The sequence below is a fragment of the Camelus bactrianus genome, chromosome 8 (genome assembly GCF_048773025.1).
Source record: "Camelus bactrianus isolate YW-2024 breed Bactrian camel chromosome 8, ASM4877302v1, whole genome shotgun sequence".
NCBI lineage: Eukaryota > Metazoa > Chordata > Mammalia > Artiodactyla > Camelidae > Camelus > Camelus bactrianus.
The window spans coordinates 89,172,014-89,316,192 of NC_133546.1; the positions used below are offsets into that span (position 1 = coordinate 89,172,014).

Here is a 144,179-nt window from a genome sequence, read left to right on the forward strand (position 1 = left end):
TGTGCTAGATGAACGAACGTCTCACCACATGCTCATTTCTGAGAGATAAGTGTGTGTGAAAGCCGTCCTTCACCTAGCTTGTTGGGAACACAAAGTTCCTTTTCACTTGCAAACTCCACTCCATACATATATATGGGGAGGTACTAGCTCCAAATCGGTTTTACAGTGCAAACTGCAGGAACTTCAAACCGGCAGTAGGAAACAAACTGAGAAACCAGAGTAAAAGTTTATCCTGCATCCCGTTCCCTTTGTGCTAGATGAACGAACGTCTCTCCACATGCTCAGTTCTGAGAGATAAGTGTGTGTGAAAGCCGTCCTTCACCTAGCTTGTTGGGAAAACAAAGTTTCTTTTCACTTGCAAACTCCACTCCATACATTTATATGGGGAGGTACTAGCTCCAACTCGGTTTTACAGTGAAAACTGCAGGAACTTCAAACCGGCACTTGGAAACAGACTGAGAATCCAGAATAAAAGTTTCTCCTGCAACAAGTTCCCTTTGTGCTAAATGAACGAACGTCTCTCCACATGCTCAGTTCTGAGAGATAAGTGTGTGTGAAAGCCGTCTTTCACCTAGCTTGTTGGGAACACAAAGTTTCTTTTCACTTGCAAACTCCACTCCATACATATATATGGGGAGGTACTAGACCCAACTCGGTTTTACAGTGCAAACTTCAGGAACTTCAAACCGGCACTAGGAAACAGACTGAGAAACCAGAGTAAAACTTTCTCCTGCAACCCGTTCCCTTTGTGCTAGATGAACGAACGTCTCTCCACATGCTCATTTCTGAGAGATAAGTGTGTGTGAAAGCCTTCCTTCACCAAGCTTTTTGGGAACACAAAGTTTCTTTTCAGTTGCAAACTCCAATCCATACATATATATGGGAAGGTACTAGCTCCAACTCGGTTTTACAGTGAAAATTGCAGGAACTTCAAACCGGCACTAGGAAACAGAGTGAGAATCCAGAGTAAAAGTTTCTCCTGCAAACCGTTCCTTTTGTGCTAGATGAACGAAAGTCTCTCCACATGCTCAGTTTTGAGAGATAAGTGTGTGTGAAAGCCGTCCTTCACTTAGCTTGTTGGGAACACAAAGATTCTTTTCAGTTGCAAACTCCAATCCTTTCATATATATGGGGAGGTACTAGCTCCAACTCGATTTTACAGTGCAAACTGCAGGAATTTCAAACCGGCACTAGGAAACAGTCTGAGAATCCAGAGTAAAAGTTTCTCCTGCAACCCGTTCCCTTTGTGCTAGATGAACGAACGTTTCTCCACATGCTCAGTTCTGAGAGATAAATGTGTGTGAAAGCCGTACTTCACCTAGCTTGTTGGGAACACAAAGTTCTTTTCAGTTGCAAACTCCACTCCATACATATATATGGGGAGGTCCTAGCTCCAACTCGGTTTTACAGTGAAAACTGCAGGAAATTCAAACCGGCACTAGGAAACAGACTGAGAAACCAGAGTAAAAGTTTCTCCTGCAACCCGTTTCCTTTATGCTAGATGAACCAACGTCTCTCCACATGCTCATTTCTGAGAGATAAGTGTGTGTGAATGCCGTCCTTCACCTAGCTTGTTGGGAACACAAAGTTTCTTTTCACTTGCAAACTCCACTCCATACATATATATGGGGAGGTACTAGCTCCTACACGGTTTTAAAGTGAAAACTGCAGGAACTTCAAAGCGGCACTAGGAAACAGACTTAGAAACCAGAGAAAAAGTTCCGCCTGCAACCCGTTCCCTTTGTACTAGATGAACGAACGTCTCTCCACATGCTCAGTTCTGAGAGAAAAGTGTGTGTGAAAGCCGTCCTTCACCTAGCTTGTTGGGAACACAAAGTTTCTTTTCACTTGCAAACTCCACTCCATACATATATATGGGGAGGTACTAGCTCCAACTCGGTTTTACAGTGCAAACTGAAGGAATTTCAAACCGGCACAAGGAAACAGACTGAGAAACCAGAGTAAAAATTTCTCCAGCAACACTTTCCCTTTGTGCTAGATGAACGAACGTCTCTCCACATGCTCATTTCTGAGAGATAAGTGTGTGTGAAAGCCGTCCTTCACCTAGCTTGTTGGGAACACAAAGTTCCTTTTCACTTGCAAACTCCACTCCATACATATATATGGGGAGGTACTAGCTCCAAATCGGTTTTACAGTGCAAACTGCAGGAACTTCAAACCGGCACTAGGAAACAGACTGAGAAACCAGAGTAAAAGTTTCTCCTGCATCCCGTTCCCTTTGTGCTAGATGAACGAACGTCTCTCCACATGCTCAGTTCTGAGAGATAAGTGTGTGTGAAAGCCGTACTTCACCAAGCTTGTTGGGAAAAAAAAGTTTCTTTTCACTTGCAAACTACACTCCATACATTTATATGGGGAGGTACTAGCTCCAACTCGGTTTTACAGTGAAAACTGCAGGAACTTCAAACAGGCACGAGGAAACAGACTGAGAATCCAGAGTAAAAGTTTCTCCTGCAACAAGTTCCCTTTGTGCTAAATGAACGAACGTCTCTCCACATGCTCAGTTCTGAGAAATAAATGTGTGTAAAAGCCGTCCTTCACCTAGCTTGTTGGGAACACAAAGTTTCTATTCACTTGCCAACTCCACTCCATACATATATATGGGGAGGTACTAGACCCAACTCGGTTTTACAGTGCAAACTGCAGGAACATCAAACCGGCACTAGGAAACAGACTGAGAAACCAGAGTAAAACTTTCTCCTGCAACCCGTTCCCTTTGTGCTAGATGAACGAACGTCTCTCCACATGCTCATTTCTGAGAGATAAGTGTGTGTGAAAGCCGTCCTTCACCAAGCTTTTTGGGAACACAAAGTTTCTTTTCAGTTGCAAACTCCACTCCGTACATATATATGGGGAGGTACTAGCTCCTACTCGGTTTTACAGTGCAAACTGCAGGAATTTCAAACCGGCACTAGGAAACAGACTGAGAAACCAGAGTAAATGTTTCTACTGCAACCCGTTCCCTTTGTGCTAGATGAACGAACTTCTCTCCACATTCTCAGTTCTGAGAGATATGTGTGGGTGAAAGCCGACCTTCACCTAGCTTGTTGGGAACACAAAGTTTCTTTTCACTTGCAAACTCCACTCCATACATATATATGGGGAGGTACTAGCTCCAACTCGGTTTTACAGTGCTAACTGCAGGAACTTCAAACCAGCACTAGGAAACAGACTGAGAAACCAGAGTAAAAGTTTCTCCTGCAACCCGTTCCCTTTATGCTAGATGAACGAACGTCTCTCCACATGTTCAGTTCTGAGAGATAAGTGTGTGTGAAAGCCGTCCTTCACCTAGCTTGTTGGGAACAGAAAGTTTCTTTTCATTTGCAAACTCCACTCCATACATATATATGGGGAGGTACTAGTTCCAACTCGATTTTACAGTGCAAACTGCAGGAATTTCAAACCGGCACAAGGAAACAGACTGAGAAACCAGAGTAAAAGTTTCTCCAGCAACCCTTTCCCTTCGTGCTAGATGAACGAACGTCTCTCCACATGCTCATTTCTGAGAGATAATTGTGTGTGAAAGCCGTCCTTCACCTAGCTTGTTGGGAACACAAAGTTTCTTTTCACTTGCAAACTCCACTCCATACATATATATGGGGAGGTACAAGCTCCAAATCGGTTTTACAGTGCAAACTGCAGGAACTTCAAACCGGCACTAGGAAACAGACTGAGAAACCAGAGTAAAAGTTTCTCATGCATCCCGTTCCCTTTGTGCTAGATGAACGAACGTCTCTCCTCATGCTCAGTTCTGAGAGATAAGTGTGTGTGAAAGCCGTCCTTCACCTAGCTTGTTGGGAACACAAAGTTTCTTTTCACTTGCAAACTCAACTCCATACATATATATGGGGCGGTACAAGCTCCAACTCGTTTTTACAGTGAAAACAGCAGGAACATCAAACCGGGACTAGGAAACAGACTGAGAAACCAGAGTAAAAGTTTCTCCTGCAACCCGTTCCCTTTGTGCTAGATGAACGAACGTCTCTCCACATGCTCAGTTCTGAGAGAGAAGTGTGTGTGAAAGCCGTCCTTCACCTAGCTTGTTGGGAACACAAAGTTTCTTTTCACTTGCAAACTCCACTCCATACATATATATGGGGAGGTACTAGCTCCAACTCGGTTTTACAGTGCAAACTGCAGGAATTTCAACCCGGCACTAGGAAACAGACTGAGAAACCAGAGTAAAAATTTCTCCAGCAAACCATTCCCTTTGTGCTAGATGAAAGAACGTCTCTCCACATCCTCATTTCTGAGAGATAAGTGTGTGTGAATGCCGTCCTTCACCTAGCTTGTTGGGAACACAAAGTTTCTTTTCACTTGCAAACTCCACTCCATACATATATATGGGGAGGTACTAGCTCCAACTCGGTTTTACAGTGAAAACTGCAGGAACTTCAAACCGGCACTAGGAAACAGACTGAGAAACCAGAGTAAAAGTTTCTCCTGCAACCCGTTCCCTTTATGCTAGATGAACGAACGTCTCTCCACATGCTCATTTCTGAGAGATAAGTGTGTGTGAAAGCCGTACTTCACCTAGCTTGTTGGGAACACAAAGTTTCTTTTCACTTGCAAACTCCACTCCATACATTTATATGGGGAGGTACTAGCTCCAACTCGGTTTAACAGTGAAAACTGCAGGAACTTCAAACCGGCACGAGGAAACAGACTGAGAATCCAGAGTAAAAGTTTCTCCTGCAACAATTTCCTTTTGTGCTAAATGAACGAACGTCTCTCCACATGCTCAGTTCTGAGAGATATGTGTGGGTGAAAGCCGTCTTTCACCTAGCTTGTTTGGAACACAAAGTTTCTTTTCAGTTGCCAAATCCACTCCATACATATATATGGGGAGGTACTAGCTCCAACTCGGTTTTACAGTGCTAACTGCAGGAACTTCAAACCAGCACTAGGAAACAGACTGAGAAACCAGAGTAAAAGTTTCTCTAGCAACCCGTTCCCTTTGTGCTAGATGAACGAACGTCTCTCCACATGCTCAGTTCTGAGAGAGAAGTGTGTGTGAAAGCCGTCCTTCACCTAGCTTGTTGGGAACACAAAGTTTCTTTTCACTTGCAAACTCCACTCCATACATATATATGGGGAGGTACTAGCTCCAACTCGGTTTTACAGTGCAAACTGCAGGAATTTCAAACCGGCACTAGGAAACAGACTGAGAAACCAGAGTAAATGTTTCTACTGCAACCCGTTTCCTTTGTGCTAGATGAACGAACTTCTCTCCACATTCTCAGTTCTGAGAGATATGTGTGGGTGAAAGCCGACCTTCACCTAGCTTGTTGGGAACACAAAGTTTCTTTTCACTTGCAAACTCCACTCCATACATATATATGGGGAGGTACTAGCTCCAACTCGGTTTTACAGTGCTAACTGCAGGAACTTCAAACCAGCACTAGGAAACAGACTGAGAAACCAGAGTAAAAGTTTCTCCTGCAACCCGTTCCCTTTATGCTAGATGAACGAACGTCTCTCCACATGCTCAGTTCTGAGAGATAAGTGTGTGTGAAAGCCGTCCTTCACCTAGCTTGTTGGGAACACAAAGTTTCTTTTCATTTGCAAACTCCACTCCATACATATATATGGGGAGGTACTAGTTCCAACTCGATTTTACAGTGCAAACTGCAGGAATTTCAAACCGGCACAAGGAAACAGACTGAGAAACCAGAGTAAAAGTTTCTCCAGCAACCCTTTCCCTTCGTGCTAGATGAACGAACGTCTCTCCACATGCTCATTTCTGAGAGATAATTGTGTGTGAAAGCCGTCCTTCACCTAGCTTGTTGGGAACACAAAGTTTCTTTTCACTTGCAAACTCCACTCCATACATATATATGGGGAGGTACAAGCTCCAAATCGGTTTTACAGTGCAAACTGCAGGAATTTCAAACCGGCACTAGGAAACAGACTGAGAAACCAGAGTAAAAGTTTCTCATGCATCCCGTTCCCTTTGTGCTAGATGAACGAACGTCTCTCCTCATGCTCAGTTCTGAGAGATAAGTGTGTGTGAAAGCCGTCCTTCACCTAGCTTGTTGGGAACACAAAGTTTCTTTTCAATTGCAAACTCAACTCCATACATATATATGGGGCGGTACAAGCTCCAACTCGTTTTTACAGTGAAAACAGCAGGAACTTCAAACCGGGACTAGGAAACAGACTGAGAAACCAGAGTAAAAGTTTCTCCTGCAACCCGTTCCCTTTGTGCTAGATGAACGAACGTCTCTCCACATGCTCAGTTCTGAGAGAGAAGTGTGTGTGAAAGCCGTCCTTCACCTAGCTTGTTGGGAACACAAAGTTTCTTTTCACTTGCAAACTCCACTCCATACATATATATGGGGAGGTACTAGCTCCAACTCGGTTTTACAGTGCAAACTGCAGGAATTTCAACCCGGCACTAGGAAACAGACTGAGAAACCAGAGTAAAAATTTTTCCAGCAAACCATTCCCTTTGTGCTAGATGAAAGAACGTCTCTCCACATCCTCATTTCTGAGAGATAAGTGTCTGTGAATGCCGTCCTTCACCTAGCTTGTTGGGAACACAAAGTTTCTTTTCACTTGCAAACTCCACTCCATACATATATATGGGGAGGTACTAGCTCCAACTCGGTTTTACAGTGAAAACTGCAGGAACTTCAAACCGGCACTAGGAAACAGACTGAGAAACCAGAGTAAAAGTTTCTCCTGCAACCCGTTCCCTTTATGCTAGATGAACGAACGTCTCTCCACATGCTCATTTCTGAGAGATAAGTGTGTGTGAAAGCCGTACTTCACCTAGCTTGTTGGGAACACAAAGTTTCTTTTCACTTGCAAACTCCACTCCATACATTTATATGGGGAGGTACTAGCTCCAACTCGGTTTAACAGTGAAAACTGCAGGAACTTCAAACCGGCACGAGGAAACAGACTGAGAATCCAGAGTAAAAGTTTCTCCTGCAACAATTTCCTTTTGTGCTAAATGAACGAACGTCTCTCCACATGCTCAGTTCTGAGAGATATGTGTGGGTGAAAGCCGTTTTTCACCTAGCTTGTTTGGAACACAAAGTTTCTTTTCAGTTGCCAAATCCACTCCATACATATATATGGGGAGGTACTAGCTCCAACTCGGTTTTACAGTGCTAACTGCAGGAACTTCAAACCAGCACTAGGAAACAGACTGAGAAACCAGAGTAAAAGTTTCTCTAGCAACCCGTTCCCTTTATGCTAGATGAACGAACGTTTCTCCACATGCTCAGTTCTGAGAGATAAGTGTGTGTGAAAGCCGTCCTTCACCTAGCTTGTTGGGAACACAAAGTTTCTTTTCACTTGCAAACTCCACTCCATACATATATATGGGGAGGTACTGTCTCCAACTCGGTTTTTACAGTGCAAAATGCAGGAACTTCAAACCGGCACTAGGAAACAGACTGACAAACCAGAGTAAAAGTTTCTCCTGCAACCCGTTCCCTTTGTGCTAGATGAACGAACGTCTCTCCACTTGCTCATTTCTGAGACATAAGTTTGTGTGAAAGCCGTCCTTCACCTAGCTAGTTGTAAACACAAATCTTATTTTCAGTTGCAAACTCCACACCATACATATATATGGGGACGTACTAGCTCCAAATCGTTTTTACAGTGAAAACTGCAGGAACTTCAAACCGGCACTAGGAAACAGACTGAGAAACCAGAGTAAAAGTTTCTCCTGCAACCCGTTCCCTTTGTGCTAAATTAACGAACGTCTCTCCACATGCTCAGTTCTGAGAGAGAAGTGTGTGTGAAAGCCGTCCTTCACCTAGCTTGTTGGGAACACAAAGTTTCTTTTCAGTTGCAAAATCCACTCCATACATATATATGGTGAGGTACTAGCTCCAACTCGGTTTTACAGTGCTAACTGCAGGAACTTCAAACCAGCACTAGTAAACAGACTGAGAAACCAGAGTAAAAGTTTATCTTGCAACCCGTTCCCTTTATGCTAGATAAACGAACCTCTCTCCAAATGCTCAGTTCTGAGAGATAAGTGTGTGTCAAAGCCGTCCTTCACCTAGCTTGTTGGGAACACAAAGATTCTTTTCACTTGCAAACTCCACTCCATACATATATATGGGGAGGTACTATCTCCAACTAGAGTTTTACAATACAAAATGCAGGAACCTCAAACCGGCACTAGGAAACAGACTGAGAAACCAGAGTAAAATTTCTCCTGCAACCCATTACATTTCTGCTAGATGAACGAACGTCTCTCCACATGCTCAGTTCTGAGAGATAAGTGTGTGTGAAAGCCGTCCTTCACCTAGCTTGTTGGGAACACAAAGTTTCTTTTCACTTGCAAACTCCACTCCATACATATATATGGGGAGGTACTAGCTCCAACTCGGTTTTACAGTGAAAACTGCAGGAACTTCAAACCGGCACTAGGAAACAGACTGAGAAACCAGAGTAAAAGTTTCTCATGCATCCCGTTCCCTTTGTGCTAGATGAACGAACGTCTCTCCTCATGCTCAGTTCTGAGAGATAAGTGTGTGTGAAAGCCGTCCTTCACCTAGCTTGTTGGGAACACAAAGTTTCTTTTCACTTGCAAACTCAACTCCATACATATATATGGGGCGGTACAAGCTCCAACTCGTTTTTACAGTGAAAACAGCAGGAACATCAAACCGGGACTAGGAAACAGACTGAGAAACCAGAGTAAAAGTTTCTCCTGCAACCCGTTCCCTTTGTGCTAGATGAACGAACGTCTCTCCACATGCTCAGTTCTGAGAGAGAAGTGTGTGTGAAAGCCGTCCTTCACCTAGCTTGTTGGGAACACAAAGTTTCTTTTCACTTGCAAACTCCACTCCATACATATATATGGGGAGGTACTAGCTCCAACTCGGTTTTACAGTGCAAACTGCAGGAATTTCAACCCGGCACTAGGAAACAGACTGAGAAACCAGAGTAAAAATTTCTCCAGCAAACCATTCCTTTGTGCTAGATGAAAGAACGTCTCTCCACATCCTCATTTCTGAGAGATAAGTGTGTGTGAATGCCGTCCTTCACCTAGCTTGTTGGGAACACAAAGTTTCTTTTCACTTGCAAACTCCACTCCATACATATATATGGGGAGGTACTAGCTCCAACTCGGTTTTACAGTGAAAACTGCAGGAACTTCAAACCGGCACTAGGAAACAGACTGAGAAACCAGAGTAAAAGTTTCTCCTGCAACCCGTTCCCTTTATGCTAGATGAACGAACGTCTCTCCACATGCTCATTTCTGAGAGATAAGTGTGTGTGAAAGCCGTACTTCACCTAGCTTGTTGGGAACACAAAGTTTCTTTTCACTTGCAAACTCCACTCCATACATTTATATGGGGAGGTACTAGCTCCAACTCGGTTTAACAGTGAAAACTGCAGGAACTTCAAACCGGCACGAGGAAACAGACTGAGAATCCAGAGTAAAAGTTTCTCCTGCAACAATTTCCTTTTGTGCTAAATGAACGAACGTCTCTCCACATGCTCAGTTCTGAGAGATATGTGTGGGTGAAAGCCGTCTTTCACCTAGCTTGTTTGGAACACAAAGTTTCTTTTCAGTTGCCAAATCCACTCCATACATATATATGGGGAGGTACTAGCTCCAACTCGGTTTTACAGTGCTAACTGCAGGAACTTCAAACCAGCACTAGGAAACAGACTGAGAAACCAGAGTAAAAGTTTCTCTAGCAACCCGTTCCCTTTGTGCTAGATGAACGAACGTCTCTCCACATGCTCAGTTCTGAGAGAGAAGTGTGTGTGAAAGCCGTCCTTCACCTAGCTTGTTGGGAACACAAAGTTTCTTTTCACTTGCAAACTCCACTCCATACATATATATGGGGAGGTACTAGCTCCAACTCGGGTTTACAGTGCAAACTGCAGGAATTTCAAACCGGCACTAGGAAACAGACTGAGAAACCAGAGTAAATGTTTCTACTGCAACCCGTTCCCTTTGTGCTAGATGAACGAAATTCTCTCCACATTCTCAGTTCTGAGAGATATGTGTGGGTGAAAGCCGACCTTCACCTAGCTTGTTGGGAACACAAAGTTTCTTTTCACTTGCAAACTCCACTCCATACATTTATATGGGGAGGTACTAGCTCCAACTCGGTTTAACAGTGAAAACTGCAGGAACTTCAAACCGGCACGAGGAAACAGACTGAGAATCCAGAGTAAAAGTTTCTCCTGCAACAATTTCCTTTTGTGCTAAATGAACGAACGTCTCTCCACATGCTCAGTTCTGAGAGATATGTGTGGGTGAAAGCCGTCTTTCACCTAGCTTGTTTGGAACACAAAGTTTCTTTTCAGTTGCCAAATCCACTCCATACATATATATGGGGAGGTACTAGCTCCAACTCGGTTTTACAGTGCTAACTGCAGGAACTTCAAACCAGCACTAGGAAACAGACTGAGAAACCAGAGTAAAAGTTTCTCTAGCAACCCGTTCCCTTTATGCTAGATGAACGAACGTTTCTCCACATGCTCAGTTCTGAGAGATAAGTGTGTGTGAAAGCCGTCCTTCACCTAGCTTGTTGGGAACACAAAGTTTCTTTTCACTTGCAAACTCCACTCCATACATATATATGGGGAGGTACTGTCTCCAACTCGGTTTTTACAGTGCAAAATGCAGGAACTTCAAACCGGCACTAGGAAACAGACTGACAAACCAGAGTAAAAGTTTCTCCTGCAACCCGTTCCCTTTGTGCTAGATGAACGAACGTCTCTCCACTTGCTCATTTCTGAGACATAAGTTTGTGTGAAAGCCGTCCTTCACCTAGCTAGTTGTAAACACAAATCTTATTTTCAGTTGCAAACTCCACACCATACATATATATGGGGACGTACTAGCTCCAAATCGTTTTTACAGTGAAAACTGCAGGAACTTCAAACCGGCACTAGGAAACAGACTGAGAAACCAGAGTAAAAGTTTCTCCTGCAACCCGTTCCCTTTGTGCTAAATTAACGAACGTCTCTCCACATGCTCAGTTCTGAGAGAGAATTGTGTGTGAAAGCCGTCCTTCACCTAGCTTGTTGGGAACACAAAGTTTCTTTTCAGTTGCAAAATCCACTCCATACATATATATGGTGAGGTACTAGCTCCAACTCGGTTTTACAGTGCTAACTGCAGGAACTTCAAACCAGCACTAGTAAACAGACTGAGAAACCAGAGTAAAAGTTTATCTTGCAACCCGTTCCCTTTATGCTAGATAAACGAACCTCTCTCCAAATGCTCAGTTCTGAGAGATAAGTGTGTGTCAAAGCCGTCCTTCACCTAGCTTGTTGGGAACACAAAGATTCTTTTCACTTGCAAACTCCACTCCATACATATATATGGGGAGGTACTATCTCCAACTAGAGTTTTACAATACAAAATGCAGGAACCTCAAACCGGCACTAGGAAACAGACTGAGAAACCAGAGTAAAATTTCTCCTGCAACCCATTACATTTGTGCTAGATGAACGAACGTCTCTCCACATGCTCAGTTCTGAGAGATAAGTGTGTGTGAAAGCCGTCCTTCACCTAGCTTGTTGGGAACACAAAGTTTCTTTTCACTTGCAAACTCCACTCCATACATATATATGGGGAGGTACTATCTCCAACTCGGTTTTTACAGTGCAAAATACAGGAACTTCAAACCGGCACTAGGAAACAGACTGAGAAACCAGAGTAAAAGTTTCTCCTGCAACCCGTTCCCTTTGTGCTAGATGAACGAACGTCTCTGCACTTGCTCAGTTCTGAGAGAGAAGTGTGTGTGAAAGCCGTCCTTCACCTAGCTTGTTGGGAACACAAAGTTACTTTTCACTTGCAAACTCCACTCCATACATATATATGGGGAGGTACTAGCTCCAACTCTGTTTTACAGTGCAAATTGCAGGAATTTCAAACCGGCACTAGGAAACAGACTGAGAAACCAGAGTAAAAATTTCTCCAGCAAACCTTTACCTTTGTGCTAGATGAATGAACGTCTCTCCACATCCTCATTTCTGAGAGATAAGTGTGTGTGAAAGCCGTCCTTCACCTAGCTTGTTGGGAACACAAAGTTTCTTTTCACTTGCAAACTCCACTCCATACATATATATGGGGAGGTACTAGCTCCAACTCGGTTTTACAGTGAAAACTGCAGGAACTTCAAACCGGCACTAGGAAACAGACTGAGAAACCAGAGTAAAAGTTTCTCCTGCAACCCGTTCCCTTTATGCTAGATGAACGAAAGTCTCTCCACATGCTCAGTTCTGAGAGATATGTGTGTGTGAAAGCCGTACTTCACATAGCTTGTTGGGAACACAAAGTTTCTTTTCACTTGCAAACTCCACTCCATACATTTATATGGGGAGGTACTAGCTCCAACTCGGTTTAACAGTGAAAACTGAAGGAACTTCAAACCGGCACGAGGAAACAGACTGAGAATCCAGAGTAAACGTTTCTCCTGCCACAATTTCCCTTTGTGCTAAATGAACGAACGTCTCTCCACATGCTCAGTTCTGAGAGATAAGTGTGTGTGAAAGCCGTCCTTCACCTAGCTTGTTGGGAACACAAAGTTTCTTTTCACTTGCAAACACCACTGCATAAATATATATGGGGAGGTACTACACCCAACTCGGGTTTACAGTGCAAACTGCAGGAACTTCAAACCGGCACTAGGAAACAGACTGAGAAACCAGAGTAAAACTTTCTCCTGCAACCCGTTCCCCTTGTGCTAGAAGAACGAACGTCTCTCCACATGCTCAGTTCTGAGAGAGAAGTGTGTGTGAAAGCCGTCCTTCACCAAGCTTTTTGGGAACACAAAGTTTCTTTTCAGTTGCAAAATCCACTCCATACATATATATGGGAAGGTACTAGCTCCAACTCGGTTTTACAGTGAAAACTGCAGGAACTTCAAACCGGCACTAGGAAACAGACTGAGAATCCAGAGTAAAAGTTTCTCCTGCAAACCGTTCCTTTTGTGCTAGATGAACGAACGTCTCTCCACATGCTCAGTTCTGAGAGATAAGTGTGTGTGAAAGCCGTCCTACACCTAGCTTGTTCGGAACACAAAGTTTCTTTTCACTTGCAAACTCCACTCCATACATATATATGGGGAGGTACTATCTCCAACTCGGTTTTTACAGTGCAAAATGCAGGAACTTCAAACCGGCACTAGGAAACAGACTGAGAAACCAGAGTAAAAGTTTCTCCTGCAACCCGTTCCCTTTGTGCTAGATGAACGAACTTCTCTCCACTTGCTCATTTCTGAGAGATAAGTGTGTGTGAAAGCCGTCCTTCACCTAGCTAGTTGTAAACACAAAGTTTATTTTCAGTTGCAAACTCCACACCATACATATATATGGGGAGGTACTAGCTCCAAATCGTTTTTACAGTGAAAACTGCAGGAACTTCAAACCGGCACTAGGAAACAGACTGAGAAACCAGAGTAAAAGTTTCTCCTGCAACCCGTTCCCTTTGTGCTAAATTAACGAACGTCTCTCCACATGCTCATTCTGAGAGATAAGTGTGTGTGAAAGCCGTCCTTCACCTAGCTTGTTGGGAACACAAAGTTTCTTTTCAGTTGCAAAATCCACTCCATACATATATATGGGGAGGTACTAGCTCCAACTCGGTTTTACAGTGCTAACTGCAGGAACTTCAAACCAGCACTAGTAAACATACTGAGAAACCAGAGTAAAAGTTTATCATGCAACCCGTTCCCTTTATGCTAGATAAACGAACCTCTCTCCACATGCTCAGTTCTGAGAGATAAGTGTGTGTGAAAGCCGTCCTTCACCTAGCTTGTTGGGAACACAAAGATTCTTTTCACTTGCCAACTCCACTCCATACATATATATGGGGAGGTACTATCTCCAACTAGAGTTTTACAGTACAAAATGCAGGAACCTCAAACCGGCACTAGGAAACAGACTGAGAAACCACAGTAAAAGTTTTTCCTGCAACCCGTTCCCTTTGTGCTAGATGAATGAACGTCTCTCCACATCCTCATTTCTGAGAGATAAGTGTGTGTGAAAGCCGTCCTTCACCTAGCTTGTTGGGAACACAAAGTTTCTTTTCACTTGCAAACTCCACTCCATACATATATATGGGGAGGTACTAGCTCCAACTCGGTTTTACGGTGCATACTGCAGGAATTCCAAACCGGCACTAGGAAACAGACTGAGAAACCAGAGTAAAAGTTTCTCCTGCAACCCGTTCCCTTTGTGCTAGATGAATGAACGTCTCTCCACATCCTCATTTCTGAGAGATAAGTGTGTGTGAAAGCCGTCCTTCACCTAGCTTGTTGGGAACACAAAGTTTCTTTTCACTTGCAAACTCCACTCCATACATATATATGGGGAGGTACTAGCTCCAACTCGGTTTTACAGTGAAAACTGCAGGAACTTCAAACCGGCACTAGGAAACAGACTGAGAAACCAGAATAAAAGTTTCTCCTGCAACCCGTTCCCTTTATGCTAGATGAACGAACGTCTCTCCACATGCTCAGTTCTGAGAGATATGTGTGTGTGAAAGCCGTACTTCACATAGCTTGTTGGGAACACAAAGTTTCTTTTCACTTGCAAACTCCACTCCATACATTTATATGGGGAGGTACTAGCTCCAACTCGGTTTAACAGTGAAAACTGCAGGAACTTCAAACCGGCACGAGGAAACAGACTGAGAATCCAGAGTAAAAGTTTCTCCTGCAACAATTTCCCTTTGTGCTAAATGAACGAACGTCTCTCCACATGCTCAGTTCTGAGAGATAAGTGTGTGTGAAAGCCGTCCTTCACCTAGCTTGTTGGGAACACAAAGTTTCTTTTCACTTGCAAACACCACTGCATACATATATATGGGGAAGTACTAGACCCAACTCGGGTTTACAGTGCAAACTGCAGGAACTTCAAACCGGCACTAGGAAACAGACTGAGAAACCAGAGTAAAACTTTCTCCTGCAACCCGTTCCCCTTGTGCTAGAAGAACGAACGTCTCTCCACATGCTCAGTTCTGAGAGAGAAGTGTGTGTGAAAGCCGTCCTTCACCAAGCTTTTTGGGAACACAAAGTTTCTTTTCAGTTGCAAAATCCACTCCATACATATATATGGGAAGGTACTAGCTCCAACTCGGTTTTACAGTGAAAACTGCAGGAACTTCAAACCGGCACTAGGAAACAGACTGAGAAACCAGAGTAAAAGTTTCTCCTGCAACCCGTTCCCTTTGTGCTAAATTAACGAACGTCTCTCCACATGCTCATTCTGAGAGATAAGTGTGTGTGAAAGCCGTCCTTCACCTAGCTTGTTGGGAACACAAAGTTTCTTTTCAGTTGCAAAATCCACTCCATACATATATATGGGGAGGTACTAGCTCCAAATCGGTTTTACAGTGCTAACTGCAGGAACTTCAAACCAGCACTAGTAAACAGACTGAGAAACCAGAGTAAAAGTTTATCATGCAACCCGTTCCCTTTATGCTAGATAAACGAACCTCTCTCCACATGCTCAGTTCTGAGAGATAAGTGTGTGTGAAAGCCGTCCTTCACCTAGCTTGTTGGGAACACAAAGATTCTTTTCACTTGCAAACTCCACTCCATACATATATATGGGGAGGTACTATCTCCAACTAGAGTTTTACAGTACAAAATGCAGGAACCTCAAACCGGCACTAGGAAACAGACTGAGAAACCAGAGTAAAATTTCTCCTGCAACCCATTACATTTGTGCTAGATGAACGAACGTCTCTCCACATGCTCAGTTCTGAGAGATAAGTGTGTGTGAAAGCCGTCCTTCACCTAGCTTGTTGGGAACACAAAGTTTCTTTTCACTTGCAAACTCCACTCCATACATATATATGGGGAGGTACTATCTCCAACTCGGTTTTTACAGTGCAAAATACAGGAACTTCAAACCGGCACTAGGAAACAGACTGAGAAACCAGAGTAAAAGTTTCTCCTGCAACCCGTTCCCTTTGTGCTAGATGAACGAACGTCTCTGCACTTGCTCAGTTCTGAGAGAGAAGTGTGTGTGAAAGCCGTCCTTCACCTAGCTTGTTGGGAACACAAAGTTCCTTTTCACTTGCAAACTCCACTCCATACATATATATGGGGAGGTACTAGCTCCAACTCGGTTTTACAGTGCAAATTGCAGGAATTTCAAACCGGCACTAGGAAACAGACTGAGAAACCAGAGTAAAAATTTCTCCAGCAAACCTTTACCTTTGTGCTAGATGAATGAACGTCTCTCCACATCCTCATTTCTGAGAGATAAGTGTGTGTGAAAGCCGTCCTTCACCTAGCTTGTTGGGAACACAAAGTTTCTTTTCACTTGCAAACTCCACTCCATACATATATATGGGGAGGTACTAGCTCCAACTCGGTTTTACAGTGAAAACTGCAGGAACTTCAAACCGGCACTAGGAAACAGACTGAGAAACCAGAGTAAAAGTTTCTCCTGCAACCCGTTCCCTTTATGCTAGATGAACGAAAGTCTCTCCACATGCTCAGTTCTGAGAGATATGTGTGTGTGAAAGCCGTACTTCACATAGCTTGTTGGGAACACAAAGTTTCTTTTCACTTGCAAACTCCACTCCATACATTTATATGGGGTGGTACTAGCTCCAACTCGGTTTAACAGTGAAAACTGAAGGAACTTCAAACCGGCACGAGGAAACAGACTGAGAATCCAGAGTAAACGTTTCTCCTGCCACAATTTCCCTTTGTGCTAAATGAACGAACGTCTCTCCACATGCTCAGTTCTGAGAGATAAGTGTGTGTGAAAGCCGTCCTTCACCTAGCTTGTTGGGAACACAAAGTTTCTTTTCACTTGCAAACACCACTGCATACATATATATGGGGAGGTACTACACCCAACTCGGGTTTACAGTGCAAACTGCAGGAACTTCAAACCGGCACTAGGAAACAGACTGAGAAACCAGAGTAAAACTTTCTCCTGCAACCCGTTCCCCTTGTGCTAGAAGAACGAACGTCTCTCCACATGCTCAGTTCTGAGAGAGAAGTGTGTGTAAAAGCCGTCCTTCACCAAGCTTTTTGGGAACACAAAGTTTCTTTTCAGTTGCAAAATCCACTCCATACATATATATGGGAAGGTACTAGCTCCAACTCGGTTTTACAGTGAAAACTGCAGGAACTTCAAACCGGCACTAGGAAACAGACTGAGAATCCAGAGTAAAAGTTTCTCCTGCAAACCGTTCCTTTTGTGCTAGATGAACGAACGTCTCTCCACATGCTCAGTTCTGAGAGATAAATGTGTGTGAAAGCCGTCCTTCACATAGCTTGTTGGAAACACAAAGTTTCTTTTCAGTTGCAAAATCCACTCCATACAGATATATGGGGAGGTACTAGCTCCAACTCGGTTTTACAGTGCTAAATGCAGGAACTTCAAACCAGCACTAGGAAACAGACTGAGAAACCAGAGTAAAAGTTTCTCTTGCAACCCGTCCCCTTTATGCTAAATGAACGAACGTCTCTCCACATGCTCAGTTCTGAGAGATAAGTGTGTGTGAAAGCCGTCCTTCACCTAGCTTGTTGGGAACACAAAGATTCTTTTCACTTGCAAACTCCACTCCATACATATATATGGGGAGGTACTATCTCCAACTAGGGTTTTAGAGTACAAAATGCAGGAACCTCAAACCGGCACTAGGAAACAGACTGAGAAACCAGAGAAAATGTTTCTCCTGCAACCCGTTACATTTGTGCTAGATGAACGAACGTCTCTCCACATGCTCAGTTCTGAGAGATAAGTGTGTGTGAAAGCCGTCCTACACCTAGCTTGTTCGGAACACAAAGTTTCTTTTCACTTGCAAACTCCACTCCATACATATATATGGGGAGGTACTATCTCCAACTCGGTTTTTACAGTGCAAAATGCAGGAACTTCAAACCGGCACTAGGAAACAGACTGAGAAACCAGAGTAAAAGTTTCTCCTGCAACCCGTTCCCTTTGTGCTAGATGAACGAACTTCTCTCCACTTGCTCATTTCTGAGAGATAAGTGTGTGTGAAAGCCGTCCTTCACCTAGCTAGTTGTAAACACAAAGTTTATTTTCAGTTGCAAACTCCACACCATACATATATATGGGGAGGTACTAGCTCCAAATCGTTTTTACAGTGAAAACTGCAGGAACTTCAAACCGGCACTAGGAAACAGACTGAGAAACCAGAGTAAAAGTTTCTCCTGCAACCCGTTCCCTTTGTGCTAAATTAACGAACGTCTCTCCACATGCTCATTCTGAGAGATAAGTGTGTGTGAAAGCCGTCCTTCACCTAGCTTGTTGGGAACACAAAGTTTCTTTTCAGTTGCAAAATCCACTCCATACATATATATGGGGAGGTACTAGCTCCAACTCGGTTTTACAGTGCTAACTGCAGGAACTTCAAACCAGCACTAGTAAACATACTGAGAAACCAGAGTAAAAGTTTATCATGCAACCCGTTCCCTTTATGCTAGATAAACGAACCTCTCTCCACATGCTCAGTTCTGAGAGATAAGTGTGTGTGAAAGCCGTCCTTCACCTAGCTTGTTGGGAACACAAAGATTCTTTTCACTTGCCAACTCCACTCCATACATATATATGGGGAGGTACTATCTCCAACTAGAGTTTTACAGTACAAAATGCAGGAACCTCAAACCGGCACTAGGAAACAGACTGAGAAACCACAGTAAAAGTTTTTCCTGCAACCCGTTCCCTTTGTGCTAGATGAATGAACGTCTCTCCACATCCTCATTTCTGAGAGATAAGTGTGTGTGAAAGCCGTCCTTCACCTAGCTTGTTGGGAACACAAAGTTTCTTTTCACTTGCAAACTCCACTCCATACATATATATGGGGAGGTACTAGCTCCAACTCGGTTTTACAGTGAAAACTGCAGGAACTTCAAACCGGCACGAGGAAACAGACTGAGAATCCAGAGTAAAAGTTTCTCCTGCAACAATTTCCCTTTGTGCTAAGTGAACGAACGTCTCTCCACATGCTCAGTTCTGAGAGATAAGTGTGTGTGAAAGCCGTCCTTCACCTAGCTTGTTGGGAACACAAAGTTTCTTTTCACTTGCAAACACCACTGCATACATATATATGGGGAAGTACTAGACCCAACTCGGGTTTACAGTGCAAACTGCAGGAACTTCAAACCGGCACTAGGAAACAGACTGAGAAACCAGAGTAAAAGTTTCTCCTGCAACCCGTTCCCTTTGTGCTAGATGAACGAACGTCTCTCCACTTGCTCAGTTCTGAGAGAGAAGTGTGTGTGAAAGCCGTCCTTCACCTAGCTTGTTGGGAACACAAAGTTTCTTTTCACTTGCAAACTCCACTCCATACATATATATGGGGAGGTACTAGCTCCAACTCGGTTTTACAGTGCAAACTGCAGGAATTTCAAACCGGCACTAGGAAACAGACTGAGAAACCAGAGTAAAAATTTCTCCAGCAAACCTTTCCCTTTGTGCTAGATGAATGAACGTCTCTCCACATCCTCATTTCTGAGAGATAAGTGTGTGTGAAAGCCGTCCTTCACCTAGCTTGTTGGGAACACAAAGTTTCTTTTCACTTGCAAACTCAACTCCATACATATATATGGGGAGGTACTATCTCCAACTCGGTTTTTACAGTGCAAAATGCAGGAACTTCAAACCGGCACTAGGAAACAGACTGAGAAACCAGAGTAAAAGTTTCTCCTGCAACCCGTTCCCTTTGTGCTAGATGAACGAACGTCTCTCCACTTGCTCAGTTCTGAGAGAGAAGTGTGTGTGAAAGCCGTCCTTCACCTAGCTTGTTGGGAACACAAAGTTTCTTTTCACTTGCAAACTCCACTCCATACATATATATGGGTAGGTACTAGCTCCAACTCGGTTTTACAGTGCAAACTGCAGGAATTTCAAACCGGCACTAGGAAACAGACTGAGAAACCAGAGTAAAAATTTCTCCAGCAATCCTTTCCCTTTGTGCTAGATGAATGAACGTCTCTCCACATCCTCATTTCTGAGAGATAAGTGTGTGTGAAAGCCGTCCTTCACCTAGCTTGTTGGGAACACAAAGTTTCTTTTCAATTGCAAACTCCACTCCATACATATATATGGGGAGGTACTAGCTCCAAATCGGTTTTACAGTGAAAACTGCAAGAACTTCAAACCGGCACTAGGAAACAGACTGAGAAACCAGAGTAAAAGTTTCTCCTGCAACCCGTTCCCTTTATGCTAGATGAACGAACGTCTCTCCACATGCTCAGTTCTGAGAGATAAGTGTGTGTGAAAGCCGTCCTTCACCTAGCTTGTTGGGAACACAAAGTTTCTTTTCACTTGCAAACACCACTACATACATATATATGGGGAGGTACTAGACCCAACTCGGGTTTACAGTGCAAACTGCAGGAACTTCAAACCGGCACTAGGAAACAGACTGAGAAACCAGAGTAAAACTTTCTCCTGCAACCCGTTCCCCTTGTGCTAGAAGAACGAACGTCTCTCCACATGCTCAGTTCTGAGAGAGAAGTGTGTGTGTGAAAGCCGTCCTTCACCAAGCTTTTTGGGAACACAAAGTTTCTTTTCAGTTGCAAAATCCACTCCATACATATATATTGGAAGGTACTAGCTCCAACTCGGTTTTACAGTGAAAACTGCAGGAACTTCAAACCGGCACTAGGAAACAGACTGAGAATCCAGAGTAAAAGTTTCTCCTGCAAACCGTTCCTTTTGTGCTAGATGAACGAACGTCTCTCCACATGCTCAGTTCTGAGAGATAAGTGTGTGTGAAAGCCGTCCTTCACATAGCTTGTTGGAAACACAAAGTTTCTTTTCAGTTGCAAAATCCACTCCATACAGATATATGGGGAGGTACTAGCTCGACTCGGTTTTACAGTGCTAACTGCAGGAACTTCAAACCAGCACTAGGAAACAGACTGAGAAACCAGAGTAAAACTTTCTCCTGCATCCCGTTCCCCTTGTGCTAGAAGAACGAACGTCTCTCCACATGCTCAGTTCTGAGAGAGAAGTGTGTGTGAAAGCCGTCCTTCACCAAGCTTTTTGGGAACACAAAGTTTCTTTTCAGTTGCAAAATCCACTCCATACATATATATTGGAAGGTACTAGCTCCAACTCGGTTTTACAGTGAAAACTGCAGGAACTTCAAACCGGCACTAGGTAACAGACTGAGAATCCAGAGTAAAAGTTTCTCCTGCAAACCGTTCCTTTTGTGCTAGATGAACGAACGTCTCTCCACATGCTCAGTTCTGAGAGATAAGTGTGTGTGAAAGCCGTCCTTCACATACCTTGTTGGAAACACAAAGTTTCTTTTCAGTTGCAAAATCCACTCCATACAGATATATGGGGAGGTACTAGCTCCAACTCTGTTTTACAGTGCTAACTGCAGGAACTTCAAACCAGCACTAGGAAACAGACTGAGAAACCAGAGTAAAAGTTTCTCTTGCAACCCGTCCCCTTTATGCTAAATGAACGAACGTCTCTCCACATGCTCAGTTCTGAGAGATAAGTGTGTGTGAAAGCCGTCCTTCACCTAGCTTGTTGGGAACACAAAGATTCTTTTCACTTGCAAACTCCACTCCATACATATATATGGGGAGGTACTATCTCCAACTAGGGTTTTAGAGTACAAAATGCAGGAACCTCAAAACGGCACTAGGAAACAGACTGAGAAACCAGAGTAAAAGTTTCTCCTGCAACCCGTTCCCTTTGTGCTAGATGAACGAACGTCTCTCCACTTGCTCATTTCTGAGAGATAAGTGTGTGTGAAAGCCGTCCTTCACCTAGCTAGTTGTAAACACAAAGTTTATTTTCAGTTGCAAACTCCACACCATACATATATATGGGGAGGTACAAGCTCCAAATCGTTTTTACAGTGAAAACTGCAGGAACTTCAAACCGGCACTAGGAAACAGACTGAGAATCCAGAGTAAAAGTTTCTCCTGCAACCCGTTCCCTTTGTGCTAAATTAACGAACGTCTCTCCACATGCTCATTCTGAGACATAAGTGTGTGTGAAAGCCGTCCTTCACCTAGCTTGTTGGGAACACAAAGTTTCTTTTCAGTTGCAAAATCCACTCCATACATATATATGGGGAGGTACTAGTTCCAACTCGGTTTTACAGTGCTAACTGCAGGAACTTCAAACCAGCACTAGTAAACAGACTGAGAAACCAGAGTAAAAGTTTATCATGCAACCCGTTCCCTTTATGCTAGATAAACGAACCTCTCTCCACATGCTCAGTTCTGAGAGATAAGTGTGTGTGAAAGCCGTCCTTCACCTAGCTTGTTGGGAACACAAAGATTCTTTTCACTTGCCAACTCCACTCCATACATATATATGGGGAGGTACTATCTCCAACTAGAGTTTTACAGTACAAAATGCAGGAACCTCAAACCGGCACTAGGAAACAGACTGAGAAACCACAGTAAATGTTTTTCCTGCAACCCGTTCCCTTTGTGCTAGATGAACGAACGTCCCTCCACATGCTCAGTTCTGAGAGATAAGTGTGGGTGAAAGCCGTCCTTCACCTAGCTTGTTGGGAACACAAAGTTTCTTTTCACATGCAAACTCCACTCCATACATATATATGGGGAGGTACTAGCTCCAACTCGGTTTTACGGTGCATACTGCAGGAATTCCAAACCGGCACTAGGAAACAGACTGAGAAACCAGAGTAAAAGTTTCTCCTGCAACCCGTTCCCTTTGTGCTAGATGAACGAAGGTCTCTCCACATGCTCAGTTCTGAGAGATAAGTGTGTGTGAATTCCGTCCTTCACCTATCTTGTTGGGAACACAAAGTTTCCTTTCACTTGCAACCTCCACTCCATACATATATATGGGGAGGTACTAGCTCCAACTCGGTTTTACAGTGCAAACTGCAGGAACTTCAAACCGGCACTAGGAATCAGACTGAGAAACCAGAGTAAAAGTTTCTCCTGCAACCCGTTCACTTTGTGCTAGATGAACGAACGTCTCTCCACATGCTCAGTTCTGAGAGATAAGTGTGTGTGAATTCCGTCCTTCACCTATCTTGTTGGGAACACAAAGTTTCCTTTCACTTGCAACCTCCACTCCATACATATATAAGGGGAGGTACTAGTAAAACTCGGTTTTACAGTGCAAAGAGCAGGAACTTCAAACCGGCACTAGGAAACAGACTGAGAAACCAGATTAAAAGTTTCTCCTGCAACCCGTTCCCTTTGTGCTAGATGAACGAACTTCTCTCCACATCCTCAGTTCTGAGAGATAAGTGTGGGTGAAAGCCGTCCTTCACCTAGCTTGTTGGGAACACAAAGTTTCTTTTCAGTTGCAAACTCCACTCCATACATATATGTGGGGAGGTACTATCTCCAACCCTGTTTTTACAGTGCAAAATGCAGGAACTTCAAACCGGCACTAGGAAACAGACTGAGAAACCAGAGTAAAAGTTTCTCCTGCAACCCGTTCCCTTTGTGCTAGATAAAAGAACGTCTCTCCACATGCTCAGTTCTGAGAGATAAGTGTGGGTGAAAGCCGTCCTTCACCTAGCTTGTTGGTAACACAAAGTTTCTTTTCAGTTGCAAACTCCACTCAATACATACATATGGGTAGGTACTAGCTCCAACTCGGTTTTTCAGTGAAAACTGCAGGAACTTCAAACCGGCACTAGGAAACAGACTGAGAAACCAGAGTAATAGTTTATCCTGCAACCCGTTCCCTTTGTGCTAGATGAACGAACGTCTCTCCACATGCTCAGTTCTGAGAGATAAGTGTGTGTGATAGCCGTCCTTCACCTAGCTTGTTGGTAACACAAAGTTTTTTTTCAGTTGCTAAATCCACTCCATACATATATATGGGGAGGTACTAGTTCCAACTCGATTTTACAGTGAAAACTGCAGGAATTCAAACCGGCACTAGGAAACAGACTGAGAAACCAGAGTAAAAGTTTCTCCTGCAACCCGTTCCCTTTGTGCTAGATGAACGAACGTCTCACCACATGCTCATTTCTGAGAGATAATTGTGGGTGAAAGCCGTCCTTCACCTAGCTTGTTGGGAACACAAAGTTTCTTTTCACTTGCAAACTCCACTCCATATATATATATGGGGAGGTACTAACTCCAACTCGGTTTTACAGTGAAAACTGCAGGAACTTCAAACCGGCACTAGGAAACAGACTGAGAAACCAGAGTAAATGTTTCTCCTGCAACCCGTTCCCTTTGTGCTAGATGAACGAACGTCTCTCCACATGCTCAGTTCTGAGAGATAAGTGTGGGTGAAAGCCGTCCTTCACCTAGCTTGTTGGGAACACAAAGATTCTTTTCACTTGCAAACTCCACTCCATACATATATAAGGGGAGGTACTAGCTCCAACCAGGTTTTACAGTGAAAACTGCAGGAACTTCAAACCGGCACTAGGAAACAGACTGAGAAACCAGAGTAAAATTTCTCCTGCAACCCATTACATTTGTGCTAGATGAACGAACGTCTCTCCACATGCTCAGTTCTGAGAGATAAGTGTGTGTGAAAGCCGTCCTTCACCTAGCTTGTTGGGAACACAAAGTTTCTTTTCACTTGCAAACTCCACTCCATACATATATATGGGGAGGTACTATCTCCAACTCGGTTTTTACAGTGCAAAATGCAGGAACTTCAAACCGGCACTAGGAAACAGGCTGAGAAATCAGAGTAAAAGTTTCTCCTGCAACCCGTTCCCTTTGTGCTAGATGAACGAAAGTCTCTCCACTTGCTAAGTTCTGAGAGATAACTGTGTGTGAAAGCCGTCCTTCACCTAGCTTCTTGGGAACACAAAGTTTCTTTTCAGTTGCAAACTCCACTCAATACATACATATGGGGAGGTACTAGCTCCAACTCGGTTTTTCAGTGAAAACTGCAGGAACTTCAAACCGGCACTAGGAAACACACTGAGAAACCAGAGTAATACTTTCTCCTGCAACCCGTTCCCTTTGTGCTAGATGAACGAACGTCTCTCCACATGCTCAGTTCTGAGAGATAAGTGTGTGTGATAGCCGTCCTTCACCTAGCTTGTTGGTAACACAAAGTTTTTTTTCAGTTGCTAAATTCACTCCAAACATATATATGGGGAGGTACTAGTTCCAACTCGCTTTTACAGTGAAAACTGCAGGAACTTCAAACCGGCACTAGGAAACAGACTGAGAAACCAGAGTAAAAGTCTCTCCTGCAACCCGTTCCCTTTGTGCTAGATGAACGAACGTCTCACCACATGCTCATTTCTGAGAGATAATTGTGGGTGAAAGCCGTCCTTCACCTAGCTTGTTGGGAACACAAAGTTTCTTTTCACTTGCAAACTCCACTCCATATATATATATGGGGAGGTACTAACTCCAACTCGGTTTTACAGTGCAAACTGCAGGAACTTCAAACCGGCACTAGGAAACAGACTGAGAAACCAGAGTAAATGTTTCTCCTGCAACCCGTTCCCTTTGTGCTAGATGAACGAACGTCTCTCCACATGCTCATTTCTGAGAGATAAGTGTCTGTGAAAGCCGTCCTTCACCTAGCTTGTTGGGAACACAAAGTTTCTTTTCAGTTGCAAACTCCACTCCATACATATATATGGGGAGGTACTAGCTCCAACTCGGTTTTACAGTGAAAACTGCAGGAACTTCAAACCGGCACTAGGAAACAGACTGAGAAACCAGAGTAAAAGTTTCCCCTGCAACCCGTTCCCTTTGTGCTAGATGAACGAACGTCTCTCCACTTGCTCAGTTCTGAGAGATAAGTGTGTGTGAAAGCCTTCCTTCACCTAGCTTGTTGGGAACACAAAGTTTCCTTTCACTTGCAACCTCCACTCCATACATATATATGGGGAGGTACTAGCTCCAACTCGGTTTTACAGTGCAAACTGCAGGAACTTCAAACCGGCACTAGGAATCAGACTGAGAAACCAGAGTAAAAGTTTCTCCTGCAACCCGTTCCCTTTGTGCTAGATGAACGAACGTCTCTCCACATGCTCAGTTCTGAGAGATAAGTGTGTGTGAATTCCGTCCTTCAACTATCTTGTTGGGAACACAAAGTTTCCTTTCACTTGCAACCTCCACTCCATACATATATATGGGGAGGTACTAGCTCAAACTCGGTTTTACAGTGCAAACAGCAGGAACTTAAAACCGGCACTAGGAAACAGACTGAGAAACCAGATTAAAAGTTTCTCCTGCAACCCGTTCCCTTTGTGCTAGATGAACGAACGTCTCTCCACATGCTCAGTTCTGAGAGATAAGTGTGGGTGAAAGCCGTCCTTCACCTAGCTTGTTGGGAACACAAAGTTTCTTTTCACTTGCAAACTCCACTCCATACATATATATGGGGAGGTACTAGCTCCAACTCGGTTTTACAGTGAAAACTGCAGGAACTTCAAACCGGCACTAGGAAACAAACAGAGATACCAGAGTAAAAGTTTCTCCTGCAAACCGTTCCATTTGTGCTAGATGAACGAACGTCTCTCCACATGCTCAGTTCTGAGAGATAAGTGTGGGTGAAAGCCGTCCTTCACCTAGCTTGTTGGGAAAACAAAGTTTCTTTTCACTTCCAAACTCCACTCCATACATATATATGGGGAGGTACAAGCTCCAACTCGTTTTTACAGTGCAAACGGCAGGAACTTCAAACCGGCACTAGGAAACAGACTGAGAAACCAGAGTAAAAGTTTCTCCTGCAACCCGTTCCCTTTGTGCTAGATGAATGAAAGTCTCTCCACATGCTCAGTTCTGAGATATAAGTGTGGGTGAAAGCCGTCCTTCACCTTGCTTGTTGGGAACACAAAGATTCTTTTCACTTGCAAACTCCACTCCGTACATATATATGGGGAGGTACTAGCTCCAACTCGGTTTTACAGTGCAAACTGCAGGAACTTCAAACCGGCACTAGGAAACAGTCTGAGAATCCAGAGTAAACGTTTCCCCTGCAACCCGTTCCCTTTTTGCTAGATGAACGAATGTCTCTAAACATGCTCAGTTCTGAGAGATAAGTGTGTGTGAAAGCCGTCCTTCACCTAGATTGTTGGGAACACAAAGTTCCTTTTCAGTTGCAAACTACACTCCATACATATATATGGGGAGGTACTAGCTCCAACTCGGTTTTACAGTGAAAACTGCAGGAACTTCAAACCGGCACTAGGAAACACACTGAGAAACTAGAGTAAAAGTTTCCCCTGCAACACGTTCCCTTTCTGCTAGATGAACGAACGTCTCTCCACAAGCTCAGTACTGAGAGATAAGTGTGTTTGAAAGCCGTCCTTCAACTAGATTGTTGGGAACACAAAGTTCCTTTTCAGTTGCAAACTACACTCCATACATATATATGGGGAGGTACTAGCTCCAACTCGGTTTTACAGTGAAAACTGCAGGAACTTAAAAACCGGCACTAGGAAACACACTGAGAAACTAGAGTAAAAGTTTCCCCTGCAACCCGTTCCCTTTGTGCTAGATGAACGAACTTCTCTCCACATGCTCAGTTCTGAGAGATAAGTGTGTGTGAAAGCCGTCCTTCAACTAGATTGTTGGGAACACAAAGTTCCTTTTCAGTTGCAAACTACACTCCATACATATATATGGGGAGGTACTAGCTCCAACTCGCTTTTACAGTGAAAACTGCAGGAACTTCAAACCGGCACTAGGAAACACACAGAGAAACTAGAGTAAAAGTTTCCCCTGCAACCAGTTCCCTTGGTGCTACATGAACGAACGTCTCTCCACATGCTCAGTTCTGAGAGATAAGTGTGTGTGAAAGCCTTCCTTCACCTAGATTGTTGGGAACACAAAGTTCCTTTTCAGTTGCAAACTACACTCCATACATATAAATGGGGAGGTACTAGCTCCAACTCGGTTTTACAGTGAAAACTGCAGGAACTTCAAACCGGCACTAGGAAACACACTGAGAAACTAGAGTAAAAGTTTCCCCTGGAACCCGTTCCCTTTGTGCTAGATGAACGAACGTCTCTCCACATGCACAGTTCTGAGAGATAAGTGTATGTGAAAGCCGTCCTTCAACTAGATTGTTGGGAACACAAAGTTCCTTTTCAGTTGCAAACTACACTCCATACATATATATGGGGAGGTACTAGCTCCAACTCGGTTTTACAGTGATAATTACAGGAACTTCAAACCGGCACTAGGAAACACACTGAGAAAATAGAGTAAAAGTTTCCCCTGCAACCAGTTCCCTTTGTGCTACATGAACGAACGTCTCTCCACATGCTCAGTTCTGAGAGATAAATGTGTGTGAAAGCCTTCCTTCACCTAGATTGTTGGGAACACAAAGTTCCTTTTCAGTTGCAAACTACACTCCATACATATATATGGGGAGGTACTAGCTCCAACTCGGTTTTACAGTGAAAACTGCAGGAACTTCAAAACGGCACTAGGAAAAACACTGAGAAACTAGAGTAAAAGTTTCCCCTGCAACCCGTTCCCTTTGTGTTAGATGAACGAACGTCTCTCCACATGCTCAGTTCTGAGAGATAAGTGTGTGTGAAAGCCGTCCTTCAACTAGATTGTTGGGAACACAAAGTTCCTTTTCAGTTGCAAACTACACTCCATAAATATATATGGGGAAGTACTAGCTCCAACTCGGTTTTACAGTGAAAACTGCAGGAACTTCAAACCGGAACTAGGAAACACACTGAGAAACTAGAGTAAAAGTTTCCCCTGCAACCCGTTCCCTTTGTGCTAGATGAACGAACGTCTCTCCACATGCTCAGTTCTGAGAGATAAGTGTGTGTGAAAGCCGTCCTTCAAAAAGATTGTTGGGAACACAAAGTTCCTTTTCAGTTGCAAACTACACTCCATACATATATATGGGGAGGTACTAGCTCCAACTCGGTTTTACAGTGAAAACTGCAGGAACTTCAAACCGGCACTAGGAAACACACTGAGAAACTAGATTAAAAGTTTCCCCTGCAACCCGTTCCCTTTGTGCTAGATGAACGAACGTCTCTCCACATGCTCAGTTCTGAGAGATAAGTGTGTGTGAAAGCCGTCTTTCAACTAGATTCTTGGGAACACAAAGTTCCTTTTCATTTGCAAACTACACTCCATAGATATATATGGGGAGTTACAAGCTCCAACTCGGTTTTACAGTGAAAACTGCAGGAACTTCAAACCGGCAATAGGAAAAACACTGAGAAACTAGAGTAAAAGTTTCCCCTGCAACTCGTTCCCTTTCTGCTAGATGAACGAACGTCTCTCCACATGCTCATTTCTGAGAGATAAGTGTGTGTGAAAGCCGTCCTTCAACTAGATTGTTGGGAAAACAAAGTTCCTTTTCAGTTGCAAACTACAATCCATACATATATATGTGGAGGTACTAGCTCCAACTCGGTTTTACAGTGAAAACTGCAGGAACTTCAAACCGGCACTAGGAAACACACTGAGAAACTAGAGTAAAAGTTACCCCTGCAACCCGTTCCTTTTGTCCTAGATGAACGAACGTCTCTCCACATGCTCAGTTCTGAGAGATAAGTGTGTGTGAAAGCCGTCCTTCAACTAGATTGTTGGGAACACAAAGTTCTTTTTCAGTTGCAAACTACACTCCATACATATATATGGGGAGGTACTAGCTCCAACTCGGTTTTACAGTGAAAACTGCAGGAACTTCAAACCGGCACTAGGAAACACACTGAGAAACTAGAGTAAAAGTTTCCCCTGCAACCCGTTCCCTTTGTGCTAGATGAACGAACGTCTCTCCACATGCTCAGTTCTGAGAGATAAGTGTGTGTGAAAGCCGTCCTTCAACTAGATTGTTGGGAACACAAAGTTCCTTTTCAGTTGCAAACTACACTCCATACATATATATGGGGAGGTACTAGCTCCAACACGGTTTTACAGTGAAAACTACAGGAACTTCAAACCGGCACTAAGAAACACACTGAGAAAATAGAGTAAAAGTTTCCCCTGCAACCAGTTCCCTTTGTGCTACATGAACGAACGTCTCTCCACATGCTCAGTTCTGAGAGATAAGTGTGTGTGAAAGCCTTCCTTCACCTAGATTGTTGGGAACACAAAGTTCCTTTTCAGTTGCAAACTACACTCCATACATATATATGGGGAGGTACTAGCTCCAACTCGGTTTTACAGTGAAAACTGCAGGAAATTCAAAACGGCACTAGGAAAAACACTGAGAAACTAGAGTAAAAGTTTCCCCTGCAACCCGTTCCCTTTGTGCTAGATGAACGAACGTCTCTCCACATGCTCAGTTCTGAGAGATAAGTGTGTGTGAAAGCCGTCCTTCAACTAGATTGTTGGGAACACAAAGTTCCTTTTCAGTTGCAAACTACACTCCATACATATATATGGGGAAGTACTAGCTCCAACTCGGTTTTACAGTGAAAACTGCAGGAACTTCAAACCGGAACTAGGAAACACACTGAGAAACTAGAGTAAAAGTTTCCCCTGCAACCCGTTCCCTTTGTGCTAGATGAACGAACGTCTCTCCACATGCTCAGTTCTGAGAGATAATTGTGTGTGAAAGCCGTCCTTCAACTAGATTGTTGGGAACACAAAGTTCCTTTTCAGTTGCAAACTACACTCCATAAATATATATGGGGAGGTACTAGCTCCAACACGGTTTTACAGTGAAAACTGCAGGAACTTCAAACCGGCACTAGGAAACACACTGAGAAACTAGAGTAAAAGTTTCCCCTGCAACCCGTTCCCTTTGTGCTAGATGAACGAACGTCTCTCCACATGCTCAGTTCTGAGAGATAAGTGTGTGTGAAAGCCGTCCTTCAACTAGATTGTTGGGAACACAAAGTTCCTTTTCATTTGCAAACTACACTCCATAGATATATATGGGGAGTTACAAGCTAAAACTCGGTTTTACAGTGAAAACTGCAGGAACTTCAAACCGGCACTAGGAAACACACTGAGAAACTAGAGTAAAATTTCCCCTGCAACCCGTTCCCTTTCTGCTAGATGAACGAAAGTCTCTCCACATGCTCATTTCTGAGAGATAAGTGTGTGTGAAAGCCGTCCTTCAACTAGATTGTTGGGAAAACAAAGTTCCTTTTCAGTTGCAAACTACACTCCATACATATATATGGGGAGGTACTAGCTCCAACTCGGTTTTACAGTGAAAACTGCAGGAACTTCAAACCGGCACTAGGAAACACACTGAGAAACTAGAGTAAAAGTTTCCCCTGCAACACGTTCCCTTTGTGCTACATGAACGAACGTCTCTCCACATGCTCATTTCTGAGAGATAATTGTGTGTGAAAGCCGTCCTTCAACTAGATTGTTGGGAACACAAAGTTCCTTTTCAGTTGCAAACTACAATCCATACATATATATGGGGAGGTACTAGCTCCAACTCGGTTTTACAGTGAAAACTGCAGGAACTTCAAACCGGCACTAGGAAACACACTGAGAAACTAGAGTAAAAGTTTCCCCTGCAACCCGTTCCCTTTGTGCTAGATGAACGAACGTCTCTCCACATGCTCAGTTCTGAGAGATAAGTGTGTGTGAAAACCGTCCTTCAACTAGATTGTTGGGAACACAAAGTTACTTTTCAGTTGCAAACTACACTCCATACATATATATGGGGAGGTACTAGCTCCAACACGGTTTTCCAGTGAAAACTGCAGGAACTTCAAACCGGCACTAGGAAACACACTGAGAAACTAGAGTAAAAGTTTCCCCTGGAACCCGTTCCCTTTGTGCTAGATGAACGAACGTCTCTCCACATGCTCAGTTCTGAGAGATAAGTGTGGGTGAAAGCCGTCCTTCAACTAGATTGTTGGGAACACAAAGGTCCTTTTCAGTTGCAAACTACACTCCATACATATATATGGGGAGGTACTAGCTCCAACTCGGTTTTACAGTGAAAACTGCAGGAACTTCAAACCGGCACTAGGAAACAGACTGAGAAACAAGAGTATAAGTTTCCCCTGCAACCCGTTCCCTTTGTGCTACATGAACGAACGTCTCTCCACATGCTCAGTTCTGAGAGAAAAGTGTGTGTGAAAGCCGTCCTTCACCTAGATTGTTGGGAACACAAAGTTCCTTTTCAGTTGCAAACTACAATCCATACATATATATGGGGAGGTACTAGCTCCAACTCGGTTTTACAGTGAAAACTGCAGGAACTTCAAACCGGAACTACTAAACACACTGAGAAACTAGAGTAAAAGTTTCCCCTGCAACCCGTCCCTTTGTGCTAGATGAACGAACTTCTCTCCACATGCTCAGTTCTGAGAGATAAGTGTGTGTGAAAGCCGTCCTTCAACTAGATTGTTGGGAACACAAAGGTCCTTTTCAGTTGCAAACTACACTCCATACATATATATGGGGAGGTACTAGCTCCAACTCGGTTTTACAGTGAAAACTGCAGGAACTTCAAACCGGCACTAGGAAACACACTGAGAAACTAGAATAAAAGGTTCCCCTGCAACCCGTTCCCTTTGTGCTACATGAACCAAAGTCTCTCCACATGCTCAGTTCTGAGAGATAATGTGTGCGAAAGCCGTCCTTCAACTAGATTGTAGGGAACACAAAGTTCCTTTTCAGTTGCCAACTCCACTCCATGCATATTTATTGTGAGGTACTAGCTCCAACTCGGTTTTACAGTTATATCTCAGGAACTTCAAACGGGCACTAGGAAACAGACTGAGAATCCAGAGAAAAAGTTTCCCCTGCAACCCGTTCCCTTTTTTGCTAGATGAACGAACGTCTCTCCACATGCTCAGTTCTGAGAGATATGTGTGTGTGAAAGCCGTCCTTCACCTAGCTTTTTGGGAACACAATGTTTCTTTTCAGTTGCAAAATCCACTCCATACATATATACGGGGAGGTACTATCTCCAACTCGGTTTTACAGTGAAAACTGCAGGAACTTCAAACCGGCACTAGGAAACAGACTGAGAAACCAGAGTAAAAGTTTCTACAGCAACCCGTTCCCTTTGTGATAGATGAACGAACGTCTCTCCACATACTCAGTTCTGAGAGATAAGTGTGTGTGAAAACCGTCCTTCAACTAGATTGTTGGGAACACAAAGTTCCTTTTCAGTTGCAAACTACACTCCATACATATATATGGGGAGGTACTAGCTCCAACTCGGTTTTACAGTGAAAACTGCAGGAACTTCAAACCTGCACTAGGAAACACACTGAGAAACTAGAGTAAAAGTTTCCCCTGCAACCCGTTCCCTTTGTGCTAGATGAACGAACGTCTCTCCACATGCTCAGTTCTGAGAGATAAGTGTGCGTGAAAGCCGTCCTTCAACAAGATTGTTGGGAACACAAGGTTCCTTTTCAGTTGCAAACTACACTCCATACATATATATGGGGAGGTACTAGCTCCAACTCGGTTTTACAGTTATATCTCAGGAACTTCAAACGGGCACTAGGAAACAGACTGAGAATCCAGAGAAAAAGTTTCCCCTGCAACCCGTTCCCTTTTTTGCTAGATGAACGAACGTCTCTCCACATGCTCAGTTCTGAGAGATATGTGTGTGTGAAAGCCGTCCTTCACCTAGCTTTTTGGGAACACAAAGTTTCTTTTCAGTTGCTAAATCCACTCCATACATATATACGGGGAGGTACTATCTCCAACTCGGTTTTACAGTGAAAACTGCAGGAACTTCAAACCGGCACTAGGAAACAGACTGAGAAACCAGAGTAAAAGTTTCTACAGCAACCCGTTCCCTTTGTGCTAGATGAACGAACGTCTCTCCACATGCTCAGTTCTGAGAGATAATTGTGTGTGAAAGCCGTCCTTCAACTAGATTGTTGGGAACACAAAGTTCCTTTTCAGATGCAAACTACACTCCATACATATATATGGGGAGGTACTAGCTCCAACTCGGTTTTACAGTGAAAACTGCAGGAACTTCAAACCGGCACTAGGAAACACACTGAGAATCTAGAGTAAAAGTTTCCCCTGCAACCCGTTCCCTTTGTGCTAGATGAACGAACGTCTCTCCACATGCTCAGTTCTGAGAGATAAGTGTGCGTGAAAGCCGTCCTTCAACTAGATTGTTGGGAACACAAGGTTCCTTTTCAGTTGCAAACTACACTCCATACATATATATGGGGAGGTAATAGCTCCAACTCGGTTTTACAGTTATATCTCAGGAACTTCAAACGGGCACTAGGAAACAGACTGAGAATCCAGAGAAAAAGTTTCCCCTGCAACCCGTTCCCTTTTTTGCTAGATGAACGAACGTCTCTCCACATGCTCAGTTCTGAGAGATATGTGTGTGTGAAAGCCGTCCTTCACCTAGCTTGTTGGGAACACAAAGTTTCTTTTCAGTTGCAAAATCCACTCCATACATATATACGGGGAGGTACTATCTCCAACTCGGTTTTACAGTGAAAACTGCAGGAACTTCAAACCGGCACTAGGAAACAGACTGAGAAACAAGAGTAAAATTTTCTACAGCAACCCGTTCCCTTTGTGCTTGATGAACGAACGTCTCTCCACATGCTCAGTTCTGAGAGATAATTGTGCGTGAAAGCCGTCCTTCAACTAGATTGTTGGGAACACAAAGTTCCTTTTCAGTTGCAAACTACACTCCATACATATATATGGGGAGGTACTAGCTCCAACTCGGTTTTACAGTGAAAACTGCAGGAACTTCAAACCGGCACTAGGAAACACACTGAGAAACTAGAGTAAAAGTTTCCCCTGCAACCCGTTCCCTTTGTGCTAGATGAACGAACGTCTCTCCACATGCTCAGTTCTGAGAGATATGTGTGTGTGAAAGCCGTCCTTCAACTAGATTGTTGGGAACACAAAGTTCCTTTTCAGTTGCAAACTACACTCCATACATATATATGGGGAGGTACTAGCTCCAACTCGGTTTTACAGTGAAAACTGCAGGAACTTCAAACCGGCACTTGGAAACACACTGAGAAACTAGAGTAAAAGTTTCCCCTGCAACCCGTTCCCTTTGTGCTAGATGAACGAACGTCTCTCCACATGCTCAGTTCTGAGAGATAAGTGTGTGTGAAAGCCGCCCTTCAACTAGATTGTTGGGAACTCAAAGTTCCTTTTCAGTTGCAAACTACACTCCATACATATATATGGGGAGGTACTAGATCCAACTCGGTTTTACAGTGAAAACTGCAGGAACTTCAAACCGGCACTAGGAAACACACTGAGAAACTAGAATAATAGTTTCCCCTGCAACCCTTTCCCTTTGTGCTAGATGAACGAACGTCTCTCCACATGCTCAGTTCTGAGAGATAAGTGTGTGTGAAAGCCGTCCTTCACCTAGCTTGTTGGGAACACAAAGTTTCTTTTCAGTTGCCAACTCCACTCCATGCATATTTATTGTGAGGTACTAGCTCCAACTCGATTTTACAGTTATATCTCAGGAACTTCAAACGGGCACTAGGAAACAGACTGAGAATCCAGAGAATAAGTTTCCCCTGCAACCCGTTCCCTTTTTTGCTAGATGAACGAACGTCTCTCCACATGCTCAGTTCTGAGAGATAAGTGTGTGTGAAAGCCGTCCTTCACCTAGCTTGTTGGGAACACAAAGTTTCTTTTCAGTTGCAAAATCCACTCCATACATATATACGGGGAGGTACTATCTCCAACTCGGTTTTACAGTGAAAACTGCAGGAACTTCAAACCGGCACTAGGAAACAGACTGAGAAACCAGAGTAAAAGTTTCTACTGCAACCCGTTCCTTTTGTGCTAGATGAACGAACGTCTCTCCACATGCTCAGTTCTGAGAGATAAGTGTGTGTGAAAGCCGTCCTTCACCTAGCTTGTTGGGAACACAAAGTTTCTTTTCACTTGCAAACTCCACTCCATACATATATATGGGGAGGTACTAGCTCCAACTCGGTTTTACAGTGCAAACTGCAGGAACTTCAAACCGGCACTAGGAAACAGACTGAGAAACCAGAGTAAAAGTTTCTCCTGCAACACGTTCCCTTTATGCTAGATGAACGAACGTCTCTCCACATGCTCAGTTCTGAGAGAAAAGTGTGTGTGAAAGCCGTCCTTCACCTAGCTTGTTGGGAACACAAAGTTTCTTTTCAGTTGCCAACTCCACTCCATGCATATTTATTGTGAGGTACTAGCTCCAACTTGGTTTTACAGTTATATCTCAGGAACTTCAAACGGGCACTAGGAAACAGACTGAAAAACCAGAGAAAAACTTTTCCCTGCCAGCCGTTCTCTTTGTGCTACATGAACGAACGTCTCTCCACATGCTCAGTTCTGAGAGATAAGTGTGTGTGAAAGCCGTCCTTCACCTAGCTTGTTGGGAACACAAAGTTTCTTTTCATTTGCAAACTCTAATCCATATATATCTATGGGTAGGTTCTATCTCCAACTCGGTTTTACAGTGAAAACTGCAGGAACTTCAAACCGGCACTAGGAAACAGACTGAGAATCCAGAGTAAAATTTCTCCTGCAACCCGTTCCCTTTTTGCTAGATGAACGAAAGTCTCTCCACATGCGCAGTTCTGAGATATAAGTGTGGGTGAAAGCCGTCCTTAACCTAGCTTGTTGGGAACACAAAGTTTCTTTTCAGTTGCAAACTCCACTCCATACGTATATATGGGGAGGTACTAGCTCCCACTCGGTTTTACAGTGAAAACTGCGTGAACTTCAAAGCGTCACTCTGAATCATACTGTGAGTCCAGGGTATGTGATTCTATTTCAACCCTTTTCCTTTTTATAGATGAACGAACTTCTCTCCACTTGCACAATTCTGAGTGTTAAGTGTGTGTGAAAGTCTTCAATTAAGTTTCCTGTTGGGAACACACAGTTTCTTATGAGTGGTTTAATTCACTACATTTGTATAAATGTGGAGATACTAGTTACAACTCGTATTTACAATGATAACTGCATGAACTTCAAACCAGCACTAGGAAGCATAGTGAGAATCCAGTGTAGGTGTTTCTCTTGCACACCATTCCCTTTATGCTAGACAAATGAATATCTCTCCACATTCTCAATATTCAGAACTGAATGGGTGTTGAAGCCATCCTTCATCTACCTTGTTGATAACCCAGAGTTTCAGTCCAATGGAAATTATTTTTCTTTCATATATATAGGAACTTTCTAGCACGGACTCGGTTTTATACTGCAAACTTCTTTTATTTGAAACCGGCTTTGAGAAACATGCTGACAACTCATAGAATCTGTTTCTGTATATCACTTAACCTTCAATGCTGGATGAAAAAACTCCTCTCCACAGGCTTACTTCTGACATCTGAATTTGTTTTGGAGACGACCTTCACTTAACTTGTTTGAAAACCAGAGGTTCTGTTGTAGGGGAACTGAGCTACTTACGTATCTAAGGGCAGGCGCTCACTCCAACGTGGTTTTCCACACTAAATCGCTTTTACATTGAAAACGGCGTTAGGAAACATGCTGAAATTTTAGAAAATGTGTGTCTGTAATACCTCTGCATTTTATTCTGCATGATGAACTCCTCTCAACATGCTCAATTTTCATAACTCTATGATTTTGGAAGCTGTAATTCACCTAGCTTGTTGGAAACCCAGAGTTTCAGTCCAAGGCAAACTAAGCTGCTTCCATATATATCGGGATGTAATAGTACTAACTCAATTTTAAACTGCAAATCGCCTTTACTTGAAATCGGCTTTGAGAAACATGCTGAGAAATCAGAGTAATTATTTCTGTATGTCACTTAACCTTCAATGCTGGATGAAAGAACGTCTCTCCACAAGCTCAATTCTGATATCTGAGTTTGCGTTGGAGCCGTCCTTCAGCTAACTTGTTGGAAATCCATAGTTTCTGGTACAGGGGAACTACGCTACTTACATATCTAAGGGGAGACACTCGCTCCAACGTGGTTTTCCACACTAAATCGCTTTTACATTGAAAAAGGCGTTAGGAAACATGCTTACAAATCAGAGAATTTGTGTCTAGAATACCTCTGCCTTTTATGCTGCATGAAGGAACACCTCTCAACATGCTCAATTATCAGATCTGTACAAGTTTGAAAGCCGTGCTTCACCTAAGTTTTTGGAAACCCAGTGTTTCATTCCAAGGTAAATTACGCTGCTTTCCAATATATGGGGAAGTACTAGCATGAACTCGATTTTTCACTGCAATCGGCTTTTACTTGAAACCGGCTTTGAGAAACATGCTGAGAAATCAGAGTACTTGTTTCTGTATGTAACTTAACCTTCAAGGCTGGATGAAAGAAGCCTCTCCACAAGCTCACTTTTGACATCTGAATTTCTCTTGGAGCTGTCCTTCACCTAACTTGTTGGAACCCCAGAGTTTCTTGTATAGGGTAACTACGCTACTTACATTTGTAAGGGGGGGCTTTCGCTCCAACTTCGTTTTCCAGATCAAACCGCTTTTACATTGAAACCGGCATAAGAAACACGGTCAGAAATCAGAGAATGTGTGTCTAGAAGTCCCTCTGCCTTTTATGCTGGATAAAGGAACGCCTCTCCACATGCTCAATTTTCAGGAATATAGGAGTGTGGAAGCCACCTTTCACCTAGCTTGTTGGAAACCCAGATTTTCAGTCCAAGGTAAACTTCGCTGCTTTCATATATATGGGGACGTACTAGCACGAACTCAGTTTTTCACTGCAAACCGCTTTTACTTGAAACCGGGTTTAAGAAACATACTGAGAAATCAGAGAACGTGTTTGTACATTTCACTCTGCCTTTTATGTTTACTGTGAAACGCTGGTTTGAAAGAAAAATCACTTTGCTTTGGTAAACTGCTTTGAATCGAGTTCCTCCGCTTTGATATGTAAATTGGGTAGTTCCCGTTTTCCAGAAGCTCTGGTTTTCCAACAGGTTAGGAGAAGGACGTCTCCAACACAAATTCAAGTGTCAGAAGTGATCTTGTGGAAAGGCGTTCTTTCATCCAGCATTGAAGGTTAAGTGACATACAGAAATACTTACTCTGAATTCTCAGCATGTTTCCTAATGCCAGTTTCTAAGGAAGAGTAGTTTGCTGTGGAAAACCACTTTGGAGCGAGAGCCTCTGCTTAGATATGTAAGCAGCGTAGTTCCCCTAGACCAGAAACCCTTGTTTTCGAAGAAGTTATGTGAATGACTCCAACTCACATTTAGATGTCAGAAGTGAGCATGTTGGGAGGCGTTCCTTCTTCCACCATTGAAGGTTAAGTGACATACTGAAACACTCACTCTGATTTCTTAGCATGTTTCTGAAATCCGTTTCAAGTAAAAACGTCTTGCAGTGGAAATGAGAGTTGGTGCTAGTTCGTTCGCATATATATGAAAGCAGCGTTGTTTCCCTAGTCCAGAAACTGTTGGTTCCCAACGAGCTAGGTGAAGGACGGCTTCCATACATATACAGATTTGAAAATAGAGCATGTGTAGAGGCCTTATTTCACCCAGCATAAAAGGCAGAGTGACATGTAGAAACACATTCTCTGATTTCTCAGCATGTTTACTAATGCCGATTTCAAAGTAAAAGTAGTTAGCTGTGGAAATCCACGTTGAAGCGAGTGCCTCCCCTTAGACATGTTAGTAGCGTAGTTCCCCTAGACCAGAAACAATGGGTTTACTGCAAGTTAGGTGAAGGACAGTTCCAACACACATTCAGCTGTCAGACGTGAGCATGTGGAGATGCGTTCTTTCATCCAGCATTGAAGGTAAAGTGACATACAGAAACATTTACTCTGATTTCTCAGAATGTTTCGCAAATCCGGTTTCAAATAATAGCGGTTTGCATAGGAAAACCGAGTTGGTGTTAGTACATTGCCATATATATGAAAGCAGCGTAGTTTCCCTAGTCCAGAAATTCTGGGTTCCCAACAAGCTTGGTGAAGGACGGCCTCCACACTTATACAGATCTGAAAATAGAGCATGTGGAGTGATGTTCTTTCATCCAGCATAAAAGGCAGAGTGACATGTAGAAACACATTCTCTGATTTCTCAGCATGTTTACTAACACCGATTTAAAAGTAAAAGCTGTTTGTGTGGAAAACTGCATTGGAGCGAGAGCCTCCTCTTAGATATGTAAGCAGCGTAGTACCCTTAGACCAGAAAATCTTGTTTTCCAACATTTTAAGTGAAGGACGTCCCCAACACTCATCCAGCTGTCATAAGTGAGCATGTGGAGAGGCGTTCTTTCATCCTGCATTGAAGGTTAAGTGACATACTGAAACACTATCTCTGATTTCTCAGCATGTTTCTCAAAGCCGGTTTCAAGTAAAGCGGTGTGCAGTGGAAATGAGAGTTGGTGCTAGGACGTCCCCAAATATAAGAAAGCAGCGTAGTTCCCCTAGTCCTGAAACTATGGTTCCCAACAAATAGGTGAAAGAAGGCTTCCATACATATACAGATTTGAAAATAGAGCATTTGGAGTGGCGTTCTTTCATCCATCATAAAAGGCAGAGTGACATGTAGAAACACATTCTCTGATTTCTCAGCGTGTTTACTAACGCTGGTTTCAAAGTAAAAGTGGTTTGCTTAGGAAAACCGCGTTGGAGCGACTGCCTCCGGTTACATATGTAAGTAGCTTAGTTCCCCTAGACCAGAAACTCTGGGTTTCCAACAAGTAAGGTGAAGGACACCTCCAACACACATTCAAATGTCAGAAGTTATCATGTGGAGAGGCGTTCTTTCGTCCAGCATTGACGGTTAAGTGACATACAGAAACACTTACTCTGATTTCTCAGTGTGTTTTTCAGAGCCGGTTGCAAGTAAACACGGTTTGCAGTGAAAAACCGTTTTGGTACTAATGCATCCCCATAGATATGTATGTAGCGTAGTTTCCCTACCCCAGAAACTGTGGGTTCCCAATTAGCTAGTTGAAGGACAGCTTCCAAACTCATACATTATCTAAAAATTGAGCATGTGGTGTGGAGTTCTTTCATACAGCATAAAAGGTGGAGTGACATATAGAAACACTAACTCTGATTTCTCAGCATGATTCTGAAAGCTGGTTTCAAGTAAAAGGTCTTTGGAATGGAAAAGCCAACTGGAGCTTGTGCCTCACCTTATATAAGTAAGTACCGTAATTCCCCGAGACCAGAAACTGGGTTCTCAAAAACCTAGGTGAAAGTTGGCTTCCACTCACATATGTTTCCAAAATGGAACAAGTGTAGAAGAATTCCTTTGTCTCACCTAAACAGCAAGGCTAAATCTCAAGCACTTACCATGATTTCTCTGCATGTTTACTTGAGTAGATTTAAAGCTAAAAGCATTTTTCGCTCAGATACCTAGTTAGAGCTTATTCCTGCTGTTATATATATCGGTCGGGCAGTGCCCCAACACCACAATTCTGTTTTTCCAGCAGTGTTGGTGAAGGGTGGCTTCCACACATATTCGGTTTTCTCTCATCCTCACTCTTCTGCTTAGACATCAATGCAGGTTGTGTATTGTGGAAGCCAAGGAAATTTTTTTTCATTTAGGATCAGCCTCGGAGAAAACTGAGACCTGCTTCTGCTTCTTTTCCCTGCTAGATTTCCTCTTGGTGCATTACCAATCCTCAAGAGTGAGTTCCTTTAACCAAGTATTTCAAAAAAATGAGCAGGTTTCCATAGGGCCATTACTTCTTTTATATTCTTGCTTTTTAACACCTCTCTTCCATCTCTTTATCTCCAGGTGTCTTATTTCTATGTCCTTTGGTTTGGGCTGATGGCTAATCAGCATTAGTGTAGAAATTGTTGCTTGATATTACTGATCTATATTCTTTCCATGGATATTTGATTTATCATTGGATTTTAGGGAAGATAGTTTCTTTAAAAAATCTCTGGTAAGTAACTTGTGGAGGACCCTGATTCTGTTGGTCTAGATCTATAATGCTTAATTTCTGAATAAGTGATACTTTCACAGAGCTCAAAATTCCAAAGGTTTGAGTGCCACCACTGTCCCGAAGACTTTCAAACTTTTCTTTGGGGGCACTCAGAACTGAGTGTGTGTGTGTGTGTGTGTGTGTGTGTGTGTGTGTGTGTGTGTGTGTGTCCTTCTGGACTTAGTTTAGCCTGAAATGAGCAAAGGCAAGTACCCCCCATTTTACACAATCAATAGACGACTTTCACAATTTGATACCTTTTAAAAATATATGAACTGTAATGTAGAATTTTACAAGAGGCAGTGACCTTCAGGACTGTCAGCAATGGAGGCAGAACAGTTGGAGGGACAGCAGGTGCTCGTGCTCAGTGGCTGAAGTCACACAACATCCACGGCCACCTCTGGTTAATCTTATAGAGTGGGTGCTGTCTGCAGGCTTTCAGGGCTGTGCCCCCTCCCCACCAAACATATATATTAGGAAAAGTGGTGAGCCTCAGTATGAGAAACAATAAAGAATTAGTAGGGTAAATTGAGTTTATTGTTTTTAAAAGAAAAATTAACATCCAGGTAGTTTAATTTCAGCTCCTAATAGACTGATGTGTTGACATTCACAAGGATGCGTAAACACCTGCAAGATCATGGGGCAGGACCGGAGACTCTGAAGCAGCAATCACCACACACAACTTCCACTGCTGTCCTTGACAGCCTTATAGAATTACTTGATTAAGAAAAGGCCATAGATGTTAAATATCATCATTTTGAGAAACCAGTTCTTTTGAAATCTTATATACTAATGTAACTGAATTGGATAAAGAAATGTTAAATGTGTAATAAAGTATCCAAAGAGGTAATGATTACTGAAAACACCACAAATTGAAGAGGACCACAGCATAATGTGCATATATATTTTAATGATCTGGAAGAATCAGCTCAGCAGTGTATTCGAGACATCTAGAGATGATGTCAAAAGTGGGTGTCCTTGGATAGCTTTTTGTGAATGTGAGAGTGAAGTCAGGGTCAGGTACACAAATTTAGTTTAAAAACAAAAGGTGAACCAGATTTCTTTTCAAAAATCTATTGTGTCTTGTTAGAAATCATCAAATCCAGTGTCAAGGGAAGGAAAAAAAAACCTAGTGACCACGTGAGTGTTTCAGGAGCTGGTAGTAAAATGACAGTTGACAATTGTGTAAATTAGATATGATCTTGATGTCCAACTGACCCAAAGATTTTTAGTCCATGTGCCAATAATATATCAAGGAATAAATAGTGATATATGTTTTATCAGCTCTGTTATCCCCCCTTCAAGCCTGCATTTTGATTGGGAAACTAAGAACTTCTTCTGCAGGGAGGGGGATTTTCAAAAATGGAGTGTCCCCCAACCGAGAAAATTAAGAAAATGTAGCCATACACTGTAGAGACACAGGGAGATCTGTTGAGCCAGATGACACTTGCTTTACTGTCAACTAGTGGAGGTGCAGCTTTTTGAAGACTTGGGTACCACGTTGCTGCCTTTCTCAAGGTATTGCCCACGGCTCTTGAGAAGCGTTGAAGTGAGGCCAAGGAATTAGCCTCCGAATGCCCTTTGCCATGGATGTTGTCTCTATTCGCCACTTTTAAGATTTAGCTTAGACAAGTTGCCGTGTCTTGCCAAGTGAGCTAAATACAGTAAGTACATCTTGAAGCACACGACTCTTTCCTCCTCACTGCAGCAGAGGACCTCTGCATTGGAGCATCCTGAGATGTCATCAATTGTCATTTTTCATGTTCGGAATCAGTAAGGATGCTATGTCCACATGGATGAGGAGGGTAAGATTTCAGTCTCTAAAGTGGCAATGATGGGTTGACCTTTTCACTTAAAGGGTCTCACATCAACAAATGCGTGTCTGTTCTGGACCAAGAAGAAACAAGTGTTTGCAAAAGAATAGCTTGAAAGGTCAGTGGGACATGTCAGGCATCTCCTTCATGTCCTCAAGTTCGGGTATCCAACATGGTTTTCCTATCCTGAGTGATACTGACAATTTGCCGTGCTCTGTGCCACATGTATACCAAAGGCTTTCCTAAATAAAATATCTAGAAATGGTAACATTCTTGATATGTGTTAAACCGGGGGATGTGAAGGATTTAAAATTAGTCCCTAATGTGCATTGATTTTTTTAAAGACATCAATTTTATAGAAACTTTTGAAGAATTAAAGTGACAGATAATTACAAAGCACATTTTCCTTCTGGTAAGAAAGGGTTCTGTATTCGTTTATTGATGAATCTAACATAGAATCAGTACTAATATTGTTTGTATTGTACTTAGTGTTTACAGAGTGATTCACAGATATTCTCCTATTTCATCTGTGCAATGACCTCTGGAAGATAAGATTTCCTAGTTATGCTTTTTAATGTCTATTTTTAACTCTGTCTAAAAGCAGATTGATTGAGCCCCATTTGCTCAATTTAGAAGGCTGGACTGATATTGTGTCAGAACATTCCAGGAGGCAGAGGAAAGGAAGAGACTGGGGTTCTACAGGATGGAAGCTGCTCCTGAAATGATTTGACCAGCAGTCTTATCCATTTTTCCCAAGGCTGGAAACAAAACATAACCCAAGACAAGGAAAACAGGGAGCCCATGTGACTCCATCCTTGGCACGTAGAGTCACTGCTGTCCTTCTGTGCCTTGGAGAGGAGGATGCTTTGGGTCTCTGTTCTACAAACTCTGTTTTGTTTATCTCCACAGTGTCTTGTTTTACTGGCATATGCTTTAACTTGATTTACATTTCATAGCATTAAAACAAAAATCAAGATCTCTTTATCATTTATTAACTATTTGGTAAAGAGTTTTTGGTGAATATTGAACTTTATTATTAGGTCTTACCATGGCAATGCACAACACCTAGTTCCCCAGATAACAGCAGTGGCTTAAACATGCTAAAATTGTATTTCCCTCTTACATAAAGAAGTCAAGCAATCGGTAGCCCAGGGCTGGTTTGCATGATGGCCCCTGGGTCAGAGAACAAGATGCCTGTTATCTTCAGCCCATCAACCTGATGGCCCAAAGTGGCTGCCTGAGGGTCAACCATCAGGTCCACATTCCAGGCAGCAGAGAGGAGCGAAGAAAGGTGCTTCAGTTCCCTTTTGGGATGGTTCTGTAAAGTCCCAGGTAGCTTTCCTGCTTTTATCTTGCTTTAGACAGAGGGCTGAGAGACAGCTTGCTATGAGGTAAGCTCAACTCAGGACCAGCCTTCTCCCTCGAGGGGAGGGGAGGGAGTGCGCGGGGAGGAACCGATCATCCTGCACATGGTGTAAGACACCACGATGAGCCGCCGGGGGCCTCTTCAGTCCGCCCATTGCTTTGGGCTGCACTGAGCGGTTGGTAATGGTTGAGATTTTCACGTAGAGGTGCGTGTATGCTTGAACAATTGTTCGGTTCATTTAAACTAGTGGCTACCAGAGCACGTTGGAGAACACATTTGTTCTCACCTTCTAGCCAGTGACCCTCCCGCCAGGTTGCTGTCCTGCTGTTCATTTCCACGTTATTTTCCAAGACTTCCAGAGGAAATGTAAGCAGCCTGATGCTCAAATGCTTTTCTGTGTGATTCCCCCCTTGTTCTTTGAAGGAACAACAAATTGCCTAGAGAAGAGTGGACAAAATTCCAACCCTCCATTTCTTTAAAGCTCTGAGATTTGGTGTTAGGAAATAGAAGAAAATTCCAGAAACACCGTTAAGAAACATTATTTCTTTCAAATGTGATTTTTAACAGCAAAGGACAATATAATTTATAGAACAACTTTTAAGACAATTGAATTGGCAGTAAGTTCACATAATGACACTTCCAACAAGTCTTTATATTTCTCCTGGAAATTCCTTGGCTATTGGTGTAAATTATTAATAATTAATATCAGCTTTCTATTCTTTCTCTTCCTGTAGTTGTAGAGTTAACGTGAAAATAGCTTGTTGTGTCACTGAGAAAGCCTCCTGGTCAGCCTTCTAGTTAAACAGCTTGTGTGCGTTTCGGTGGCAGGTGTGCTAAATAGTAGTTTTCAGGCACTTGGGGGATGCCCATCACACCAGCACTGTGGGAGCCTATTTCTCACCCACGACCAGGTGAGACCCTCCTTTCCTCCACTGCCTCGCCCAGCCCCCCGCATTCTGGTTATTTCTCACCACCCAATTTCATCAGATTCAGCCCTGCACAAGCAGAGCAAGTCTTGGTTTCTCAAAGACCAGGATCTTAGTTCTAGGCTTTCTGTTAAAGGACAGTGTATAAAATCAGGCAAATTTATGTGTCTATTGAGGCCTCGGGATCTCTGCAATTAAAACAAGAAGTTGAGTTACAATACTATTCTTTTCCACTTCTGAATTTCTATAACTCCACACAATAGCTTTTTTATTAATTAGCTAAAAATTTTTCCAGAATATATTTTCCTAAGATTCACAAATATCTGTTACTTTATATTTAAAGATGCTATATTTAAAAAATGGAATAATTATTTACTTTTAAAAAGTAATTTAAGTCAAGAAATGTTTGATACTGAAAGTTTACTATGAGTCCAAGTACGTAAGCTTAATTTTTGTGGTACTGTCGTTAAAACACACAACGTGAGAGTTGTGGGTTAAGTTTTATCTGGGGCAAAATGAGGACCAGAGCCCAGGTGTCAGCATCTCAGAGAGCTCGGAGGAACTGCTCTGAATTTGAGGGGGAGTTCAGCATTATATGAGATTTCATTGAATGCTGACGTGCAGTCAAGTATACGTTAAGTCAGAGGCTGCTGCTATTCGAGGAACAGGTGTCTCTGTTAATGATTTTAGTGCTTTTCTAGATAGGAGGAGATGCAAGAATTTGGGCTCATAAAATTTCCTGAAAATGTCTAACTATCTGAAAGATTTTCTGCCCATTTTCCCAGAGCACAGAGCGCCCCATTCCTGATCTCCACCCTGAACTACTTTCAGAGGGTGTTCAAGGTCAGCAGCTGCAGCGGCTCATGACTTAATCAAATCAGAGGCAGATGACAAGTGCCAATTTTTAGTTTACAATATGTATATATTGTAGGAAAAAATGTTACTTTCCAACCCTACCCCTGTTTTACTTTTAGTTAGAGGTCAACTGATAACTGTTAGATGACTTAAGTCAGATGAGGGGTGAAGGAGTCGTCTCGTGAGCCGGCCAGTGCTCTATGTCAGCCTCCTTGATCACATTCAATTTTCTTTCTGTTCAAACAGCATGCATCTGATTTTATGAAGTTTGGAGACTGTCCTGAGCACATGGGGTCTGGAAGTGGCCCTGTTCCTGTGGTCTTTGTTTATTCTGTGAATTATGGTGTGAATCTTTATGTGCCCAAGCTTCATCATAATTTCAAACTTTAAGGATTTAAATATGGGAGATGGATGCCAAGTTCTGGGAATAGATTTTCAGGATAACAGCCAGGATTGGTAAAAAGTAGGGAGAATGGATACAGCCTTTAAAAAAGAAAAGTTATTTTACAATTTCTGGCAGATAAATTAAAGTCCTTGTTGGGATTCTATCAGGAATGTTTAATTGGGAGACCTACCTCCCATTTTCATGAAATAAAATAATTTTATTATTTGTTTAGTGCCTACTGTCTAACAAATAAGTATCCCCTTTGCATATATTTTTATCATTTAATCTCTACAAAGATTCCCTGGAGAACACACGTGTCACAGGTGAGGGAACCAAGATCATCCAGGGTAAGTGGCTGGAAGGCAGATGGGTTGGAGGGCTTACCCTCCTTCAGGCTGAGACAGAGACACCAAGGTTTATTGACAAGGGTGTAGCTGAAGTGGTTTATTTAATACTTTGCTTCCTTGATGAATTGGATCTCTTGAAATTGTTTATGTCTGTCTTATCTTCCCCTCTCTCCTCTGCCTCAGGACTTCTCCTCGTAAGTAGTATGAATTCAGCCTGAGCTGATTCAGGAAAATCAGAAAATAAAAAATTAGCCCACACAAATGACTTCTTAGTCCTTGTAATTCAGTACTTCCTAAAATTCTCAGAAACGCAAGGAAGGTGTGTTACCTCGGGGACTGAGTGCATTTGAAGAGTGAGAAATGTTAAGTGTGATCTGGTAAAGGCGCAGGCTCTATAGACAAAGATCCGGGTTTGGATCCTGGTTCCATCAAGTACTGGAAACATGACCACCTACAACCTCAGTTTCTTCATGTGTTAAATGGGCTGATGGAGCTCACCTCCATGTGGTCAGGTCAAAATGAGATGGTACGAGTGACTCTCAGGCAGAATGCTTGGCAAAGTGCTAGTTGCTCTTGCTGGTTTATAATGTCCTCTTAGGTAATTCCGTTGTCCATTGGCTTGAGAATACCTCCTCATTTGATTTAAGAAAAATAGCATGCCTTAAGAATTTTAAAAATAAGGAATGAAGATTTACTGATTAATGCTGGGTGTATTTTTATAGGTCATTTATTTAAAAAAAAAGTAGGAGTTCTCTAAAGAGAATTTATTCAGTGTGCCTAGAATATGATTCAGTTAAAAATGGTTTTCCTTTAAATACTTTTCAGAAATTTTCTGTGATATTTTTCTTGAAAAGTACTTGAAGATTTCTGAGGAGGTTTTACATTTAGAAAAGTTTATTCTTGTAACAATTGACACATTAAATAAATGATTCATATCCCTGGACAGCATAAAGCACTGGCTTTTTTTTTTTTAATATATATAATTTTGGTGGTTAGTTCTATGACATTTTATTGGGTAGAACTATCTCCCATTTCCATTTTACAGGCAGAGAAGATGAGTCATACGATACTCACTATACAAGAGAAGCAGAGGCTGATTAATTTGGGCAGAAGTGTAAAAGGGTGTGGAGAAAAAAAATCGTTGACTCGCAAACTGGACGCATTCTGTGGTGCTGTGCAGCTGAAACGGATTTGATTTTGCTTCTGGGTTGTCCTAGGTTTTGGCACATGTGCCTGGAAATGTCTGTCGGGCAAAAATGCTTATTTAAGAAGGTTGTCATTGTAAATGTTCTTAAGAGTATTAAACAAATTCCACAGCAAATAAATGAACATGTTTGGAAGGTTTTCCACCCTAATGTAATTTCCAGAAAACAGACATGATTCACTTGCTAAACCAAACACACAGGTACAATAATGAGCCTGGCTCACATGACTGGACAGCACGGAGGGAGCCTCATCTATTGGCCTGGGTTATGCTGCAGTAACTGCACCTGAAATTTTAATTAGAATTTATTTACAGCGAGTGCTGCTTCCGCGTTTTTCTCCCCAAAGTAAGGAAGCGCCCTCAATGCCTGGCCATTAGTCTGCAGAGCCCCGCGGCTCACACACTCCCCTGCTCATCAGGAGGCTGATGGAGCCAGTTTGCTTAGACACACTTAGCTACACTCGCAGCGGGGATCATCAGTCTCTTCTGTGTGTTGATCTCCACGTGCAGGGGAGAAAATCGACTTTTGCTGCCGACAAACGCTAATTGACTACCAGTTGTTTCAGAGGGACTGTGATGTTGAAAACTGGTGTCCCATTCATTTTTATATGTTGGATGCTGACAAATTTCACGGCAACACCTTCACGGTAAGTACACCCACCAGGGAGGGTGTCGGAGTTTGAATCTGTGTGTTTTAGTATTCAGATCCTGGCACTGGTCAGTTTACAGTGTTCTCGCTGGGTTTGGGAGACTGTTTCTGGAGCGATTTCTTTGGCTTCCAATAAATTTGCAAAGCCGTCTCCTTCAGTCGATTTCTGATGAGTTGAGTTGGGAGGGGCATGTGAAATTGGGGCGGGCAGAGAGGTGCAATGAAAACTAGCCACCATCTGGTTACCTTTCATTTTTTGTGGGCCAAAAATGCTTGTCTTCTTTTCTTTTCTCCTCCATTCATCCCTTCAGGTCAGGGAGTCGTCTTCAAGAATTTCTTCCTAAAATGTAAAGTAATGATGAAGGCAGTGTGTTTCTGTGGTTGATTTCATTTGATTTGCTTTCATTGTTAAAGATTTTCTGGTGAGGTTCTTATGAGCTCTTAAAAGCTGGAAGAGCAGCAATACCAAGGAGAGAAAGTCAGAGAAATGAGTCAGCGGCCCCTGTGAGGTCTGGGGGACGAGGGCAGGAGGTGGGGAGGAGGCAGCACCGTGGCCTCACCTGCAGCCCTGAGGGCAACGTGCGCATGTAAAGCCAGCGTCTCTTGTCACCATGTGTTCTAACAGGACTCCCACTAAAGGAATGCGAGGAGATTTGGGGAGGCCTTAACTTTTACCCTCTTGCCAAACATCTTTAATGCTGACTGTATTTATTCAAGATGACACAGAGATCACCTGCAGAGTGTGAGGAAGCGGTGCTTGCTTCCTGTCTTGCCCGCCCCAGGCTCACTCATCAGACACCTGATTCTTGCAGGCACTGCAGTGCCCGTTGGGGGAGCTCTGCTCCTCGGGGAGCTGGGCACGGCAGTGCGCACATTGAAGCCGGCCGCACCATCGCTGATCCCACTCCAAATGGTGAGATGAGCCCTTTGTGTAAGTAGTAGAGGTGGGATCCAGAGTCTTCCTGTGTTTGAGTTTTGCAGTAAAGCCAACTTGGAGGAAAGAAAGAAAATGCCTACTGTTCCATGACTGTGTCCTAAGGGTTTAAAGCTCACTGTGGAGCACACGTGAGATCTCATTCAGTAAATACTCTGGGGTCTTGATTCTGACTTGTCTTGAATTTGGCATTCTCATGTTATTTCTCTTAAAATATGTCTAAGCAATCATTTTTGTTTGATGGTTATGTGTGCATAAGGGTCCTGAAGAAACTGTTGTGGATGGAAGTGTGGGTACCAGAAGGGCTGGTGGCCCTGGGGGCTGCCCGAGCTCCACACCATTTGTTACCAGCAGTCTTTCAGATTGCATCTTATTCCAGAGCTCATCGGGGCTCCCATCTCTCACTACGTGTCTTGAGAGAATATTTGTTCAGAGGGGAGGGGATGGGGTGCTTCCATGTTTGGGTTCTGGGGTTCCCTGTCTAAAGGTGGCACTGGAACAAATCATTTATTCATGGAGTAATGAAGCCCCCCACTCTCGTGGCTAATTGGGACTCCCTGTCCTTCTTCATTTTAGGAGCTGGAGGGCTTGTGTTAGGCCCCCAAACCTGTTTTTTGGTGAGCTTTCAGTCCTATAACTCCACCTGGGTTGTCCCGTTTCAGTCACATGACTTTGATTTTTGCAGGTAGGTGTGAATCCTGGATAGTGCCTGGGACTTCCTGGTTTCCCCTACAGTAGGGACACTGAAGAAAGTTCACCCCATAAGGTGTGTTCGGGGGCCTCGAGGACAAGTAGGGACCCACAGACAGATGTCTGGATGGGTGGCGATCAGGCCCAAGTCTTGGAAGAACAGAGATTCCATTACTGTTTTAACAGTGAAATTGAAGGAGTAATTCTGGAAGGTCTGATGCAACTGAGATTAGAATTATTATATGGTTTTTATTGTTAGCAGGAGTGGTTTTTAATCCTTAGACCCAGTCCCCCCTATTGACAATAAATATTTTGTAACCTTTCTTTTCTGGTGCCCGGAAGTGAATGTCATAGAAAATGTAACCTAACTATAAATATGATAAACAAATAGACAGGTAGATGGAAAGATGTTTTGCCTAAATTCTTATATTATGGGGTATTTTATATTCTATGCTAATTAGTGACCACTCAGGACAAAAGGCACATACAAAGGGAGTCACTTCTAATAAACTATTTTTCCAACCCTTACCTAACTGGGAAACAAGTGGCTTCAGAATGTTAGAGCACCTCCCAAGTCCCTGGGGAAATCTCCTTGTCAGAGTTACACTTGCTTATGGTGTCCTGTGCCAAGTGCAAGCAGATGCGGTTCGGAAGATGCCCGGAGGCTGACTCCGGGGATTCCTTCTCCGTCGCAGCTGTGAGGGAGCCTGTCTTTCCTGACCACAACCAAAGAGGCGATTTTGAATCTCTTAAAACTGCCATACCAGTGTATATCACAACCCTCACAAGATACGTTGAATAAAGTAGAAAACTTTAAGTGTCTCCTTTAGGATAGAAATAGGGTATAAAAGAAATAAATTAAAAAATTCTAGTGCCTGAATAAGTGCTACATTACACTGGCTGCATTATAAGGTTAGAAAACTTCATTACCGCTTTACATACCACATCTTGTATTTAGATTTTATTTATCTTTTTTTCCCTAAAGAAAAAACAATCATTTGATGAGTTCTTGTGTCAGAGGTGATGAGCAGAGAGCAAGTGTAAAACCGGGAATCGTGGTGCTGGTTAGTCTAATACCATCTCCGTCACTGCGCAGATCATCTTTACTCATTTTACTGCACTTTTTGGAATCACCTTCTCACTTGGAAAAACTCCCGTGTCAGTTGGATTTGCTAGTAAAACAATTCTTTTTCTTAACTAGAACATCAGTGATGTTTTCAAGATGATAAAAAAAATTTGCCCATGGCATTTAAACAGTTGCTTGTTCTCGTAACTCATGGCTCACGGTCTCGTATTTGTCACAATTGGAACTGTGTTTTCTTTGTGCAAATTCTCATTGCTTTGGTGACGCAGGGACACTTGTCCTTACTGGATGGAATATGATAGTAGTTTTTTGCATTCTCTCCCTAAATCTGGAGTCCTGTGTTATGTTTCCTGTTAACTTAAAAAATAGGAATATTGTTATTTACCTAAATATCTAACCTCACACCAGTGGTGCATATCAAATTGGTCCAAATAAGAATTCCAATATTAAATGAAACAGTAATTTCACAACCCACTTTTCCAAAAATTTGGATTGATGGTTCAATTATACCAGGGACATTAGCTGTTTTAATTGAATCAATCATTGCTTTCTTCAATAAAATTTTCCATTCCATCTGCTCTTTTGGTTAATTGTTCTTCAGTGTTTCATTTGCTTTCTTTCCCAAAAATATATGATTTTGGCTTTTGTCATTGAAAATCCTTGCTGGTTTTGCTACCTCATGCTGGAGAGGAAGGCTTGTGACTGTTTTATAGTCACTGGTTTCATGTTTGTATGAGTGCTTAATGCCACGTTGCAGGGGTGTGGAGACCTAATGAATTGTGTACATAAAAGGCTTATTCTACACTGAGTGCAGGGTTAGTGTTCACAGCCCATGTCATCAGTATCATAATTAATCCATTACAATCATCCTCTATTAATCAGTGTTTTCCTTCTAACGTCTCCAGGAGAGGAAATGTAGTAGTCTAAATGCAAATCTTTGCCAAACTTTCAGTCAATTCAAAACCTTTAAAGCTTTGCTGTCAATAGGACTGTGTGCCTTCTATCCCTAATTCTGCTCCTCCTGACCCAGGACTCGGTCTCCACAGCTGATGATCCATGAGACACTGGATTCTTGGTCCCATGGCTCTGTGTGTTCTGGGACTTCTGGGGACTTCAGCACTGTTTTAGGGGCTTTGGGTCCCACCTCTTCATAGCATTGCTGAGATGAGATCTGTGGGTTCACCCTCATTCTTGACTGTATGGTGCATTTTTTCTAGAACCAACACACGCCACCGTGGCAGCACTACTTTGAACACGTGCTGGGGCAGCGTGTGCTTGTCAGTTCTTGGGTTTAAATTTTCTGTTCTAATTTCTATAATGGGGTATATTGACAGATACACTCCATGTAAACAGAAGCTCTGTGGGGTTTTCAGCAACTTCTAAGAACATAAATATTCCTGAAGCAGCTAATCTTCCTCCCAACAAGTGAGGAGCAAGCCGGCAAGTCCTGGGGGCCTGTGGCGGCCAAGCTGTGCAGCCCAGGCTGCTCACCGAGGAACAAGGAGAAAATCTTAAAAACCTACTTCCATGCTGTCTTTCACAGAATCTCAGAAATGAACGTTTTAATATCTAAAGAGGGGTGTTTTTTTAAAATAAATTTTTTATTTTTTTCCTTTTTCAGTTTTATCAGGTAGAATTTTTACAGTTCAACTTCACATACACATATTGCATGTAAATACATGTATAGAGCATACTGCATTTTTTAGTTTACATATATGTACTAATTATTGTTTCATAAGAACAGATTAGAGCTTTAGATTTTTAAAATTAGTTACCAGAGGAATAAGGACATCTACAAAAGAATAAACAGAATATGGTAATCCAATCACAAAGGATGGTCAGATGTGCTTGCATATATTCAAGAAATCAAAACAATATTTAGTTCATTTGTGGTCTTATTATTATTGCTATTAATTTTAGATTCCCCATAAATGAAGTCATATGGCATTTTTCTTTCTCTTTCCACCCCACTTCACTTAGAATGACAGTCTTCAGGTCCATCCATGTTGCTGCAAATGGCATCTTTTATGGCTGAGTAGTATTCCATTGTATATATGTATCACCTCGTCTTTATCCAGTCATGTGCTGATGGACATTTGTGTTGTTTACATGTTCCTTGTTCTATGTCCCTTCTGGCAACAATTACGGATTTTAAATATTTTCCACCTTAAAATCCTTCCTGAAGGAGATGTGGTAACTGGAATCAAAAACAGTTACAGCACAGGGTTGTTTGTGATGGCCTTGGGGGCTTGGTAGAAAGTTTGGCAGAAAGGATTTCAGATTCTGATCAAATGAGTCCTCCTCTTGTAGCCCTGCTGACCGCCTCTCTCACGGCCTGCCCTACAAGTCTGACCAGTCCCTTCTGTGAATCCTACTGTATTGTGCACAGATTTTGTCCAATTGGTGTCATCCAGTAGGGACCTTAAGTGAGGCACCCAAGCTCCTGTGTTGGTTTCTTCCATCAGCCCTTACTTCCTTGGGAGCCAGGACTGTCTCATTGCCCCAAGGATCCCTAATGCCTAGTGAGATGCATGATAAAGCTGGTACTTAATGAGCACATGGGTCAAATGGAAAAACCTGATCAAAAAAAGGCCCTCATTTTTCAGACATGCCTACTTGAGCACATAGGGTAAAATGACATGTCTTCTTGGATTTGCTGTCAAATACTTCAACAAAGGACAAATAAAAGAACAAAGCTCTGAATAAAGGAAATATGGAAAAGTTTGTGAATTCCTTAATCTGGGTGATTGGCTTATTGTATTATACTTACTCATGTATACTTAAGTTAGTTTATAATTTTACTGTCATTAGCTGAATAGCAAGTATTAATGCGTATTAATTGAAATCCTTAGAACTGAACAAACTTACCCCACACAAAATCCTTAATATCCTAGTAGTTTGTCTTTCAGAAATCTTTTCCCACAAAGACAGGAAAAAAGGGAAAGGCAGATCCGTGCAGTATTTCCACGTTGTCAAAAGACCAAAGGCCGATACAAAAGAAGAGATTGTAAAAAAGATAAAGAGGCTGAAATCAATGTCCGGAAAACCTAGCTAACAATCCTAAATGGCCCAACTTAACTAACCTCAGCACTGCTGCATCAAGAATGGGGCAAATAGCACCTAGTGGATTTTTTTTTAATAAATAAATAATAATCCAGTTCCTACCTCAGGCAATTATGATAAGACTGAGTATAATTTCTAACACCAACTAGTGTACAAATCATAATTTCTACTTGATTCAAACTGCTTCTTCTATAAAATTTGAATCTTTTTATTCTTAAGACAGATTTGTGGCCTATGACCTAGTGATAAAATGTTCAACTGGCTTGTATTAAAAAAGGTTCACCATAGTGAGAGTTTATTACATCAAGTATTCCTTTTTGGGAAACCCATGTGCCTTGTCACTCTCTTTCATAAGATTTCCTGTGGAAAATTCAATCCTTCATTCAGGAAAAGGCTGAGCAATATATCTCATGGGAAAACCTTCATAAACTGCAACACAAGAAAATGAAAATGACAGTGAGCAGCCCGTGAAGCCGGCAGACACACAGCGCACGGCTGTGTTCCCGCCTCGAATTTCTTTAACCAGCAGGGAAAATGTGCGTTTCAAGAAATAGACATAAACAATTTTCAGGACTTGAGCACACAATTTCCCTTTCAGGGTTTAGTGGGCTTCCATTTAATTCTATGAGAAATGTTTAAAACAACAGAACAACAGCTGAGATAGGGTTTAAAGTAACTTTTATGTCTTAGTGAAAATAAAGCCAACTGATAGTTATCATTTTTACTTTATTTGATCTCACTCTCTTACTTTACCTCCCCAACCTCCTCCAGAAAATGATTGTGAACATCCCCTCCTGTGTCAGAAGGCTAAGTAGAAAGTACCAATCAAATGGAGGTGGGCTTTGTTGTTTTATTTTTCAAAACAAACAAGTTTAATTCATGTGATTTAATAATTTACATCAGAAACAAAGTCTACTCAATAAATGGTAGCCAACACATGTCATCATAGCTGCTCATCAGGTTTGGCCCCACGTTACACACTTTTACATGGACATGTGCCATGTGCTGTCATGGGAAATGGTGAGTGGGGACAGGGCCTCTGCTCTCACAGGGCACACAGCCTGGTGGGGGAGGTGGTGTTCAATCATTGCCCTTATTTTTAATATACTTACAAATTATGGGAAATGCTATTTAAAAAGAACAAAATGAGTCAATGAAAGTGAAAAATACAAGGACAGTATTTAGGCTGAGGGAAGACAGGGAACCTCTTTGAAGAGCTGACACTCCACTGAGACCCAAAGGACAACTCCGGTGCTGCAGGTGAAGGGCAGGGACACATTGATAAAGGGCTGATATCCAGAATATACCAAAATCTCTTTAAACTCAACAAGAAGGATGAACAACCTGATTAAAAAATGAGCAAAATTCCTGACACAGATCTCATCAAAGAAAAAATCTAGATGCCAAAGAAGTCTATGGAAAGATGCTCCACAGCATCTGTCATCAAGGGGATGCAGACTGAAACAGCGAGGTACCACTGCACACCTGTCAGAACTGCCAAAACTCAGAACACTGACAGCACCAAATGCTGGTGAGGATGTGGAGCATAAGGAATTCTCATGCATTGCTGGTGGGAATGTAAAATGGCCCAGATACTTTGGAAGACGGTCTGGCAATTTTTTACAAAACTAAACGTACTCCTAACACATGATCCGGCAACTGTGCTCCTTGGTGTTTACTCGACGAAATGGAAACTTATGTCCACACACAAAACTGCATACAGATGTTAATAGCAGCTTTATTCATAATCACCAGAACTCAGAAGCAACTAAGCTGTTCTTCAGTAGGTGAATGGATTAACTGTGGTCCAGCCAGAAAATGGACTATTATTTGGTGCTAAAATGAAATGAGTTATCAAGGCATGGAAAGACATGGAGGAACCTTAAATGCATATTACTAAGGGAAAGAAGCCAATCTGGGAAGGTTCCGCAACTGTCTGATTCCAACTGTATGGTGTTCTGGGAAAGGGAAAACCACAGAGACTAAAAGATCAGTGGCTGTCAGAGGCTAGAGGGGAAGGAGCAATGAATGAGGTGCAGCACGGAGCATTTTAAGGTCACTAAGACAGACTACTCTGTATGATGCTGTGACGGTGGATACATGTCATTGCACATCTGTCCAAACCCACAGAGTGCACACCACCAAGTGTAAATCCTAGTGTTAAGTTTGGGCTCTGGGTGATGATGACGTGTCAGTGCAGGTTCACCCATTGTCGCAAATGCATGCTCTGGTGCAGGCGTCAATAGTGAGGAGGCTGTGGGGACAAACTGCAGTTCATACACTGAATCCAGCCCCAGACACCGCTGTTAATAAAGCTCTGTGGGTGTGTGGAATGTCCGGATGCTCTGGCGTCTGAACAGCAGAGCTGAGCAGCTGCACCAGAGATCAGGAGGTTTGCAGACCCTGAAATATTTACTCCCAAGCCGTTGAAAGAAAAAGTCTGCTGAGCCCTATTCTAAACGAATCAGAATTCACCCTGATGAGACAGGACAGCAGGGCCCAAACCAGGCATGGTTAATGGGACTGAAGCAATGTTTTACTTCCAAAACCTTTGCTGAAGTCCTGCAGATCCAGCGACAGACTGTAGCCAGGAAGCGTCTGCAGAAGGAGTCGGTAGCAGGCCTTCCCGCCAGGCTCCGTAATGCCGGGGGCCGCGCGCTGCACGGGGGCCACCCGCTTGAAGAAGGCGGACTTGCGGTGGAAGCCGATCAACTCATAGAGCTCGGAGAGGATGCTGCACTGCTGAATTCTCTCCTAGGAATGCTGAAGCACAGGGAGAAAAGCAACAAGCATCTGAACGAAACATGTAATGGAAAAAAGACCCGTAAAAAATTTTCCCTTAAAACAGAGACCGAACGACACCGGAAGGAAGAGGAAGGCTGACTTCATGCACTGATGGGACCGGATACAGAAATGAAGGGAAGCAGCGCTGTGCGGATGCTCCAGACCCCCTCTGGGCCCCACCTTTCCGCGTTCCGCCTCTCGTTTTACTAGAAAGGTACGTATTCCCTGAAACAGAGGAATCTGCTACCTAAACATGGGACACAGAGAAGGGAAAGAGGAAAAGGACGGGAAAGTAAAGGAACAACAGTTCATCTACACCCTAGGGTTTGGGCGGGACTTTCACCAAACACACAACCTCTCAAAGCACAGAGCACACAGTGAGAGGCTGACAGAGTGACTGCGACTTCTGCTCCTTAAACACCAGCTACCTGCCAGCACACGCTGTGCCCGTTACTGAATCATTACAATCATTTCAGAAACTATTACTACCCCAGCTCACAGGCAAGGAAATCTGAATCTCGGGGAGGATTTATTATCATCCTGGACAAATTCCCATGGCCCAGAAGTGTCAGAGCCTCCGGCAGACCCTGGACTAAAATGCTCCTCATCACCACGGGCCCTGAGCCTCAGGCTGAGGCCACGTTAGGTCTGCACCGGCCCAGAGCACGAGTCTGTGGGACAGGGAGTGGTCCCATTTGAAGTGCCAGGCCAAGGCCCTCAGGAACATATGTAATGAAACCAAATACCCAAACTCATTTCCAACGCACTTCCCTGTCCGGTAGGACTGCTCAGCACATCTGGCTTATCACCTGTGCACAGGCTGTGCAAGGGGCCCAGACAGTGACGTGACGTCCCCATGGAAGTGGCTCAGAGACCGCTTCATCACAGGACAGACTCTCCCGGCTTCCAACGTTAACTCTCCATTCCATTTCCAACTGGAAAGTAAGTTTAGACTTGTTTTCCTCTCCAGAAACAAAGACAGTGGTAACATCAGCGGGAAACTCAAGACTGAGGAAGAGTCTCCTGGACATTTGGAAGGATAGGCTGGGGAGGGAACAGAGATAGGGATCAGAAAGACCCGTGTTCCAGTCCAAAGTCTGCACATCACTCGCTTTGACAGTTTCCTTATTAATACAGGTGATAAAATCTAATTATGATTGTTTTGAAAACCAAAAGAAATAACGTATGCCACTAGCATAGGTGTAAAATCCTCCATGAGTGTTCCAGAAATGGACGTGACCATGGTTAGATACTGTCTGCCAAGTCTTGTGTGCTAAGCTCACATCAGCCAGCCAGAGATATGCCAGAGAATGCCTCAACAGCCAGCAGCCTTCTCCAACTTGGAAACTCACAGTGTCCGAAGAACAGGCAGTGGTGGATGCTTTGGGACACTGTGGAGGTAGCACTCCAGTGATGACTTTAAAAAGCTGGGGAGAATTTAGGGGACCATACAGTTCAAATACAGTAAACTCATTCCATGTCTACAAATATTCATCTGTAGCCATGATGATTCAGAGAGGAAATACATATTCAAACGTACATCATTTTCCCACATAAGTGCATCAAAACAATTTGGAAAGAATGTAACTTTCTTCTCTAGATCACACAGTGGGGATTACAAGGTTTGTATTGACAGCACTACGTGTAAATCATCTGCAAACGTAACTGGGTCCATTATCAGTCATCATCATTTGAAGGGAAGGATGGAAAAGAACAAAGCCAAGCTAATACTCTCCGGTAATTTGTTGGGTTACGATGTCACAGAGGAGACGGACAGCTCAACAAGGAACCACTCTGCCGTGATCACGGAGCCGGGGAACGGGATGGGCGGCAAGATGTATGGCGCAGCCGTAGCTGTGCCCGCCCTTCTAGGCAGGTACCCAGTCACTTTGACAAGGTGTCAAAAGTGTATGCCCACGTCCTCATCACCTGTCATGCATTAAAGAGAAATGGAAACCTATTAACGGCCAATAACCTCGGTGGGTACACCGTCCAAAGAGCAACGTCACAGTTTGACAACTGGCCATCCCGGTTCCCTGGGCTTCATTCTTGGAGAACCTTAAAAACCACTCCTCTGTCCTCAAGAAGTGCTGCCTACTTGTCCTATATTTGGCTCAGGGATACAGCACGTTCACGTGGACTTTAATGTCTGCACAGATTTGACTGTCTTTCTCCAGGTTCACTTGTCCATTCTGAAGAGGCCTGAGTTAAGTCCAAACTCCATAAGATCAATTCCCTCCAGTGACAACTCAACGAGCCTGCAATTACAAACCAACTGAACAGGACTGTCCTCAGCTAAAAATGTCACCCGCCCTTCACTGCTTTCTTAATCTCCTGTCCTGGCTAATTGCAACAGTCTAACACCACCCTCCACCAAGTTCCCCAACTATGTCAAATAGAAAGTAAGGTCCATAAAAGAGGTGACAACTCCATAGTCACCTCTGAATTCCTAGCATATATTAATGTCAATAAATAGAACTATGATTATGGCTTCTTTCCTTTAAAACCTTTCTGGTTATTTAAATGAGACCATGGAAGGGAGGTGTTTGGGTCCAGTATCTTGATCCAGAAGACTCTGGAGACCTTTTTCGGAATGGCTGCCCACTGATTCATTCAAAACACATCTTCTCTTTCCGGGAGGAGCTGTGATTTTCTGCCAGGAGTTTGTTGTCAGTCTCATGCCAGAACAGATTTAAACTAAATACTTACATTGGATATGTTATTTTTCCCCGCTTCCAAAAAAATTGACTTTCCTTACTTCCTTGCCTTGAGGAATGCTTTTTTACTTTTCTTTCTAATTCACCCTTTTATAAAGCAGGATTCTCAGGATGTGCTTGGCCTTACATAAGAACAGCCATCCAACTCCCAGTGTGAGAGCCCTGGGGCTCACCTCCTGCCCTCCTGTCAAGGCAACTGAAACTCAGTTCAGGAGCCAACTGGCCCCCAGGGCTTCTAAGGCTCGTGTATCTCCCAGAATCCCTGCTTTCTGGTTGACTTGGCTTCTGAGGATTTCCCCTCACTTTCTTGACAATTAGCTGTGCAGCTTGAAAGATGAGGAAGGAAGGTCTTATTTCTTAATCAGCATTTTAAGGAACTTATGTAATGAAGGTTTTCAAGAGTTTCTAGAACCCTCCATTGCCGAGACAGAAAACACACTAGATATATTCTAAATCTAGCTATCATGTGCATTTTTTATTTGCTTTTGTTTTCTTAACTGCTAACAGACATTTTTGAATTAAAAAATAAAATAAGGCCCCAAATAGGATAGAACATTGAACAGGAAACAAAATTAAAGGGGAAAGACAGAAAAATGATAAGTACTCTACAAAGTTAATAGAAAAAATACACTATGGATCAGATCAGCAGTTCTCAGTAACAGCTAATTGAAACCTGACCATGAGGTAAAATGTCTCTCCTGTCAGGAGACAGCCAACAGAAAACAGAATTAAATCAACAAACTAAAATTCTAAGTCTGGCGAAGTAGAGAAGTCTACCAGCTAAATGTGTTTTCTTCTGGAAAAGAGGGAGACTCACAAGATCTTTTCTGTGGAGCCTGAGCCCAGGTGAGGATGGTGAATTGAGCTCTGTAAGTACCCAATTAGCAAAGTGAGTGATGAATAAAGAGACGTGAGCTTTGATGACAGAGATGATACTACTATTCACTTGTCCTGTAAGTATGTCTTCACGTTCAATGATCAATACCTTGGCGTCCTCAGGGATTGAGATTATAGGAAAATGCACAGCCCGGGCCTAGACCTCCTCTGTGATTGTGGCACTGCACTTAGGTGTTTCAAGGGCACCACCAACTCCACCCTCTGCCTCTCCCAGCTCAGTCCCATCACTCACAGATGTGACTGGACCCCTCCTTCAGGGCCCAATTTCCTCAGTCAACGAGTCACACCACCCACACCTCACCTAGAAAGTTCTCACTGGCACTCCCTCAGCACTGACTGTGTGCTGGGGACCACGCTGCACATTGTGCACACGTTATCTCACTGGATCTCCACAGAAGTCCTGGGAAGTCGGTATATCACTGCTTCAAGTAATAAGATAAATTGTTTCACTTCCTTGAGTGCGTCATCCAAAGTGACACGGCTACTGAGCCACAAACCTGGGACTGAAAACCATTTGAAAATTGAACACTGCTACACCTCATAGCCACCCTACTCTGACTTATCACATCACCTCCTGCCGAGCCTTCTAAATGTTTCTAAGCATTCTACAAGACAAAAGTGATCTACGAGAGCACCCATCTCCCCTACTTAAATTCTGACAATGACGTTCCACTTCCCTTAGGAGAAAGCCCCACCGGGCCTGAGCACAGCCCAACGGCCCGGCATCCGCGTTCCCTGCGCGGCCGCGCCGCCTCACCCACCACGCAGTGCTACACGTGCCGTGTCCAGGACAGGGATGCTGACTCCGTACAACCCGGGGCTCGTCTTACTCAAACAATGATCAACCTCTTCAGTGCTGACTCTCAGAAAAATGTTTTCTCTGGATGAATCAGTATCTTTTTCCTTACAACTTCCCATCATTGATAATGAGCTCCCCCCAAAAGAGAGAAAACCTAATACTCAGACTCCTTATCTGTAAAGTGTGAATAACAAGGAAATATGAGAGGTTTTAAGCGGAATAATATTCATGTGAGGCTGAGGGACAATTCCCAACATACAGTAAGCACTCAATATGTGCTTACTTAATATTAATAAAATAGATTCCATTCCAGCAACCTTAAATCAATGCTTTATGGCTTTGTCCAAAAGACTACCGACAAACTATTGGACGAACCCCTTTGAGCAGATCCACCCAAGCGTACTGGGATAGGTAAGACTTGACTCCAGTTACAGCTGCAGCCAACCAGCACTACGGGGCGGGGGCAGTTTGCTCAAACTCTTACATGTTGTTTGAGCATTTAGTTGTAGTTATTGAATAAAGACAGGTATTATATAGTCAAAGCTCCTGAAACATAAATCTTCAAAGATTGATGCAAATTAGTTTCAAGTACAACACTCTCACTAGAAATTATTTGAAAATTATAGTCTTAGCTCCTCCACACATCGAAAGGGCATTTTCTTAATGTATCTGACTATATACACTGAAAGGATTGTTTAAAAGAAATTAAGATGAAGCCATAATGAATAAGCTTTCAGTATAATCTGCACAAAGCCCCACCCAAGGGTCTCACTTCTCACTTCCACATAAGTGTTCAGGTAGCTTAACCTGGGTCTTGGTTTCTTATGACACGGGGGTGGGAAAAATTGTGGATAGATTTATGTAGCAAATATAAATCTAGGGTATTTGCTGTGTAGGAATCCTAGAAATAAATAAATTGATATATAGTCCCACCCTTAGGAAGCTCAGCCTTTCCAACTACAACAGCATTAAAAATAAAATGAGAGATACATTTAAGAAAATTTTACAAGATTTGCACATTGAACATTTTGAAGTATCACCAAAAAAAAATTAAAACATCTACATATATGGAAGGCATCCCATGTTCATGGAATGGTAGACAATATTGTTAAAAATGTTAAGACTCCCGAAAGTGATCTACAAATTTAATGGAATCCCTATCAAAATTCCAGCTGACTTCTTTGCAAAAATTGAAGAACTGATGCCAAAATTCATATGGAAGTGCAAGGGAACCAGGTCAGCCAAAACAATCTTGAAAAAGAAGAGCAAAGTTGGAGGTCTCACTCAATGGTTACTACAAATCTATAGTACTCAAGTCATTATGGTACTGGCATAAGTTTGGATGCATAAATCTATGAGAAACAATAAAAAATCCAGGGGGGAAACTTACATTTACAGTCATTTTTCCAGAAATGTGCCAACAAAACTCCATTGAAAGAATAGTCTATTCAACAAATGGTGCAGAGACACCTGGGTATCTGAAGGCAAAAGAATGAATCTGGAATCTGGACCCCCGTATTTTGTATAACAAATAAAATATTAATTCAAAATGGATCACAGACGGAAACGTAAAAACTAAATGTATAAACATTCTAAAAGAAGACATAGTTTAAATCTTTGTGGTTCAAGGATATGCTATGGCTTCCTAGATACAATACCAAGAGCACAAGTGAAAAAAAAGAAAGATAAAATTGACTTCATCAAAATTAAAACCATTTGTTACAAAGGACATCATCAAGAAAGTGAAATGAAGGGGAAGGGTGTAGCTCAAGTGATAGAGTGCGTGCTTAGCAAGAAAAATAAAATGAATAAATCTAATTACCTCCCCTAGAAAGAAATTGTTTTAATGTTTAAAAAAACTAAAGTGAAACGACAATCTGCAGAATAGGAGAAAAATTTTGCAAAGCATATATCTAATAAGAGACTAGTATCCAGGATATAAAACAAATGCTTACAACTGACCAATACAAAGAAATTCGACCTAATTTTTAAATATGCCAAGTATTTAAATAGATACACAATTGGCCAATAAGCATATGAAAAGATGCTCAGCATCACTAGCGAAATCAACATCAAAATGATATCTGATTTTAGACTCACTAGAATGGTTATAATCAAAACATGGAAAATAACAAGTGTCGGTCAGGAGGCAGAGAAATGGGAACCCTCAATACGCAGCCATTGGAAAGGGGCAATGGTGCAGCTTCTTTGGAAAAGCCTGGTGTTTCCTCAAAAGGTTAGAATTATATGGCACAGCAATTCCACTCCTACATATAGAGTCATCCCTCAGTATCCTCGGGGGGTTTGTTTCAGGAACTCCCCACCCTGGATACCATAATCCAAGGATGTTCGAGTCCCTTTACAATCAGCCATCTGGATCCATGAAGTGGAAACTACAGAAATGGCGGGCCAACTGTACAGCCAACAGAATGAAAATATATTCTCACAAAAACTTGCACATCAATATTCATGGCAGTATCATTCAGAGTAGCCAAAGGTTACAAACAATATCCATCCATCAATGAACGGATAAACAAAATTACCAAGAATAGTCCCACAAACTTTTGGTCATTAAATCTTTGACAAAGGAGGTGAGAACATACAATGGAGTAGACAGCCTCTTCAGAAAATGGTGTAGGGAAAAGTGGACAGCTGAATGTAAATCAATGAAGTTAGGCCACTCCCTCACAGCATACACAAAAATAAATTAAAATGGCTTAAAGACTTAAACATGTAGACAAGACACTATAAACCTCTTAGAAGAAAACATAGGCAAAACATCTGACATACATCTCAACAATGTTTTCCTAGAGCAGTCTACTCAAGCAATAGAAATTCAAGCAAAATAATACAAGTAGGATCTAATTAAACTTACAAGCTTTTGCACAGAAAAGGAAACAAAAAGCAAAACAAAAAGACAATCTATGGAATGAGAGAAAATAGTTGCAATAAATGAAACTGACAAGGGCTTAATTCCCAGAATATGTAAACAGCTTTTACACTTAATAAGAAAGAAAAACAAACAATTCAATTCAAAAATGGGCAGAAGTCCTAAAGAAACTTTTCTCCAATGAAGACATACAAATGGCCAATAGGCACATGAAAAAAATGCTCAATATCATTATCAGAGAAATGCAAATCAAAACTGCAATCAAGACTCAACTCTCACCAGTCCGAATAGCCATCATTCAGAAGTTCACAGACAGTAAATGCTCTAGAGGCTACGGAGAATTGGGAACCCTCCTGCACTGTGGTGGGAATGCAGTTTGATGGAGCCATTGTGGAAAACTGTATAGAGGTTCCTCAAAAGACAAAAAATTGACCTCCCATATGACCCAGCAATCTCACTCCTGGACATATATCCAGAAGGAACCCTAACTCAAAAAGACACTTTTACCCCAATGTTCACAGCAGCACTATTTACAATAGCAAGACATGGAAACAACCTAAATGTCCACTGAAAGATGACTGGATAAAGAGACTGTAGTATATTTCTCCAATAGACTACTATTCAGCCATAAAATAATAATAAAGTAATGCCATTTGCAGCAAAATGAATGGACCTGGAGAATGTCATTCAAAGAAAAGTAAGCCAGAAAGAGAAAGAAAAATACCATATGAGATCGCTCACATGTGGAATCTTAAAAAAAAAAATCAAAAATCAAAGACACAAAAAGATAAACTTATCTACAAAACAGAAACAGACACAGAGACATAGAAACCAAACTATGGTTACCAGAGGGGAGAGGGTGTGGGTAGGAATATATTGATAGTTCAAGATTTGCAGATACTGAGTATGTATAGAATAAACCGCAAGTTTATACTGTATAGCACAGGAGAATATATTTAATATCTTATAGTAACTTATGTTTAAAAGAATATGAAAATGAATACAGGTATGTTCCTATTTAACTGAATTGTTGTGCTGTACACAAGAAACTGACACAACATTATAAACTGACTAGACTTCAATGAAAGTATTTTTAAATAGACCAAAAACGAAAAAAAAGAAAAAGGATATTATGAAACCAAAAGAATAAAGTACTGACTCAGGCTACATTATGGATGAACCTTGAAACTTTATGCTAAAATAAGCCAGACACAAAAGGACAAATAGTGCCCTTTAAGGTGAACTGTATCTAAGCATTTACTGTACTACTTCTGTAAATTTTCCGGAGTTTTGAAGTCTATCAATATCAAAATAAAATGTATTATTCATTAAAATCTTAAAACGCTTCCTCACAGGAGGGCTTTAATTATTAAATGCAGAAATGCATGTAAAGCTCCTGGAAAAACACTATGCACGTCCACACACAGACACTGCTGTCACTGCCGCTCAGAGGGTGGTGCCAGCGCTGATGAGGGCTGCCTCCACTCGCTGCCCTGCAGACAGGAGTGAGGGCCTGGGCTCTGACAGGCAGGGTGAGCGTGACCCTGGGTCAGACACAGCCATGCCCCAGACTCTGCGTTACCCAACTTTCTTATACAAACTGCAACATGTAATGTAAGGCTACAGGGATGTATCTTACAACACAGGGAATACAGCCAATGTTTACAGTAACTATAAATGGAGCATCTATTGTACACCTGAAACATATCATATTTCAAATCATCTATATCTTTGTAAAAAATTAAAAAATAATTTAAAAATGTTATCACTTTAATATTCAATTCGGTATTTAAGTAACTACTAAACAGCTTAGAATGTATAAAAGCATTTAAGTGTGCTGTTTGTTTACATATTTATTTACTTTCAGCCTCCTGCTAAAAGAGAAATTAAACAATTTTTTTAAACACACCTTAACAACCATAACAACAAAAAGGCAAAACTGAGAGTGAAGAGAAATTGGAGATTCAATACTTAAATGAATCCTGGGGGAGGTAAAGTCATAAAAATGGATTCCCTGGAGTCAGGGCAAGTGTTAAAGGCCGACTAGAAATTCAGCTGTAAGATTCTTGGCAGCTAAAGCAAAAAGAAAAGATCATGGGGGGGTGGTAGAGCGTGTGCTTAGCGTGCACGGGGTCCCGGGTTCAAGCCCCAGGGCCTCCACTAACAGATAAATACACCTAATTACCTACCCCCCCAAAAGAGTCCCAAAGAAAAGAAAAAGAGAAATTTCTTTCCAAAAAAACCTGATATTAAATTTGGATTAAATACTTAAAAAAAAAAAAAAGAAATATAGAAAAGATGAATGACACTGTGAAGGAAAAGCCCAGCTGGGCTAACGAGCTAAGTCACAAATCTAAGTGTGATAAGTGTCGGTTTACTGATCTAAGTATTGCTGGGCTAACTCGTAAATCTGAAGTTTAGTGTCAGTTGAATGGGCTAATAAGCTAACTCGTAAATCCAAGGTCAACAATTGTCAGTAAAGTGATCTGTTCCAAATTCATAAGCTTCAGTGTACTGATTCCTTGCTTTGTGTTGTTTGAGCCTTATTGGCTAATAGCCCCTTACTTGTAATTAACCCTATAGAACCTCATGTGCAGGTCTTGGAGGTGCTCAGAGCTTCGGAACAGAAGCCCCTCTGAGCCCGCCGGCGTAATAAATCTCAGTGCATGTTTCTTGGCTGGCCTGTTGTTTCTGTAACAACACAAGCGATAATGTCCTTGAGATAAATCTGTGATGGCTGCTGGCAGGTCCCCATGTCTCACGTGGCAAAATCTGAAACATCTTTCTCACCACTCAGAGTCATCATAAGCCCACTCCAGACTTCCTGCTGTTAAATGCAGGAGCACAGGCAGGGCCCGGTCTTTGCTCTCTCTGTGTCATCACAGTGAGACAGGATGGAAGGGGCAGAGCACAGCCATTCAAGGAAGGCCACAGCAATTAACAACAAAATGGTGAAGTATTCAACCCCCAGTAGGCCTTGAGGCTCAGGATGAAGAGATTTAACTTCTAGCAGAGCTTGAGCTTCATTATACACCCATTGTAATAGTAACATGGTGAATAACATGCCCCAAGGCACCATGGCAGTCCCAAGGCTAGCCACAAAATGTCAAAGGGTGGGAAATGGCCAACTCCCTGGGAATCCCAGCCCCTTGCCCTTAGGCTGGTCCTTCTATATATTAGCAAATGAAACCACCAAGCCCAAGAAAACGAGCAACACAGCGCCACCTCGCGGTCTCCCCTCTCTCTCCCTCTTCGGAGAAAGCCCACACTCTGTGGAGTGTGTACCTACTTTTAATCTGAGCACCCAAACCCCACACCTCGTGGCCTTTCACTTGCCTTTCCATGTGTCTCTGTGAATAAATCTACCTTTCCTCAACACTGGCTTGCTCTTGAATACTTTACTGCACAAAGCCAAGGAACAAAATCTGGTGGGACACATCCCAGGGGCTCAACCAAAGCCTGGGACACAGCCCTTCTCATGCCTCACATTTTATTCCTTGTATCAACAGGACTGGGTTGTGAAGGGAGCTCTGAGGCCCCAGCTAAGGGACAGAAGCTGCCCCCAGGGCTCGAATTGGCGGGCAGCCTCTTCCCCAGCAGGGGCCTTGAGGTCTGCACGGTTCTGTGTTTCTCTGTTGTGCTGACTCCACAGCCACAGAGCGTTCTCCCTAGGCCTGTCCCCACAAAACCCTTCTCTCCAAAATACAAGCACATCATGTCACAGTCCTCTTGTTCAACCAGGAAATGCTTAACCCACTTTTTCCCTCCACAGTAAAGTACCTAACTGTCCTCCCTCCCATCCCAACACTTCTTTCTTTGTGAGAATTCTGCACTCCCCACACACCATCCTGAACGCCGGTGCCTTGCTGGCTGGGACCGAGATGTTTCAGTCTCACACAGCCTGCATCCTTTCACTTTCCCCTTGTTACCATAAAAAAGCCTTTCCTGAGTCACCCACAAATCTGATTCTGAACTTCATAAAGTGCTGAGGTTGCAGTCACTGTGTGCATACGTCCCAGGTTTTGACTAAGTTTCCTTCACGAGATCTTCATTAAGGAGCTGCATCAAGAAGTTGAAAGAGAATATTCTTACATCTGAGCGGAGGAGCCTGCAAAAAATTTAAATGGCTTTGAAGAGAGAGTTAACCAGGGACAGAGAGGTCGCAGGTCTTAGTCAACAGTGTCATGAGGCAAAATGTTCTTCAAAGGCTCAGAGTGGCTTCTGAATGCGGAGACGGCAGGGAGGAGGTGACACGCAGTGAGTGGGGTGAGTGACACAGGGTACGCTCCCCCAGCTGGGGAAGAATTGGATTTTGTTCTAGTTTTCCAAACAAATTCTTACTACCTTTTTCTCCTATTGTCACATACCATTTCCTACGAATTAAGAATATCAATGTCAGTCATTTGGGACACTTGGGAGAAGCAACACGATGCCATTCACAGGGCTGGGACATGACAGCCACACCAGTCTAGGTTGAAAGACCAGTGGGGGTATTTCCATGGTGATCACGGGCATGCAGCAAACTGCTCAGCTTCAATGACCTCATCTCAAAGGTGGGGCAATAAAACTACCAAGAAAAGTGCGTGATGATTATGGAAGACATCTGTTTACTAGGTAAGTGCCCGTGACAGCTGCAGCTTAATGGGGAATGAGTATGATTAACAAGGCCCTGTCTACCTGGCCACACGCTCCCTGCCTTCCTGCCTTGGTGCAGCAGCAGAGTTTGTTTAGCTGAGATGAACGCCCCCAGAGCAGCCCCGACGGGAAAGCTCGCAGCTCTGCATTGCGAGGCGTGTTCCTTTCCTTCTCAGTGCTGGTCACAGTTTGCTGTCATCTGTTTTTATGATTATCCCTTTTGTAACTTCCTCTCCTCCGGAGTTTTTGCTCAAGCAGTGCAGAGCCAGGTGTGTCTTGCGGCCTGCCCGATATTCTGGGCTGGGAAACAGCCGACCCCACATCTGGTTCTGGTGCTGAATGGAGAGGGCAGAAGGCCCTGGGGCCCATGCTGAACAGAGGCCCCTGCACCCAAAATTATGGTCTGACTTTGGGCAAATTACACAGTCTTCTTTACCCTGAGATTCCTCATCTGTCCATGAAAATAACTTCCCATGGCACACAGAGTTACCAAGATTAAAGGGAATCACCATATTCACAACCTATTCAAGGGGCTACCAGTGCATCCTCAACAGACACATGCTGCCTTTACGGCTCTGACACATGCCAAGCGGGGCGGCCGCACACAGTGAACACTGCTAAGTGCCAGTGTGTTAAGTGCTTCATGTGTGCTACAATACTCTTTAGAACTTACAACAATCCCAGGAAGAAACGAATATTATCATGCCCATTTCACAGATTCACCAACTGGTTAAGAGAGGTTGCATTCTAGTCCAAGGCCATATGGTGAGGAAATGCCGATTTAAACTGGAATCTGGGCCCAGGCCTAGGCTCCGTCTCTCTCCCATCCACCTGACCATTTGCCTATGAATTCCACCTGTCCAATACAAAAGTTTGCAGCCGGCCAGCTCTTAAATGCAATGTGTGCCACCATTTGTCAATGTTGGTTAATTACCATAAACTGTTCTCAGAAACCACTACAGAAAAGAAAGGTGGACTTAAGGAATTCTGCATTGCCTTCTCCTGTATTGTGCAGAAACCCTTCCCTACACCACCAAATCCAAATGTATGCTTCCTCCATGTTTATGTTTGCACACGGCTTATTAAAGAAGAATTTACCTGCAGTAATTCCATCTCGGTTGCTTTCCAAGTTTGCAGATTATCCATAATCAGTCCGTGAATGAAAATACTACAATGTGAATGAAAATACTGCAACCATGTCAGTAAACAAAGAGTGCTGAAACCAAGTCATTAGCGGCTGCCGCCAACTCCCAGCGAGGACAGGCCTGCAGCCCAGCAGCTGCAGACACTCACAATGGTGCCCTCTGAGCAGACACAGAATAAGAAAGGACAGGATACTGGCCCTAGGTAGCTAGGTGCTTGTTTAAAGAATGAATTCAGGGAGTCCAAAATATTTGCTTCCTCCCATACATAGAAAAGCACTAAATTCTTGAACTTGAGATACCTGGCTTTCTTTAGATAACAAGCAATCTTTTACTGTTCCAACAACCTGGTCTTTGTTGTAAAGCTCCTATATATCCTAGCTCCTCCTCAACCTCTTGGGAGCAGTCCCTCAGAGCGATCTCTGAGGCTGTCATCCCGGCTTGAGTCCTCCCACCAAATAAACATAACTCTTAACTTTTAGGCTGCACATGTATTTCAGTCAACAGTTTTGGACACCATGAAGGGACCCAGAGCAGACTTTCTCCACCTGAACTCTCCGAGTATCTGGAGCCTTGGTACCATAAGTGGCCCTTTGTGCCCATCTGCCTCCTCGGGGAGTCCAGATGAATTTGGGTGAGTCTCTCTTGTTTCTCGGAAATCACATATTGTTTGATGATCCTGATTTTTATTTGGCGGTGTTTCCAGGTAACTGGCCCTCCAGTTGAAAGATACTGTGGTGAATTACCCACCCAGTGGAGACATACTGGGTGGGGCCTGGTTGAAAGATAACGGGAAATACCCACCTTGCGGAGACGTCCGATGTGGGGCTGGTGGAAACATACCAGGAAAATACTCACCCAGTGGAGACGTCCCGAGAGTGTCCAAGTTGAAGGACACTGGGTTCAGGGCTGAGTGGTTAGGTAAGAGGTTGGTCTAATGTTTTCCTCAATTTGGTTACCTCCTTTGAATTTTTCAGGATAAAAGTAAAACTCTTATGAGTAATCTTTCAACTCCAAAAATGGGACCCTCCTCCTGGCTGGTAACAGCTTTCTCTGGTGACAGAGAATCTTGCAGGAGTGGTAGAGGCAAAGACTTCATGCCATAGAGTTGTCCCTGAGGGAAATCTTACTAGCAAATTTATTGTGAGAACCCGACCTTACAATGTGGAATAGAACTTTCAAAAAAAATAAAAAACAGAAAAGAAAAGAAAAAATGACAGATTGCCAGCCTCCAACTATTACCCCAGCCAGGTTTATGTACGTACAAAACTTACAGCTTTAATTGGGAATTAGAAAAAAAAAAAAAACCTCACTATGAAAGTAACTAACCAGGCCTGATAAAAACATTTTTTGGAATTCTGAACTTATACAAACAAAATTCCCGTTAGGGGGAACTTGGATTTCTCTTCCTGTGTCCTTGAAATGTAAACGTTTTATCTTTCTCTGGGTGTTTTAAGTGTGTGTATGTATGTATATATAAGTTTACTTTTTTTTTAAAGGAAACCTTGGACTCTGCCATACAAAAGGTTCAAGTATTGTGTACATATGGTGGCCACGCAAATAAATTGGGATTCTAAGCAATTCTTTGTACCAATTGTCAGATATTTTGCCATCTTAAACTTTGTTTCATCAGCCTGGACCACAAAGGCCTTTAGCTTTTGAAGAGTAAACCTTTGAATTTTATTTAGGCAACACCCCCACTCTCATGTGGAAGAGCCTCTTCATCTTATTGGTTTAAAATCACTATATATATATTATATATATATTATATAATAATAATATATATATTATTATATATATATATATAAAATGATGGCCATATGATGGATCCTTTAATTTGGAAAAACTTTTAAATTGGTGAGAGTTGAAAGAGATCTCATTATAAACAGCTGTTTTATTGGTATCTATTAAAATCAATTTTAAAGGTAGAAAAATATATCTAATGTTTAAGCTAAGAACTTAGTGAAAAAAATAAAACTTGTTTGAAAAGCTACATTTGTGTTTTTCCTTTCCGATAAATGGTTCTAGGGATGCTAATAAAAACTTAGAATAATTAATGTTAATTAGGTTGAATAACTGGAAAAAGGATTGTTAAAATGTCGAAAAAAAAAAGATAAGGGGCTTAACCCAAGTGGATAAATATTTTTATATGGTTATTTTGAATGAGATAAATAAAATGGACATTTTTGGATTTAGGTACAAGGTTTTGATACTACACTACATAAAGTAAAAATAAAGGGCCAAAGAGATCACCTACTGCCCCCCAACATTAAAGTTCAAACAAGTCCATTTTATTTGCCGCAGTTTAAAATATATGTATATATAGACTGAAATACTTGATCAATGATTGGGACAACAGACCAATTAATCAAATTAAAAATTGAGAAGGGTCTAAGCTCTTTGGCTGAAACTTGGGCATCCTAGAGACTTTTCTATAAAATTAGATACAATGCACACACAAAAAAAAATGGCTTCTGGCACTCCTTCTATAAATAAGAATTATTGATTTAAACATAAATATAAAAATTAAAGGTATAAGATTTAATAAAATTGAGATAAAAGTTTGTAAAATTGGTATATTTAAATGGTCTTTATATAAAAGTTTTGCTTAATTATGTTGTGGGATAGATATGTTTCAATGGAAAAACGCTTCCCCTTGTTGGTTTTATAAGTCTGGGCACAAATCTGTCCCTCAGAAAATATTAATTGAACAAAGTAAAAGAAACCAACAGAGTTACATGAGCCGCCCAGTATAACGTAAAACTAAAAACTAATATTCAGTGGCTAATAAAAAAATATAATAAGAGGTTTACCCTGGGTTTAACTTATAACTCAAGGAAAAGAGACCTTACTAAATGCCTTATGCAAGCTTTGGAAAACATGATAAATTAAACCTTAAGTTTTTAAAAGATGGAATTCTTTGTTTACAGCTCTTCTCACTGATAAAAAAAAATGCCAATTAAGGAGAGAAAATTGGGTTTGGGTGACAGAGCAGTTCTCTGGGGAATTGGAAGATTGTGTCTTTGTCTTGCAGATCAGAAATGGAAATACAGCAAACAGTGACTTAGGACTGAGCCTAATTAGCTCAACGAAATAAAACTTAAGGCCAACAAATTTTTGGCATTTTAGAACTCAGAACTCTGACGTGTCCTTCAGACTTTGTCAAGAAATCTTAAATGTCTGTTTCATAAATAGCAAGCCTTAGTGATTTGAGCAAGCAAATTCACTTTACTCCAACTATTATTATACCTATCTTATAAGTAAGTTTTAAAGTGAAGCTATGAGATCTCTAGCTTTTGTCTGTTTATAAGACTGTGTACACATTATTGATGTGAGATATTTCTACAGCTAAAAAAAAAATCAAAGTCAAAGAGATCTGCTTAATTGACGTAAAACATAAGAGCTTGAAAATTAAGTATTTTTAAAATAAAAACTGAACAAATTGACTTTCAGCGTCACGTGAACTGGAAAATATTCAATATTAAGATAATATTTGATATTGTTTAATTTAAGAATGTTCTAATTAATATAGACATCTTTAAAGTCATCAATATTAAGTATAATGCTTTTACTGTACCTAGGTTTAATGAAAGTCAAATAAGATCCTGTTATATCTGTTGCAGAATTGTCAAGAAAAAAAACAGTAATGTGGTGTGGTAAAATTTTAAGTAAATTAAATGCAAATGAGATGAGAGCTTTGGGTAAATTTTTAAAATATATTTTTAAAATGTATGCTTAAGATAATCTCTAAATGTTTGGTATCTTTAAATTCTAGAGTTGTGCTAAATTAAGTCAAATGATAGGATTTTATTAAATAGCTATGCCATTTTCAGATAAAATAAGATTGATATATGAATTACTTAACATGTAACTTCCTCTTACAGAGAAAATAAAGGTGTTTAGAAATACTAATAAATGGATGATGCCACACTGAAATAGTCTCTATTATTAAGGGAATGATCTCAGTATCCTAGGAAAGTAAGTTAAATGTGTAAAGGAAATTATAAGAATGGAATTATATTTTGTTAATGAAAAATAGTGAATTTCTCCTGAAGCTGGTTACTTCTGAATGGAAGAGAAAATAAGGGACACACTAATATGAGTATAGAAAGCTATGGAAGGCTTGTGGAAGAGGAAACCTGAGGAAAGAGTTTCATACGTGGTCGGAATTGGCTAAGTTTAGAATCAACTTGGGCAAAGTAAATGAATCTTAGAAGTAAGCAGGTACAAGACTAGATTTGGTTTTCTCGCTGTTAAGAGGAAAAAATTTTCTTAAAATGTTAATCCACCTTCAGTAACAGATTGTAAAACTTCTTATACCACTTAACTGATCTGTTCTGCCATTACCTTTGACGCATTTTCTTGTTAATGAATTAGTACTACGTTACAGTGATCTATATGTTTATCTGACCAAGTGTTCTGAAATCTTTAACAAGCTTCCCAAATATCAATTTCTAATTAAAGTTCTTTTAATCTCCAGTTAAGTTTGGGATGCTACAGAGGGCCCCTGAAACATCCCAAAGAGAGATTTTAATCTAGTAAATTTCATTTGGCATGTTAAATAACACGGTATTGTCAAATGAATAATAAATCTTCTAAGGTTATATTGTATGAGAAAATATTATTAATATAGATATTGTAGAAATTATATGGACTCCCTAAAATTCTGGTATATCTGAAATGTTACCAGTCATAATTCTAGTTATAGTGACCAGCTTTCTTTATCGATTATAGTGTGACGTTGTTTAACCATGCTTTTAAATCACTTGTCATTTATATACAGTTAATTGTTTCCTTCTGATGATTTTGCAAATTGCTTTCTCTTCAAGGAGATTTATTGATTTCAAATAAATTTTGAACTATAGCACTGAACTAAACTGGGTAAGAAATTTTAAAGGTCTAATGAAAACTCTGAGTAAAAGAATTAGTTACATGGGACTGAGTAAACTGGTGAATATGGTTATAATTTTTGATTTTGTCTGACATACTACTGGCTTTTAACCTGTTTGCCAGACATAAAGAAACTCTTCTCCTTAAGCTAGTTATGATTCACAGAAATTTGATAAGTTATACCTATGTAAGCAGACTTGGAACAGTTATCTTTTCTCTCTATCTGATCCCTCAAGAGACTAAAAACTCTAAGGTCCCCAGTGGGTCTATGAGACAAATGATGAAGATCATCTCCTAACAGATATAAGAATCTCAAGGTATTTTAAGGATTTTAAAGAGAAAAGAATTTACCTAAATCTGTAAGGCAGAAATCCATGACAAGCCCTTGACGGGGCTTTCCTGGCCTTAGCAAACCTTATTAACATTCTACACTGAGACTCCTAATTAAAAGTTCCAACACAGCCAATTTAAAAAAGCCTATATGATCAAATAATCAGACAACTTGTAAAGCAATTAATCTTGACATGGCTTTATTTGAGAAAAATGAGGGTAACTTTAGAGAGAAAAAAGATTATATTTTAGTGGATATTAAATTCTAGCTTTGTTAATTGACTTCCGTATTTACTAACACACTTCCCAATCATTCCTTGCTGTTATGTCACATTGCTGTACAGTTTAACTGAATTATTAATAGGAGACTCTAGCTTTGTTTCTGAAGCTCACTAATCTATCCTTGGGTAAAGTTCCAATGCCCCATGACCTGCAGCCAGGGGATTATACAAACTGGAACAGGCATGACTTAAAGAACTGTCTCCAACCTGAATGGAAGGACCCTTTATCAGGTACTCTTAAATAGACCATACAAACCAAAGTTGAAGGAAACGGACTTTCGGGTTCATTTCCTATCAGAAATAGCCCCTGCAATGCACTGGCCTATAGAGCACTGCTCACCTTAAAACAATGCCCAAATGGAGAAAAAGCTACCAGGCCAGGATGAGAAGAAGATGATATCTGAGGTAGACAGCTGACCCAAGACACCGTACCAGGCCTGCATAAAAATTACTGTGATAATTTCTCCTACCTTTGATTATGAACTACTCCAATTGTTAAGTTTATGGTAAATTACCTATGTCTAGTTCTTCTGTGTTACCTTTGTGAGTTTCCCTACTCCAAGGCTCTAACTAGATAGCCCTCAGAAACGTTATTCTAAAAAGAAATTATAGTTCTGTTTAGGCCTCTGTTGATCTTACAAGGTGGGAGACCTCACCTGACCAATTAATACCTGCTCTGAGACTGACCATAAATATGAACTTTCTCATAAGATCACTCAATATCAATCAGAAACACAAGCAAAATTTTAACCCCAAAATACAACTTCCCGACTATTAAATTCTTAATCGTGACTTTATTAACGTTACTAGCTGTATTACTTATATCCTATCTATTTTATAAAATTGTCTGTTACATTTCCCAAAGTGTAACTAGGCCTACAAAATTGATGATGACTAAACATCTTGAAGAAATAGATAAAATTTATAACCCTGAATAAAGTAATTGTAATAGTGTGATTCTAGGTATGGGAATGAGCAATGAAGGGAAAACACTTCCTGGATCATAACAAACAAGTAAGACAGGTGATCCAGAGAACTTTTAGTATCAACAGGGCCTGATAAAAAACTAACACCTTGAATGGCAACTCAGAAGATTCTTCACCTGAACTAGGATTGAGCCATCCTAGCACCATGGGACAAAATTGGTCATGAAATGTCTCTCAAAACATTGGCAGAATTTAGGACCAAGGGAGAGCACTGTGAATGAAAATACTGCAACCATGTCAGTAAACAAAGAATGCTGAAACCAAGTCATCAGCGGCTGCTGCCACCCCCAACGAGTGCATGCCTGCAGCCCAGCCTCTCAGCCACTCACAGTGGTGCCCTCTGAGAGGACTCAGAGTAAGAAAGGACAGGATACTGGCCCTAGATAGCTAGGTACTTACCAAAGGGATGAATTCAATGACACAAATGTTTGCTTCCTCCCATACATAGAAAAGCACTAAATACTTGATCTTGAGATATCTGGTTTTCTTTAGATAACAAGCAATATTTTATTGTTCCAACTACCTGGTCTTTCTTGTAAAACTTCTATATATCCTAGCTCCTCCCCTACCTCTTGGGAGCAGTCCCTCAGAGTGATCTGAGAGGTTGCCATAACGGCTCGAGTCCTCCAGCCAAATAAAACATAACTCTTATCATTTAGGCTGAACGTTTATTTCAATGAAGTCCCAGAATAGACACAACTCATCAATTCTGTAATGGAACACACTGGATCAGGAAACAAAAGCTTGTTTTAGTCTGGAAAATCTACGGTTTCCTCTTTCTTTCTGTCATTATACAATCCCACCAGAACTCATTAATTTGCTGTCTGCTCATCTGGCAACCAAACTCAGAGGAGTCAACTCAGCAGAGTGCTCTACTCGGGAGAACACCCCGCAGCAGCACTGCAGGCTACCTGACTTCCCGCACACTCTGCTGAAGCTTGGTGTCCTCCGTGACAACCAGGAAAACAGAGCTGTTCCCAACAGCTGCGAAGTCCCACACGTTAAATAAATCATTTTATTTTATACGATATTTTACGTATATACCCATCTCTGAAAACAGATTTGCTAGAAGCCCAAATCTTCAGCATCAATCTGCAAAGGCAAATCCGGTCCGCAAGGGAAAACAAGACTTAAGACGAAGCTAAGGCGTCCAAAGTACTCTCCACGACCTAAGGCCTCCAAGGTCCCCTGCAGGACCTTCAACCAAACTGCCTGCAGGCCTGCAGCTGCAGGCGGCAACATGTCTGCTTTTAAAGCAACCCCTTCCTGCCCTCGGGCACTACAATGTCCCTCTACGCCCTCCCTTCTCAGGGTAAGAGCAGCCGCTGCAGAACCTCACAGGGCAGCACTGACAGGACTGGACACAGAGTATCAGAGCTAAACTAAGCCTTCTGATTACACGAGCTTGTCACTCTGTCACTTTACAGACGAAGATATATATATAGAGAGGTGGGGTGATCTTGCTCAAAGTCACACAGCTAATAAGTGGCAAAGTCTATAACTCTGCTCCTCCCTCCGGCGTAACGCCCCAGCTGGGACGCCCACAGGGTTCTCTCGTGCCTGCCTGACCAGTCTTTACTGGCACTCATAAAACACCACAGGGTCTGACCCTTGCCTACTTTTTCAGCATCTTTTCCCTGCAGTCTCGCAGGAACAAGGCGGTTCGGGCCATTGTATGACTTCTGGCTCCCAGAAGCCTCCGTGCTCAGGCTGGTCTTGCCTGTGCATCCAGCACCCTGCTCAGAGGCTCTTCCTCCCCTGCAGGAACACGTTCCCACTCTCCGCATGACACCCCCTCAGGGAAGCCCTCTTCTCACCCTCAGCTCAGCAGGTGTCCCAGGCCACACCCCGAGCTGCCCCATTAGGACTGCGGGTGCCTAGGTTTGCTAGTCAGACCAGCAGCCTCAGAGCCAGGGATTATGCCCGGGTCACCCTGCAAACCTACTGCCCGCCTCACAGCCCCCAGCCAGCAGGTCACCTGGAAGTCGCAGCAAGTGCCCCACCCAATCCCGAAGTCTCTTCATTTGCCAGCACCGCTGATGACTGGTCTCCAAACTTTGGTCAGTTTTGCACAAAACAGCAGCTTCCACTGTGAAGCAGAGGGTTTTCTCTTCTGCTCCCCATCCTTACTGGAAACGTCTAGGGAAATGAAAAGGCCTTTTCTCAACCCTTTTCTGATGAAACCCACCCACCCACAATACTCACATGCTCAAGAGATTTGGGTCTACCTGATTTTGTTTCCCTTACGCTAAGGGGCTCAAAACACTGCGGGATTCTTTCTCTTTTGAGGGTATTTTTACTCAGTTTATCGGCTTTAATCTGTTTTTGTCTCTCTCTTCAATATCCCTAGAAGTTGCCACTTCTTATTCCCTTTAGCAGCCTCCCTCCCAACATCTAGTCTAGGAAATCAGCTGTGATGAGGGGCCCGGGGGAAGTCACAGATGATGCAACTAAGGCACAGAGAGGTGACTTAATTTGCCCGAGAAGATCAGCTTCAAGCCCCAACACTGTGTGTCACGTCCCTCTGTTTAACTGTTATGCTAAGCAAGCGATCTATTTGTAGATTATGGTTATAAACAGATGAGGTATGAAAATACATACAAGGACACACATCAACTCTAAGATGTTCATTATCTCCACTATTTTGTTTCTATTTATTTTATTACTCTTTAAAAAAAATTAAGAACCTCTGCAGTCAATATAGCAAAATGTTACTGGGCTTTAAATACAGAATATAGAGGTTTTAAGTGTGTCATTACTCATCCTTATTTGTATGTTCACAAGACAAACTGATTTGAAAGTCTCTCTCCCCTCCCCCTACTCACTACTGGCTCTCACCTGAGCTCCCAAACCACACATATAACAGCCTTTCACTTTACCCACAGCTGTACTCATCAGTTATCCCCCAGAACTCCCTCTACAGCTTTCCCTCCTCAGAGCACAGCAGGACCATCACTTACCTCATTAATCCACCCAGAAACCTGTTCCTTCCTCCATCCTACCTTCACAGACAGCATTCATCCTTTCCTTTTTACCATCTAAACATGCCTTCAATCTGTTCGCTTTTACCCACTGACCATCCCACCGGTCAAGTGGAAGCCACCAACACTGCCCACCTGGACTCACGAGTCTCCCAAGTGGCCCCAAAGCCACTCTCCCCTACTTGAGACAAATGGGATTGTGTCACTCCCACGCTTTTAGGACTGATTTCAAACCCACTGTTCTTAGAAGAAAGTCAAGTTCTTCACCTGATGAAGGTCTTGCCCATCAAATTGTCAGCTCAGGGAGGGGAGGACACGCCCTCTCCCCTAGGACCCGCCCTCTGGCAGAGCATCAGCTTGGGAGGACCTGCTGAGCTACACCAGCCTGTATTCTAACCCTGGTCTTGAGTTCTTAGCAAACTGCTTCACTTATCCATACAAATCCAAGGTAGATTATAAAGATATTAGATGTTGTGCTAGACTATTGATTTGGGGATTTTGCACTAGCAACCTGCAAGTACATGTTCTAATGATTCTGTCTTCTTAAAACCACACCCAGATTTAAGTAGTATTTGTGAAATGTCTTCGGAGTAAATGGGAATGTAGTTTTACAGACTTTATGTTTTATACCATGAACAACCCGGACAGGGTCACAATTGGAACTGCCTCAGAAGTGACAGAAGACAGGTGAGAGGCACAAAGCAACAGGTCACAAAGATGGTAAGAGCAAAGTTGTTTCTCCAACCCCCCAAAAAATTTTTGAAAGAACCGAAAACTCTGAATTTTGTAAGTAAAATACTATCATATAAAGAAATAAAATAATCCTCTTCATCAGGGTTTCAAGATCTGACTCCAGAATTTTTAGCATGCCATATTGAATCCAAGCACAGAAAAATCAGATGGACTAGTGGTGAGTAAGTTCCAGGAAAAACTGCAGTAATTCCTCCACTTGTAAAAGGACATAAACTCACCTGTAGAAGATGAATGTAAACCGCATTCTGGAGAAATTCGGTAGCTCCCAGGCTCCGCTTCTGGATGGCAAGGACATGGACAGCTTCGAAGCATGCTTCTAACTCAGTCACCAGCATTCTTACACTGCAGGGGGAAACGGAGGCCCTCAGTCAAGAGCAGAGGTGTTCCTGTCGTGTCTCGCAGGCCGTGCCTCGGGGACTCAGTGCCCTGTAGCAGCCCGGCCCCAGGCGAGGACCCGCAGCATGGCCCACCCAAGCAGGAGGTACACTGTGCTTGAGAAAGCCCATCCCCGATGGGGGCAAGAGTGGCTGGTGGTTTTGAGTGAACATATAAATGCCCATAGAAATATGCCTGCATTCATTCAAGTGATACAAGCAACAGTAGCAGGCTATTTAACAAAATTTCAACTGTCAGTGGAAATTTACCATTCCTTTCCACTTGTCCCCTGCACTCTGAGACAGGCTTAGGCTCTCTCACACCTGCAGCTCTGATGCAATAGTTGTGAAGTCGTTTTACTTTGCTGCAAGTGTCCTCGCTCCCCGTGTGGCTGTGACTGTCGTCTCTTAACACAGTCAGATGTCTTCCTGAATCTCTCCCTGCGTTCCTTCCTCCTGCTCCTCAGATCCTAAGATAAAGGGCAAGTGAAGACACATGACCAGAAAAGGCACCGTGGACTTGAACGAAGTCCTCAGTGATCCCCTAGGTGAGTGCTGCCCACCCCTTACCTTCGATTCTCAAGGTTCTGCCCAGGGTGACATCCAGACAGGAAAGTGTCCTAGGCCAATTTAAAGCTGTGTGACTTGGGCCCTGGGACAGGTGCAGGAGCTGGTTCCAGAGCCGTGCCCTTCCCCACCTCTGCTCCCCTCTCTCCCAAGGACCCACTGCCAAGCCCCCAGGTTACCTGATATTCTGTCCTTCTCTTCTAATCTAATCCAAGCCCTTTTCCTCTTCCTTTATTCCCTAATTATCACCAGCTGAAGTGGTTTTTCAGTCACATTATCTGAAAAAATTTCCGGCAGCTGAAAAAGGTCTCCAGAGGTCAATGCCCATATGCTGGTTCCTGAAGAGAGCCCCTGGTTATGGGGTCCCTCACCAACACCCACGGGGCATCAGACATGTTGCAGAGTCGACCACCCCCAACAAGAGTTTGCTGTGACCCCAATGCCCACACAGCATCCCTGCTCTCATAAATGTATTTGGCCCACTTATCCGTTACTAAGAAGCAAAAGTAAAAAAATTGCTCATGTTTCTTACTAAAATTATTTATGTGGTGGAAAAAGAAATTGTAATAGAAAAGAATAAATTTGACTGCATGTTAGATCTGTTCATTTGGCTTTAAACCTTTGCTGTTTTCTAGGCTCAGACTTGGTAGCTCTGTACCATTTGTAAAAGAAAGTTGCCTTTAGCCTGAAATATCCAGGAGAGCCTATTCTCCGGGCTCTGATCTTTCACGATGTTAACTCTTCTGCACTTATGTTGAGATGGCAAGTTGCAAAATAGAAAATCAACTTTGGTTTTTTTTGGAGGTTTATGAGGGGCACCATGATTTGACCCACGTGGACAGCTGCAAGAACAAAGAATTCCAAGGAGAAACAATTTGTACCGCAAGAAGTTTGCAACAACCAACCACATCCCCGCCCCTTTTTAGTATAAAAGCGGACTGATTTCTGACTTGGGGGAGACGGTTCTCCAGCATGTCATTCAGCCATCTTCTGGGTCTGCCAACTTTTCAAATAAAGTCACTATTCCTTGCTCCAACACCTCAATCTCCCGATTTATTGGCCTGTCATACAGCAAGCAGTACGAGTTTCGACTTGGTAACAAGATGACTGCATTGGAGGTAGTATGTCTCCACTCTTTCCTCGTTTCCAATATGTAACATGCACATCATTTATGATCTAGTTCAAATAATTCATCAAAGACAACCACAAAAAGAAACTACACTCACCTAGCTATCAACACTGAAGTCACAACCTATCAATTTTATATGCTGTTTAACAACACAACTAAAAAACCTAACATAGGGAATTGATTCCACAGAAATAAAATTATTTCTACTCCTTCAAAACCTTTTTTTCTTTTCTATTTTATTTTGTTTTGCATATTGAAAAGAAAATAAAAGACAAATCATTTTATTTCACGTATTTTGTTATAGCTACATAATTTAAATACTACAAAGATATTTAAATTGCAATAAAAAATTGTTCATATATTGTACAAAGATATATACACAATCAATGTGGATAAGGAAAGGAATGGACATTTACTAAAAATCCACTGCACATCCAGTTTTTTACAAGCATATCCTGGAATATAAGCTCTATGATCCAGGGGTCCCCCACCTGCATTCTCACTGCTGAGTCCCTTAGTAATCTTCTACCAAGGCACCAGCATAGAACCACGCGATCAGTATTTTAGGTATAAATGAGGAAATTAGCTCATTCAATTCTAAAACAAAAACCCTAAAATAAATACTGAACTTATTTACAGATAAAGAAAATTGGACACAAACAAGTACAGTTTCTTCCCCAAGTTCACAAAGCTAATAACTGGTAAAGGCAAGATTTGAACTCATCTGTCAGATTCTAAAAACTAAGGTGGAAATCCCTTTCGACTGGGGAGGGTCCAGCAGCACAGCCTATCACCCTATCTTTGTTCAGATCTAGCCTTAGACAGCCTGAGACAGCACCCCATTCCTATGGAACTTGAGGGCAAATGATAACAATAAGGATTTTATATCCAGTAGTTTCTTAGGTATCATTTATATAAACTGTCAGCAGGACAGCAGAAAAACTCTGGGAAATATGAGTGGGTCCAGGGCTTTTTGCTGATTAGAAACTCAGTCTTTCAGGACAGATTGACCTTCCCATGAGAGGCCACACGGACCTAAACTAAAGACAGCTGAGCAATGAAATCTAGCAAGACCCTGGAACTCAAGCAAGAAGGATCCCTGCCATCTCCCTCCCTGTTGCCTCTTCATCCACGTGGACACGAAGACAGAAGACCCGGGTTCTTGTCCAAGTTACACCATCATGGATTCTCACCCATAAAATGTTACGACTCTATGCTGTCCTAAGTCCTTTCCAACTCAAATATTTTGACACCAATATCTCAGCAGAATGTCTATGTCTCCACATCCTCTCTTCTATAAGAATAGTTCTATGGCCACAAAGCAGAAATCCAATTAAAAACACCATGCACTAAGCAAGGTGAAAGTCTGCGTAAGAGACTTTTCTCTCACGCTCAGTGAATGAAAACTCAGAAAAATTGGTCCTTCTCCCTCAGCAAGTGGTAGGTAGGCTGATTGTGTGTGTGGGTGGGTGTGCGTGTGTGTGTGTAAATCAAATACAATGACGTCTGGGATCTGTACAGTTTTTTTTAAGTTACTGTTATTTCATGAGGATGAGACACCCTTTAAAGTAATTTGAATCTACTGTTCTGAGAGAGTCTCAGGATCTTTTGGTGGAGGAGGGGAAAGGAAAGGAGGAAAGAAGTAAATGAAGCAAAGGAGTAAGAATACTGCAAGTGAAAGGCAAGACATTAATTTTGTTCCTACTTGCATCACAAACAAATTACGGACTGGCTTTGCCCCGATGTCCTGTCGAGCACTGAGTTGCAGATGAAGAGGTGACAGCCCATTTCTCACTGAGCTTGTGACTGTACGTGGCATCTTATAGAAACAAATCATTTATCCTGATCAAACACTCTAGCAGCAGGCCGTAATTCTCCTATTTTGAGAGATAAGAAAATAGGAGTTCAAAGAGGGTAGATAACTTGACAAAAGTCAGAGGACCAGTAAACAAGAGAGGATGAATTCAAACTCAGATCTGAATGCAGAGTCTGATCTTCCAACTCCCTGGACTGGAAAATCCTTAACAAACAGACTCCCCAGCTCCCCTGCAGTGTTCCTGGCACCAAGCATTTCCCATGGAGATGGACTCCAGTTCTCACAGACACAGCGCTCTGTGCAGCCAATGACCTTGATCAGACCTTGATCATCTACCTGCCACGCCCACCAGGCTTCACCATACAGGTAGGAAAGCTGGCTTTCAAGTGCATACAAAGCCACCCTTGGTCTAACCTGGGCTCTTCTGGGGCTTCTCCAGCCTAAAGGCAGCCATGAAAGTGCTCACAGTTTGTACATGAGCCACACTACCTCTTTCCATCAGTCTCCACACCTATACTTCTTAGCTATGACCATTTTGATAATATTGGAAACAAATATTTAAAAACACAAAAGAAAGGATCCTGGAACAATTACTTAATACTTACAATTTTAAATGATTTGTTACAAAGTGAGTATTTACAAACCGAATCTGCCTTCCTAGGTGTCAGTTTAAACAGTTAAAAAATATAATAACAAAAAATTCTCACTTACAAAATTAAGAAAAACATCAACAATAATCTGGAATAAACTCAAAATTAATGCCCATGTTGTACATGGAGAAAACTACAGGACTGTACTGAGGGGTAAATAAGAGGTGTGAATGTAGAGACATCAACATATTGCATGGAGGAAAACAGTTTTGTAAATATGGAAGTTCTCCTAAAAATAATTCAAAACTTAATAAAAATCCCATGAATACTCTTATCTGACTTTTTTTTAACTTGAACAAAATATTTTAGAATTCTTTAGGAATAATAAAGTCATAATAATAGCCAAGAAAGTTTGGGATGGAAGAAAAGAACAAAAAAATATCGCACTGTCAGATAATAATTAATTTTTACAATATGTAAGATATGGCGCTGGAGTAAGGAAGTATGATTGACAGAAATATAGCATGAGCTCAAAAAGAGACTCTAGTGTACATAAGTATTTTGTGCATGTGGGATTTCAAATCAAAGAGCAAATTGTGAATTCAATAATTGTCCTGGGACAATCAGAGAATCACCTGGAAAGAACAAATTCTATTCCTGTCATAATGACCACAAAAAAAATTACAGATAGTGGTTTAAATATTAAAATACTAATAACAGCAAATACAACTCTTTGCTCACATTAATTCAACTTCTCCTCACTATAACAAGTACTATTATCATCTCCATCTTAGACATTAAATAAACCTACATAAGAGATTTATACCATTATAAGAAAGTATTTCTAAGAATAATAACAAAGATAAAACCCAAAAGGAAGACATTTACTATCTTAAGAATATTTTGAGCCACAACAAATATAAACCTACTGAACAAAATGAAACGAAAGAAATGACAAGGAAAAACTCTGTGATAGATGTTGATGAAGACAAGGGATTAATGTTCATAACATACAAAGAGCTGTCACAAATCAAAAAGAAGCTTCCTCACTTAAATTTGTGCAAAGGACAAAATGGATCATTCACTTTTCAAAAGTCAGATGGCTAATGAGTGAAAAATGCTCAATACCTCACTGGTCATCAAATGCAAACTAAAACAATGAAAAAGCACTTTTGCTCATCTTATTGGTAAATATTTTTAAAAGATATTGTAGCTAGTGTCCATCTGTGGGAGAAAAAACTGTGAGCGACCTTTTTGGAGGATGACATGTCAATGGATATGTAAACTCTGAAAAAGTGTGTACACACTGATTCAACCCCACTTCTAGGAATCGTTTCGTTTAGAAAAAAAATCAGTTCAAATAGATGTAGTGGTTACACTGGTGGGAAGAAAAGCTGAAGTGAAATCATATCCAGCAATAGAGAATTGGTTACATAAGTAATTCTACATTTTTCATTCCACACTGGAGAAGGAATTTCTAGTCACTTGAAAGTAGCCTGTGATGAACATAAATGTCACATCCAGGGACTAAATTTCCAGAAGACTTAACTAAAGGCATGCTCATACAAGATCACAGGAATGTCTGTTAAAGAAAGATGCCAGTCAAACATCCTTTCTGACAGTGGAAAATGGAGAAAACTTAAGTGTCCACCATCAAGACAATGATGCGGTAAATCACGGCGAGTTGTGGGCACTGAGGGGGCCGGCGTTTCCCCGTGGCCCAGGGCCTTGTCCACAGCACTCTCCCACCAATGGTGTCCTTGCACAAGAGACCACACCTGCACATCAGGAGACCCTTCCAGTCTATCTGAAAGGACCGGGTGAGTCTGGAGTGGGAGGACGTCTATGATATACCCCTGAGTGAATAAAGCGAGCTGCAGAAAACATATAGTATGGCCTTATTTTTCAAAAAAGAATATATACACACATATACATAGATTTCTCATATGTATGTATGTATCTATGTATGGGTATATATATATGTCATGGGCATAAAGGTCATGAAATATATACACCATATTGGCAACAGCTTTTACACTCAGGAAATAAGGGGAAGGGAGGTAGGGCTCTTTTGGTACCACCACAGTTCTCTTTTCAGTATTTCACTTAAGTACACTTGGAATTTAAAAGTTTATTTAAGTCCGAAGTAAAATGGACAATGCCTCCACAAGACATAATGCTATACTGGTCATTAAAAATCATGCCAGGGGAGATAGAATATTGTAGACAAACATGTAATAAGCCGAATGGAAAATGGAGGTCTCCACACAGTAAACAGGCACAGAGTGCTCACTGGTTTTTATGACAGAGCTGATACACACTGATGAAAAGAACAGAAAGTAGATGTTAAAGTGTTCATTATTATTTCTGAGTAGTGGGACCTGGATAGCCTCTTTTGTCCCTTTTTTCAGACTTATTATATTAAATATACATTATTTTTCATCTGTAAAAAGCATTTTTAGATGTGTAGTAACACACATTGGAGAATAATACACGAGTACTTACAGAAACAAATAACTAGGAGACACCGCAGCAGCGCCACACAATGTAGAACGGGCGATCCTGATTAACACCGCGCAGTTACATAAGGACCCACAAAGTGAGAGCACCTGCTGTAACAGGGCGCGGCCCCCTTCTATTTGTCACTTGTGTCTTCAGGGCTGAGGTAGTTCTGAGCATGGCCAGTGTCAGTGTTGGTGTCTGGATGGATGCCACTGGATGTGAGGGCACCTGCAAGCCGAGAGGAATAACAGAAATCATCCTCTGCCTTTTCTGCCTTGTTTCTGTGTTACTTTAAAAGAGAGGCATAAATAAGATAAACTGTTTATCTTCCCTACTGAAATTTCTGTAATGAAACCGTTTTCAAAGTGTTCACAACTTATATTCTGCCTATAACAGACTTTTCATCAAAGCTTCATATTTATTAAATGTTAATTAACTCAGTTAATTAACTCCCTGTTGAAACCTTCTACTATAGAACATGAAATGCACTATGTGAAAGGACCACGCCTGCAGTGACTAGCTTGGCTGTCTTGACGGCAGTGCAGTCCGCCCCCAACACCCCGTGGCTCTGAGCTCCTGATGCTGCTAAGAGAGCACGCTGCCGCCTCAGATGGAGAGAAAGTGTGAAAGCATTTCCTGAAATCTACAGCACTGACAAAACATAACTGACAAATCCCAGGCTCCTTTGAAGCTGTCATTTTCGGTTTCTGGCCAACCCCCGTCAATGAGCAGAACCACCCCATTCCCGAGCAATGGCACTCACTTGGTAAGAAGTTCTGGAGAAATTTCCAGGTATAGAATGTAACCAACTATACGTAGAACTCTGACAAAAGAAACAATGCAATACCATGATTTTGGAAGACACTCAAAATATTCTCCTAAGCCTTTGTAGCTGGAAAGGTTGGGCTTCTCCTGAGCCACTTATTTATTTCACAGCCAGTGAGCATCTCACACAAACCCTGTTACCCTGTGTCTGCTGGGAGCATCAGGTACACTCATGCTGTCGATCTTATAAGTCACAGGGCAGAGGCGTGTGTCTCATGGCTGCAACCATCACACAGGCTCGCCTCCTAGCCTCACAGTTTGAACTTGGCCCAATTTTCTAACCTGTTTATTTGGTATCTGTTCTTCTGTAAGCTGCCTGAAATGCTTTTTGGAACATGTCAGAAGAATGAGTGGGTAGATAAATGGACAGATGAACAGGTGAGAGATGGGCAGACCGAAAGAGAGACTCCAGGAAAAGGGGAACAAATAAAATTTCCTGTGCAAAACCCTCTTCTAGTCAGGGAAGAAAACCACCACGGAGAAGAGTTAAGAGGCAGGAAGCTTAGGACTGTTTCCTGGATTCCATGAAAAGTCACACCAAGAGATGAGAGGGTAGAACTATAAATAATAAAAAAAATAAAGCACACATGCTTGAAAAATATATCTACAATATGTACTTTCTAAAGAATAGATTCAAATCAGCAGGGCCCAATACCACAATCCTTGGTTATTTACAGAAATGAGAATCCCATCTCCAAACCACAAGGCATCCCTTTGGAGCACTGAGAGTCTACACGGGGCGGTCATAAAGCCATCACCGCAAAATCTATGCTATCCTGCACTTACGAGGAACGAGCAGTTGTGCACGCGTGACAGTTACACCCCACAGCACCTCTAAGGGGGAGGGAAGCCTAGCGAGCCCCATCTCTGCAGGACAGAAAACCAGTCCTGGAGAGCCTAAGCCGACCTACCAGTTCTCCATCTCACAGGACTGGTCACTCCAGAGCAGGACTCGATCTCAGACCCATGTTTGTAACCACAGTACTACCGTGCTTTATGTGCTTTTTGTGTGTATAATACATTTGTTTCTGGCATGAAAGGATATTTAATAAATTTTCGGTTGTCTTGTCTATCTCATTAGCTCACAATCAATCTTTATACTGTTGAATTGTACTCTTTTCCTCTGGAGAACGGAACGGAAAGAGCGGGGGTCAGAATGAGGTGGAGCTCCATTCTTTATCTGGTATCTCATCTCATCCAAGTCCCCAACCAGGGAGAAGGAGACAATGTTCTCTTCATCTTTTAAAGAGAGGGGTCCACTGATGATGACTTACTCAACCCAAAAACCAAGGCTGGGGGAAGGGCACATGTAGCAACCAGAGCAGTATCAGATGTAGGAAAGTGAAAAGAGCTCACGGGAGGGCTCAGGGGGTCAGCCTGATTTAATTTCAATCGATAAAAAATACCACACTGTAAAAATACTAGCATGCAATGGATTTGCTCTTTCTTGACATCTAGCAAGTTTCCAAAGCCCACATGTAACATTATCGTGAACCAGTGAAAGGAAGAGTCTACAGACAGGGAAAATCAATGTCACAGGCAGGTTGAAAATCAGGCTGGAGTTTAGGAAGAGAAAGGGCATAGTTAAGAATTGGGGAAAGGCTGGAGGAAAAAATCATCACAAGGACTCTCAAGCATCATCCTTCAATCATATAATCATTCATTCAAGAGAGAGTTACTGAGGTCCTATTTTGTGCAAGATTGTACACAAGGCAAAGCAAGAGCGCAGCGACCATGTTGGCAGCAAGGGGCGGGGCTAAAATACACTTCTGATCCCGGTACCTTGCACACTTGTCCTCAGTATAAAGGCAAAGAAAAAAAGTAAAATAATATTCTGTAAACTCAAAGCATTGCTGAAAAAAAATTAAAGAAGGCCTAAATACCTGGACAGACACGCCACGTACATTCCTGGATCAGAAGACAGTGCTCTTGGAATGGCAGTGCTCCCCAGAGTGATCCGTATATTCTACGTGGTCTTGATCACAATCCCAGTGGGCTCCTCTGCAAAAACTGATTAGCTGCTGTTATAATTCATATGGGAATTCGAGGGTCTCAGTAACCAAAACGATCTTGAAAAAGAAGAACAACATGAGAGGACTTGTAATTCTCAATTTGAAACTTTACAACTGTATCTCTAGGTGAGATTAGAGGCCATTTTTAAGTTATTACTGTGTTTATCCTTATTTTTTAAATTCTCTAGAATGAATATAATTGTTATAATAAGGAAAATAAAAAGTAAGGTATCTTTTAAAACATGCACACCGATTCATTCATTGGAAAAATGTATTTTAACTATAAAGAGGTAAACAAATATCTAGTGAAAAAGGACTACTTAAAAACAAGAGTGCATTTACATTTTTAAGAAATTGAAAAATGAAAAGCACAAACACACCAAGTTTCTAGGGAGACAAATACAACATATTAACACTTATTTTCAAAAATTCTAATTGAACAATGAAAATTCAAGAAAGGGAAAATCGCGATTGACAGCCAAATGCAAACACATGGAGAGCAAAGGCCTAGAAATCACAGTTCCTTTAACTCTGCTACTACCTCAGTAGGGGAGGAAATTCCTCACTGAGGAGACAGTGGAATCCCATGCATAAGACAGGATACACAGTACAAACTGCACTAGAATCGGGGGTGATTTTCTTAGAAGAATTCTAAAGTTAGAACATTGCTGAAAAACTATAAATACACTGACAGACAGATTAAAACACATAGTCATATATATTATATAGAAACATATGAAGTCTGCTCCCATGTTACATAGAAATACAAACATATTTGTTCATTTATGGGCACTGATTACTTTTTCCCAGGTAGACTATTTCAACTAAAACAAATAATCAATAATACACGCCTCTTGTCAAATCTAGTTGATAAGTTACTCTGCTATGTAATCATAATGTGACTAAGATAGATCTAAAATAATTGAAAAAGATCTTTTTATGGTTTCTTGAACTCTTCTCAACATTCCAATCTTAATTTTAAAATAGATCTGAGCACTATTTCTATATTATCTTTTCCCTCGTGAAATGACCAATACAGTCTGTTGTCAAAATTCTGTCCTTACAATGATTCAAGAGCACCGTATCCTCACAAAACTGCTGGACAGCAAGTCACTATCCAGACACTGTGACCAAACAAATGAAACACAAGGAAGACAGTGACCCTATTCTGGAGGGCTTACCAACTGTGTCAACACCGGGGTTTTTATTTGATTGGTTTGATTGGGTAGCAAAATAAAATCAATCAATTATTTTCTTCTCTGAGCATTCGGTAAGTCATGACTCTTTTCAGTGTCATGAGCAGGAAAGACTTAAGCATGACTTGATTAGGTCAAATAGCAACAATGATCACCGGAGAGTGAGTAATAAAGAAGTTAACTGATAGCAATGCTTCTGCCTACATGAGACCTAAAATAAACCTACACTGATATCCGAAAGGAAAATGAGGAGATGAGGTTCCCAATGAGAAAACAAACAAACAAGAAACCGAAAAAGGAAAGACTTTTTCATTAACGATTCCAGGCAGTAGTGGAGCATGGTGGTGAGGAGCATAGATGCTGGGGACAATCATGATGCTCTGAACTCCCACAGCACTGGGTAGCTTTGACACTCATAAGTCAGTGAAATTTTCTGCATCTCAGCCTCCTATCCATAGACTGGGGACAACAACAGCACCCGTCTTCTAGGACGGTCCTAAGAATTAAGATATTTTATATGTAAATTTTAAATCAAATACTTCAGATTTTAAATATTGCCCCAAAAGAACAAGGAAAAAAGAAAACAGAGATAAATTTGAGTTCATCAAATTTAAAACTTCGCTTCAAAAGACACCATCCAGAAAGTGAAAAAACAACACTCAGGAGAAAATATTTTCAAATAATTTATCTGATTAGGAATTTGTATCTCCAAATAAAACAGAGCTCCTACAATTCAACAAAAAAGACAACTAAATTAAAAAATGAATAAAGGATCCGAAACGGTATTTTTCAAGGAAAATATACAAATGGCCAATAAGCACAATGAAACGATGTTCAAAATCATTAGCTGTAAGGGAAATCATGTCAAAACCACTAGGAGAAACCGCTTCACACTCACTACAAGGTTATATTTAAAAAAAGAATAACAAGAACTAATGAGGACACACAGGAATCAGAGATAGCAGCCCTTGCTGGTGAGATGTAACACAGCGTGGCTACTTTGGAAAACAGCCTGGCAGGACCTCAGAGAGTTGAACATTTGGTTTCTGAATGACCCAGCAATTCTGCTCTGTGGGCACACACGTAAGAGAACTGAAAACAAATGTCCACATAAAAACTCCTACAGGAATGATCAAGGTGCCATTATTCATCACAGCCAAAAAGAAGAAACAACCAAAATGCCTATCACCTGATGAATGGGTAAACAGAGGGGCCCAGCCATACAGTGGAATATTATTCAGCAATAGCAAAGCATGGAGTACTGACCCAGGCAACAACGTGGACAAACATTGAAAACGTTACTCAGTGTGAAAGAAGTCAGTCACAATAGACGGTTCCATTTACATGAATTGACTCGATTTAAATGAAATGTCCAGCACAGGCAAATCCACAGAGAGAGAAGAGTGGCTCCCTGGGGGTGGGGGTGGATGGGGAAGATGGGAATGAGTGCTTATACATACAGGGTTTCCTGTTAGGAGGATGAAAAAATTCTAAGATTGACTGGGATGCACATTTCTTGGCATAGAGTAAAAACCGGTGTAAATTTTAATGGGTGAATTGTATTAAAACTGTTAAGAACAAAAGCACCTCGGGCCAGTAACTTCCCATAGTAGATGCAAATTGCTAACTTTTATTACAGGAAGAAGAAACTGCCCTCAGCATGAAAGCAGGAGATCAGCAAATGTGAGTTAACCGAAATTGGACAAGAGCAGTTCACTTGAAACAGTTGCTGAGTGTATACGAAATATTCAGAATGAAGAAAATCAGTTTGACATCAAGATGAAGCATTCTGCTTCAAATGCAGATCAAGGATTCGGCAAGCCCACCTGCTAGAAATAACCAGAGAAGAAACCTGGTTCTTAAAACAAGCACCACATCCAACAAGGAAATGGTGGTGAGGAAAGCAGTCAGCCAAAAAACTGGAACAGTTTGCTACAAATAATTTCTCCACTGAAATTTCAAAAATAAAATGAAAGTGATGCAATGCTGCACTGCCCTCACGTGAATGGGCTTCCTCCGGTGCTCGACAGTTCTGTAACCCCGAATGAGAGGCTCAGGAGAATCAGCATGGCTCCTGGGAGTCCCCAGGTGACTGCCCACCAGCACGCTGACCACCATCACATCTGCCAGGGTTGAATTGCAGAGAAGAGACCAACTTCTAAAAGGCACAGGAAATGTTGGCAAGGGAAAAAATGGCTGCAGTCAGTCCTGGGACAGAGGCCCTGACAGCAGAGTCCAGAAGGCTGCAGGTGAACTGGAGTGTCCCTGGGGAAGGAAGGGACCAAAAGAGAGCAGATCTCAATTCTCTTCTCTCTCTCCCTTGGGTAGGAGAGATAAAGCCTGCATCATTCTCACCTGGAACTGTGGGTTATGGCTGGCAGAAGTCGTACCGACACAGAATGATTATTCAAGACTCTGTGGGAAAAGTCCAGAAAAAGAGAAGGAGTAGGGAGCCAACTCCACGAACCTCTCAAATGCTCCTATATTTACTGTGTATAACGAAAGGAAAAAGTCATTAACAGTTGTGTGATAGTAAGTAGGAACTTGAGGAAAAACGGGAGGAGACAGAGATTGTAGAATCCACAATGAGTACAAAGGCTTAGTGTATCTTTAGGGAAGTCATGTGGTGAGGGGAATAAGAAAAATTCTTTAGATATGTGAATTACAAAGCAGACCACGAGACCAGCCAGGTCCTTGTTTTGGGGATAATAGACTATCTAAAAGCACACAAGCCCAGCTTTTATAGCTGAGGGCCTGGGTCCTTGCTTTGAAATGAGCAGAGTGCTATCTAAAGCATCAACTATGCAAGCAAAGCATTGTCTCTGCTTTTTAAGGCAAGGAGACAAGAGTGAGGATGCACATGCTCCTGCTTGCAAAGCAGTTACTAAGCACACATTTTTCTTCTGAACATTGACAGGCGGCTGGGGTCTGTTACAATTTGCTAACCTAATCTTGGGCTCCCACATGTAACCGTTATGGAACCATTATGGAGGACACCCCAGGATAACAAATCCTAGCTCTGGGTCTTTTCCTGTCAGCTTCAGTTACTCTAGCAGGATCTAGACACATCCCTGAATAACGATCCCACAGAACCACCCAGACTCTTAACTCCTGGCGCTTGAAACTTAATTTTAGCTCTACACAACTTAACAAAGAAAAGTTTCAGAAATAGAAGATATTACATTCTTTTATATCTCATCATATGAACTAATTTTTCTGATTGCTCTAAGCTGCTTCTAATTGGCAAAGCACCTAATTCTGCAGGTGAATTCAGTACTTTCCATTGGGCATAACTTGCCACTTTGGGCTCGCTGAATTCTATTGGTCAAATACTGATACACTTAATTGATTTCATTGTTCATCAGTTTCAGCCGGGAGGAGAGGGAGTGTCACTCTGTTCCTCAGCCCACCCTCAACTCTTTTCTCATCAGCAACTCAGGCCTCCTGAAATTAAAAGAAAGAATTTGTTTCCCTTCTACGCTTTCCACAAACCCAACAGGAAACATCAGCCTGGAGAAAGAATTCAACAAAAATGTTAAAACAAAAATCTATAAAACCTGAAGCAACTCCATCTCCGAATCATGATACACAATGACATGAAAGTAAGTGTGTCAAGCACAAAACATGCGTGAGCCTGACCACCTGATTTCTATTCTTCAAAGGAAGGAAGGTTTTCATATTTTTTATTATCACACATTCTCATTGCTTCTGATTAAGCCAAAAATTAGTTTATGAAATAATTAAGCACTGCAATAACAGATTTTTGTTGTATCAATTATAGAAGGCATTCAGAGGGGATAGGAAAACCCACCTTTGTAAAAAATGTAAAATTTATTCCCCTGTTAAGAACACGTATACAAAATGCAACAGAGAATTCAAATTCTTGCGGAGAGGAGCAAAAGCCACAGAATCAAAGCAAAGTCATTACTATGAGTCAATTCAAAATTCACTAGACAAGCATGCTCAAAGCATTCAAAGAATTTTAAAGGCACACTGCAAACCATTCACTTAATGATCTGCAGGCTAGAGGAAGAATTTCCCTCTTTAACAGACAACAGAAATCAAAAGGGTGCCCCTCCAAACAAAGACGAAAGATCAATCAGGTTTTTAACAGTTCTGATAAATCAGCATGTTCTAAAGAACAAAATTCAGAAATTTTAAACATTCATTCAAACCACAATGAAACAAGCACTTAAAAAAAAAGAAAAAAACCCCAAAGAAACTAAGCACATTGATCATGCACTTGGATCAATGAGAACGTCTTTTACCCTTCGAAGAAAGAACAGGCTATAGCCTTTTACTTGAAAATTAACACTACTTTAAAGATAACTCCTAAAACGGATTTCATCATTCATGTTGCCTTGAAAACTCTGAGGCAGTTGTATCTTATCAGAAAAGCAATTCTGAGTCATAGTATGTTACAATTCAGCGCCAGTTTGTTTTAGAATAAAAGAAAAAAGAAAGCTACTGTTCCTCAAATCCTGCACAAAGTGTGAAGGGCCACCCTGCCTCTTTCCCCTCCTGTTTTCAAACCTGATGCTCCCCAACCCTTCTGAAACAAGTGTGAGAACCTCATATTCCCACCAATATATCAAATGACTAAAGATTATTAATTTACTTGTGTAAATATATGCCTACATCTTGAACTGGAGGAGGAAGTTATCAGAGGGCTACATGGAACTTATTTCTACCTTCCTGAAATCACACAAAAACACGTTCACACAGACACAAACACATACACACTGAATTACTGAGCACTTCACAAACTTAGGAATTCCAACTTCTAGAAGATAACTTTGCAGTTAATTTAAAATACAAAACTGTCAAGTTTGAAAGACTTGATCATCTGCTAAATCATCCAAATATCAATGAGACCCAATTTGCCTTCTCTGTAGAATGTAATTTCCCATGATGTCAAAACAGATCCTAAGAAGTGCTGTATCCAAGACTCGTGTTTATCACTAGCTATGATCGTTTTTAAACAAGTAAACAGATTGAGAAAGGTAAGTCCCAACATTTATTCTTATTGAAATAGCATATGTATTCAATTGTCTATACAGAAAATAGGTCCCATGATGGTGTTTAATAGCTATTTTGTGTATTGCAGTAATTATTTTTAAGTGCAGACAAGGAGGGTGGGTATTACTCAGTTGTAGAGCACCTGCTTAGCATGCACAATGTGCTGGCTTCAATCCCCAGTAATTCCCCCCCCCAAAAAAAGTGCTTATTTAAAAATAAGCAAAAAGTTATAAAAAAATGCAGACTAAAAACCACTGCAATGTAGAAGCCAGAACTATAATATAAAACATGTGTTTCTATCAAATACTGACTATTTGTCAAACACAGGGACAACCACAAATCACCCCTGACAACCATCACGTGTGGTTCTCAGCAACCCTTCTAAGTAGACATGGATGAGAAGCCCAGCACTGGGGATGAGGAGACGGAGCTCGGAGGAGCCAGGGACTCTGACCGTCCTGCTCCCCGTGACAACACGTCAGCCCAGGACAAGTGCTGACAGAGCTGCAGCAAGGGGACATGCAGCTGCGTGGAAACTTCAGGAGCTGGGAGACCTAGAAAACACGAAAAATTGTTCAGTGAAAAACCAGCTCAAATATATTACACTGTGCCACATTCTTTAAAAAGGGAACATGACTGACACCTTTTTGATGCCTCCGTGTCCTTTATGCCATCATCAGTTATTTGCCCTCTCAGCGTTACCAGTGATGGCCTGGACCCCTTATGAAGTGCACACAGATGGCAGAGCTTTTAAAGCTGTTTTATGAAGTTTGTAAGACTCTGTCTATGCCTCACACAGGCGGTCATCCATCACTTCTCACCAGTGTGGACGTACCACCTGAAATCACTCCTTTCTGCTTTTTAAAATCCCTTCATCTAATCCAGACTTTTCAACAGCAAAGAATCAGCTCAACCACAGTGAACAGCTTTTCACCAAATGGACTCGAACAGCCCATTGGACTACCTGGAAGCCCTTTTCTTCTATTAAACCCACTTCTGGGTACTTCATCATTTTCTGATTGGTGGAATTGGCCGCTGACTGTCCTACTCACAGAGCTCCCAGCGTCACATCCAGGGATGGGATAGAACCCTGCTCTTGGGAGAAATCAGTGAGGAAGGCGGACATACTCCAGTCAGGACTGCACGTGTAGAAGTGCCACAACATGCTCAGAAATTATACCGTCAGCACCCCTGGGCTCCCATGGACTGGTTTCACATTAACCAAACACACGAGACACTGATGCAAGAAAACCAGAAACTTAACTTATTAATGTAACAGAATATGTGAAACTATGAACCAGACTGAAATATCAGAGTTCAACCATGAGTACAGTTTTTCCTCCAAGGCCTAACCACGGGTAGGCAGTAACATGGCAAACATGGACAGAAGAAGAGCAGTAAGGATTTCTAGATTAACTCAATGGACTAAATTTCTGTTATACCAAAAGATCTACTGCCTGGAAAACAACGCTAATCACGGTGCACTCTTCATGGACAGTGGCCGAGACACGACTGTGAGCAACTGTGTGAATCTCCTTTCTCTGTCCTTTCTGGGCTTACTGATGCACAGATGTACAGAGATCCAGGGATGCAGATACCTCTAAACACCCAAAGCCCATCCCTGGGAGTCTCAAAACCAGACAGCCAGAGTTTAAATACCAGCTCTGCCACTTACTAGCTCTCTGACCTTGGCCAACTTACCCTCTGTGTGCCTCAGTTTCCACACTGTAAACCTGGGATAAAAATCAAACATTCCTTACTCCATTGTTGAGAAGATTGAAGGATTCATTTCTGTAAAACTCTCAGAAAAGAATGTAGCACATTATTGGTGCTCAACAAATGTCAACTTAATATTAAAGTGATTTACAAGTCTCCTTTCTAATCATCTTCTGTGTTTCCTTTCTAGACTAAGTCCCAAAGAAAATCCTTATTTCTCCTTTTATAAACTCTTGGGGAGCACCCTTCTGTTCCATACCACCACCTGTTTAAACTGAGGGAGGGGACGCCTCCTCCCCACTCCTCTTGGCCACGGAGAGTGCTTCTCCACACCACAGACCCATGGCTCAAAGCTAGCCCTCGTCACATTAACAGGGTGAGGTGTGAGTCCGGAGAGACAAGCAGGGTATGTGAAACCGTTCCTTTCCTTCCAGTGCTGGCCACACTTGGGAAGCACACGGGATGCTCAGCTCCATGGCAGGACAGCCCTGTGCATGATGGGGCAGGTCCTCTCAAGGGAAGGCTCGCTGTGGCCCAGAGTTACCTGGGACAGGGTGAGTCTCTACTTCTGGGACACAGTATAATGACACGCATTTTCCCACAGCCCTGAAGTTCATGGAGTACGTGGCTTCATCAGTAAAAAAGAAGACATATATCGCCTGCTTACTCTTTTCTGTCATCTCTCAGTTGTCTGCTGGAGACAACATGTGTATAAGTATTGGATCCCCTTAAGCCCCAACATATTTGAAGTAACAAAAAATTCTGTGGCTTAACGTTGGTTCAGGGCGACTGTGTAACAGTTCTGACTTTGCTGATGCTAAATTATGGGTATAGGAACTATGGAACCTCCTCAAATATCTTTCATCATAAAACCAGCTTTCCTTATTTTCCTGTTTCTTAGTAATTGCCAAAGACTATCAAATGATGGCTTCTCACAAAACAGTAGCTAAAGTTTACGAGCCCTCTTGACATACCCACTGTGGTAAACAGTTTACATAATTACTAATTCTCACAATTCTACAAAGCAGATATGAGCATCCCCATCTCACAGACGAGGGAAATCTCAGAACAAACTGACTTAGGCTCACGTGGCTCAGTGGCAGCGCGTGCACGCAAAGCCAAGTCAAAAAACTACACCCCTTCATATATGTACCAAATCTCCTACCACCAATTAACACACAGCGGCGGGGTCAATACTCAGGGAACCCAGTACACTTTTCAGCTTTAAGGTGCTCCAGAGGCCACTTCTAGCTGTTTTATAAATTCCCGGCTCACTGGTTTCTAGCACTGGAAGAAAAGTCCGAATTTGCCATTGTTTGCACAGCAAGTCTGAGATGTTCACAGCGAGATGACAGAATAAATCTAAGATATAAGGAGAATAATTTTTCCAGGTAGACAGACATAATGGAGACTGTGCTATTCTGAAGCATTAAGCAAAGAAATCAAAATAAAATAACGTTGTTTAAGCTTTCTTTAACAAACAGGAAAATTAAGAAGGTAAGAAGGTGCAACAGAGCCACCTATGGCTAAAAAGACCTTCCAGGTTACCGGGAAACATGCAACACAAAATTGCCTGTAGGATCAGAAACGAGAATCAGATAACTAAAAGCTTCTGTAGAACATACTGCACTTTGTTTTGGGGTAAGGGAAGGGTATTCAGTATTTAATCTGATATTGCTAATACTCCTGAATATAAACAAAAGACATAGGCTTATGGAAACTCATCTTAGAGGAGGAAAGAAACCAGTCCAGCCTCTTCAGTTTACAGAAGGGGAGACTGAGACCTGGGATCTGTCCTCCTGGCAATCGGCAGCAAAGCTCTCCTAGGCCTCATGTCTTGCACTGTAGCAAAAACCAACAGATCTTTACTAAGCCTATAATCATAAAATAACTTCTGCATTTTTCCAACAGTAGGTAATCTAAGTATCTTGCAAAATACTTCTCAAAGAGCCAGGAAATCGTAAAAGTTTGTTGAAATACAAAAACATTTATTTACATATTAAAACAGCATGAGATTTATTCTATTAAAAAAGTTACATGTCAAATCAATGTTTTGATATTTTAAACCTGTTAAAAGTGCAGGAAAAAAAATCAAAATTTTCTTTAATCACAAAAGACAGAAGATTATTCCCTGAAAATGATAAATGTGGATTTTTCTAAACTTAATGCATCTGGTCAGAATCCACGAATTTAAATATCTGAGTGGATGTTACACGGCAACATGAATTCTGAGTTGTAACAATACACATTCTGTGTAAATAATCTTCAAGGTCGTCTGCTTAAGGCAATTTAACTAGTCCCTGTCTCAATAGAATGATAAAGATTTCATTAAAACTTCATAGTGCACTAAAAAAAATAAATGAATCCTTGTTACTTTAAGCCATATTCATATATATCATATATATACATATTGAATATGCATCAGAAATAAGCCACCCCCTTTAGTATTCAGAGTTGATCCTTCTAAAATACCTGTCATTGTGACAGCACATTTTTATTAAGCACCCCTTGGGTGCTTTGTGTACAAGGCGTCTAACTCTCACAGTTAGACAAGGAAAACGATATTACTCAAATTTCACAAATGAGGAAATGTACTTAAGCCATAAAAACAACTTACCTATTCATCATCAGGAAAGAAAGAGTAATGATTTTACTTACAATATTCACTGACAATCTTTTCTTCCATACTAAGGCTACATAAAACCAATTCAGTCTTTCTAAGTATTTCTGTCAATAAGGGCCACTAGAGAAAAGCAAGTAACATCACTAGCAATGATTGGACTTTCAAAGCCCACTTCTCTTTTGCACTATAATTATTTTTAATGTTTTGTTTTTAGTGCTCACAGAGCATTAAAATTAAAAAAAAATTAACTTTTAAGTCATTACCTGAGAATAAAACTTTTGTAAAAATGTACAATTTTAATTTATGCCACTCTGTCTCACATTCTCACTGGTGTCTCTCCTTTGAAGTCCTCATCAGGCTGAGATCACTAAAATTGGCCATTTATGGAGTCACAGGATTTCGGGAAAACACTCAACGGGAGGCTGATTACAGGAGCAATTAAAAATGCATCCTGTGTAGCCAGGGTTCCAGCACTGAACTAGCCACTGCCAGCTGTGTGTAATTTGGGACAAGCTGCTCCATCTCTCAATCCCTCAGCTGCAAAAAATGAGACACTGATACCTACCCACAAACACCTGCTATGAAGTAAAACTTGAGGAAAGCATTTTAGCCTTAGGCAGGTGTCCACTCAGAGCGAGGTTGGTCATTATGATGATAAGGATGGTTGTTAATAAATTAAGCTAGACCAGAAAGTAGAAATCACCATAAAGGAGAAACATTTAAATCAATGAGCATTTTCTTTTGGATGGATTGCAGAATATTTTATTGATTTTTTTAATAAACCAAGATTTGTCCATTAATAATAGATTTACAGGTTCATGGACAAGTCTCCAGAAAAAGAATTAGAGGCCTCTAACTTCTGAATACTAAGAAAGTAAAGTTTAGAAAGAATTATGGGGGAGATTATACCTCATTTGGGAGAATATGTGCTTAACATGTATGCGGCCCTAAGTTCAGTCCCCAGTAACTCCATTTAAAAACTTTTTTTTTTAAGAAATGGAGAATTAAAGCAAAAAGATGGAGGAATACAGAATTTTTTTAGAGACTCAACTCAGACTTCTGATGGGGAATAAAACATCCATTTCTCAGAGGAAATCTTGAAAACTATGTAAACTGGATCTGAGATGTCTAGTCTTTTAACATTATTCAAGAATTCATATTACCAAGTCTTAAAACTACCTGATAACCCACAGTGGTGATAGTGATCATAACAGCTGCCAACACGGATCGAGCTCCGGCTAGGAATGCTCTGTTCTGACATCTCTGCTCCTGAGGCCTCACCAGGCTGAGAGCACTAAATTCGGACATTCATGAGCATCTCGTGTAAGTCCTCAATTTGTGCTTCTCACTCCCCCCTCACCAGGCCCTCTGAGGGAAGCACTGTTATCATCTTCCCCACCCGCAGTTAAGGCCACTAAGGCACAGAGACTAAACCCGATCCAGGTCAGACTGGCATTAAAGGACGTGTGTATTTCTGCTGTTTTACTTTTTACAAAGGAATCTGAGATATCAATTTAAGGGAGACTGTTAAATAATAAAAGTCTGTCTGGTCTCCACTTCAAAGAGCAGATACTATAAATTCCTGATGTAGGATGAGGCTGCCGCCACAAACTGACTCAGCTTGAAATTAATATCCAAGATGAAACAGCGAATACAAGTAAATATTCACGATTGTCAACTCCGCTCTCGGGTCTGGGCCCTTCACTGCCTGAACGGCGGTGAAATCCCCACCCAGGTCAGAGAGGGAAGCGCGGCTCTTCCAGGTCACACCCAGGCTTCAAGGGCTGTTTCCCCTCACAGACTGTCGTCAACGATTAAAAAGCTCTCAAGATTTTTACACCATGCAAAACTGAAAGATATTTCTGCAGATGGAGCACTTTCTCAGGCTTAAACAATTTTTGCCTACACTCAGCAAGGGGGAGAAAAGAAACATGACTCTGCAAAGTGTCTGAGCCTCACCACTCACAGGAGTAGAACTGCCTCAGCACAAGATGACAGTTCACATTGCAGGGTGAGAACAAAATAAAGCCGCCCCAACCACAGGCACTCCCAGAGACAGCGCTCAGCAGTCTTCTGCACACTCATGGTTGTGCAGCCCTCACCACCATCTATTTCCAGAACACTCCATTATCCCAGAAGAAACCACCTGTCACTATCAGTCATTCCCTAATCCCCCTCCACCCAGCCCCTTGCAACCATCACCTGCTCTCTGCCTCTGCATTTGCTTATTCTGCGCATTTCAGATCACTGAAGTCAACAATATGTGGCCGTTTATGTCTGGTTCCTTTCACTTAACGTGCTATTATCAAGGCTTTTCGATGTTGAAGGGGTATCAGCATCTCTCTCTTTTTTTTTTTTTTTGAAAACGTTAAAGTTTATTAGAAGGTGGTAAGTACTATCAAAAAGACTAGAGTGGAGCATAAGGGGTGGGGATTCAAAGGGAAAAGGGTGGGTTGAGCAGTCAGGGTGGACTTCCCAGGACAGGTGGCCTTTTTCATCTTCCCCTTTATTTTTTTTTTCCTTTTTATTCACCCTTACGTATGAATAATGTTCCACTACATGGAGATACTACATTCAGTTCATCCATTCAGCAGCTATATATGGACGACATCCAGAAGAATGAGTGTAAGATGTGACTAGCAGGGGTGGCATTTAAGCAAAGGGCAAGATGTGCTTTAAAAAAAAAAGCCAACAAACAGAGGCACAAGGAAATTCAGTCCGTTTCTGAGCAAAGAGCATGCTTGCTTCGGCAGGACTACCGTGCAGGGCTGGGGAGGATATTGGCAGGAATCACGGGGAGGGAGTCACCTAAGAAGACTCCCCACCGATATCAGCTCAGCCAATTCTCCTCCCTCATGTATCTAGGTTTCTCTTATTTCATGTAATAGCACTTTAACTACACATCTGATCATGTGCATCAGACCACCTTACCTCGAAGCCACAGAAAATCATTCACTGACCGGAGCTGCTCCAGGACAAAACTGTGATGGACCAGGGAGTCCTACAGCATCCCAGCCTGCAGGCACAAACCCCACATGTGCCTTGGTGATGTCCAGAAAATAAAATGCATGGAAATATCTCACTGCTGGTTCACAACATCTGCCCCCAAATTGCCCCAAAATCATGCTGGCAAAGCACTACTCAACCCTCTCACTACAAAAAAAAAAAAAAAAAAAAAAAGCTAAGAAGGCAAATTTAGGCTCTGCCATTGAAAACCAGCAACCATCAATGCCAGTATCTGAGCTGGAATGCTCCTGACTTCAAAAACCACTGCGCACTTATTTTTCAAACGGGAAAGCATATATGTATTCCACGTAGATGTTATTACAGTAGGATTTTTATTTTCGAAATTTCCAGTTCAACATTAGCACAAGAAAGATTATGTTTCAGCTTTTAAAAAACTCAATTATCTTCCACTTTCTTAATTTTGAACCTATTATTATTTTAAAAATGGAGCTATATTATAAACCAAGTGTTTGGCTTCTGCAAACAAAACTTTTATGACCTCACTATTTCAGAGCAAACTTTAATGATGTTTTGAGAGGTGGGGCCTGGGGCGCTAACAGCCCTTTAAATATTGACAAGGATGTGCTATTAAGTAATGCAAAGGCTCTAAGTCCACATTAGCTAGGAAACCAAAGAAACTACACCAAAGCCTTACTTTATCATTTTTAAATATTCCTATTTTTTGAATATTAAATTTCTTAAAAGATATGATTTTTTTGAGAAAGACAACAGCTGTATTAAATTTCCTCTCACCAAGAAAGCAATCTTTATCAAGAGTAAAAACCCCTATGGAAATTCAAAAGATAGGACGTTTCTAGCTAAGTGAACATGCAGATCTGAACACAAACATAAATCCTATCAGATCTCACTCGGACGAGCTCAACAAAGTCCTGGGCTACCCTGGAACTTAGCTCTTCTCTTCCAAATGTTGGCTGAGCTAAGATCATCACACAAGGCAGGGAAGGAGAGAAGAGGAAAGTCCACCTGGCGGCCTCCATCTGTTTTCTTCAAGCCAAAAGGCGCCGCAAGGGCGGCCCAGCTAACAAGCCCTCCCCATAAGGAAATCCGGCATCCACACGGCCCCTGCCGTCCCCAAGCAGCCCCAACGACCCTCTCCCACTTGTGGCCTCCCAGCCTGTGAATGGTCTTCTAATGTCACTCCCCAGTTGTTGGCAACCCCCCCCTTCCCCGCTACACAAACACACACACACACAAACACACGCGGAGCCAAGGCAGCCTTCCCAAAGCATAAATTTGATTACATCACCCCACTTCAAACCCTTCAGCGGCTCCCTGGTAGAGTTCTAGCCCTACCCCCGAACCTGCTCGCCCATCCTCACCTCAGTACCCAGGTCCCCAGTGACCTCAGGGGCCCCCTGATCTGCTCCTACTTCCCACTTGCCTCCAGGCTCATTTTGACTGTTTCTCAAGGAAGCCTTCCCTCCCTCCAAACTCCGCAATTTGTTCCTCTGTTCCTAGAACATTCTAGGCTAAGTCAACCTCTGACACTGCTAAGCTCCCAAGGAGTATTTTGCTTACTAATGTGGGTCCAACCTCTCTCCCCTAGACACTCAGAAGTGTGCATGTTATGAATAAATGAATGATGGGGTGGGTCTCAAAGGGACAGCCAGACCTGCTCTCGTCCGCCCCGACCTTTCTTACTGTAGAATATCAGAAGCAAATCCAGAAGTACCTTTCCTGAGGGTCACTTCCTGCTGACACCCTTCACTGCCTCCTCTGTCAGTTCTAGTAAAACCCAAGCTCTTCGAAAGCCCTCCACCCCAGGCCCTCACCAGTGTCCTCCCCAGCAGGGGCACCCACAACCCTGGACCACACATGGCACTCTCCCCGAGTCCCCACCGCACAAGCCTCCAGGCCTCTACCCGGGCTGCTCTGCCACATGAGCCACAGTCTTCATGCTTTCTACTGGCTGACCCTTACTCTGTCTTCACAACTGAATGTAGAGCCCATTTCTTCCAGGAAGCCCTCTCTGATAATATCCTTTAGGTCTTGGCAGGGCTCCCTCTATAGCAGCACTGCATGGGGACCAACTGGGTGTTTGCTTGCTCCTTTGGGACCACGACCTATTGGGGGCCACTTGGGAAGGAGTGAGATATTACAAGAGGGGTGGGAGAAGCAAAAAGCAAAAATAACACCTGAAGTCCGAAATTCAAGGATTCTTTCTCAGAAAAAGAATAAAATATTTCACATGTGTGCAATTTGGCTACTATTTTTGTGGCTTGCGGAAAGCAAGGACTTGGTGTTCTAGTCCAAAACCCAGGTTACATGCAAAGAAATGTATATATTCATATCCAAAGGAAACCAGAGCTGCTCAACAACAGTTTGCAGTCAGAATTGAAAGGAATTTTGATAAAGGCAATCTCTCTCTCTTCTTTCTTTTCTGGCATCATATAATTTTAGAAGTTTTTGCGTGACTAAGAGATGGCTACAGCCAGTGATCCTGCACTGGAGAGTTTGGGCTGAGGAAGCCCAGATTACATTCACTGTGTAAATGCAATCACACCAACAAACTGACAAGTGCCCTTGTGGAGGAGCTGATGTTCCAAAGCAGGCAAACTTATGCAGTAAGAAAACTCTAAATAAGAAGTAAGAAATTCAATGTTCTGTACTCAATTTCATTAGCTATATGGGCCATTACCTGATAGTATATCTTGTCTAATGAAACCCAAAAATAAATTGTGAACGTTGATTTTCTTCATCTGACTGTTTTATGCTAAATTTGGATATCAAACCCACAATCCATACGGACAGCTCAGGCCTATGCTGCAGCACAGCTACATCACGTAGAAGAAAGTCTATCAAGGGAGAATTGGAAAGTTTCCCTTCAGAAGCTGCTAAGTCTGGTTTTGCACCTGTACATCATTTGCAACCACTTCATCGTCAAAGGAGTAAGACCTTACCTCTGTGGGGCGTAAAGCACTGCGGTGCTTCAGAACAATCAAAGAACACAGAGCTTTGTGAATCAGTCCTGAGGCATTTAAATCGTACTTTTTCTGAAAGGCCCCAAAACTGACCCACTTCACCATTTCACGTACAACAGTGAGGTACCGGAATTAGTAGAGAAAACACGCCCTTGAAGTCTGACAAGACCCTGCTTGAATCCTGTTACAGCATTTACTACCCTCTAAGTGGACCAATAACTTAACCCCTCTGAGAAGGCTTGCCAATCCGCAAAAGGGGGCTGCCACCGCCCACCTGGGAGGCATGGATGTGAATGCAACACGCAAGTAGGGTGGCCGACTGGTACCTGACACGGGGCCTGGCTAGTTTCCCTCCGCTGCCCTTGTCCCCCTTTAAACTTGTGCTGTTTACCCGGTACCAAATGCCCGGAATAGACTGCCAGAATATTCTGTGTATCCCTGGATACATGCCTTACCCTTAGGAGGCCAGAAAAACAACTGCCTCCTCCCCAGTCACTATCAATGTTCTTAAGAGTCTGGATTTTTTTAACCTCTATTTTGCAGGGAGACTATTCCAGAATTTTTCAAGCACCATTCTCCAGGTTGGCTCCTCTCCCAGCGCCCATCCCTTCTCACCTCAGATCCTCTGTCTGCCTTCCGTTCATTGGAAAGCGAGTCAGGAAGAGCGGGGACTCCCTAGGCCTTCTTCCCTCCCTGATATGTTAGTGTGACTACCTTCAACCCACGCCCCAATCCAACTCCAGCTTCTGAGGAGTCTACCCTCCCGGACCCTGCAGACTCTGCAACTTCCCAAGACACACACGTGGCCACGACCCTCCCTTCAGATTTCTTCCTGGCTGGCCCTGCCCACCCCCCGGCCCCTTAAGGATAAATGACATTGCCCTGAAAATCCCAAACGCCGCTGACTGACACACGAAAGCTGCATGGTCTGGGCTTTCCTCCAACCCAGGCACAGCCCTGCCCCCCCTCAGCCTCAGTCTGCAGCTCTCAAAATGATCTAATTCACATGCGCGGCTGTGAACACCAGCTAAGAATGACGACTCCCATCGTGTATCTCTAGTCCGGCTCCTTCAACTCAGCCCCAGGCTCATTGACCCTAGTGCCTCTATGAAGTCCAAACTTGGACGAAAAATGGCATCTTAAAAATGCCTCATGTCCAAGATTTACTCTGGAATTCAATTTATGGAAGGTACCTCCCATGCTCCCCATTTTAGTAACAGACCCAGCACTCACCTAGGTGTTTGAGGTCACATTCAATTTCCCCTGTTCCCTCCCTCCAGCCCTGGCCTGGAATATTAGTCCTGTCATTTCCGTCGCTAAGCCCATCTCAAGACTGTTTCTGCAGGGACGACGGCCGGATCCCCACAAGCTCACAGCAAGGTGCACTGAGTCACAGTCCTCCGAAGGGTGCTCCCTGGAGGGGGAGGCATCTCCTGCCACCGGTCACCTCAGAAGGCACTGGATTCTCACAAAGGAGGCCCTGGAGAAGGGACTCAAAGTTCTCCCATGATCTGAGCTTTGAAGGTCCCGAGGTCTGTTGGAGCTCCTATTAGCAGACACACTTGCCACTGAGCAGATGAGGATGGAGAAGCCCAAGCAAGGCTGTCTTCACTCCGACCCCTGGGCGCTCGTGAGCCACGGGAAAGGCCTGTGTCCAGGGCACAGCCCACCAATCACAGATCCCACCCTGCATTTGCCAACCCGGACAGCCTAGACTCCTTCTACTTGCGAGACTTACTTCTGTTCTGTTCCCCCCGAGAATGTGATGGACTCTTTCAGAATGTCTGGCCTGTATCAAGCGAGACCAAGTCAGTGAAGGATGAAGTGTCCACATTTGGACTAGAGCATGAAAGGAGAAACAAGGCCTCATGATCAGCATGATGGTTGTGGCCAAACCCTTCCCCTGGGTGAGATGAACAAGGGTAGGGGTGAGAATCCAAGGTCTTAGATTGGCCAAAGCATCTTCCTTCATGGCTGACTTGGGGTTGGAGACTCACTACCGCAAACTAACGACACGGCCGTCAGTGGGGGACGTCAGCTGCAACAAACATGGAGTCAGCTCTTTAATGCCAACATGGGTTAAAAGTAAAGGCAGGTGCAGGGAGGCCTGCACGGCTGCTGAGGCAAACCACAGACCCGGCTCTGAATGCCCACTGGCTGGAGCAGAGAGGAAGCTACGGTCCCTTTAATAGTCCCTGTGTCCACCAGATCCATGTGAGCCAGCTACTTAGAAGAAGGCCATGTTGTCCTGGTACTCAGAAAAACCAGCCTCGTAAAGGGAACAAAAGAGTGGCATGGATTTTAGACCCACTTCTGCCCCTTTATGAAGGAAAAATAAAGTAAATGGCACGGGGAAGTTGAATGCAAAAAAAAAAAAAAAATAACCAAACGGTGACTGATTCCTCCAACAATGTCCCCTGCAGCTGCTCACCCCCGAGCCTGCCGCTTCCTCACCAGTGACCGCCGGTCAGGAAGCTCCGTCACGCACGTCACACAGAGACAGCCAGGAACCGCGTGCTGAGCACGTTTGTGTAAAAGCAGGAATCGAGCAAGATGCTGCAGACTTTGACTTGACAAGATTAAATACTCCATGAAAAGAATCCCTCAACAGCCGCCTAAATCAATTCGCATCTCACTTCTTCAAAACAATCAAACTAATTGAATAAGGGTGCATTTGTCACCAAATATAAGGAGGACCAAACAGGTTCCTCAAAGCAAAGATTTTAACAGGTATCAAACACCAGTGGGTGATGTGCTAAAAAAGCAATATTCCAAAAAATTAGAAAATAACAAGATGACTAGGATAATGCATGGATCAAGGCAGCTGAAATGTTTCTGCTCCTTAAAGCAATGGAGACAGCATGGAGGGCGATCTAGCTATTTCCAATGCAGGATATGCACAGCCACCTTTTCAGACGCAACTGCACGGTACAAGAGAAAAAGGAATAAAGAAAAAGGAAAAGAGGAACAAGCGAAAATTAGAAACACACAAGAACAAGAATGACTTTGACAGCAAGTACAAGAATTTACGTGAGTGTGTGAGGCCAGGAACGCGGGGATGGTGAGACCCACCCTCACCTCCTGCTCCAGGGAAGGCAGGGGCCTGAGGGGAGCAACGCTGCTTGGGGATCCCAACGTCGTCAGTGCCCCTAACCAAAACTCCACATACATGCATCTAGGCAGCTTTTAAGCCACAAAATGTGGTCGCATTACAGGCTGGACAGTTTTACTCACTCCCAACGAGAGTAGCAGGAGAGTATTTGTCTCTGCTCCTGCACCAAAGCATTGTTTTAAAAATTAATGACTGTGGAATAGTAAAAGCAACAATGGAGTAAAAGTGACTGGAGGAGAACGTGCTTGACCCGAGCTCACTGGCCGCGTTATCTCACTGACGTTTAGATGCTGGCTAAGCCCTTATGGTACCAAAACAGACAGATCCACCAGGAGGGAGTTTAATTGGCTGCTGTATTTTGATGCCGAGAGCCATGTCTGGTACATGAGGTTCTGGGTAAACAATGGTGACAGTGTCAACACTATGGGCTAAGCACACATCCAGCTACTCCGCCAAATCCCAAGGGCAGACTTCAAAAGGCAAAAACAAGCTGGCATTCTCTGGTGGGTCTGGAGACTCAGAACCAAACAGTTGCTGAGCAAAAATGTCACCAGTGCCTCCTATGACAAAGAGGAGGCACTAGCCATGGGGCTTGGGCAGGACTCCAGGCTTCCACTGCTCACCCACCAGTCTGTCCAGGGGGAGAACATGGTCCCTGCTTACGTTGCACTGATGCAGCTACCTTGACTAACGCCTGGGGGCTCAGCAGGAGGTGACATTTGAGGTGAACGGAGCCAGCCTCGGTGTAGCCCTATGCTGGCAGCTGTGCCCATAGCAGTGCCCAAGCACCTAAACCTGCCACCTTATCCCCAAGGAGCAGAAGGGCGTGCGGGCGTGTAGATCACAGGGCCCTGCGAGGACAAATACAGATCATGGCCACTACATGTCTCACCCCTTACTAAAGTCATAGAGGTATGTCCGGGAGGAACAGAAAATTCATCCAGAGCCCGCCAGGCACCACACGCAAGTGGGACTCGGGCTCCGTGTGCCTCTCACTCACAGGGCTGGTCTGGACTTTCTTTTTATCAATTCTCTGGCATTTTCTCCTCCAACTTACCAACAACCAGAAAGTAGGATTTGATCTTAGGTAAGTTCAAGAATCACAGAGCACTGCCTCCACAGCGGGCCCGGCAGCACGTGCCAGGTCCTCCGACCGTCACCTGTGGTACCGCCATAAGTGCCCTCCAGACTCAAGGCCCGAGGCCGTTGGCCGTGGGGGCACAGCTTCCCTCAATCTCCCCAGCAAATGGGGACGACTTCTGGGCAAAGGCATCTCACCTCTTCTGACCGAGGGAAAGCATGATAGATACACGGGGAAACAGAGCAGAAGGTGGGGGGTAGTAAGCCCAGGAGAGCTCGTCTGCACTTCCAAGGCAAAAGTGGGACCGTTGACTTAATCACAGGGACAAAGTGAGGATGAATCTTTCCCTGCTTTGTCTCATACTCCGTGATACGCCTTTCCCTGCATAAGGAGTTCATCCGGAATTCCCTGGAGGTGTTTCTGATTTCCTAACTTGGCATGCTGGCTGTCGGGGAGGAAGAGAGGGCCTGAACCCAGCAGGTGCTGGGCCTGGGAGGCAGGAGACACCGGCTCCAGACCCAGCACAACCAGTGACTCGTTCGGCCTCTCGGGATTCAGCATCTCATCTATAAGCAAAGGGATGAGAATGTCCCAGGACAGGCTGCCTAACAAAATTGAAATGAGAGCCATGTAAAGAAAGCTTCAGTTGCCACATTTAAAACGGTAAACAAAGAACCAATCAAACAAACAAAAAACAGATACTAGAAACTGATTTTAAGAACAGATCTTACTTAATCTGCTGTATGTAAAATAGTATCATTTTGACATGTAATCAATATATGAACGTAACAAGATAGTTTACATACTTTTTACTAGACAAGTCTCAGCGTCTGATGTGCATTTGACCTACAGCACATCTCAGCTCAGACCAGCCTCTTCCCCAGCGCTCATAGCATCAGTGGCTGTGGCTACTCTATTGGACAGCCACTCCAGGGGTCCCACCAGGGGTCCTGGCTGAAAAGCTGGAGGAAGTCTCCACACTGACCCTAAAAGGATCTCTCTGAAACATAGGCAGATTCACTTTTAAATGTCTGTAAACCGTCGGGCTGCACCTCCCTCCGCCCTTGGGTACAAGACAGCCCTCTTCCTTGCTGATCCCTTCCTGGATGTAGGGAAGGAACACGGCACACAGCCAGGGTGGCCGGGCCTCCAGGTAGACTTACCTGCTGTCTGTGTCCAGTCCCATGAAGTCCTCCTTCTCAAACAAGGTGCAGAGGAGGGGGATCTTTTCCCCAGACTTGTTGGGGTCCCATCCAGCCACTTGGACTTGAGCAAGATGAAGAGTGACTCAGTGAAGTCCTTGATCCTCTTCTCCACCACCCTGCAGTCCTCGTAGTTTGAAGGCCACATCGGTGCGCGGCTGCTCGGCTACCTCCCCATGCAGCACAAAGACAAAGAGCTGAGAGTCATTAAGCGTGGTGCCATACAGCTCCTCTGCACATGGAGCTTCTCGAAGGCCTTGGCCGAGAGGCAGTCGGTAATGGTGACAAGGCCCACGACCGTGCGGTGGGTCTGGAAGTCACTCCACGCATTCTCGAACGCATAGTGGTGACTGTAGTGGATACAGAGTGCCCACTGGGAGCCGCACGGGCTGATCTGGCTCACCAAGGAGATTCGTTTATAGATGCAAAAGAAATTGTCGTCTGAAATGATCCCCACGGGTTGGAAGACCACGGGGAGAGTCTCGTATTCCTCAGCACACTGCACGTAGTCAGGGATGCTCATGTTGCAGGCCCTGCAGAGAGGGGAGAGGAGATCGAGGTAAATACTGTGCTGTGGGCTTCGGGCGCCTCTGGGTTGTGGTGACCTGGTGTGTACCAGCCAGAAGGAAAGGGAAGCACAAGCAAAGCCGGGGGTACAGTTTGTCCTCAGAGTCTGTACATGGATACCGTAGCTCGAATCACATTACCCAGCTTTTGGTCTAGGCTTCCTGCCCCTGCACAGAAGGGTCATCTCTTGTTTACTGTTTCCAAGCACCTAGCAAGAGCCTGATGCAAAGTCAGTGCTCAACACTGCTGAATAAAGAAATGAACAAAGGAACTGCTTTCCCCACCCCCCTTCAGCAGATTATAAAGAAAAGGACCGCAGTAGGATCAAAAGATCTGGATTTCAACACCAATTTATTTGAACTCCTAAACTGCAGAATAATGGATAAGAAAACTTGCCTTGGGGAAGAGGGTACAGTTCAGTGGTAGAGCACATACTTAGCATGTACGAGGTCCTGGGTTCAATCCCCTGTACCTCATTTTAAAAAATGAAACAAATGAATAAACCTAATTACCATTCTCAAAAAATATTTTTAATTCAAAATTCAAAAAACACCTTGCAATTGACACAACATGGTAAACGACTATACTTCAATTAAAAAAAAAATCCCTGCCTTACAAGAATATATCTGGATTACGGAAGTTTGCAAATGTAAAATGCCTAGGGTACCACCTGCATAAAGAGGGGGGACTGTACAAATTTACTATCCCTCCTTTATGAGCTATATTTCCTTTGAGGGGTGTTATAAACTCTCAGAGCTAATTTTCTCAGATTAAAAAAAACAAAACAATACTTGATTCTCAGTACTGCTGAAGAATCAGATAAGCCTGTGAAAGCATCTGACCCACAGAGATTACTCAATAAATGTTCAATGAATGAATAAACAAGCTAAGTGAATGCTGCTCCCTGCCACAGACCATCATAATGGTACTTCCTGGAAATCCCAAGCCCACGTTACACCCGACTACACACTAAACATGTGGGTGACCTGGGCAGGCCTGTGTGCTTCTCTAAGCCCCAGTTTAATCATAGATAGAAATGAGGGCAATAACACAAACCTGAAAGGGTTAGTAAGTCAGTAATGAATTGTACCCCAACTTTGCAAGATGGAACCATTAAGGAAAATTGGGCAAAGTGTCCATAGGGCCTCCGCATATTATCTCCTACAAGTACAGGGGAACCTACATTACATCTCAAAATAAAAAGTCTAATATTTTAAAGAGGCTATTGAGGTTAAATGAGCTCATTGTCTCAAATAAGGAACACACAGTACAAGTACGACAATGCCTAGCCCATGAGATACACTCAGTTAAAATTCCCACTGAACCCACTAATCCCTCCAACTTCAGAGCACGAGGATGGGTCCTCGTGGCCAAAGGCCACTACACCTGAAGCTAACAAAGCTAATGGTCCCCACTTCCAAGAGCCCCTGTCACCACCCTTGTTCTAATTTTCTATTTGTAATATTTTTTATTTAATAGAAACCCCCAATTGCATAGCCTTCAGGTCACCAAAACCTGACCACAGAGATCATGATGGAAGCCCTCCTTCGTGAAACAATAAAATGAAAAGCGATTTCCACAAGACCTCTGGTAAATCTACTAGGGAACTTCATCCTGGACTGAGGAAGAGGACTGGGGAGGAGGGGGCAATCTGGGGCACAGAGAACTATCAGCCACCTGCCCCACGATGGACTTTAGACTCAACCCTCGCCCTCCATGTAATTCAAAATACACACCGACAGAGTGCTATGGACAAGATTTTTTCTTAAAGAAATCCCTGACTCCCTAGCAGGTCTTGTTTCAACCGAGACACAGATGGCTTATGTGTATAATGTTTCACAAAAGCCTTAAAATATTATCACCCCAACTTGACACATTAAGAAACTGAGGTAGAGAAGTTTATCATATTGTACAAGATTAGAGGCCACGTCAGACACCGTATTTAAACCCAAGCCCCTGTTCCAGTGCTCACACTAGAAAGTGTGACACGCTGCCCCTTTCCTGCCCTCTCCCTGCAATAAATTTCTGAAGAGTCTTTTCTGTGCCACCTGGAATCCCAATAACTTCAATTTTCCACAAAGAGCTATGTCACTCCCTGGAGGACATATCAAAATCTAAAGGGTTGGGATGGGAGGAGAGATTTGCATTTTCTGTTTCTCAAAGGAAACATGGCTTTAAAAGAAACTGAAAAGCACTTATCTAGTCTAAGCCCTCATTGTGCAGAGAAAGAAACGGAAGTTCAGAAGAGATGAGGAAAGGGCCTTATTAACAATTATTTCTTCAGCGCAGCATCAAGCCAGCCCTGGCCACTGCTGGGGGAGGATCTGGGAGACCCAGGAGAATGAGTGTTAGAAAAAGGAAAGAGAAGAAGCATACAAGGCCCTGTCTCTACACCACCATATCATGAAATTCCACCAAATTACCCAGTATGGGTGCAGCCAATATTAATGTGGGCTAAACAGGTTATAGAAACCTGGAAGTCTCAACCATTGTGCAAATTCCAACACTTACTCTGCTTTTTTCCCAGTTCAAGCATCAACTCAGTGGGCACTCTGTTCCAGGAACTACACGAGGCCTGGAGTTCTCCCAAGTACAAATCTCTATTATCATGTGTGCAAACCACATAAAGCCCCACCAGAAGAAAAGTGCCCACAGATAAGATGGAATTACTGAAGCTGAAAGCAGTCAACCAGCGTATGTTACTAGGAAAAACGATGCTGCTAGAAATGGACTCATGGGCATAGAAAGCCAACTGCGGTTAGCAGGCAGGAAAGGAGGGATTAACAGATACACATTAATAAATATAAAATAAATGACAAGGACCTACTATATAGCACAGGGAACTATATTCAATTTCTTGTAATGAATTGTGCTAAAAACAATCTAAAACATATGTATATACATATGCATATGTTTATAACTGAATCTCTGCTGTACACCTGAAACTAAAATTGTAAATTGACTACACTTCAATAAAAATAATTTTAAAAAATAAGTATAAATAAAATCAACGCCATTAAGATAAAACAAAAGAACACTCTTATCCCCTTAGCTGTAGGTGGTGGAGAATTATGGTTACAAGCACCAAGTCCACTGGATCACTCCAGCACTGACTGTCACTCTTTCTGACCATCAGACAGTCACTTGGCTTCACTGAGGTTACTTTTCTCTTCTGTGAAAGGCTACAGTGGCAACTAATTATGTATAGAATCTCATCATTCACAAGCCCAACAATTAGTGAGGACTTCCCATGGGCCAGGATCTGGAGAGGTGAAAAGATAGGGTCCCAGATATATTCATAGGTAGAAGAAGTTTATGCAATAAAGACATTTATTCTTCCTGTTTTGATAGACAGATTCAATGCAATTCTGATTAGAATTCCTACCAGGCTTTTCATGGAATGTAACAAGTTAATTTATGGTCAGGAACAGCCAAGAAACTTCTTTAGAACCACCACTGGGGAGGGGTGGATAGGTCATTCATTTCCACTGTTCTTTCTGAAGTGATGAAAACGTTCTGGAATAATAATGGTTGCACCACTGTGAATATGCTAAAAGCTGCTGAATTGTACCATTTAAATGGGTGGACTTCATGGTGTGTGAACAATATCACAATAAAGCTGTTATATGAAAAAATATTCCTTGACAATTATTTTTCCCTATATACAACTAGTCTACCCCACAATTTAATAAAAACAAAAAACCAAAACAAACTAAACTGTGCCAGGAGCTTTTTAGGACTGCAATGTCCCTGGGTCTCCAACGCCTCTGGTGGTGCTGTTCCTGTTAACACACACTAGCTGGGCTGGGCTAGTTAGGGACTGTAACTATGTTTTTAAAATCGACTGTCACACGTTTCACCCTGGGAAAGGGAAGGAAGGAGCATGACACAGCCTCATGCCTTCAGCTCATTTTTAACTGAACCAAGCCCTGCTTTCAACACTGTAATTCCTGGCACTATAAAAACACGTGACATGAACAAGCACCGCCATCATAACACCTGAAATTGTTCAAGGTACTTACCTGGGGCAGAAACACTGAGGGAGGTGACGGAAACTCCCTCAGCACTGGCGCTCCCTTTTCCAGACTCCACCAGGAGAAACTGGGCTTTACAGCCGGAGGCTCTAAGCCCGGGGTGCAGCGCGCATGCCGCTGAGCTTGTCCTCAGGGAGCTGGAAAGGGAGAGGAGGGCAGCCCCGTGGTCACAGGGCAGGGAAAGCGTGGGGGGGCGCGGGCTGCAGCCCTGCTCGGAGGCCAGCCCGAGTCCCAGCCGCCCGCCCCCCAGATCGGGTCCGCAGAACCCGCCCACCCGGGACACAGCCCTCAAAGGGGCAGGGACAAGCCGGCGGCCAAGGAGAGGAAGCCCGGGAGGATAGGACTCGTGGGCGGGAGAGGGGAAGGTGTCGCCAGCCGCGGACTGAGGGGAGCCTGGCTGGGGCGAGAAGCGGCAGGTGCACACCTGGCCCTGGACAGCTGTGGCCGGGGCGCCGGGGTAGGTGGCGCGGGCAGAGGGGTCTGGCCAGAGCAATTCAGCTGAACACACGCAGACTCGCTCCCTCGCGGGCTTTGACACGAGGACCGCCCTCCCGCAGCCGCCTGAGCCCTTTCCCTGGAGCCCCCACCTTGCATTTCCACAGCCAGAGGCCCCGGCATCGGGCAGGAGCCAAAGGCCTACCGAGCGACAGAGCTGAGAAGACTTTGTGGCCGATTCCCAGCTAGGAGCTGGAGCTTTCAACCCGCGGTCCAGCTGGCACCGACTGCGCATGCGCAGGAGGGCAAGAGATCCTCTAGGTTCTGTGATAGAGGCTGGGGCATCGAGGGAGGGTGAAGATGGGGGAGGAGGAGAAGAGGGGAAAAGGGGAGGGAGACAGATGGACAGGAGGAGCAAAGAGTAGGTAGGGATCTGGAGAGGGGAGGGGAGTAGCGGAGATGTAAAGAAAAAGCTTTACTTCTGGGGCACCCCGAAGGAGGCGGCAGTCCTGCCTCTGTACCATTCTGTAACCCTTCAAGGCCCGCAGCTCAAGTTTTACCTCCCTGGTCCAGCCCTCCAGCCGATGCCTCTGCAGAACCCCTACGGGGATCACACCCGTTGTCCCCACGCGGAGCTGGGTTTCCTTTAGCTCTGGGAACCAAGCACCCGCAGGTGTTGTCTCTCAGAACTACCTTGGGAAGTGTACATATTCCCCTTTTACAGGCTGGGAAACAGGCAGGCACGATCTCTGCCTTAGCTACACTGTCCCAGGTTTTGGCCTTGCGGGGAGCGGGAGGTACAAGATCAGAGCCCCAGACAGAGCAGACTGCCTGATTTTTGGTGCATAGTCCCATCCCTCCTGGGTAAAACACACCTAACCCAAGTGGAACCATCAAGGGCTCACAGTAGGTTCCTGGGTGTGGGAGAGCTGTCCTCAGTTCCAGTGCCCAGCTTGCTAGGTAGATAGGAGTGTTACCGAGTCCAAATTCATTCTCCTCAGTGCAGGACAGGCCAATAAGTTGGAAGACCCGCTGCTGGGGCATGGAAAAGCAAGTTTCTGTAGAGCTAGATGGCAAACTAATGTCCTGGAAAACCATCTCCCCAAGTCAGAATTCAGGCTCGTTTCCTATGTGCTTGGTTGTTGCAAACTTCTTGGTGTAGGAATTCCTTGTTGTTAGAATCCTTTGTTCTTGCAGCTATCTGCCTGGGTCAAATCTCTGTAAACCTCCAACAAAACAAAAGTTATTTTCTATTCTGTAACTTGTTATCGTTTTATGAATGGAAAAGTGTTAAATATCCTTAAAGGTCAGAGCCTTCAGAATAGACTCTTCTGTATATTTCAGGCTCTAGGCAACACTGTTTTACAAGCAAGATGAAGCCTAGGAGAAAGAGCATACGGTTAAAGTCAAATGAAAAAATCTAATATGCAGTCAGATTTGTTCTGTTCCATTACCCGGGCAGAAGCCACTTGAGGATTTAAATCCCTTTAAGTTAAAAATAACTAAAACTTTAAAGGAATTTACATGCATAGGTGGGAATGTGCATAGCATATCTGGAAAAGCACCCAAAGGATAGTAAACAGTGGCATCTCCAGGGACGGCTGGAAGAAGAGAGGATGAGGGAAAACTTCTTTCACTTGTGTATTTTTGTGCTGTTTGAATTGTTTTTAACCATATGCATGTGTTTCTTTTTCAGTTTAAAAAAAGTGTAATGGAGCAAAGGAGTAACAAGTTCAGCAAATACAGCAGCCATGGAATCACTGAGCCATCACTTTTGATTTCAGCCAGGAAGCATTTATTGACTCTCTCCTATGTGCCCAGTGCTGTTTTAAAACTTCTTTTATTATTATTAATTTTATTATTATTATTGTTGTTGTTGTTGTTATTTATTATTATTTATTATTATTATTATTATTATTATTATTATTATTATTATTATTATTATTATTATTATTATTATTTTATAAAATAGTAACATGCTATCCCTCATCCCTGCCCATGGCTGGTGGAAAACCAACTGAGTTTTTATTGAGTTGTTTTCCAAGGAGTAGAGATGAGTTATAAACTGAACACATCTTCAGGGCAAAGCAGGTGGAGTGGTTTTACAGCATGCCAGACAGCTATGAAGGGTTTTCAATAGAGGCACCCAGACGCTGAGAGAGAAATCCTCCAGGACCCTACAAAAAGCTGCCCAAACTTCCTTCTCCATGACACTACTGAAATAGGAAAATCAAATCTGACTCCATATTAGATCTGTTCTTTTGACTTTAAGAAAGTCAAGTTAATACGCTCCGGTCTTTTCATGGGTTATGGTGTCACAGAGGAGATGGACAGGTTAACAAGGGACGACTCTGCAGTGATCACGGAGCCGGGGAGCGGGATGGGCGGCAAGATGTATGACGCAGCCGCAGCTGTGCCCATGCTTCTAGGCACGAACCCAAAGTCACCTCGACAAGGTGTCAAACACGTGTGTCCACGTCCTCATCACCTGACATGTATTAACGAGAAATGGAAACCCATAAAATGCCAATAACCTTGGTGGATACACCGTCCAAATTGCAAAGTCACAGTTTGACAACTGGCCATCTCGGTTCCCTGGGATTCATTCTTGGAGAACCTTAAAAACCACTCCTCTGTCCTCAAGAAGTGCTTTCTTCTTGTCCGATATTTGGCTCAGGGATACAGCACGTTCAAGTGAACTTCAATGTCTGCACAGATTTGACTGTCTTTCTACAGGTTCACTTGTCCATTCTAAAGAGGCCTGAGCTAAGTCCATCCTCCGTAAGATCTATTCCCTCCAGTGACTACTCATTGAGCCTGCAATTAAAAGCCAACTGAACAAGACTGTCTGTCCTCAGCTAAAAAGTTCACCCACCCTTCACTGCTTTCTTAATCTCCTCTCCTGGCTAATTGCAACAGACTAACACCTCCCTCTACCAAGCTCCCCGACTATGTCAGTTTGTCTCCACAAAGAGAAACTAAGGTCCATAAAATAGGAGACAACTCCATAGTTGTTGCCGACGAAATGAATCAGAGAGCTGCTGTGGTGCAAAATGTCTCCCGAGATTCGGGTTCCTTTATTTTTTATACCATCTACACAAAGGAATAACTCTTGCCAAGCACAGAGAGTAAACATTTTTTAGGTTGACACATGTGCACTACATCTAAGGCTTCCTTATCTTAATTACACTCAGACTCTCCTGTTCCCAGGCCTGTTCCTTTTGAGGAACTACTAAACATTCTTGTCTGCAAGCAATGTTTCCCCTGGGAACGGGCAGAGTCCCTTGGCAGGAATTTCTGTTTGCAGACAAGTCCGGCCACTTCTGTGAAATGTCCTGCGTGCAGGCACATCCACAGCTTCTATGCTAAGTTTCCTTTACATAGTTACCTCTGAATTCCTAGCATATAGTAATGTCAATAAATAGAAATATGATTGTGGCTTCTTTCCTTTAAAAAATTTCTGGTTATTTAAATGACCTTTGGAAGAGATGTGTTTGTGGTCCAGTATCTTGATCCACAATACTCTGGAGGCCTTTTTCGGAATGGCTGTTCACTGATCCACTCAAAACAAAACTTCTCATTCCAGGAATAGCTGTGCTTTTCTGCCAGGAGTTTGTGGTCACTCTCATGCCAGAACAGCTTTAAACTATATCCTTACTTAGGATTTGTTATTTTTCCACTCTTCCAAAAATATTGACATTCCTTACTTTCTTGCCTTGAGGATTTTTTTCCCTAGTTCAACCTTTAGTAAACCAGGCTTCTCGGGATGGGCTTGGCCTTACATATGATCAGCCATCCAACTCCCAGTGTGAGAGGACTTGGGCTCACCTCCTGCCCTCCTGTCAGGGCAACTAAAACTCAGTTCAGGAGCCAACAGGCACCCCAGGGCTTCTAAGGCTAGCTTATCTCCCAGAATCCCTGCTTTCTGGTTTGTCTTGGCTTCTGAGGATTTCCCCTCACTTTCTTGACAATTAGCTGTGTAGCTTGAAAGATGAGGAAGGAAGGTCTTATTTCTTAATCAGCATTTCAAGGAACTTGTGTAATGAAGGTTTTCACGAGATTCTAGAACACTCCATTGCCGAGACAGAAAACACACTAGATATTTTCTAAATTTAGGTATCATGTGCATTTTTCTTTGTTTTTGTTTTCTTAACTGCTAACAGACATTTTTTAATTAAAAAAAGTAACGCCCCAAATAGGATAGAACATTGAAGGGGCATACAAAATTAAAGGACAAAGACAGAAAAATGATAAATACTGTATAAAATTAATATAATACATACACTATGGATCAGATCAGCAATTCTCAGTAACAGCTAATTGAAACATGATCATGAGGTAAAACGTCTCTCCTGTCAGGAAATGGCCAACAGAAAATAGAATTAATACAACAAACTAAAATTCTAAGTCTGGCGAGGTACAGAAGGCTACCAGCTAAATGTGTCTTCTTCTGGAAAAGAGGGAGGCTCACCAGCTCTTTACTGTGGAGCCTGAACCCAAGTGAGGGTGGTAAATTGAGCTCTGTAAGTACCCAATTAACAAAGTGAGTGATGAATAAAAAGACGTGAGCTTTGATGACAGAGATGATACTACTATTCACTTGTCCTGTAAAGTATGCCTTCACGTTCAGTGATAAAACCTCGGCATCCTCAGGGATTGAGATTATAGGAAAATGCAAAGCCCGGGCCCAGGCCTCCTCTTTGAGCTCGTGACATTGCACTTAGATGTCTCAAGGGCACCTCAAACTCCACCTGCAAAGAGCTGACTTCACGGTTCTCCTCCAATAGCAGTCCTGCCCAGGGCCTCTGGTCGGGGGACAAGGTCTCCCTCCCTACCCCAGCTCAGGCCCATCACTCACAGATGTGACTGGACCCCTCGTTCAGGGCCCAGATTTCCTCAGTCATGGAGTCCCACCACCCACACCTGTCCTACCAGGTACTCAATGGCACTCACTCAACACTGTCTTTGTGCTGGGGACCACGCTGCACACTGCGCACCCGTAATCTCACTGGATTGCCACAGCAGTCTTGGGAAGTCGGTACATCACTGCTTTAATTGATTAGATAAATTGTTTCACTTTCTTGAGTGCATCATCCAAAGTGCCACGGCTACTGAGCCACAAACCTGGGACTGAAAACCACTTGAAAACTGAACACTGCTACACCTCGCAGCCACCCTACTCTGATTCGTCACATCACTTTCTGCCGAGCCTACTGAATGTTTGCAAGCATTCTACAAACACAAATGTGATCTACGAGAGCACCCCACTCCCCTACTTAAAATCTGTCAATGACGGTCCACTGCTCTTCAGAGAAAGCCTCACCAGGCCTGAGCACAGCCCAACGGCCCGGCATCCTCGTTCCCTGCGCGGCCACGCCGCCTCACACACCATGCAGCACAGTGCCGTGTCCAGGACTGGGATGCTGACTCCGTACCACACGGGGCTCGTCTCACTCGAACAATGATCACCCTCTTCAGTGGTCACCTTCTTCAATGCTGACTCTCAGAAAAATGTTTTCTCAGGATGAATCAATATCTTTTTTTCTTACAACTTCCAGTCATTGATAATGAGCTCCCCCAAAAAGAGAGAAGACTTAATCCTCAGTCTCCTTATCTGTAAAGTGGGAATAACAAGGAAATATGTACGGTTTTCAGAGAAATAAAATTCATGTGAGTCTGAGGGACAATTCCCAACATTCAGTAAGCACTCAATATGGGCTTACTTAGTATTAATAAGAATATGTTGCATTCCAGCAACCTTAAATCAATGTTTTAAGGCTTTGTCCAACAGACTAATGACAAATAGTTGGACGAACCCCTTTGAGCAGATCAGCACATGTGTATTGGGAGAGGTAAGCACTGCCTCCAGTTACAGCTCAAACTCTTACATGTTGTTTGAGCATTTAGTTGTTGTTATTGAATAAAGACAGGTGTTCTTTAGTCAAAGCTCCTGAAACATAAATCTTCAAAGATAGATACAAATTAGGTTTCAAGTACAACATTCTCACTAGAAATTACTTGAAAATTATAGTCTTAGCTCCTCTGTACATCAAAAGAGCATGTTCTTAATGTATCTGACTATATACACTGAAAGGATTGTTTAAAAGAAATTAAGATGAAGCCATCCTACATAAGCTCTCAGTATCATCTGCACAGAGCCCCACCCAAGGGTCTCATTTCTCACTTCCACATAGGTGTTCAGGTAGCTTAACCTGGGTCTTGGTTTCTTATAACACAGGGGAGGGAAGAGTTGTGGATAGATTTATGTAGCAAATATAAACCTAGTGTATTTGATGTGTAGGAATCCTAGAAATAAACAAATTGATATATAGTCCCACCCTTAAGAAGCTCAGCCTTTCCATTCACAACAGCATTAAAAATAAAATGGGAGATACATTTAACAAAAATTTACAAGATTTGTACATTAAACAATTTGAAGTATCACTGAAAAAGTTTTAGAAGATCAACATATACGGAAGACATCCCATGTTCATGGAATAGTAGACAATATTGTTAAAAATGTTAAGACTTCCCAAAGTGATCTACAAATTCAGTGGAATCGCTATCAAAATTCCAGCTGACTTCTTTTCAAAAATTGAAAAACTGATCCCAAAATTCATATGGAAGTGCAAGGGACCCAGGTCAGCCAAAACAATCTTGAAAAAGAAGAGCAAAGTTGGAGGGCTCACTTTAATGGTTACTACAAATCTATAGTACTCAAGTCATTATGGTACTGTCATAAGTTTGGATACATAAATCTATGAGACACAGTAAAAATTCCAGGGGGGGAATCTTACATTTACAGTCAGTTTTCAACAAGGGTGCCAACAACACTCCATTGAAAGAATAGTCTATTCAACAAATGGTGCAGGGAAAGCTGGGTATCTGCAGGCAAAAGAATGAATTTAGAATCTGAAACCCCCTATTGTATATAACAAATAAAAATTAATTGAAAATGGATCACAGACAGAAACGTAAAATCTAAACCTATAAACTTTCTAAAAGAAGACATAGTATAAATCTTTGTGGTCCTAGCATAGGTTATGGTTTCCTAGATACAATACCAAGAGCAGAAGTGATAAAAAAAAAAACCAGATAAACTGGACTTCATCAAAATTAAAACCAATTGTTACAAAAGAAATCATCAAGAACGTGAAATGAAAGGGGAAGGAGGTAGCTCAAGTGATAGAGTGCATGCCTGGCAATAAATAAATAAATTAAGAAAATAAATGAATAAATCTAATTACCTCCCCTATAAAGAAATTGTCTTAATGTTTAAAAAAAGTAAAGTGGAAAGACAATCTGCAGAATAGTAGAAAAAACTTGCAAAGCATATATCTAATAAGAGACTAATATCCAGGATATAAATCAAATGCTTACAACTGACCAATACAAAGAAAATCGACCCAATTTTTAAATTTACCAAGGAATTAAATAGATACACAAATGGCCAATAAGCATATGAAAAGATGCTCAGCATCACTAGTCAAATCAAAATTAAAATGAGATCTCATTTTACACCCACTAGGATGGTTATAATGAAAACACGGACAATAACAAGTGTCGGTCAGGAGGCAAAAGAATGGGAACCCTCAATATGCAGCCATTGGAAAGGGGCAATTGTGCAGCTTCTTTGGAAAAGCCTGGTGTTTCCTCAAAAGTTTAGTGTTATCATATGGCTCAGCAATTCTACTCCTACATATAGGGTCATCCCTCAGTATCCTCGGGGGATAGGTTTCAGGAACCCACCACCCTGGATTCCATAATTCAAGGATGTTCGAGTCCCTTTACAATCAGCCATCTGGATCCATGAAGTGGAAACTACAGATATGGTGGGCCAACTGTACAGCCAACAGAATGAAAACATATTCTCACAAAAATTTGCACATCAATATTCATAGCAGTATCATTCAGAGTAGCCAAAAGTTACAAACAATATCCATCCATCAATGAATCGGTAAAAAAATTATCAAGAATAGTCCCAAAAACTTTTGGTCATTGAATCTTTGACAAAGGAGGTGAGAACATACAATGGAGTAAAGACAGCCTCTTCAGAAAATGGTGTAGGGAAAACTGGACAGCTACATGTAAATCAATGAAGTTAGACTACTCCCTCACAGCACACAAAAAAATAAATTCAAAATGGCTTAAAGACTTAAACATGTAGACAAGACACTACAAACCTCTTAGAAGAAAACGTAGGCAAAACATCTGACATGCATCTCAGCAATGTTCTCCTAGAGCAGTCTACTCAAGCAATAGAAATACAAGCAAAAATATACAAGTGGGGTTTAATTAAACTTACAAGCTTTTGCACAGCAAAGGAAACAGTAAGCAAAACAAAAAGACAACCTATGGAATGGGAGAAAATATTTACAATAAATGAGACTGTCAAGGGGTTAATTCCCAGAATATATAAACAGCTTTTACACTTAATAAGAAAGAAAAACAAACAACTCAATCCAAAAATGGGCAGAAGTGCTAAAGAAACTTTTCTCCAATGAAGACATACAAATGGCCAATAGGCACATGAAAAAATGCTCAATATCTTTATCAGAGAAATGCAAATCAAAACTACAATCAAGTATCACCTCACAGCAGTCAGAATAGCCATCATTCAGAAGTTCACAAACCATAAATGCTGGAGAGGCTGTGGAGAAAATGGAACACTCCTACACTGTGCTGGGAATGCAGTTTGGTGGAGCCATTGTGGAAAACAGTATGGAGATTCACCAAAAGACAAAAAATTGACTTCCCCTATGACCCAGCAATCCCACTCCTGGGCATATATCCAGAAGTAACCCTAATTCAAAAAGACACCTTCCCCCAAATGTTCACAGCAGCACTATTTACAATAGCCAATATATGGAAACAACCTAAATGTCCACTGACAGATGACTGGATAAGGAGGTTGCAGTATATTTATACCATAAACTACTACTCAGGCATAAAAAATAATAAAATAATGCCATTTGCAGTAACATGAATGGACCTGGAGAATGTCATTCTAAGAGAAGTAAGCCAGAAAGAGAAAGAAATATACCATATGAGATCGCTCACATGTGGGATCTAAAAAAAAATAAAACAACCAACAAACAAAAAGATAAACTTATCTACAGAACAGAACCACAGAGACATAGAAACCAAATTATGGTTACCAGAGGGGAGATGTTGTGGGAAGGGATAACTTGCGAGTTCAGGGTTTGCAGATACTGATTATGTATAGAATAAACAGCAAGTTTATACTGTATAGTACAGGGAAATATGTTTAATATCTTATAGTAACTTATGTTGAAAAAGAATATGAAAATGAACACATGTATATTCCTATATAACTGAAGTGTTGTGCTGTAAACAAGAAACTGATGCAACATTATAAACGGACTAGACTTCAATGAAACTATTTTTAAATAGACCAAAAACAAAAAAAAAAAAAAGAAATAAGATATTATTAAACCAAAAGAATAAATTACTGTTTCAAGCTACAACATGGATGAACCTTAAAAATGTATGCTGAAATAAGCCAGACACAAAAGGACAAATACTGCCCTTTTATGTGAAGTGTATCTAAGTGTTCATTGTACTACTCCTGTAAATTTTCCGGAAGTTTGAAGTCTATCAAATTAAAAATAAAGTGTATTATTCATTAAAAACATAAAACGATTCCTCACAGGAGGGCTTTAAATAATAAATGAAGAAATGCATGTAAATCTCCTGGAACAAAACTTTGCACGTCCACAGTCACTGCTGTCATTGCCACTCAGAGGTTTGTACCAGCGCTGATGAGAGCTGCCTCCACTCGCTGCCCTGCAGACAGGTGTGAGGTCCTGAGGTCTGACAGGCAAGGTGACCTGGAACCTGAGTCAGACACAGCCACGCCACAGACTCTGTGTTACCCAACTTTCTTATACAAACTGCTACATGTAACGTAAACACGCTAAAGGGATGTACCTTACAACATAGGTAATACAGTCAATGTTTTACAATAAGTATAAATGGAGCAACTGTTGTACACCTGAAATATATCATGTTGTAAATCAGCTATACATTTAGAAAAAATTAAAAAATAATGTAAAAATGTTATAACTTTAATATCAGTCCAGTTTTTAAGTAACTACTAAACAGCTTAGAATGTATAAAAGCATTTAAGTGTGATGTTTATTTACATATTTATTTACTTTCAGCCTCCTGCTAAAAGATAATTTAAACAATTTTTTAAACACAGCTTAACAACCATAACAACAAAAAGACAAAACTGAGAGTGAAGAGAAATTGGAGATTCAATACTTAAATGAAACCAGGGGGAGGTAAAGTCATAAAAATGGATGCCATGAAGTCAGGGTAAGTGTTAAAGGCCGACTAGAAATTCAGCTGTAAGATTTTTGGCAGCTAAAGCAAAAAGAAAAAGATGAAGGGGCGGGTGGTAGAGCTCAGTGTTAGAGCGTGTGTATAGCATACGCGGGGTCTGGGTTCAAGCCCCAGGGCCTCCACTAACAGATAAATACACCTAATTACCTACCCCCCTAAAAGAAAAGAGCCCCAAAGAAAAGAAAAAGAGAAATTTGTTTCCTAAAAAACCTGATATTAAATTTAGATTAAATACTTAAAAAAAAAAAAAAAAGAAAAATAGAAACAAATGAGTGACACAAGCGATAATGCCCATGAGATAATTCTGCGGTGGCAGCTGGAAGGTCCTCATGTCCCACGTGGGAAAATCTGAAACATCCTTCACACCACCCAGAGTCATCCTCAGCCCACCCCACCCCTCCCCCTGTTAAATGCAGGAGCACAGCCAGGGCCGGGCCTTTGTTCTCTCTGTGTCATCACAGTGAGACAGGATGGAAGGGGCAGAGCACAGCCATTCAAGGAAGGCCACAGCAATTAACATCAAAATGGTGAAGGATTCAACCCCCAATAGGCCTTGAGGCTCAGGATGAAGAGATTTAAGTTCTAGCAGATCTTGAGCTTCATTATACACCCATTGTAATAGTAACATGGTGAATAACATGCCCCCAGGCACCATGGCAGTCCCAAGGATAGCCAAAAAAGTCAAAAGGTGGGAAATGGTCAACTCCCTGTGAATTCCAGCCCCTTGCCCTTAGGCTGGTCCTTCTACTTATTAGCATATGAAACCACCAAGCCCATGAATACAAGCAACACAGCACCACCTAGGGGTCACACCTCTCTCTCCCGCTTCAGAGAAGGCCCACACTCTGTGGAGTGTGTACCTACTTTTAATCTGAGCATCAAACCCCAAAACCTCGTGGTGTTTCTCTAGCCTTTCAATGAATCTCTCTGAATAAATCTACATTTACTCAACAGTGACTTGCGCTTGAATACTTTCCTGCATGAAGCCAAGTACCCACATCTGGCAGGGCACATCCAAGGGGCTCAACCAAAGCCTGGCACACAGCCCTTCTCATGCCCCACTTATTTATTCTTGTATCAACAGGACTGGGTTGTGAAGGGAGCTCTAAGGCCCCGGCTAAGGGACAGAAGCAGCCCCAAGGGCTCGAATTGGCGGGCAGCCTCTCCCCCAGCAGGGGCCCTGGGGTCTGCCCGGTTCTCTGTGTTTCTTTGTTGTGCTGAATCCCCAGCCACAGAGCGTTCTCCCTAGGCCTGTCCCCACAAAACCCTTCTCTCCAAAATACAAGCACATCATGTCACAGTCCTCTTGTTCAACCAGGAAATGTTCAGCCCACTATTTCCCTCCCCAGTAAAGTACCTAACTGTCCTCCCTCCCATCCCACCACTTCTTTCTTTGTGACAACTCTGCACACCCCACCCACCATCCTGAACGCAGGTGCCTTGCTGGCTGGGACCGAGATGTTTCAGTCTTACACAGCCTACGTCCTTTCACTTTCCCCTTTCTACCTTAAAAAGCCTTTCCTGGGTCTCCCACCCATCTGATTCTGAACTTCACAAAGTGCTGAGTTTACGGTCACTATGTGCATACATCCCAGGTTTTGACTAGGTTTCCTTCACAAGATCCTCATTAAGGAGCTGCATCAAGAAGTTTAAAGAGGCTATTCTTACATCTGAGCGGAGGAGCCAGCATAAAATTTAAATGGCTTAGAATAGACTGTTAACCAGGGACAGAGAGTTCGCAGGTCCTAGTCAACAGTGTCATGAGGCAAAATGTTCTTCAAAGGCTCAGAGTGGCTTCTGAACACGGAATCGGCAGGGAGGAGGTGACAGGCAGTGAGTGGAGTGTGTGACAGAGCTTACGCTCCCCCAGCTTGGGAAGAATTGAATTTTTTTCTAGTTTTCCAAACAATTTCTTACTATCTTTTTCTCCTACTGTCACATACCATTTCCTACGAATTAAGAAAATCAATATCAGTCATTTGGGCCAGTTGGGAGAAGCTACACGATGCCATTCACAGGGCTGGGGCATGACAGCCACGCCAGTCTAGGTTGAAAGACCAGTGGGGGTATTTCCATGGTGATCACGGGCATGCAGCAAACTCCCCAGCTTCAATTACCTCATCTCAAAGGTGGGGCCAATAAAACTACCAAGCAAAGTGCGTGATGATTATGGCCAACATCTATTTACTAGGTAAGTGCCCATGACAGCTGCCGCTTAATGGGGAATGAGTATGACCAACGAGGCCCAGTCTACCTGGACACACGCGCCCTGCCTTCCTGCCTTAGTGCAGCAGCAGAGCTTGCTTAGCTGAGATGAACGCCCCCAGAGCAGCCGTGACGGGGAAGGTCCAAGCGCTGCACGGCGAGGCCTGTTCCTTTCCTTCTCAGAGCTGATCACAGTTTGCAGTCATCTGTTTTTATGTTTATCCTTTTTGTAACTGCCTCCACCCTGGAGTTTTGCTCAAGCAGCACAGGGCCAGGTATGTCTTGCTCCCTGCTAGCTATTCTGGGCTGGGAGACAGCCGAGCACACATCTGTTTCAGGTGCTGAAAGGAGAGGGCAGAAGGCCCAGGGACCCATGCTGAACTGAGGCCCCTGCACCCAAAATTATGGTCTGACTTTGGGCAAATTACACAGTCTTCTTTACCCTGAGATTCCTCATCTGTCCATGAAAATAACTGCCCATGGCACACAGATTTACCAAGATAAAAGGAAATCACCAAATTCACAACGTATTCAAGGGGCTACCAGTGCATCCTCAACAGACAAATGCTGCCTTTACGGCTCTGACACACGCGAAGCGGGACGTCCACACACAGTGAACACTGCTAAGTGCCAGTGTGTTAAGTGCTTCATGTGTGCTATAATAGTCTTTACAACTTACAACAATCCCAGGAACAAACGAATATTATCATGCCCATTTCACAGATTCACCAACAGGTTAGGAGTGGTTACATTGTAGTCCAAGGCCCCATGGTGAGGAAATGGCGATTTAAACCTGAATCTGGGCCCAGGCCTGGGCTTCATCTCTCTCCCATCCACCTGACCACTTGCCTATGAAATCCACCTGTCCAGTACACAAGTTTGCAGCCGGCCAGCTCTTGAATGCAATGTTTGCCACCGTTTCTCAATGTTCATTAATTACCATAAAGTTTTCTCAGAAGCCACTACAGAAAAGAAAGGTGGGCTTACGTCCATGCCCACAAAGAAAAGGAATTCTGCCTTCTCCTGTAATGTGCAGAACACCTTCCCTACACCACCAAATTCTTTTGTAAGCTTCCTCCATGTTTATGTTTGCACACGGCTTATTAAATTAGAAGATACCTGAAGTAATTCCATCTCGGTTGCTTTCCAAGTTTGCAGATTATCTATAATCATTCTGTGACCGAAAATACTACAGTGTGAATGAAAATACTGCAACCATGTCAGTAAACAAAGAATGCTGAAACCAAATCATCAGTGGCTGCCAACACACCCCAGCGAGGACAGGCCTGCAGCCCAGCCTCTACAGCCACTCACAACGGTGCCCTCTGAGCAGACTCAGAATAAGAAAGGACAAGATACTTGCCCTAGATAGCTAGGTGCTTGTCTAAAGAATGAATTCAGTGAGTCAAAATATTTGCTTCCTACCATACATGGAAAAGCACTAAATTCTTGAACTTGAGATACCTGGCTTTCTTTAGATAACAAGCAATCTTTTATTCTTCCAACAACCTTGTCTTTGTTGTAAAGCTCCTATATATCCTAGCTCCTCCTCAACCACTTTGGAACAGTCCCTCTGAGCGATCTGAGAGGCTGTCATCCCGGCTCGAGTCCTCCCGCCAAATAAAACATAACTCTTAACTTTTAGGCTGCACATGTATTTCAGTCAAAAGTTTTGGACACCAGGAAGGGACCCAGAGCAGACTTCTCTCCAGCTGAACTCTCCGAATTACCGGAGCCTTGGTACCAGCATTGGCACTTTGTGCCCATCTGCCTCCTTGGGGAATCCAGATGAATTTGGGAGAGTCTCTCCTGGTTCTCGGATCTCCCATATTGGTTGATGATCCTGAGTTTTATTTTGCCGTGTATCCAGATACCTGGCCCTCCAGTTGAAAGAGACTGGGCGGAATTACCCACCAAGTGGAGACATACTGGGTGGGGCCTGATTGAAAGATAACAGGAAACACCCACCTTGAGGAGACGTCTGAAGTGGGGCTGGTGGAAACATACCAGGAAAATACTCACCCAGTGAAAACGTCCTGAGTGGGTCCAAGTTGAAAGACACTGGGTTCAGGACTGAGTGCTTATGTAAGAGGCTGGTCTAATGTTGTCCTCGATGTGGTTACCTCCACTGAATTTTTTGGAATAAAAGTAAAACTCCTATGAGGAACCTTTCAACTCCAAAAATGGGACCCTCCTCCTGGCTGGTAACAGCTTTCTTGGGTGATGGAGAAACTTACAGGAATGGTAGATGCAAAGACTTCATGCCATAGTGTTGTCCCTGCGGGAAATCTTACCAGCAATTTTATTCTGAAAACCCGACCTTACAATGGGGAATAGAACTTTCAAAAAAAAAAGTTAAAAAAAAAAAAAAACACAGAACAGAAAAGAAAAAGAAATGACAGATTGCCAGCCTCCAACTAATACACTAGCCTGGTTTATATACGTACAAAACTTACAACATTAATTAGGAATTAGAAAAAAAAAAAACTCACCCTGAAAGTAACTAACCAGGCCTGATAAAATATTTTTTGGAATTCTGAACTTATAGGAACAAAATCCCATTTAGGGGGAACTTGGATTTCTCTTCCTGTGTCCTTGAAATGTAAACGTTTTATCTTTCTCTGGGTGTTTTATGTGTGTGTATATATGTATATATGTGTTTCTTTTATTTTAAACGAAACCTTGGACTCTGTCATACAAAAGGTACAAGTATTGTGTACATATTGTGGCCAAGCAAATAAATTGGGATTCTCAAAAATCCTTTGATTGTACCAATTTTCAGATATTTTGCCATCTTAACCGTTGTTGCATCAGCCTGGACCACAAAGGCTTTTAGCTTTTGGAAAGTAAATTTTGAATTTTATTTAAGCAACACCCCCACTCTCATGTGGAAATGTCTCTTCATCTTATTGGTTTAAAATCACTATATATATATATTATATAATAATAATATATATATTATTATATATATATATATAAATTGATGGCCATATGATGGATCCTTTAATTTGGGAAAACTTTTAAATTGGTGAAAGTTGAAAGAGCTCTCATTATAAACAGCCGTTTTATTGGTACCTATTAAAATCAAGTTTAAAGGTAGGAAAATATATCTAATGTTTAACCTAAGAAATTAGTTAAAAAAAAAAAACTGGTTTGAAAAGCTACATTTGTGTTTTCCCTTTCCGATCAATGGTTTTAGAGATGCTAATAAATACTTAGAATAATTAATGTTAATTAGGCTGAATAACTGGAAAAAGGATTGTAAAAATGTCGGAAAAAAAAAGATAAGGGGCTTATCCCAAATGGATAAATATTTTTATATGGTTATTTTGAATGAGATAAATAAAATGGACATTTTTGGATTTAGATACAAGGTTTTGATACTACACTATGTAAAGTAAAAAAAAGGGGCCAAAGAGATCACCTACTGCCCCCTAACATTAAAGTTCAAACAAGTCCGCTTTAGCACAGTTTAAAATATATGTATTTATAGAGCTAAAAAAATACATAATTATAGACTGAAATACTTGATCAATGATTGGGACAACAGACCTATTAATCAAATTGAAAATTGAGAAGGGCCTAAGCTCTTTGGCTGAAACTTGGGAATCCCAGAGACTTTTCTATATAATTAGATACAATGCACAAAAAAAAAAAAAAAAAAAAGCTTCTGACACTCCTTCTAGAAATAGGAATTACTGATTAAACCTAATATATATAAAATTTAAGGGTACAAGATTTAATAAAATTGAGATAAAATTTGTAAAATTGGTATATTAAATGGACTTTATATAAAACTTTTGCTTAATTATATTGTGGGATAAATATATTTCAATGGAAAAACGCTTCCCCTTCTTGGTATTATAAGGCTGGGCACATATCTGTCCCTTAGAAAATATTAATTGAACAAAGTAAAGGAAACCAATAGAGTTTCGTGAGCCTTCCAATATAACGTAAAATTAAAAACTAATATTCAGTGGCTAATAGACAATAAAATAAGAGGTTTATCCTGGGTTTAACTTATAACTCAAGGAAAAGAGACCTCACTAAATACCTTATGCAAGCTTTGGAAGACATGCTAAAGTAAATCTTAAAGTTTTAAAACATGGAATTCTTTGTTTACAGCTCTTCTCACTGATACAAAAAAGCCAAATAAGGAGATACAATTGGGCCTAGATGACAGAGCAGTTCTCTGGGGAACTGGAAGCTTCTGTCTTTGTCTTGCAGATCAGAAATATAAATACAGCAAACAGTGACCTAGGACTGAGCCTAATTAGCTCAATGAGATAATACTTAAGGCCAAGAAATTTTTGGCATTTTAGAACTCAGAATTCTGACGCGTCCTTCAGCATTTGTCAAGAAATCTTAAATGTCGGTTTCATAAATAGTAAGCCTTAGTGATCTGAGCAAGCAAATTCAGCTTACTCCAACTATTATTATACCTATCTTATAAGTAAGTTTTAAAGTGAACCTATGAGATCTCTAGCTTTTGTCTGTTTATAAGCCTGCGTACACATTATAGATGTGAGATATTTCTACAGCTGAAAAAAAAAATCAAAGTCAAAGATCTCTGCTTAATTGACGTAAAAAAAAATAAGAGCTTACAAATTAAGTATTTTTAAAATAAAAACTGACCAAGTTGACTTTCAGCGTCACGTGAACTGGAAAATATTCAATATTAAGATAATATTTGATATTGTTTAGTTTAAGTATGTTCTAATTAATTTAGACATCTTTAAAGTCATCAATATTAAGTACAATACCTTTACTGTACCTAGTTTTAATGAAAGTCAAATAAGATCCTGTTATATCTGTTGCAGAATTGTCAAGAAAAAAAAATAGTAATGTGGTGTAGTAAAATATTAGGTAAATTAAATGCAAATGAGATGAAAGCTTTGGGTAAATTTTTAAAATATATTTTTAAAATGTATGGTTAAGATAATCTCTAAATGTTTGGTATCTTTAAATTCTAGAGTTGTGCTAAATTAAGTTAAATGATAGGATTTTATTAAATAGCTATGACACTTTCAGATAAAATAAGATTGAAATATGAATTATTTAACATTTAACTTACCCTTACAAAGAAAGTAAAGGTGTTTAGAAATATTAATAAATGGTTGGTGCTACCCTGAAATAATCTCTATTATTAAGGGTATAATCTCAGTATCCTAGGAAAGTAAGATAAATGTGTAAAGGAAGATATATGAATGTAATTATATTTTGTTAATAAAAAATAGTGACTTTCTTCTGAAGCTGGTTACTTCTGAATGGAAGAGAAAATAAAGGACACACTAATGTAAGTATAGAAAGCTGTGGAACGCTTGTGGAAGAGGAACCCTGAGGAAAGAGTTTTGTACGTTGTCAGAATTGTCTAAGTTTAGAATCAACTTGGGCAAAGTAAATGAATCTTAGAAGTAATCTGGTACAAGACTAGATTTGGTTTTCTCTCTGTTAAGATGACAAAATTTTCTAAAAATGTTAATCCACTTTCAGTAACAAATTGTAAAGCTTCTTATACCACATAACTGACCTGTTCTGCTTTTACTTTAACGTATTTTCTTGTTAATGAAAAAGAACTACTTTACAGTGATTATATGTTTATCTGACCAAGTGTTCTGAAAACCTTTAACAAGCTCCCCAAATATCAATTTCTAATTAAAGTTCTTTTAATCTCCAGTTAAGTTTGGGATGCTACAGAGGGCCCCTGAAACATCCCAAAGAGAGATTTTAAAGTAGTAAGTTTCATTTGGCATGCTAAATAACATGGTATTGTCAAATGAATAATAGATCTTCCTAGGTTATATTGTATGAGAAAATATTATTAATATAGATATTCTATAAATTATATGGATTCCCTAAATTTCTGGTATATCTGAAATGTTACCAGTCATAATTCTAGTTATAGTGACCAGCTTTCTTTATCGATTATAGTGTCACGTTGTTTAACCATGCTTTTAAATCACTTGTCATTTATATACAGTTAATTGTTTCCTTCTGATGATTTTGCAAATTGCTTTCTCTTCAAGGAGATTTATTGATTTCAAATAAATTTTGAACTATAGCACTGAACTAAACTGGGTAAGAAATTTTAAAGGTCTAATGAAAACTCTGAGTAAAAGAATTAGTTACATGGGACTGAGTAAACTGGTGAATATGGTTATAATTTTTGATTTTGTCTGACATACTACTGGCTTTTAACCTGTTTGCCAGACATAAAGAAACTCTTCTCCTTAAGCTAGTTATGATTCACAGAAATTTGATAAGTTATACCTATGTAAGCACACTTGGAACAGTTATCTTTTCTCTCTATCTGATCCCTCAAGAGACTAAAAACTCTAAGGTCCCCAGTGGGTCTATCAGACAAATGAGGAAGATCATCTCCTAACAGATATAGCAATCTCAAAGTATTTTAAGGATTTTAAAGAGAAAAGAATTTACCTAAATCTGTAAGGCAGAAATCCATGACAAGCCCTTGACGAGGCATTCCGGGCCTAAGAAAACCTTATTAACATTCTACCCTGAGACTCCTAATTAAAAGTTCCAACACAGCCAATTTAAAAAAAGCCTATATAATCAAATAATCAGACTTAGCTTGTAAATAAATTAATCTTGATTTGACTATATTTGAGAAAACTGAGGGTAACTTTAGAGAGAAAAAAGATTATATTTTAGTGGATATTAATTTCTAGTTTTGTTGATTGAGGTCTATATTTACTTAGACATTTCCCAGATCATTCCTTGCTGTTATGTCACATTGCTGTAAAGGTTAATTGAATTATGAAAAGAATACTCTAGGTTTGTTTCTGAGGCTCAGTAATCTATCCTTGGTAAAGTTCCAATGCCCCATGACCAGCAGCCAGGGTATTATAAATACTGGAACAGGCATGACTTAAAGAACTGTCTCCAACCTGAATGGAAGGACCCTTTATCAGGTACTCTTAACAAGACCATACACACCAAAGCTGAAGGAAACGGACTTTCAGATTCATTTCCTATCAGAAACAGCCCCTGCAGTGCACTGGCCTATAGAGCACTGCTCACCTTAAAACAATGCCCAAATGGAGAAAAATCTACCAGGTCAGGATGAGAAGAAGACAACATCTGAAGAAGACTGCAGACCCAAGACACCGAACCAGGCCTGTATGCCAATTACTTTGATAATTTCTCCTACCTTTGATTATGAACTACTCCAACTGTTAAGTTTATGGTAAATTACCTATGTCTAGTACTTCTGTGTTACCTTGGTGGGTTTCCCTACTCCAAGGCTCTAACTAGATAGCCCTCAGAAACGTTACTCTAAAAAGAAATAATAGTTCTGTTTAGGCCACTGTTGATCTTACAAGGTGGGAGACTTCACCTGGCCAATTAATACCTGCTCTGACCCTGACCATAAATATGAAATTTCTCATAAGATCACTCAAACTCAATCAGGAACACAAGGAAAATTTTAACCCAAAAATATAACTTCTCGACTATTAAATTCTTACTCATGACTTTATAAACGTTACTATCTGAATTACTTATATCCTGTCTATATAATAAAATTGTTGTCTGTTACATTTCCCAATGTGTAACTAGGCCTACAAGATTGATGATGGCTAAACATCTTGAAGGAATAGATAAAATTTATAACCCTGTATAAAATAATTGTAATAGTGCGATTCTATTTATGGTAATGAGCAACGAAGGGTAAACAATTCCTGGATCATAATAGACTAGTAAGACAGGCGATCCAGAGAACTTTTAGTATCAATAGGGTCTGATAAAAAACTAACACCTTGAATGGCAGCTCAGAAGATACTTCACCAGAAGTAGGAATGAGCCATCCTAGCACCGTGGGACAAAATTGGTCATGAAACCTCTCTCAAAATATTGGTCGAATTTAGGACCAAGGGGGAGCACTGTGAATGAAAGTACTACAATGTGAAAGAAAATACTGCAACCACATCAGTAAACAAAGAATCCTGAAGCCAAGCCATCAGCAGCCGCTGCCACACCCCAGCGAGTACATGCCTGAAACCCAGCCTCTCAGCCACTCATATTGGTGCCCTCTGAGCAGACTCAGAATAAGAAAGGACAGGATACTTGCCCTAGATAGCTAGGTGCTTGTTAAAGTATGAATTCAGTGAGTCCAAATGTTTGCTTCCCCCATACATAGAAAACCACTAAATTCTTGAACTTGAGATACCTGGCTTTCTTTAGATAACAAGCAATCTTTTATTGTTCCAACTACCTGGTCTTTGTTGTAAAGCTCCTGTATATCCTAGCTCTTCCCATACCTCTTGGGAGCAGTTCCTCAGAGTGATCTGAGAGGCTGTCATCCCGGCTCGAGTCCTCCCGCCAAATGAAACACAACTCTTAATTTTAGGCTGAACGTTTATTTCAATCAAGTCCCAGAATAGACACAACTCATCACTTCTGTAATGGAATACACTGGATCAGGAACCAAAAGCGTGTTCTAGTCCTGAAAAACTACTGGTTCCTCTTTCTTCCTGTCATTATACAGTCCCACCAGAACTCATTACTTTGCTGTCTGCTCATCTGGTAACCAAACTCAGAGAAGAGTCAACTCAGCAGACTGCCCTACTGGGGAGAACAGCCGGCAAAAGCACTGTGGGCTGCCTGCCCTCCCGCACGCTCTGCTGACACCTAGTGTCCTCTGTGGAGACCAGGGCAACAGAGATGTTCCCAACAGCTGCAAAGTCCCACACGTTAAGAAAATCATTTTATTTTATATGATATGTTACGTATATACCCATCTCTGAAAACAGCTTTGCCAGAAGCCCAAATATTCAACATTAATCTGCAAAGGCATATCTGGTCCCTAAGTGAAAACAAGTCTTAAGATGATGCTAAGGACTCCAAAGTTCTCTCCACGACCAGCAACCAAGCTCCCTGCAGGTCTGCACCTGCAGGCGGCAACATGTCTGCTTTTAAAGCAAACCCATCCTGCCCTCGGGTGCTACAATGTCCCTCTACGCCCTCCCATCTCAGGGTAAGAGCAGCCGCTACAGAACCTCACAGGGCAGCACTGACAGGACTGGACACATAGGATCAGAGCTAAACTAAGCCTTCTGATGACACGAGCTTGTCACTTTGTCACTTTACAGTTGAAGATATATATAGAGAGAACTGGGGTGATCTTGCTCAAAGTCACACAGCTAATAAGTGGCAAAGTCTATAACTCTGCTCCTCCCTCCGGCGTGACGCCCCAGCTGGGATGCCCACAGGGTTCTCTCCTGCCTGCCTGACCAGTCCTTTCCTGTCACTCATAAAACACCACAGGGTCTGAACCTAGCCTGCCTTTTCAGCATCTTTTACCTCCAGTCTCTCAGGAACAAGGCTGCTCGGGCCACTGTATGACTTCTGGCTTCCCAAACACTCCGTGCTCAGGCTGGTCTTGCCTGTGCATCCTTCCCCCTGCTCAGAGGCTCTTCCTCACCTGCAGGAGGACGTTTCCACTCTCTGCAGGGACACCCCCTCAGGGAAGCCCTCTTTTCGCCCTCAGCATTGCAGGTGTCCCAGGCCACATCCCGGGCTGCCCCATTAGGACTGCATGTGCCCAGGGGACTAATCAGACTAGCAGCCTCAGAGGCAGGGATTATGCCCGGGTCTCCCTGCAAACCTACTGCCCGCCTAACAGTCCCCAGCCAGCAGGTCACCTGGAAGTCACAGCAAGTGCCCCACCCAATCCAGAAGTCTCTTCATTTGCCAGCACCGCTGAAGAGTGGTTTCCAATCTTTGGTCAGTTTTGCACAAAAAGGACCTTCCACTGTGAACCGGGAGGGGTTTTGCTTATGCTACTCACCCTTACTGGAAACGTCAAGGGAAACCAAAAGGCCTTTTCTTGACACTTTTTTGATGACACCCTCCCACCCACAATACTCAAATGTTCAAGAGAATTGGGTCCACGTGATTTTGTTTTCCTTACGCTAAGTGGCTCAAAACACTGCAAGGTTCTTTCTCTTTTGAGGGTATTTGTACTAAGTTTATAGGCTTTAATCTGCTTTTGTCTCACTCTTCAGTATCCCTAGCAGTTGCCACTTCTTAATCCCTTCAGCAGCCTCCCTCCCAACATCAAGTCTAGGAAATCAGCTGTGATGAGGGGCCCAGGGGCAGTCACAGAAGATGCAACTAAGGCACAGAGAGGCGACATAATTTGCCCAAGGTGATCAGCTTCCACCCCTAACAGTGTGTGTCACGTCCCTCTGTTTAACTCTTATGCTAAGCAAGTTAACTTTTTGTAGATTATAGTTATAAACAGATGAGCTATCAAAATATACACAAGGACACACATCAAATCTAAGATGTTGATTAACTCCACTATTTTGTTTCTATTTATTTTATTTCTCTTAAAAAATTAAGAACCTCTGCAGTCAATAATGCAAAATGTTACTGGGTTTTAAATCCAGAATATAGAGGTGTTAAGTGTGTCATTGCTCATCCTTATTTGTATGTTCACAAGACAAAATGATTTGAAAGACTCTCTCCCCTCCCCCTACTCACTACTGGCTCTCACCAGAGCTCCATGTCCACACATCTAACAGCCTTTCATTTACCCACAGCTGAACTCATCAGATTTTCCCCAGAACTCCCTCTGCAGGTTTCCCTCATCACAGCACAGCAGGGCTATCATTTACCTCATTAATCCACCCAGAAACCTGGGCCTTACTCCATTCTAACTTCACAGACAGCATTCATCCTTTCCTTTTTACCATCGAAACATGTCTTCAATCTGTTCGCTTTAACACACTGACCGTCCCACCGCTCAAGTGGAAGCCACCAACACTGCACTCCTGGACTCACGAGTCTCCCAATTGGCCCTACAGCCGCTCTCCCCTACTTGAGACAAATGGGATTGTGTCACTCCCGCGCTTTTAGGACTCTTTTCAAACCCACTTTTCTTAGAAGAAACTCCCAGTTCTTCACCTGGTGAAGGTCTTTGCCATCAAACTGTCAGCTCAGGGAGGGCAGGACACGCCCTCTCCCCTTGGCCCCACCCTCTGGCAGAGCATCAGCATGGGAGGACCTGCTGAGCTACACCAGCCTGTATTCTAAACCTGGTCTTGATTTCTTAGCAAACTGCTTCACTTATCCATACAAATCCAAGGTAGATTAGAAAGATTTTAGATGTTGATCTAGACTATTGATTTGGGGATTTTGCACTAGCAACCTGCAAGTACATGTTCTAATGATTCTGTCTTCTAAAAACCACACCCAGATTTAAGTAGTACTTGTGGAATGTCTTCGGAGTAAAAGGGACTGTAGTTTTACAGAATTTATATTTTATAACATGAACAACCCGCACAGGGTCACAAATGGAACTGCCTCACAAGTGACAGAAGACAGGTGAGAGGCATATAGCAACAGGTCACAAAGATGGTAAGAGAAACGTTGATTCTCCAACCCCCGAAAAAATTCCTCAATGAACTGAAAACTCTGAATTTTGAAAGTAAAATACTATCATATAAAGAAATAAAATAAATAATCCTCTTCATCAGGGTTTCAAGATCTGACTCCAGAATTTTTAGCAGGCTATACTGAATCCTAGCAAAGGAAAATCATATACACTAGTGGTGAGTAAGTTCCAGGGAAACGGCAGCAATTCCTCCACTTGTAAAAGGACATAATTCACTTGTCAAGGTGAATGTAAACTGCATTCTGGAGAAATTCGGTAGCTCCCAGGCTCTGCTTCTGGGTGGCAAGTACACGGACAGCTTCGAAGCATGCTTCTAACTGAGTCACCGGCATTCTTACACTGCAGGGGGAAACGGAGGCCCTCAGTCATGAGCTGAGATGTTCCTGTCTTGTCTCACTGCCCGTGCCTCGGGGACTCAGTGCCCTGCGGCAAACCGGCCCCAGGCCAGGACCCGTAGCGTGGCCAATCAAGCATGAGGTGCACTGTGCTTGAGAAAGCCCATCCCCGATGGGGGCAAGAGGTGCTGGTGGGGTTGTGTGAACCTATAAATGCTCACAGAAATACACCTACATACAATGAAGTGATACAATTAAGAGTAGCAGGCTATTTAACAAAATTTCAATTGTCAGTGGAAATTTTACCATTCCTTTCCACTTGTCCCCTGCACTCTGAGACAGGCTTAGGCTCTCTCACACCTGCAGCTCTGATGCAATCGTTGTGAATTCATTTTGCTTTGCTGCAAGTGTCTTCGCTCCCCTTGTCGCTGTGAATGTCGTCTCTTAACAGAGTCAGATGTCTTCCTGGATCTCTCCCTGAATTCCTTGCTCCTGCTTCTCAGATCCTAAGATAAATGGCAAGTGAAGACACATGAGTATAAAAGGCACTGTGGACTTGACTAAAGCCTTCAGTGTCCCCTAGGTGAGTGCTGCCCACCCCTTACATTCGATTCTCAAGGTTCTGCCCAGGGTGACATCCAGACAGGATAGCGTCCTGGGCCAATTAAATGCTGTGTGGCTTGGGCGCACAGACATGTGCAGGAGCTGGTTCCGGAGCCGGGCACCTCCCCACCTCTGCTCGTCTCTCTCCCGAAGCCCCGCTTCCAAGCCCCCAGGCTCCCTAATCTTCTGTCCTTCTCTTCTACTTTACTCCAAGCCCTTTTCCTCTTCCTTTATTCCCTACTTATCCCCAGCTGGAGTGATTTTTCAATCACAGTATCTGAAAAAATTTTCTGCAGCTGAAAAAGAGGTCTCCAGAGGTCAATGCCCATATGCTGGTTCTTGAAGAGAGCCCCAGGTTAGGGAGACCCTCACCAACACTCACAGGGCATCAGACTTGTTGCAGGGTCGACCACCCCCAACAAGAGTTTGCTGTGACCCCAAGGCACGCACAGCATCGCTGCTCACAAAAATGTAGTTGGCTCATTTATCCATTATTGAGAAAAAAATTAAAAATTGTTCATGTTCCTTACTAAAATTATTTATGAGGTGGAAAAAGGAATTGTAATAGAAAAGAAAAAATTTGACTTAATGTTAGATGTTTTCCTTTGGCTTTAAACCTGTGCCCTGTTTTCTAGGCTTAGACATGCTAGCTCTGCACCTTTTGTAAAAGAAAGTTGTCTTTAGCCTGAAATATCCAGGAGGGCCTATTCTGCGGGCTCTGATCTTTAAGGATGTTAGCTCTTCTACACTTATGTAGAGATGGAAATTTGCAAAATAGAGAATAACCTGTTTTTTTTTTTTTTTTGGAGGTTTTAAAGGGTCACCGTGATTTGACCCACATGGACAGCTGCAAGAACAAAGGATTCCAAGGAAATCAATTCGTACAGCAAGAAGTTTGCAACAACCAACCACATCCCCACCCCTGTTTAGTAAAAAAGGAGACTGAATTCTGACTTTGGGAAGAGGGTTCTCCAGGATATCAGTATGCCATCTTCTGGGTCTGCCAGCTTTTCAAATAAAGTCACTATTCCTTGCTCTAACACCTCATCTCCCGATTTACTGGCCTGTCATTCAGGAGGCAGAACTAGCTTTGACGTGGTAACTAAATGACTTCATTGGAGGTAGTATGTCTCCACTGTTTCCCCATTTCCAATATGTCACAACCTATAAATTTTATATGCTGTTTAGCAACACAACCAAAAAACCTAACATAGGGAATTGATTCCATGGAAATAAAATTATTTCTACTCCTTCAAATCTTTTTTCTTTTCTATTTTATTTTGTTTTGCTTATTGAAAAGAAAATAAAAGTCAAATCTATTTATTTCATGTATTTTTCTTATAGCTGCATATTTTAAATACTAAAAAGATATTTAAATTGCAATAAAAAATTGTTCATATATTAGTGTA

The 144,179-nt window shown here is 42.2% G+C and overlaps 2 long non-coding RNA genes across 2 annotated transcripts; both read right to left on the minus strand.

Annotated features, from left to right (window-relative positions):
• Positions 1 to 53,524: 53,524 nt before the first annotated feature.
• Positions 53,525 to 81,927, minus strand: LOC141578412 (uncharacterized). The gene is made up of 4 exons (XR_012508805.1): positions 81,737 to 81,927; positions 81,311 to 81,434; positions 57,557 to 57,770; positions 53,525 to 54,141 (listed from the first exon to the last, which is right to left on the minus strand). It is a non-coding gene; the product is annotated as an uncharacterized LOC141578412 (long non-coding RNA).
• A 905-nt stretch (positions 81,928 to 82,832) lies between these two features.
• Positions 82,833 to 112,524, minus strand: LOC141578503 (uncharacterized). The gene is made up of 4 exons (XR_012508885.1): positions 112,409 to 112,524; positions 90,779 to 90,964; positions 88,074 to 88,298; positions 82,833 to 82,875 (listed from the first exon to the last, which is right to left on the minus strand). It is a non-coding gene; the product is annotated as an uncharacterized LOC141578503 (long non-coding RNA).
• Between the last annotated feature and the right edge of the window lie 31,655 nt (positions 112,525 to 144,179).